General features: G+C 43.0%; 2 protein-coding genes, 2 long non-coding RNA genes and 2 pseudogenes across 4 annotated transcripts; 3 read left to right on the plus strand and 3 right to left on the minus strand.

The window, feature by feature from the left end:
- The first annotated feature begins 38,703 nt into the window (after window positions 1-38,703).
- Window positions 38,704-78,772, plus strand: LOC117526589 (RNA polymerase II elongation factor ELL-like). Its single transcript, XM_034188648.1, has 14 exons — window positions 38,704-38,841; window positions 40,683-40,728; window positions 41,693-41,821; window positions 42,585-42,740; window positions 43,196-43,425; window positions 43,879-44,003; window positions 46,550-46,704; window positions 50,622-50,685; window positions 53,911-54,081; window positions 74,086-74,206; window positions 74,351-74,412; window positions 77,630-77,801; window positions 78,569-78,613; window positions 78,707-78,772. Exons 1-14 carry the CDS (start codon window positions 38,704-38,706, stop codon window positions 78,770-78,772), a joined length of 1,680 nt encoding a protein of 559 aa, XP_034044539.1.
- A 13,997-nt stretch (window positions 78,773-92,769) lies between these two features.
- Window positions 92,770-93,256, minus strand: LOC117526243. Its single transcript, XR_004565238.1, has 2 exons — window positions 93,021-93,256; window positions 92,770-92,984 (listed from the first exon to the last, which is right to left on the minus strand). It is a non-coding gene; the product is annotated as an uncharacterized LOC117526243 (long non-coding RNA).
- A 675-nt stretch (window positions 93,257-93,931) lies between these two features.
- Window positions 93,932-101,191, minus strand: LOC117526327. Its single transcript, XR_004565260.1, has 2 exons — window positions 101,095-101,191; window positions 93,932-93,965 (listed from the first exon to the last, which is right to left on the minus strand). It is a non-coding gene; the product is annotated as an uncharacterized LOC117526327 (long non-coding RNA).
- Window positions 101,192-102,064: 873 nt separating this feature from the next.
- LOC117526590 (putative tyrosine-protein phosphatase auxilin) lies at window positions 102,065-104,614 on the minus strand. The gene is made up of 4 exons (XM_034188649.1): window positions 104,481-104,614; window positions 103,991-104,118; window positions 103,559-103,898; window positions 102,065-102,206 (listed from the first exon to the last, which is right to left on the minus strand). The coding sequence occupies exons 1-4, from the start codon at window positions 104,612-104,614 to the stop codon at window positions 102,200-102,202; spliced, it is 609 nt and encodes a 202-aa protein (XP_034044540.1). The 3' UTR covers window positions 102,065-102,199.
- A 1,261-nt stretch (window positions 104,615-105,875) lies between these two features.
- On the plus strand, window positions 105,876-118,217 carry LOC117526591 (annotated as a pseudogene).
- A 9,232-nt stretch (window positions 118,218-127,449) lies between these two features.
- LOC117526303 overlaps window positions 127,450-127,950 on the plus strand; it is a 990-nt pseudogene continuing 489 nt past the window's right edge.

The raw sequence follows: 127,950 nt of genomic DNA on the forward strand, positions 1-127,950 counted from the left end.
ACGTGGGCTCAGGAACACTTCAGAAAACCACTGTCAGTTAACACAATTCGTCGCTACATCTACAAGTGCAAGTTAAAACTCTACCATGCAAAGCGAAAGCCATACAAGCCATCCAGAAATGCCATCGTGATGGTATGAGGGTACGTTAGTGCCCATGGCATGGGCAACTTACACATCTGTGATGGCACCATCAATGCTGAAAGGTACATCCAGGTTTTGCAGCAACACATGCTGCCATGCAAGCAACGTCTTTTTCAGGGGCGCCCCTGCTTAAGACAATGCTAAGCCACATTCTGCATGTGTTACAACAGCGTGGCTTCGTAGTAAAAGAGTGCAGGTACTAGACTGGCCTGCCTGCAGTCCAGACCTGTTGCCCATTGAGAATGTGTGGCGCATTATGAAGCGCAAAATACGACAACGGAGACCCCGGACTGTTGAACAACTGAAGTCATACATCAAGCAAGAATGGGAAAAAATTCCACCTACAAAGTTTCAATAAATAGTGTCCTCAGTTCCTAGCTCTAAGTAACTCCATAGCTCTAAGTAACTGCAAAAGTCTGATCGTTATGTATTCATTCTGCAGAAGGGGAAGGAGTTATACAGGTTAATTGCCACAGGTAGGAAGGACCTCCTGTGGTGTTCTGGAGAGCACCTCAGTGGCCTCAGTCTTTTGCTGAAGGTGCTCTGACAGGACATTAGTGTGGCATCCAGGGGGTGGGAGGTGTTGTCATGAATGGTGAGCAGTTTTCCCAACATCCTCCTCTCCGACACCCCCATCACAGACTCCAGCTCCACCCCCAGGACAGAGCCAGCTCTCCTGATGAGCTTGTTGAGTTTGTTCATGTCAGCTGCCTTCAGCCTGCTGCCCCAGCACACTACAGTATAGAAGATGATGCTGGAGACCACTGAGTATTAAAGCATCTGCAACATATTTCTCCAGACATTGAAAGATCTGAGCCGCCTGAGGAAGTACAATTGGCTCTGACCTTTCTTATGCACAGCATCTGTGTTTACAGTCCAGTCTAGTTTGTTGTCTGTGTGGACACCGAGATACTTGTAGTAGTCCACAATGTCCACCTTAGTTCCATTAATGGTAACTGGGTTCAGACAGGTCTTTCATCTTCTCAAGTCCACCACCAGCTCCTTCATCTTAGATACATTGAGCTGCAGGTGGTTCAGTCCACATCACTCCACAAACCTGTCCACCACACTCCTGTCCTCAGCCTCCTAGTCACTGCCAATGCAGTCCACAATGGCAGAGCCATTTGAAAACGTCTGCAGGTGGCAAGACTGTTGAGCTTCTAGGTTTATTGGCGTGATATCTGTAGAAAATGTCCGGTTGATATCTGGATGTTCTTTGAATTAGACTTGAACTGGGGTTTCCTGGAACCATTTCAACAAGCATCTTTGATCCACAGGGACTGTTTGTTGAAGCTGCTCTGAGGCATCTTAAATTCAGCCAGGAAATGTTTGGAAGGCTGGTCACTTTGTGAAAAAGGTGAGGGCTTTCGGTGCTTGACACCAAATCAAGTGATAAAGCAATCATTCATCTTAAGACATTCTGGCCTTAGAACTGTTTGGAATGTCAGTTCTTTGGTAAAGTGGAAAACTAAACCAACTTTTGATTCTATAAACGTATGTCTGTGGTCACATTTGGTACATCTGAGTTCCTCTTGGACAATTGAGCTTCTCACCCCATCCAGGAGTGTAAGCCCAGATACATGATGGAGGAATCTCATTTCTGCCGCTTGTATTCACAGCATTATTTTTTCAGTCATTATCCAAAGCTCATGACCATAGATGAGGACAGGAGCATAAATCGACTGGTAAATTGAGAGCCTCGCCTTCTGGCTCAGCTCCTTCTTTACATCCATAAAATTTCATGCCACCCGAATGTCTATTGATCTCCCACTCCAATTTACCCCTACTTGTAAACAAGACCCCGAGATACTTAAACTCCTCTACTTGGCAGTAACTCTTCCCTAACCCAGAGGGTGCAATCCACTGTTTTACGACCGACGAACATGGTCTCAAATTTGGGGGTGCTAATTTGCATCCCAGTCACTTCACTCTCATCCTCAAACAAGTTTAGTGTAGATTAGAGGTCACCAACTGATGAAGCCATCAGGACCTCATCATCTGCAAAAAGCAGAAATTCAACTCTGAGTTCACCAAACTGGACACCCTCCAGTCCTTGACTGCACCTTGAAATCCTGTCCATGAACATCACAAACAGGATTGGTGACAAGGGGCAGCCCTAGCAGCTCCCACCAGGAACAGGTCTGATGTTCAGCCGAGAACGCAAACACAGCTCCTACTTTGCTGATATAGAAACTGGATCACATGTTGCAGCGAATATGGTACCTCATACTCCGCAGCACCCCCCAAAGGATACCCCGAAGGACCCGGCCATACGCCTTTTTCCACAAAACACATGTACACTGGTTGGTCATATGCCCAAGACCCCACTAATATCCTTGTGAGGAAAAAGAGCTAGTCCACTATTCCACGACCAGGAACTTGCATTGTTCCTGGTCGTGGAATAGTGGACCAGGAACAATGCAGGAAAAAATAGTCTTTTTGAATTTTGAATTTACAAATGATCTTCTTATGGCCTCAGACAGTGGACTCATCTCTGTGCTTGTCCTGTTAGACCTCAGTGCTGCTTTTGATACTGTTGACCATAAAATTTTATTACAGAGATTAGAGCATGCCATAGGTATTAAAGGCACTGCGCTGCGGTGGTTTGAATCATATTTATCTAATAGATTACAATTTGTTTATATAAATGGGGAGTCTTCTTCACAGACTAAGGTTAATTATGGAGTTCCACAAGGTTCTGTGCTAGGACCAATTTTATTCACTTTATACATGCTTCCCTTAGGCAGTATTATTAGAAAGCATTGCTTAAATTTTCATTGTTACGCAGATGATACCCAGCTTTATCTATCCATGAAGCCAGAGGACACACACCAATTAGTTAAACTGCAGGAATGTCTTACAGACATAAAGACATGGATGACCTCTAATTTCCTGCTTTTAAATTCAGATAAAACTGAAGTTATTGTACAAATCTTAGAAACATGGTGTCTAACCAGATCCTTACTCTGGATGGCATTACCCTGACCTCTAGTAATACTGTGAGAAATCTTGGAGTCATTTTTGATCAGGATATGTCCTTCAATGTACATATTAAGCAAATATGTAGGACTGCTTTTTTGCATTTGCGCAATATCTCTAAAATTAGAAAGGTCTTGTCTCAGAGTGATGCTGAAAAACTAATTCATGCATTTACGAGGTCTATTAGATAATAAACCGACCCTTTTATTTTTTTTTAACTATATGGATTTGAATGACGTGCGATTACACCAATCATGCTTGAACCCTCGTGCGCATGCGTGAGTTTTTTCACGCGTGTCGGTGACGTCATTTCCCTGTGGGCAGGCCTTGAGTGAGATGTGGTCCCGTCCTCTCGGCTGAATTCCTTTGTTTCACACGCTGCTCGAGACGGCGCGCATTGCTTTATCAAAATTTTTTCTGGACCTGTGAGGAATATCCGAGTGGACACTATTCGAGAAATTAAGCTGGTTTTCGGTGAAACATTTAACGGCTGATGAGAGATTATGGGGTGTTTCTGTCGGTGTAAGGACTTCCCACAGAGCGGGACGTCATGCAGCGCTTCCAGGTGCCGTCGTCGGCCTATTTCGACCTGAAAACATCCTAATTTAAGGCTTAATTCACCCAGGACGTCGTGAGAGAACAGAGAAGATTCAGAAGAGGCCGGCATGAGGACTTTATGCGGACATTCCACTGTTTAAGGACATTTTTTAATGAAAGACGTGCGCGCAAATTCGCCGAGTCGTTTCCGTGACGGCTCGCAAATCTGTGTGTGCCGCGACAGGAAAAACACCTCCGTGTTGAAAACCATTTGTAAAATTCAGGCGGCTTTTGATGGCTTTCAACAAGTGAGTAACTGAGAAATTGTTTAACAGCTTGGGCATGTTCCAACTTGCCCGTTAAGGTTTCCAACGGAGGTGTTTTTCCTGTCGCGACCCCCCGCGGTCGGGTCCGGCCCGACATGCGACTCTGCCCGCACGTTCTTTCATTACAAAATGTCCATTAACAATGGAATGTCCGAATAAACTCCTCATGCCGACTTCTTCTGAAAGTTCTCTGTTCTCTGACGACTTACTGGGTCAACAGAGCCTGAAATGTGGAAGTTTTCAACTTGAAACGGCAAGACGCTGCCGCCTCGAAGCGCAGATCGCCGCCAGGCGCCGTGGGCCGTCCTTACGGCGACACTACCAGACCAAAATCTCTCATCAGCCGTTAAAATTTTTACCGAAAACCAGCTGAATTTATCGAATGGTGTCCACTCAGTTGTGCTTTACAGTTTTGAAAAAAATTTTGATCAAACAAAGCAGCAGTCTCTGAGCCATTCCTAAACAATGAAAAAATTGACGAGACGGTGGGCCACTCCTCAGTCAAAGACTGCCCACAGGCGAATGACGTAACCGACAGGCGTGAAAAAACTCTCGCATGCCCACGAGGGTTCAAGCATGTCTGATGTAATCACACGTGATTCAAATCCATATGGTTTTTGAAAAAAATAATGTCAGATACCTTTCTAATAGACCTCGTATTTCCTCTAGGCTGGACTATTGTAATTCATTATTATCAGGTTGTCCTAAAAGTTCCCTGAAAAGCCTTTAGTTAATTAAAAATGCTGCAGCTAGAGTACTGATGGGGACTAGAAGGAGAGAGCATATTTCACCCAGATTGGCCTCTCTTCATTGGCTTCCTGTTAATTCTAGAATAGAATTTAAAATTCTTCTTCTTACTTATAAGGTTTTGAATAATCAAGTCCCATCTTATCTTAGGGACCTCATAGTACCATATCACCCCAATAGAGCGCTTCGCTGTCAGACTGCAGGCTTACTTGTAGTTCCTAGGGTTTTTAAGAGTAGAATGGGAGGCAGAGCCTTCAGCTTTCAGGCTCCTCTCCTATGGAACCAGCTCCCAATTCGGATCAGGGAGACAGACACCCTCTCTACTTTTAAGATTAGGCTTAAAACTTTCCTTTTTGCTAAAGCTTATAGTTAGGACTGGATCAGGTGACCCTGAACCATCCCTTAGTTATGCTGCTATAGACTTAGACTGCTGGGGGGTTCCCATGATGCACTGAGTGTTTCTTTCTCTTTTTGCTCTGTATGCAGCACTCTGCATTTAATCATTAGTGATTGATCTCTGCTCTCTTCCACAGCATGTCTTTTTCCTGATTCTCTCCCCTCAGCCCCAACCAGTCCCAGCAGAAGACTGCTCCTCCCTGAGCCTGGTTCTGCTGGAGGTTTCTTCCTGTTAAAAGGGAGTTTTTCCTTCCCACTGTCGCCAAGTGCTTGCTCACAGGGGGTCGTTTTGACCATTGGGGTTTTTCTGTAATTATTGTATGGCTTTTGCCTTACAATATAAAGCGCCTTGGGGCAACTGTTTGTTGTGATTTGGCGCTATATAAATAAAATTGATTTGATTTGATTTGATTCCTCCGAGCTTCAATTAATGGTCTATGTCTCCTCTGCAGTACCCTGGCAAAGACTTTCCAAGGGAGGCTGAGAGGTGTGATTCCTCTAAAATTAGAACACCCTCTCCGGCCCCCTTTTTTAAAGATGGGGACCACCACCCCAGTTTACCAATCCAGAGGTACTGTCCCAAACTTCCATGCAACACTGTATATGCATGTCCAACCCAGTCTCACGTTTTGTTTTGTTTTTGTTGTTATTGGGTTTTTTTTTCGTGCTCCCGTAACGAAATGAGTCAAATTTTCGTGACGGGGGTTTTTTTAAACTCACTATTACTAACCCTACTCCTACCCCTAGCCCTAACCTTAACCAGTGGTGTAGTCTACATTTTTGAAGTGGGTAGACTGTGTTTTTTGCCCGTCATCAACCCCGTGCGTTGCGCCCCCAGTTATTAACATTTTTAACACCATAACAACAAATAGATCTATACTTTCCATCTGATCATTTATATTCTATATTTGCCACTATACATGTGAGAAATGTGCCAGAATGTAAGTAAGTAATTTGCACCAATTGCAAAATACAGTATACAACAGTAAATCTAAAAGAGTGATTAAAAAATACAAAGATCAAATACATTTATTTTTTGGCATCTGAAAACCTAATTTAACAAAGAAATTTAATCAGGTCATAAACCAGGAATAAACAATGTTTAAATCCAGCCAAAAGTATCATATGCAAGCTACTGTGCATTGTTTAACAGTAAATAAGACAACTTTAAGTCACAGTCACTCAAAAAAAAAAAGTGACTGTGACTCCTTGTTATTAAGAAAGAAAAGTTCTCTTAACAATAATAAGGAGCAGATTATTGCCTCCCAACTAAGTATATTGCAAGAGTTCACTTTTCCTCCCTCTATTTAGTATCGGATATGAGCCTGTACTGTCAAATTCAGCAGCTGCCAGATTCACCCTTCATATAATTCGCATGGCCCCACGTTGTTTGTGGACAGTTTAGGCGCATAAACAAAAACAAAACAGAACACACCGGTCTACATGAGCATGCACTGGCTACAGAGCCTCATGCCTCCTACCACAATCTCTGTTGAAATTGACAGTCCATCACCAGGTCCAGACGGGGGACTGGACCCTGTAGCCTACCCAGTATAAACAAGCTAGTATTAGTATACGTTAAGTTCCATTAAAAGAGCAGCTAGGCTGAAGGACAGAAGCCGGGACAGAAGCTAGCTCCCAGAAAATTCACATACAACAATGAAAATATGGTAGATGCTTTACTTTGCAGAAACCTTTTCAACCCATGACAAAAACATTGTAGGCCAAATCAGTGGTACAAAAGTATAGTATGAAGACAACCAACTAACTAACTAAGACAACCATGCAGCTACTGAGAGTATGCCACTTACCAATTCCAGTCATTTTAAAACTACACTATCCAACAGCCAACGGGACTCAAGCTCAAGAGACATCTGTAGATTACCGGCAAAACTCTATTATTTTTTAAAAAGCTGTTTCATTTTATATTTTAACAATAAATGAATGGATCATTAAAAATGTCCACGAATCAAAGTCAAAAGACATTTGCACACGTATAGAAGCTCTCTACTTATTGTGCTCAAATTCATATTTTAGAAATGACTGTCCTGATAACAACATTAAAAGGCAATTACATATTTTGTCAAAATTACAAGATGAAATGACCATTAAAAAAATTAATCAAGAGGTTTATTGTTATGTGTCGGACGCAGCTCGGAGAACCGACCAGCGTTTGAAGGACCCAGTATGAAATAAGCAGAGCACGGTACAAAGGCTAACTGAATTTAATACATAACAGTGATAATACAGAAAGGTGCGGTCTGGCGTGGTGCGCTCCCAGCAGCGCTAACGGTCCGGAGCCAGAAGCTGTTTCGGACCCAAGGACCCCGCCGACACCCCCCAGGTGGCCGCAACAACCGAGTCTGTGAAAGAAGGAACCATTATGTGAGTCCACACTCTACACACAGAACACTTAAAGGTGTACAAACAGCAAACACTTCCTGGCTTGATTGCTGATCAGCTTCCAACCTGCAGGCATGGAACATCCAGTTCACAAAACTCCACCGCAGTGGAAGCTGATACATGACTAACAAACAGCTCAATACAATAAGGTGTGAGGGACACCACATTTACTGACTGTATAACTGTTAGTCACAAAATCTAACGTACCTCAGGAAGTGTGCTGACGAGCGTGAGACCTCACCCCCTCCTCTTTCACAGACTGTGCATCAAACCTGGACGTTTCTCAGCATCCGCTGCTGATGAGATGGCTCCCGAGACGACAATCTCACCCGTCTGGTCACAAGGTCGAGTCTCTGGCAAATACACACTGTGCACTCCAGTCTTAAATGCCAACATGCTCCAATCCATCCAGATGCACCTCAGCTGTGAGTCCTGACGAGTCGCAGGTGATCAGGGTGAGGTCCTGACAGCCTCAGCAACACAGCCACTCAGTCCCAAATGCATGCCACCTGGGAGGAAAACAAAAAGACAAACAAACCGGCAGCCAGGCCACCCCAGCCATATAACAGTTTATGTCACAGAAATCCTACTTTACAATCACTGCAGTCATTGTTAAATTATTTCCTGTTGCATTTATAATAAACATTTGTATTTATTTAGTGTCTTTTTCTGGTTGAAATGAGATATAAATAATCTACCAGACTTAAAAAATGTACAAATTTCCATGTTATTTTGTCTAAAAATAAATGTCTGAGGTTCCTTATGTTAAACAAGAAATTATCTAATCTGAAATAACAGGTGGTTTTAATTTACAGATGAAAGGTTTCTAAAGAACCATTTATTGATTTTTAGCTATTTTAATTACAAGTGTTCTAAACTTTTTTAACAGTAATCAGAAATTCTGAGGTAACAAACAACAACAAAAAACATTTCCAAGGATTTTTCTTCAGAAAACTGCTCCATAAATGAGCAGTCCTGTGACACATTTGTTTTGTACAGATCAGTGGTTTATTTCTACACCGATCCATTTTGTACAGATCAGTGGTTTCCGTTTCTGCCACTAGTCTTCTGTGTTTCGGCCCGACGCGTCGTTCCTATTGGACAATACAACGTCACAGCTCAGAAAGTTGGATTGGCTTGAACTTTGTCCACGTCAGCCTGCCGACAAGCGGCAATGCGCGCTCCCGTCAGCATCTAGCCGCTGTTTAGCCGCATGTTCTCCTTGAATTGCTGGCTGTCTGAGTGGTGTCCAAAAAATGAGGTGGGCTTCATTGATAATTGGCAAAGCTTCTGGGGAAAACCTGGTCTTGTTAGGAGAGACGGCATCCATCCCACTTTAGATGGAGCAGTTCTCATTTCTAGAAATCTGGCCAATTTTCTTGGATCCTCCAAACTGTGACTGTCCAGCGTTGGGACCAGGAGGCAGAGCTGTGGTCTTATACACCTCTCTGCAGCTTCTCTCCCCCTGCCATCCCCTCATTACCCCATCCCCGTAGAGACGGTGCCTGCTCCCAGACCACCAATAACCAGCAAAAATCTATTTAAGCATAAAAATTCAAAAAGAAAAAATAATATAGCACCTTCAATTGCACCACAGACTAAAACAGTTAAATGTGGTCTATTAAACATTAGGTCTCTCTCTTCTAAGTCCCTGTTGGTAAATGATATAATAATTGATCAACGTATTGATTTATTCTGCCTAACAGAAACCTGGTTACAGCAGGATGAATATGTTAGTTTAAATGAGTCAACACCCCCGAGTCACACTAACTGTCAGAATGCTCGTAGCACGGGCCGTGGCGGAGGATTAGCAGCAATCTTCCATTCCAGCTTATTAATTAATCAAAAACCTAGACAGAGCTTTAATTCATTTGAAAGCTTGTCTCTTAGTCTTGTCCATCCAAATTGGAAGTCCCAAAAACCAGTTTTATTTGTTATTATCTATCGTCCACCTGGTCGTTACTGTGAGTTTCTCTGTGAATTTTCAGACCTTTTGTCTGACTTAGTGCTTAGCTCAGATAAGATAATTATAGTGGGCGATTTTAATATCCACACAGATGCTGAGAATGACAGCCTCAACACTGCATTTAATCTATTATTAGACTCTATCGGCTTTGCTCAAAAAGTAAATGAGTCCACCCACCACTTTAATCATATCTTAGATCTTGTTCTGACTTATGGTATGGAAATAGAAGATTTAACAGTATTCCCTGAAAACTCCCTTCTGTCTGATCATTTTTTAATAACATTTACATTTACCCTGATGGACTACCCTGCAGTGGGGAATAAGTTTCATTACACTAGAAGTCTTTCAGAAAGCGCTGTAACTAGGTTTACGGATATGATTCCTTCGTTATGTTCTCTAATGTCATATACCAACACAGAGCAGAGTAGCTACCTAAACTCTGTAAGGGAGTTAGAGTATCTCGTCAATAGTTTTACATCCTCTTTGAAGACAACTTTGGATGTTGTAGCTCCTCTGAAAAAGAGAGCTTTAAATCAGAAGTGTCTGACTCCGTGGTATAACTCACAAACTCGTAGCTTAAAGCAGATAACCCGTAAGTTGGAGAGGAAATGGCGTCTCACTAACTTAGAAGATCTTCACTTAGCCTGGAAAAAGAGTTTGTTGCTCTATAAAAAAAGCCCTCCGTAAAGCTAGGACATCTTTCTACTCATCACTAATTGAAGAAAATAAGAATAACCTCAGGTTTCTTTTCAGCACTGTAGCTAGGCTGACAAAGAGTCAGAGCTCTATTGAGCTGAGTATTCCATTAACTTTAACTAGTAATGACTTCATGACTTTCTTTGCTAACAAAATTTTGACTATTAGAGAAAAAATTACTCATAACCATCCCAAAGATGTATCGTTATCTTTGGCTGCTTTCAGTGATGCCGGTATTTGGTTAGACTCTTTCTCTCCGGTTGTTCTGTCTGAGTTATTTTCATTGGTTGCTTCGTCCAAACCATCGGCATGTTTATTGGACACCATTTCTGCCAGGCTGCTCAAGGAAGTCCTACCATTATTTAATGCTTCAATCTTAAATATGATCAATCTATCTTTGTTAGTTGGTTATGTACCACAGGCCTTTAAGGTGGCAGTAATTAAACCATTACTTAAAAAGCCATCACTTGACCCAGCTATCTTAGCTAATTATAGGCCAATTTCCAACCTTCCTTTTCTCTCAAAGATTCTTGAGAGGGTAGTTGTAAAACAGTTAACTGATCACCTGCAGAGGAATGGTCTATTTGAAGAGTTTCAGTCAGGTTTTAGAATTCATCATAGTACAGAAACAGCATTAGTGAAGGTTACAAATGATCTTCTTATGGCTTCGGACAGTGGACTTATCTCTGTGCTTGTTCTGTTGGACCTCAGTGCTGCTTTTGATACTGTTGACCATAAAATTTTATTACAGAGATTAGAGCATGTCATAGGTATTAAAGGCACTGCGCTGCGGTGGTTTGAATCATATTTGTCTAATAGATTACAGTTTGTTCATGTAAATGGGGAATCTTCTTCACAGACTAAAGTTAATTATGGAGTTCCACAAGGTTCTGTGCTAGGACCAATTTTATTCACTTTATACATGCTTCCCTTAGGCAGTATTATTAGACGGTATTGCTTAAATTTTCATTGTTACGCAGATGATACCCAGCTTTATCTATCCATGAAGCCAGAGGATACACACCAATTAGCTAAACTGCAGGATTGTCTTACAGACATAAAGACATGGATGACCTCTAATTTCCTGCTTTTAAACTCAGATAAAACTGAAGTTATTGTACTTGGCCCCACAAATCTTAGAAGCATGGTGTCTAACCAGATCGTTACTCTGGATGGCATTTCCCTGATCTCTAGTAATACTGTGAGAAATCTTGGAGTCATTTTTGATCAGGATATGTCATTCAAAGCGCATATTAAACAAATATGTAGGACTGCCTTTTTGCATTTACGCAATATCTCTAAAATCAGAAAGGTCTTGTCTCAGAGTGATGCTGAAAAACTAATTCATGCATTTATTTCCTCTAGGCTAGACTATTGTAATTCATTATTATCAGGTTGTCCTAAAAGTTCCCTAAAAAGCCTTCAGTTGGTTCAGAATGCTGCAGCTAGAGTACTGACGGGGACTAGCAGGAGAGAGCATATCTCACCCGTGTTGGCCTCTCTTCATTGGCTTCCTGTTAATTCTAGAATAGAATTTAAAATTCTTCTTCTTACTTATAAGGTTTTGAATAATCAGGTCCCATCTTATCTTAGGGACCTCGTAGTACCATATTACCCCATTAGAGCGCTTCGCTCTCAGACTGCGGGCTTACTTGTAGTTCCTAGGGTTTGTAAGAGTAGAATGGGAGGCAGAGCCTTCAGCTTTCAGGCTCCTCTCCTGTGGAACCAGCTCCCAATTCAGATCAGGGAGACAGATACCCTCTCTACTTTTAAGATTAGGCTTAAAACTTTCCTTTTCGCTAAGGCTTATAGTTAGGGCTGGATCGGGTGACCCTGGACCATCCCTTGGTTATGCTGCTTTAGACGTAGATTGTGGGGGGGTTCCCATGATGCACTGTTTCTTTCTCTTTTTGCTCTGTATGCATCACTCTGTATTTAATCATTAGTGATCGATCTCTGCCCCCCTTCACGGCATGTCTTTTTCCTGGTTTTTTCCCTCAGCCCCAACCAGTCTCAGCAGAAGACTGCCCCTCCCTGAGCCTGGTTCTGCTGGAGGTTTCTTCCTGTTAAAAGGGAGTTTTTCCTTCCCACTGTTGCCAAGTGCTTGCTCATAGGGGGTCGTTTTGACCGTTGGGGTTTTTCATAATTATTGTATGGCCTTGCCTTACAATATGGAGCGCCTTGGGGCAACTGTTTGTTGTGAATTGGCGCTATATAAGAAAAAAGTTGATTGATTGATTGATCTAAAAAGTAACGCGTCATTGACAATAATGCTTTTTAGACCGTTTTTTGACGCATCTGACGTATTCAGTAAGGCCCATTAGCTTAGTGAACAAATAAAAAACTAGCTGTCGTAGGCTAGCCCACTTACCAGCAATGCAGACAGCACCAGGTTTATCTCCTCCACTCAGGGTGCAAACTTCATCAATCGGCCCTGAAGCAGCAGGTGGACGTTTTCGAAAAAAAATCTAAAACCGAGGCCTGTTTTCTTTTCATTTTTTCGGGTAATAATCACCATCGATACTTTCTCCAGCATTCTTCTTGTTTGTGTGCAGCTTTCACGCTGATTAGCTGGTAGCCCCGCCCCCATCTGTCTATGAGCCAATTAAAACTCTTATCTAGCAGAGCGAGCAGGGGTGGGACATACAGTGCACTCTGCAGTGATGGACGCCTGATGGCTGTCTTTTAAAGTCAATAAGCGCTTATTTTATTTACACACCGTCACGTTCCCCGGGGCAATTTGAAGTGGGTAGATGGAAATTCCCGGCCATTTTAGGTGAGTAGACAGCGTCTACCTGCGTTCCACGTAGACTACACCACTGACCTTAACCATAACCTAAACCTACTCCTTCCCCCAAGCCTAACCATAACCACCCCCGACTTGACTATAAATGCGTTAGAACATGTACATTTTGAAGATGAGTTCTTTCAGAATCAGCTACTTATGACAAATTGACTGACTCTATTTTGTTAACTTCTCATAAATCTTTTTCTCATATGGTCTGTGGTCAATGCATTTGCCTATAGAAGCCGAGCGTCCGTTCACTTCAATGGGACTGCCTGGCAAGGATTTTTTTTTCATTAACTCGACAAATATTGGATAAATGCCACAATTTTATCCCACCACCAGACACCGAGCATCTCTGGGGGTGAATGGAGCTGTGGGCGGGCTTGGACTAGCCTGGACACTGGATCGGCACAATGATTGAAAGGCTGAATCCCGTTTTGACTGACAGGGATTTTGAGATTTAGGCGTGAGAATTAATTTGCACATTTTTATGTATTTATGCATTTTTAAATTTATTCCAAAGTGTTTTGCGTGTGCTATAAGTCAGTCTGTTTTAAAGGCGCACATTAGATATCATATGTTTATACAGTGCTACCAAACTAAAACAAAACGGTACCGCAGCCAAACAAAATGAGTCCAAATCTGCGGAAAGACAAGAGAACCGGACGAAACTGGTGATTTTGATGCCAGGAACATTCACAGACTGCAGGCATCAGGTACAGGATTAGACGTGTGAGAAGATCCAGGTGAGTTACGCTCTGCTTTGTTCTTCAGTTAATTAATGTCCCGATTCGCAACACATCAAGGTAGTCATGATTGTAAGTCTATCCAGACATGTGTGAATAATTATTAGTTGCTGATTAATTTTATTGATGAAAATTAGTGATGGTGAAACTGAAGCATTTTGAACCACTGAATCAATATGAAGCAATGGTTGAGTGTTTTGAAGTGAGGGTGCAGTCCTTCTGGCCCGCCAATACCTGTCCACCAATTCCGGAGACCCCTGTGCCAACAGGAAAGAGCTTCTTCAGCCTGATGGTTTTGCTTATCACTGGAATCCACAAGCAAGTACTTGTGTTAGCTGTGGGCTAACAAGACAAGAGAACTGGACGAAACTGGTGATTTTGATGCCAGGAACATTCACAGACTGAGTGTGACAAACAAGCACTGACCACCTTCTGGCCACAGCTCAAAGCAGCCACCTCAACAATGGAGGGCTTGAACATGTACCACTCTGTTTCCATGTCCTCAACCTCCCTCGGATATGTGAGAAGTTTCTTTGGAGGTGCGAGTTGAAGGCCATCCGGAGAGACTTTTCCACCAAACATTCCCAGAAAACTCTCACCATACTTTTAGGTCTTCCAGGTTTGCTCGGTGGCTTACCCCGCCACCTGAGCCTACTCAGCACCAGGTGGTTATCAGTTGACAGCTCTGCCCCTCTTTTCACCCAAGAGTCCAAGACACACGGTCGCAGGTCTGATGATTACACAATCAATCATCAACCTTTGATCTAGGGTGTTCTGGGACCACATGTACTTTTGAACACTCTTGTGCTTAAACAAGGTGTTTGTTTTGGACAGTCCATTCTCAGCACCGAAGCACAACAACAAAACACCACTCAAGGGGGCCATTCCTCCCACTCACACTCCTCCAAGTTCCTCCATTGTTGCCCACATGAGCATAGTCCCACAATAGAAGTAAAGGAGTCTCCAGCAGGAACCTTTTCCTGGAGCCCACTCAGAGTCTCCAAGAAGGCTGGATACTCTGAACTGCTATTTAGTGCATATGTACAAACAGTCAGATTCCTCTCTGCGACATGAAGTTGCACAGAGGCAGCCCTCTCATTCACCGGGGAAAAGTATCCTCATACCCGCCAGCACCTCTCACCCTGGACAACTTTGGAGAAAGAGAAAATCCAGCCCCTTTCCAGGAGCATGAGAAAATTTTTGTTTTAACCAATTTAGTCCCATTGAGATCTCTTTTGCAAGGGAGACATGGGCAGTTATAAAGTTTCCAATTCACCTAACCTGTATGTCATTTAAAGTTTGGAGGAAACCGGAGCACCCAGAGGAAACCCACGCAAACACGGGAAGAACATGCAAACTCCACATAGAATGGCCACAGGTGGAAATCAGTCATGACCTTTTTGCTGTAAGGCAACAGTGCTCATCACTAAGCCACCCTGCTGCCCAAAAGAAGGGAAAGCCAGTGGTACACTGACAAGTCTTATCAAAAGGTCTTTTTGGTGTTTTAGCTCTTTTACTTTCAGTTTTCACTCACTCTAAAATGTTATTCAGTGACTTTGTATATATCACGGTAAGAAACAGCTATACTGCCTTAACAAAATCTCTGAAACACATTCAGTTTATTGTTTGAGCTGGATATATTAAATGAAATGCCCAAAAGATTCACAGTTAATTTTACTGTAAAGTTGCATTTATTATTTAAGTTTATTTGATTGGAATAAATTTGCATTTGGTTACCAAATTATAGTTTTGGAATATCCTTAATTTGTTTGGTAAATTTCATTCAGAATATTTGGAAAGGATTATGAGGTGGGCTTCATAGATAATTGGCAAAACTTCTGGGGAAAACCTGGTCTTGTCAGGAGAGACGGCATCCATCCCACTTTGGATGGAGCAGCTCTCATTTCTAGAAATCTGGCCAATTTTCTTAAATCCTCCAAACCGTGACTATCCAGGGTTGGGACCAGGAAGCAGAGTTGTAGTCTTACACACCTCTCTGCAGCTTCTCTCCCCCTGCCATCCCCTCATTACCCCATCCCCTGCTCCCAGACTACCAATAACCAGCAAAAATCTATTTAAGCATAAAAATTCAACAAGAAAAAATAATATAGCACCTTCAACTGCACCACAGACTAAAACAGTTAAATGTGGTCTATTAAACATTAGGTCTCTCTCTTCTAAGTCCCTGTTAGTAAATGATATAATAATTGATCAACATATTGATTTATTCTGCCTTACAGAAACCTGGTTACAGCAGGATGATTATGTTAGTTTAAATGAGTCAACACCCCCGAGTCACACTAACTGCCAGAACGCTCGTAGCACGGGCCGAGGTGGAGGATTAGCAGCAATCTTCCATTCCAGCTTATTAATTAATAAAAAACCCAGACAGAGCTTTAATTCATTTGAAAGCTTGACTCTTAGTCTTGTCCATCCAAATTGGAAGTCCCAAAAACCAGTTTTATTTGTTGTTATCTATCGTCCTCCTGGTCGTTACTGTGAGTTTCTCTGTGAATTTTCAGAACTTTTGTCTGACTTAGTGCTTAGCTCTGATAAGATAATTATAGTGGGCGATTTTAACATCCACACAGATGCTGAGAATGACAGCCTCAACACTGCATTTAATCTATTATTAGACTCAATTGGCTTTGCTCAAAATGTAAATGAGTCCACCCACCACTTTAATCATATCTTAGATCTTGTTCTGACTTATGGTATGGAAATTGAAGACTTAACAGTATTCCCTGAAAACTCCCTTCTGTCTGATCATTTCTTAATAACATTTACATTTACTCTGATGGACTACCCAGCAGTGGGGAATAAGTTTCATTACACTAGAAGTCTTTCAGAAAGCGCTGTAACTAGGTTTAAGGATATGTTTCCTTCTTTATGTTCCCTAATGCCATATACCAACACAGTGCAGAGTAGCTACCTAAACTCTGTAAGTGAGATAGAGTATCTCGTCAATAGTTTTACATCCTCATTGAAGACAACTTTGGATGCTGTAGCTCCTCTGAAAAAGAGAGCTTTAAATCAGAAGTGCCTGACTCCGTGGTATAACTCACAAACTCGCAGCTTAAAGCAGATAAGCCGTAAGTTGGAGAGGAAATGGCGTCTCACTAATTTAGAAGATCTTCACTTAGCCTGGAAAAAGAGTCTGTTGCTCTATAAAAAAAAGCCCTCCGTAAAGCTAGGACATCTTACTACTCATCACTAATTGAAGAAAATAAGAACAACCCCAGGTTTCTTTTCAGCACTGTAGCCAGGCTGACAAAGAGTCAGAGCTCTATTGAGCCGAGTATTCCTTTAACTTTAACTAGTAATGACTTCATGACTTTCTTTGCTAATAAAATTTTAACTATTAGAGAAAAAATTACTCATAACCATCCCAAAGACGTATCGTTATCTTTGGCTGCTTTCAGTGATGCCGGTATTTGGTTAGACTCTTTCTCTCAGATTGTTCTGTCTGAGTTATTTTCATTAGTTACTTCATCCAAACCATCAACATGACTATTAGACCCCATTCCTACCAGGCTGCTCAAGGAAGCCCTACCATTATTTAATGCTTCGATCTTAAATATGATCAATCTATCTTTATTAGTTGGCTATGTACCACAGGCTTTTAAGGTGGCAGTAATTAAACCATTACTTAAAAAGCCATCACTTGACCCAGCTATCTTAGCTAATTATAGGCCAATCTCCAACCTTCCTTTTCTCTCAAAAATTCTTGAAAAGGTAGTTGTAAAACAGCTAACTGATCATCCGCAGAGGAATGGTCTATTTGAAGAGTTTCAGTCAGGTTTTAGAATTCATCATAGTACAGAAACAGCATTAGTGAAGGTTACAAATGATCTTCTTATGGCCTCAGACACTGGACTCATCTCTGTGCTTGTTCAGTGCTGCTTTTGATACTGTTGACCATAAAATTTTATTACAGAGATTAGAGCATGCCATAGGTATTAAAGGCACTGCGCTGCGGTGGTTTGAATCATATTTATCTAATAAATTACAATTTGTTCATGTAAATGGGGAATCTTCTTCACAGACTAAGGTTAATTATGGAGTTCCACAAGGTTCTGTGCTAGGACCAATTTTATTCACTTTATACATGCTTCCCTTAGGCAGTATTATTAGACGGCATTGCTTAAATTTTCATTGTTACGCAGATGATACCCAGCTTTATCTATCCATGAAGCCAGAGGACACACACCAATTAGCTAAACTGCAGGATTGTCTTACAGACATAAGGACATGGATGACCTCTAATTCCCTGCTTTTAAACTCAGATAAACATGGTGTCTAACCAGATCCTTACTCTGGATGGCATTACCCTGACCTCTAGTAATACTGTGAGAAATCTTGGACTCATTTTTGATCAGGATATGTCATTCAAAGCGCATATTAAACAAATATGTAAGACTGCTTTTTTGCATTTACGCAATATCTCTAAAATTAGAAAGGTCTTGTCTCAGAGTGATGCTGAAAAACTAATTCATGCATTTATTTCCTCTAGGCTGGACTATTGTAATTCATTATTATCAGGTTGTCCTAAAAGTTCCCTGAAAAGCCTTCAGTTAATTCAAAATGCTGCAGCTAGAGTACTGACGGGGACTAGAAGGAGAGAGCATTTCTCACCCATATTGGCCTCTCTTCATTGGCTTCCTGTTAATTCTAGAATAGAATTTAAAATTCTTCTTCTTACTTATAAGGTTTTGAATAGTCAGGTCCCTTCTTATCTTAGGGACCTCATAGTACCATATCACCCCAATAGAGCGCTTCGCTCTCAGACTGCAGGCTTACTTGTACTTCCTAGGGTTTGTAAGAGTAGAATGGGAGGCAGAGCCTTCAGCTTTCAGGCTCCTCTCCTGCGGAACCAGCTCCCAATTCGGATCAGGGAGACAGACATCCTCTCTACTTTTAAGATTAGGCTTAAAACTTTCCTTTTTGCTAAAGCTTATAGTTAGGGCTGGATCAGGTGACCCTGAACCATCCCTTAGTTATGCTGCTATAGACTTAGACTGCTGGGGGGTTCCCATAATGCATTGAGTGTTTCTTTCTCTTTTTGCTCTGTATGCACCACTCTGCATTTAATCATTAGTGATTGATCTCTGCTCCCCTCCACAGAATGCCTTTTTCCCAGTTCTCTCCCTCAGCCCCAACCAGTCCCAGCAGAAGACTGCCCTCCCTGAGCCTGGTTCTGCTGGAGGTTTCTTCCTGTTAAAAGGGAGTTTTTCCTTCCCACTGTTGCCAAGTGCTTGCTCACAGGGGGTCGTTTTGACCGTTGGGGTTTTTCCGTAATTATTGTATGGCTTTGCCTTCAATATAAACGCCTTGGGGCAACTGTTTGTTGTGATTTGGCGCTATATAAATAAAATTGATTGGATTTGATTACTTATACTGATCATTTTTACTTTAATTTACCAAGATCATCATATTTAATTTAACAGATTTTTAATTTACTCAATATTTTTAAACTGTTTTTACGCCACTTTGTAAAGGCTCCATTGTAGCGTCAAAAACAGAGTATTTTTGACACATTTATGGCGCATTTAACAGCGCCGTCTTTAATTACAGCAACAAAAGCACCACAATTGTGAAAACCAGACAAACTTCACAAGTATTTTACCTGAACGGAAGCCTATTGTAATGATGAGGAAATGGAAACGGTGATTATTAATAAAATGCTGCTTGTTGCCTGCAGATGTAAGATGGTGTTACAACCCCAATTCCAATGAAGTTGGGATGTTGTGTGAAATGTAAATAAAAACAGAATACAATGATTTGCAAACCCTTTTCAACCTATATTCAATTGAATACACCACAAAGACAAGATATTTAATGTTCAAACTGATAGACTTTATTGTTTTGTGCAAATATTTGCTAATTTTCAAATGGATGCCTGCAACACATTTCATAAAAGCTGGGGCAGTGGTATGTTTACCACTGTGTTTCATCACCTTTCCTTCTAACAACACTCAATAAGCGTTTGGGAACTGAGGACACTAATTGTGAGTGTGATGACTGGGTATAAAAGGAGCATCCCCAAAAGGCTCAGCCATTCACAAGCAAAGTTGGGGTGAGGATCACCACTTTGTGAACAAATGCATGAAAAAATAGTCCAACAGTTTAAGAACAATGTTTCTCAATGGTCAATTGCAAGGAATTTTGGGATTTCATAATACATTCAGAAGATTCAGAGACTCTGGAGAACTTTCTACACACAAGTGGCAAAGCCAAAAACCAACATTGAATACCCGTGACCTTCGATCCCTCAGGTGGCACTGCATTAAAAACCGACATCACTGTGTAAAGGATCTTACGCGTGGGCTCAGGAACACTTCAGAAAACCATTGTCAGTTAACACAGTTTGTCGCTACATCTACAAGTGCAAGTTAAAACTCTACCATGCAAAGCAAAAGCCGTACATCAACAACATCCAGAAACACCACCACCTTCTCTGGGCCCGAGCTCATTTGAAATGGACAGACGCAAAGTGGAAAAGTGTGCTGTGATCTGATCAGTCCACATTTCAAATTGTTTTTGGAAATCATGTACGTCGTGTCCTCCAGACAAAATCAATCAATCAATCAATTTTTTTATATAGCGCCAAATCACAACAAACAGTTGCCCCAAGGCGCTTTATATTGTAAGGCAAGGCCATACAATAATTATGTAAAACCCCAACGGTCAAAACGACCCCCTGTGAGCAAGCACTTGGCTACAGTGGGAAGGAAAAACTCCCTTTTAACAGGAAGAAACCTCCAGCAGAACCAGGCTCAGGGAGGGGCAGTCTTCTGCTGGGACTGGTTGGGGCTGAGGGAGAGAACCAGGAAAAAGACATGCTGTGGAGGGGAGCAGAGATCGATCACTAATGATTAAATGCAGAGTGGTGCATACAGAGCAAAAAGAGAAAGAAACAGTGCATCATGGGAACCCCCCAGCAGTCTACGTCTATAGCAGCATAACTAAGGGATGGTTTAGGGTCACCTGATCCAGCCCTAACTATAAGCTTTAGCAAAAAGGAAAGTTTTAAGCCTAATCTTAAAAGTAGAGAGGGTGTCTGTCTCCCTGATCTGAATTGGGAGCTGGTTCCACAGGAGAGGAGCCTGAAAGCTGAAGGCTCTGCCTCCCATTCTACGTTTACAAACCCTAGGAACTACAAGTAAGCCTGCAGTCTGAGAGCGAAGCACTCTATTGGGGGTGATATGGTACTACGAGGTCCCTAAGATAAGATGGGACCTGATTATTCAAAACCTTATAAGTAAGAAGAAGAATTTTAAATTCTATTCTAGAATTAACAGGAAGCCAATGAAGAGAGGCCAATATGGGTGAGATATGCTCTCTCCTTCTAGTCCCCGTCAGTACTCTAGCTGCAGCATTTTGAATTAACTGAAGGCTTTTTAGGGAACTTTTAGGACAACCTGATAATAATGAATTACAATAGTCCAGCCTAGAGGAAATAAATGCATGAATTAGTTTTTCAGCATCACTCTGAGACAAGACCTTTCTGATTTTAGAGATATTGCGTAAATGCAAAAAAGCAGTCCTACATATTTGTTTAATATGCGCTTTGAATGACATATCCTGATCAAAAATGACTCCAAGATTTCTCACAGTATTACTAGAGGTCAGGGTAATGCCATCCAGAGTAAGGATCTGGTTAGACACCATGTTTCTAAGATTTGTGGGGCCAAGTACAATAACTTCAGATTTATCTGAGTTTAAAAGCAGGAAATTAGAAGTCATCCATGTCTTTATGTCTGTAAGACAATCCTGCAGTTTAGCTAATTGGTGTGTGTCCTCTGGCTTCATGGATAGATAAAGCTGGGTATCATCTGCGTAACAATGAAAATTTAAGCAATACCGTCTAATAATACTGCCTAAGGGAAGCATGTATAAAGTGAATAAAATTGGTCCTAGCACAGAACCTTGTGGAACTCCATAATTAACTTTAGTCTGTGAAGAAGATTCCCCATTTACATGAACAAATTGTAATCTATTAGACAAATATGATTCAAACCACCGCAGCGCAGTGCCTTTAATACCTATGGCATGCTCTAATCTCTGTAATAAAATTTTATGGTCAACAGTATCAAAAGCAGCACTGAGGTCTAACAGAACAAGCACAGAGATGAGTCCACTGTCCGAGGCCATAAGAAGATCATTTGTAACCTTCACTAATGCTGTTTCTGTACTATGATGAATTCTAAAACCTGACTGAAACTCTTCAAATAGACCATTCCTCTGCAGATGATCAGTTAGCTGTTTTACAACTACCCTTTCAAGAATTTTTGAGAGAAAAGGAAGGTTGGAGATTGGCCTATAATTAGCTAAGATAGCTGGGTCAAGTGATGGCTTTTTAAGTAATGGTTTAATTACTGCCACCTTAAAAGCCTGTGGTACATAGCCAACTAACAAAGATAGATTGATCATATTTAAGATCGAAGCATTAAATAATGGTAGGGCTTCCTTGAGCAGCCTGGTAGGAATGGGGTCTAATAAACATGTTGATGGTTTGGATGAAGTAACTAATGAAAATAACTCAGACAGAACAATCGGAGAGAAAGAGTCTAACCAAATACCGGCATCACTGAAAGCAGCCAAAGATAACGATACGTCTTTGGGATGGTTATGAGTAATTTTTTCTCTAATAGTTAAAATTTTGTTAGCAAAGAAAGTCATGAAGTCATTACTAGTTAAAGTTAATGGAATATTCAGCTCAATAGAGCTCTGACTCTTTGTCAGCCTGGCTAAAGTGCTGAAAAGAAACCTGGGGTTGTTCTTATTTTCTTCAATTAGTGATGAGTAGAAAGATGTCCTAGCTTTACGGAGGGCTTTTTTATAGAGCACCAGACTCTTTTTCCAGGCTAAGTGAAGATCTTCTAAATTAGTGAGACGCCATTTCCTCTCCAACTTACGGGTTATCTGCTTTAAGCTACGAGTTTGTGAGTTATACCACGGAGTCAGACACTTCTGATTTAAAGCTCTCTTTTTCAGAGGAGCTACAGCATCCAAAGTTGTCTTCAATGAGGATGTAAAACTATTGACGAGATACTCTATCTCCCTTACAGAGTTTAGGTAGCTACTCTGCACTGTGTTGGTATATGGCATTAGAGAACATAAAGAAGGAATCATATCCTTAAACCTAGTTACAGCGCTTTCTGAAAGACTTCTAGTGTAATGAAACTTATTCCCCACTGCTGGGTAGTCCATCAGAGTAAATGTAAATGTTATTAAGAAATGATCAGACAGAAGGGAGTTTTCAGGGAATACTGTTAAGTCTTCTATTTCCATACCATAAGTCAGAACAAGATCTAAGATATGATTAAAGTGGCGGGTGGACTCATTTACGTTTTGAGCAAAGCCAATAGAGTCTAATAATAGATGAAATGCAGTGTTGAGGCTGTCATTCTCAGCATCTGTGTGGATGTTAAAATCGCCCACTATAATTATCTTATCTGAGCTAAGCACTAAGTCAGACAAAAGGTCTGAAAATTCACAGAGAAACTCACAGTAACGACCAGGTGGACGATAGATAATAACAAATAAAACTGGTTTTTGGGACTTCCAATTTGGATGGACAAGACTAAGAGACAAGCTTTCAAATGAATTAAAGCTCTGTCTGGGTTTTTGATTAATTAATAAGCTGGAATGGAAGATTGCTGCTAATCCTCCGCCCCGGCCCGTGCTACGAGCATTCTGACAGTTAGTGTGACTCGGGGGTGTTGACTCATTTAAACTAACATATTCATCCTGCTGTAACCAGGTTTCTGTTAGGCAGAATAAATCAATATGTTGATCAATTATTATATCATTTACCAACAGGGACTTAGAAGAGAGAGACCTAATGTTTAATAGACCACATTTAACTGTTTTAGTCTGTGGTGCAGTTGAAGGTGCTATATTATTTTTTCTTTTTGAATTTTTATGCTTAAATAGATTTTTGCTGGTTATTGGTGGTCTGGGAGCAGGCACCGTCTCTACGGGGATGGGGTAATGAGGGGATGGCAGGGGGAGAGAAGCTGCAGAGAGGTGTGTAAGACTACAACTCTGCTTCCTGGTCCCAACCCTGGATAGTCACAGTTTGGAGGATTTAAGAAAATTGGCCAGATTTCTAGAAATGAGAGCTGCTCCATCCAAAGTGGGATGGATGCCGTCTCTCCTAACAAGACCAGGTTTTCCCCAGAAGCTTTGCCAATTATCTATGAAGCCCACCTCATTTTTTGGACACCACTCAGACAGACAGCAATTCAAGGAGAACATGCGGCTAAACATGTCACTCCCGGTCCGATTGGGGAGGGGCCCAGAGAAAACTACAGAGTCCGACATTGTTTTTGCAAAGTTACACACCGATTTAATGTTAATTTTAGTGACCTCCGATTGGCGTAACCGAGTGTCATTACTGCCGACATGAATTACAATCTTACCAAATTTACGCTTAGCCTTAGCCAGCAGTTTCAAATTTCCTTCAATGTCGCCTGCTCTAGCCCCCGGAAGACAATTGACTATGGTTGCTGGTGTCGCTAACTTCACATTTCTCAAAACAGAGTCGCCAATAACCAGAGTTTGATCCTCGACGGGTGTGTCGTCGAGTGGGGAAAAACGGTTAGAGATGTGAACGGGTTGGCGGTGTACACGGGGCTTCTGTTTAGGGCTACGCTTCCTCCTCACAGTCACCCAGTCAGCCTGCTTTCCCGACTGCTCGGGATCTGCCAGGGGGGAACTAACGGCGGCTAAGCTACCTTGGTCCGCACCGACTACAGGGGCCTGGCTAGCTGTAGAATTTTCCACGGTGCGGAGCCGAGTCTCCAATTCGCCCAGCCTGGCCTCCAAAGCTACGAATAAGCTACACTTATTACAAGTACCGTTACTGCTAAAGGAGGCCGAGGAATAACTAAACATTTCACACCCAGAGCAGAAAAGTGCGGGAGAGACAGGAGAAGCCGCCATGCTAAATCGGCTAAGAGCTAGTAGCTACGCTAACCTAGCGGATTCCTAAAAACACGCAAAGTGAATAATGTGTAAATAATTTAGAGGTGATTCAGCAGAAGGAGTGCTTTAGTTAAGGCACGTAAAGATTACACTGGGAAACAAATCGTAATCTAGATAACTAGATCAATCTAACTGCGCAGATTAAACAGCTAACAGATACAGAAAAACACTGCTGTGCTCCGGAACAGGAAGTGATACAATACCGCAGTGAGAGCCAAAGTTCAAAAGCCAGCATCTGTGATGGTATGGGGGAGTGTTAGTGCCCATGACATTGGCAACTTACACATCTGTGATGGCCCCATCAGTGCTGAAAGGTACAGGTTTTGGAGCAACACATGCTGCCATCCAAACAACATCTTTTTCAGAAACGTCCCTGCTTATTTCAGCAAGACAATGCCAAGCTACATTTGCAAATCATTGTATTCTGTTTTTATTTACATTTTACACAACATCCCAACTTCATTGGAAATGGGGTTACAAGTTTCTGAAACTTATAACACGATTTCCCAGATCCCTGAGTGTGACGAACCAAACACAACTGCTCTTGATCAGATCACCTCTGACTTGTTCTTCTGGTGTTTGCCACCAGGCGGCGCCACCTTGAAGCAAAGGTCACAGCATTAACAGCAAGCTGTACTTCTGGTTTTTGCCACCAGGTGGTGCCATCTGATAACAGAAAGCTGTAATTCCGGTGTTTGCCACCAGGTGACTTTTTGTTTATTTTCCCAAAATTTGTGAGGTTTGACCTAATTATCCATGCTAAATATTATTGGAACTACTCCAAAAAAAAAAAAAATAGGCTTATAGACAATAGAGGGTGACACAGGAGTAGATTTTCATTCCTGTCCCATCCCACTCCCGCAGAAAAATTCCTGTCCCATCCCACTCCCGCAGAAAAATTTCTGTCCCATCCCAATCCCGGGCCAGAGTAAAAAAAAAATTCCTGTCCCATCCCACTCCTGGTAAAACGATAACCACTCCCATCCTGCTCCCATTCAGAATGACTCCCGCTCCCGTGCCACTCCAATTTTTTTTCCTTCTTTAAGTATTTAGGTAATACACTGAATTTGATTTGATTTTCTTTTTTAGATTACTTTGTGTTCTGCAGTTTTATTTCAAAAGATATGGCAACAGGAACAGTTCGTCTGTGGTAATATAGGGAGGCACTTATTGCTTTAATCCAAGTAAAAAACTTCACTAGCCTGTGGTCCCTATAGTTTTTCAATGGAGGACCAGCTGTTAAGTCCCTATTTCTAGCTCTTTTGGAGGTCAGTTACACCAATAAATAAATAAATAATAATAATAAAAACATGGGTCACACCATGCCTACCTTAGTTGAATAGACCCAAACATAACATAAAGTTGCATTTAATTAATTTATTGAGCAATTGTTTCCTTTTAAACTGTGGCTTTACTTTTATGTTTTAAATTGGTAAAACAACAACAAAAACTGCGCCAAGCAAGAGAACTGTGCTCAATGAACAAAAGTTCATAAAGGCATCATTACCTTCACAATTTACACACTGTACCTGAGTTCTGGAAAAAGAAAAAAGTACATATGATACAAATATTAAATAAAAAAAATGCAACAGCCATATCAGTCTACTTGCTCACTCTTCAGCACACTTGAATATTTGTCTGTTTGTAAAAAAAAAACTGCCCAGAAACTAATTAGGACTAACTATCAGAATCATCACGTTCAACTAACATCTAACACGTTCTTACCTTAAATGTCGCTATGTAGGAACAAAAGTGCATCTATATTTTCTGGACTGAGGGTGGAACGCCTCTCCTCAATCCGCCTCCCAGCAACAATAAAACTACACTCAGATGGAGTACTTGTTGCTGGGATTGCCAACAGCCTCATGACAACTGGAACTAGCCCACCTGACCTCTCCTGCCAGAAGTCGAATAGAGACTGGAAGCAGGTCAGCTGAGAGTCACTCATGTATTGTAGCACCAACTGGCGGGCCCATTTGTAAATATGTCTTTTTTTTTCATTTGTTAAAAAAAAGGCAATTTGAAAACTGAAAATTTTGCTTGTTAAGTCCATTGTTTTTAGCGACATGTGGCTGTTCACACTGCCATGAACACTGCCATCTACTGGTAACTGTGTGTTATACCGACCAGCCAGCCACTGACGTCAGGAAACTAATGTACCCATAATGCAATGTGGTATGTGTGTCTAAAGGCTAAAACCTTAAAGATTAGTGCATTACAATAAAACTAAAACATATAGCTGATATTTTTACTTTGTAAAATGCAATTAGTTTAAAATTTTAACCATAAGTGAAAACTGTCTGCCTGTGCAAGACTCCAGTGAAATGACGAGCAGATCTGTATGAAGAGAAATTATCCCCCCCTTCCTTTCTCTGTTAGTTAGTACTCTGTCTGCAGAGAATAGAGCTCTACCATTTACAGCTGTTTGTCTGCTACAAAACATGTGACAGACAGGCAGTATTGGACGCTAATTGGTCCACTGATGGTTTTCAAAGTTATCTGGAAAGCTAATCTGCTAATGAAAATGGTAGCTTTGATAATTAGCAGGTTAGCAGAACTGTGCTCACCACTGGTCTGGTCAGTGGAAAGGTGTCTGGTAGCCTCATGAAAAGGTTTCAGGAGTTGGATGATGTTCTCAAGAAGTTTGCAATCTATGTTGTTGAGGTAACGGAGCTCATTTCGGCGAAACAGGATGTTATGCAGCTTACCAGACCTCAGAGCATCATTTACAGAATGGAGCATTGCAAGTCTGGTATTCCACCTCGTCTCCATAGCTTGCTTCAGTCTAAAATTCAAAGAAGAGACAGAGCACAAGAAAAATGGTCTTACAGTGACTACAAATTACAATTTGTTAGCCTTTCTTTTGGAAAAAAAATTATTTAAAAGATGACATTTACAGTTGAAATTAAGTCAAGAAAATGTGACCTTTGCAATTATAAATTACAGTGGCTCATTTTTTCTTTATTTATTTATCATATTTTATAATTATTTAAACAGCATACCAGGCAGACAGGAAAAGATTTCCTACCTGCTCTTTTAAAGTGTTTGACAAGGGTCTTTGTGTCCTTAAACAGCTTGGTGATGCTGCTGTGCACTGGGTTGTCCTCCTCGTCCAAGTGGTCAAATAAGTGTTTTAAGATCAAATTGATATTATGGCCGGCACAGAATAGTCAGACATAATCCTTGAATGCCGCTGTCACATTTGAGCCATTATCTTGTATTGTATGGCTTTTTGTATTTATTTATGTAATTATTGTATGGCTTTGCCTTACAATATAAAGCGCCTTGGGGCAACTGTTTGTTGTGATTTGGTGCTATATAAATACAATTGATCTGATTTGATTTGATCTCTCACAAAGTCAGTGTCCTTGCTCAGGATGACACATTCCTGTTAGGTATAAAAAAAATGTTTTTTAAAGACAAACATTATACAAATAGTGACTGGTTTGGGGGGCAGCATAATGGAATGTCACCCTGAGGGATCATTGTTGCCCTATGCTGCCCGATAAACCAGTCACCATTTGTTTTATTATACATCTGTGTAATTAATAAATTTATCTTTACAATTGTGTGAAAAATTTGCTAAGTCATTTTTTATTCTTTTTATTTTGGTTATTGTACCTGGATATCCCGTACCGTAGAGAGTTCATGGTACTGTGTTTCAGCCTCTGGCCAGACTTGGAGCACACTGATGCGCAGAACTGTCCCAGTTCATGGTCAAGTGTGGCAGTGGGAAGCTTCTCGAATTCGTCGGGTGAAACACCATGCAAATTTTTCCCGTCGTCCTTCGCTAAAAACTCCTTGAACAGTGCGGAAGTTTTCTTGATACTTTTCGCGGTACTCTCACTGTCTTTCTTGGATAGAACAGCGTTTATCCCATCAGTATCCAATTATTACATGCGAATTAGCCAATCAGAACAAAGGATTTCAGTCAGATGTAAAAGAGCTTATCAAATAGAAGCCCAGACATAATATTGTCATAAAACAGAATGATTAACATTCATGTAACTGTACAGAGAACTTTTCAATAAATTTATCATACAATATTAGGACAAAACACAGTGTTTACACACATGTGCTTAATGCACGTATCAGCACAGGAGGATACCAAGATAAATTTAAAAAATGGAGAAATATATTTTAAAAAGTTTGAATTTATACTATATGATTTCCTTAATCTATCAAATGAAGAAAAACTGCCCCTGCTATTAAAGGAGGACGACACAGAGAGCAGAAATATTAGAAGCTGCCTCAGTTACTGCCTGCCACTGACTGATGTACAGTGAGGGGTAGCGACCCACACATGGTTTGTGATGGATTTATTTATATTTTGTCTCTTCTTGTATTGTTCCTTCTGTGACATATTTTTGTTATTGTTGCACTATGTTCTTTGTTGGAGTACATATTTTCATACTTTTCCCAATTTTATGAATTAATTGGTAATATTTATTGTATACATCATGTAAATAAAGATAATCTGATTTGAGAGAGACACAGAGACAGAGAGAGAAAGAGAGATATCTGAAGGATTCCCTCCACAGTCCTTCTGATGGTGTCACTGGACTTGACACCCTCCATCTCCCTTGTGGCCAGGATCCAGTCCATAATTTTCCAATCCAGAATGTAACGGACTGTAACAGTGATGTAGTGTGTGTTGGTTCTCTCTGTCCAAAGGTCTGTGGTTACAGCACAGTCTCTGGTGTGGCATGACAGAGGTGGTTGTAGGACACAATGCAGGACTTGCAGGCAGAGGAGTAAAGGTAAAAAGGCTTTATCAAGATAACAGCCAATGTTACGGTCAGTGGTGGGCACAGTTCTGCTAATCCGCTAACCATTGAAACTAATGTTTTCATTATCGGATTAGCTTTTCAGATAACTTTGAAAACCATAATCTGACCAATTATCTTCCGATAAATTTTGGTCCAATTTTTAGATCACAAACATGTTTTTGCAGGCGTTGTGATTAAAGCTTTAACAGTTAAAAACATCTGTTAAGTCTGACATCAAAGATTGCCGTGTTTATCTATCAAACATTTTGTAGCAGATAAACAGCTCTATTCTTTGTAAAGAGAGGAGAGCTGGTTTCTGGAGTAACCGCTCTATCCTTTGCAGTCAGAGGAGAACACTGGTTGCAAGATAAGTGCTCTTGATACCATAACAACTCACCAGCAATATCACCCAAATCATCCAGAGGCATACAGTTTTAACTTATGGTTACAATTTCTGTTACTAATTTCGGACATGTTATTTAAACTAACGTCATTTCTGAAGTTTTATAAAGTGAAAATATCAGCTATATGTTTTAGTTGTAAAGGATTGCACTAACTTTGAAGGTTTTAGTGTGGACATTCCTCGGCAGTGCTAATGCACTATGGGTAAAACTTCAGAAATGCATTTGAGACGTTCTGATCAGGCTCCACACACAAAACAGTATTAAACTCTTTGTATATTGTTCCTAAAACTCTTGTGAATATATTCTCTCGGTTTATAGATGTTGTTATTGTGTTTGTTTTATGTAAAAATGCCAGAGGAAGCCCAGCTTGCTTCTCCATTATTTTCAATTGGAATCACTGTGAGTTGCAATCACTTCCTGTTTGCTTATTGTCCTTTACAACACTGTTTGTTGTCTATATATAAACGCAACACTTTTGGTTTTGCTCCCATTTTGTATGAGATGAACTCAAAGATCTAAAACTTTTTCCACATACACAATATCACCATTTCCCTCAAATATTGTTCACAAACCAGTCTAAATCTGTGATAGTGAGCACTTCTCCTTTGCTGAGATAATCCATCCCACCTCACAGGTGTGCCATACCAAGATGCTGATTAGACACCATGATTAGTGCACAGGTGTGCCTTAGACTGTCCAAAATAAAAGGCCACTCTGAAAGGTGCAGTTTTGTTTTATTGGGGGGGGATACCAGTCAGTATCTGGTGTGACCACCATTTGTCTCATGCAGTGCAACACATCTCCTTCACATAGAGTTGATCAGGTTGTCAATTGTGGCCTGTGGAATGTTGGTCAACTCCTCTTCAATGGCTGTGCAAAGTTGCTGGATATTGGCAGGAGGTCTGAGTGAGTTTTAAAGTAGAATTTACTGTTTATGTGAGCTACATTTACTGACTAAAGCAAGAGAACACACCCAGATACATTTAGTCTTTTTTCTGTATGAAAATTGTTACCAAATATGATGAAGATGAAGAGTCTGATGAGGATGATGTGGCTGAAGATGAAGAGTCTGATGATGATGATGTGGCTGAAGATGAAGAGGCTGATGACGATGATGATGCACCTGAAGATGAAGAGTCTGATGACGATGATGATGCACCTGAAGATGAAGAGTCTAATGATGATGATATGGCTGAAGATGAAGAGTCTGATGATGATGATGATGATGATGCAGCTGAAGGTGAAGAGTCTGATTATGATCATGTGGCTGAAGATGAAGAGTCTGATGATGATGATGATGATGATGAGGCTGAAGATGAAGAGTCTGATGATGATGATGATGCAGCTGAAGGTGAAGAGTCTGATGATGATCATGTGGCTGAAGATGAAGAGGGTGATGATGATGATGCACCTGAAGATGAAGAGTGTAATGATGATGATGTGGCTGAAGATGAAGAGTCTGATGATGATGATGATGATGATGATGATGATGATGCACCTGAAGGTGAAGAGTCTGATGATGATCATGTGGCTGAAGATGAAGAGGCTAATGACGATGATGATGCACCTGAAGATGAAGAGTTTAATGTTGATAATGTGGCTGAAGATGAAGAGTCTGATGATGATGATGATGATGATGATGATGATGATGCAGCTGAAGGTGAAGAGTCTGATGATGATCATGTAGCTGAAGATGAAGAGGCTGATGATGATGATGAAGATGTAGCACAACTTACTGCTGTCAACAATGACTAAGCTCAAGAAGGCTGAAGGCATCAAGACATCTGGTTTGCATGTCTTCTGGTTGTTTACTTAAGAAGCAACATATTTGTTCCATTAATTGTATGCATGGTGCGTTGTATGGCCACAACCACACACAGACACAGGGTGATAAGAGTATCCTTCCTGTGAATTCAGCAGCCCACACCTGCTGCAGCGACCCAGAGTGAAACAAGGGAGAAGCCTAAGGGTTTGTGTAAACCCTAAAAAAAATCAAATTTCTTTGTTTTTAAACAATAGAAAAAGCACCTAACCATTATCAGATCATTGAGTTCAACTTTACTAAACTATGGGGAGAATTCATTGTATTGATATGGACTCAATATTAATGCAAAGTCATGCTATCTCTTTAAATTAAATGAAATATAAATCAAATATGTATGAGATAACTGACAGTATAGTTATTGATTAAATACACAGCCTCATGCTCCAGAAATTTCTATGTGACGCCATCAGGAATGAACTGCAGTGTTGCCAAATATATAGTTCAACATTATTAGAGTGTGTGAAAATATAAACATAACAACGACAAAGACAACAAGTATATCAGCTAAAGCCACAAGGAGATTACTGATCAAAGTTACGGGGCGCAGAAACAGACCCGCCTCCTGCTATGCTGACTGGGACTCAAACTAATGAGGAAAAAATGCTTTTAATGTGTGGAAATTTAGCATTTTGTCTTTCTATAGAAAAGGAGAACAACAGCAGATTTTGCATAAAGTTAAAACTGTATGCCTGTTGATGACTTGCGTGATATGCTGATGAGTCATTACGGTGTTGCCTGCAAAATTATGTTAGCGGTCTAAAAATTATCGGACCTTAATTTATCGGAAGCTAACTGGTCCATTGATGGTTTTCAAAGGTATCTGAAAAGCTAATCCGATAATGAAAACATTAGCTCTGATAATTAGCGGTTTGCGGATTAGCGGAACTGTGCCCACCACTGCACACACTCGCACACTGCTTTGATCACCTGTTCTACACACACATGCGGCTTGTGAACACCCGCGCAGCTGAGCTGACACACACTCATCACTCGGATCACCTGTTCTACACATGTACACATGCACACTCTGTCATTTGAGACACACTGATGAGAGGTCAGTTTAGCGCAGGGAATGTGAGGACAAGCGGAGATTTGATTGAGTGGGTGAGTGACAGCTCCAATGTCGGTCCCGTCTGATAGCAATTTGTGTCATCTGACTGTTGTCTGAATATGTTTGGCTGCATCCTGCAGGTGTGTATGAGGCAGTCCGGATGCGTTTGGCTGACCACGCCTCTTTTCCTCCCGACTGCATCGGATTATGGCAATATTTGCTGCGTTGGAATGGTTCCTCCACATTCTTGCTATGTGTGACAGGGGCTTTACATTTACAAGAATTAAAAATTCACATCTGGGGGGGTGTATTTTGTAGACTCATCATTCGCCTCTGAAATGACAAACGCGCAGTGAAGGCAGGGGGACCAATCAGAAGGAGGTGACCGCAGTTTGTGTTGACTAATCGTTCTCCTCAGAAATGACACATACGCACTATGCACACTGATCTGTATACAACACTGGACAGCTCACTGGCCAGTATTTCTGAAAATCGGGCACCATATTACCACTCGCATGTACCGCTCCTGAGCGGCCTTTTCTACTGATTTTTAACCAGGTGCACGCAACTTTATTCTTTGTTTTTGCCACAAAAAAAAATTTCGAAAAAAAAAAAATATCTTCATGTGCGGTTAGAAATTGTGCAAATTGCCAGTTCAAAGGCAATGAGTATGGTGAGTATGATTGAGATGGAAAGTAATGAACAATAATTTGAAGAGTTCTATCCCTTATTCCAGTATAGGCGTAGTTAATAATAATAATACTACTACTACTAATAATAATAATAATAATAATAAGTGGGTTGGCTTGTGTGTAGTGACATGTTGAGTTTTGTGTTGGACAAACAATTTTAAGACATTTATTGGGTCTACTTGTACATATTTTTGGAGCTTTAGGTGTTTGTTGCTATGAGCTTTATTATACCCCCATCACACAGAGCCAGAATCACTCAGAATGGCATCAGAATGAGGAACTGGCACACATCTGAAAAGTGTTGGGTTCCAAAACTTCTCACAGCCATCTGCAAGAGTCCACACAGTTGGTCAAAATCGGCCGGCGGCCCCGAGTTTGATGCACATGTTCAAAACCCTCCGGGCGCTGTTGAGATGGGACACCTCTCCGACGGCGGTCCATGTGCAATCTGAGGACCATCTGACTGCAATTTACATATTCCGATGGTGGCAAAACGGGATCCGAAATGATTTGAGTGCATACGAGGGAACCTGGAGATGGATCTGGCACGGCAAAGCCTGCCGGTATGACCTGCATGTGTCACGTATAATAATGTCCACACCGCCCCTAACCCAAAGTGCAAAGGAACTGTTGAAATGTATGTGGCACGCTCATCATGATAATAATCATGAATTATTATCATGTACAGTGAATGTGAACAGCGGCTATCAAACTGAAAGCACCGTGTGCAACTGGGTGCACGCCGCTGCAAATCTGAACAGGCTGGTATATCCACAATAGACCTGGCAATACAAATATTTGTCCTTTCCTTCCCATGGGCGACATAAATAATGTGAATATTGTCTCCATCATAACTGTATATAACATGGGCAACTGTACCTCTCCATGGTGCGCAGTAACGCACATATCAGGCTAGGAGCTGAGCGGATCTCACACAGTAATAAATGATCAACTTTTAAGTCTGCAGGAGATATGACATGGAACTGTTGTGCCAGGCTGTGACAGAATTAATAAACATGAATCTCACCTCCAACAGCAGTCCAGGAGTGTTTCACAGCGCAGACGTGGAGCCAGATCACAGCCTGTGGTTAAAATCCTGTCATCTGGCTGCTGAGTGCTGGAATGAACTATGCAAAAATAAATCCCATGTGATAATCCAACCATCACAGTGTCCAGAGTTGTGTAGTCCTCCTGAAGTGAGCAAAAAAGAAATTAAAGTTTGCTGGAAAGGCTCCGTCTGATGCATGGGACTACTTGCCCACTGCCAGCAAACTTTCAGCAAAGCTGTCCAGTAGCACGCGTGTGTACGCGCACTTAGTGGCTCATCCAGCATTATGCATACACACACACACACACACGCCCAAGTGATCATTTCAGCCTGCGTGTGCACGGGGCACACGTGCACCACACACACCCGCACTGTGAACTCACGCGCATGTGCACGTGCTGCCTCCTACTCCAGTCCCGTGTTTGCCATCCAGACCTTTGGACATCGGGCAGTCTGCGCCTTTTATGGCCTTCTGACAGCAGGCTGTGCCATCTACCTGTTGTTTGCATGTGCTTTGGATGCCATCGTTTAGGTGTGGACGAGGTAATCTGGAAGCGTTCTGACACTGCTGACCACACCTCTTTTTCTCCCGACTGCGTCAGATTATGGCAATATTTGCTGTGTCGGGTTGGTTCCTGCACATTCTTGCTATGTGTGACGGGGGCTTTACTAATATTAGGCCGAAGCTCATAGAGCTGTGTATCATAAATATTGTCATTGCAAGGGAAAACCAACTCTCCTGTAGCTAGTTAACTGATGTTTTTTTTATTTCAGTGCAACTATTACAAATTCCACTATTGCTATATTATCCATCATGACTTTTGTTATCCATCCACTTTTGTTCTTGTTCACTTTTGTTCATATACAGTGGTGTCAAAAGTACACACATTTGTTACTTAAGTAGAAGTATAGATACTGCAGTTTAAAAACACTCTGGTAAAAGTTGAAGTATCAACTTGACCTCTTTACTCAAGTAAAAGTGAAAAAGTATGTGCTCCAAAACCTACTTAAAGTATAAAAGTATAAAGTGACCTTAAAAAAAAGAAGGTAGATGCCACTATATGAATTGAAAGCTTAATTTAAAAACTGACTCGTTCTACATGTGGCCCAAGACCCAAAACCCAAAATTACCCCCCACACCCACCTGCACGAAAAATGTTTCAATTCTAGAAGCTCTGAAATGCAATCTGGGACTATTCCAGACAATAAACTGCAGTGAGTGCAGCATCCATTTAGTGAAGGAAAACAACAACAACAAAATAAACACAACTTTCCTTATTCAAATTAATTCCAGTAGTATTCTGCTCTTACTAGGATGCAGCAGTTTTTCTAGTTTGGCAGATAGTTCTGGAGAAAATCACTGAAGAAATTAACAAATTGAAAATATGGTTTGACCGAAACAAACTGTCATTAAATAAGACAGGGATGAAGTGGAGGTGTAAGAGTCACTAGGTGTTCACAGGAAACACTTATTTATTTATGTATGTATGTGTTTATTTATGTATGTTCATTGTTTTTATATTTTCTGTTGTGTTTCTGTTCAGGTTCTTTTTGCCTCTTTCTCTAAAATTGTATATAATAATCATTAGATTATTAATATATAAACAAAAATAAATTTAAGAAATATTACAATTTGAAAACAAATGCATCCGAACGTGATGAGAGCTGCAATTGCTTAATGCTAAGTTTTAACATTGAAAATGCCATAGACATGCTAACGCGTTAGCGTCGCTCCCGTTTTTAAGTTATAAAATACATCTATCAACTGTTTCAGAAGCCCATAACAGGTCGGTTTAACATAGAAAAGGTAAATAATACTCACAGAAGTATGCTCTTTAGGGTTTTAGCGGGGGAAAATTAAGCGAAAGAAAGAAAGAATAAACGAAGTAATAGGTCGAAGCATTGCTTCAATCTGCGAACCACTGCTTCGATTGGTTCACGGTTCAAAGCAAAGCTGCGCTGCAGAAAAGTTGATTACAGGCGCACATGATGTGAAATATATACATATATAAACATTAAACTGAAGCCAAGAGTAACGAGGCTGTTTGTTTTAAAAATGGAAGGAATAGAAAGTACAGATACTTGTGTGAAAATGTAATGAGTAGAAGTCAGAAGTAGGCAGAAAAATAAGTAATGGAGTAAAGTATAGATACCTAAAAGTGTACTTAAGTACAGTAACGAAGTATTTGTACTTCGTTACTTGACACCTCTGCATATATATATATATATATATACGTGGTGTGTCCATAAAGTAACGGTCCTTTTATTTTTTTTTTAAACCTATATGGATTTCATTCATATGTTTTTACGTCAGACATGCTTGAACCCTAGTGCGCATGCGTGAGTTTTTCCATGCCTGTCGGTGACGTCATTCGCCTGTGAGCACGCCTTGTGGAAGGAGTGGTCCCGCCTCCTCGTCGGATTTTCATTGTGTGAATGAAAGGACTTTTTTTCCATCAGAATTTTTTCAGAAGCTGTTAGAGACTGGCACCTGGAAACCATTCAAAAAAGGTATCTGGCTTTGGTGAAAATTTACGGGCTTCACAGAGAATAAGGACTTTAACTACAGCTTTAAGGACCTCTTTAAGGACCCCTTTAAGGACGGCCGGTGCACCGCGCTCCGAGCTGCGACGTCGCGGCACAAACCACTGGATCATTTCTAAGCTAATGGCTCTGTGGATACGAGACCGTCGTGTGCTCTTTCTCTGGTTATCACAAGAGCTGGACATCAGCCATTTTCCGGCAGATTTCACTTTTAACAAGAGATTTTGTCATGGAAACCGCGCGGAGGCTTCGCGCATCACGACCGATTCGCTGATGAAGCGAGACAAAGGAACACCTCCATTTCGGAGTGTTAGAGGACAAGTTTGGACATGTCCAGCTCTCCACAAGTTCTCTTATACTCACTCGACTGGTAAGCACTGAAAGCCGAGATAGGCATTTCCCAACTTGTCCTCTAACACTCCGAAACGGAGGTGTTCCTTTGTCTCGCTTCATCAGCGAATCGGTCGTGACGTGCGAAGCCTTCGCGCGGCTTTCCATGACAAAATCTCTTGTTAAAAGTGAAATCTGACGGAAAATGGCTGATGTCCAGCTCTTGTGATAACCAGAGAAAGAGCACACGACGGTCTCGTATCCACAGAGCCATCAGCTTAGAAATGATCCAGCGGTTTGTGCCGCGACGTCGCAGCTCGGAGCACGGCACACCGACCGTCCTTAAAGGGGTCCTTAAAGCTCTAGTTAAAGTCCTTATTCTCTGTGAAGCCTGTAAATTTTCACCAAAAGCCAGATAACCTTTTTGAATGGTTTCCAGGTGCCAGTCTCTAACAGCTTCTGAAAAAATTCTGATGGAAAAAAAGTCATTTTCATTCCGCCATTTCCAGACAATGAAAATCCGACGAGGGGGCGGGACCACTCCTTCCACAAGGCGTGCTCACAGGCGAATGACGTCACCGACAGGCGTGGAAAAACTCACGCATGCGCACGAGGGTTCAAGCATGTCTGACGTAAAAACATGAATGAAATCCATATAGTTTTTAAAAAAAAATAAAACGACCGTTACTTTATGGACACACCACGTATATATATATATATATATATATATATATATATATATATATATATATATATATATATATATATATATATATAAGATTACACAAAACTTGTATAAACTTTGATTAAAGAATCATATTTTTTAGAACTGAGTATTTGACCCAGTGAGATATGAGTAATTGAGAATAGAAGGGGAGAATGTGTCAAAGTACTAAAAGAAAGAAAGGAAATAAATCAAATACCTAATCATGGTAGACATACTAGATTAGGCGGGATTTACATTAACTGGAGAGCAAAAAGAAGGGAATCAGAGAATCAGCTCGGTTATTACTCAAAATTGTTGACGTTCTCATAAGCAGTCAATGTGCAGGTCACATAACTTGGGAGTGGTAAGATGGCCGCGCGTCTGCAGTCCGCATAACTTGGGAGTGGTAAGATGGCTGCCTGTTTGCTTCAGCGGTTTGTACGGAGTGTGGAAGCCACCACGCGCAACGCCCCGCCCACACGCCCCATCTTCACCTACACCCTCTACGCTCCGCCCAGACGCTCCACCCCCGCCCCCCCTCTGCGCGTGACGTTTGAGCACGTTGCCAATGTAAATAAAACGGCAGTTAGTCCTCAGAAGAAGTCGCCATTGTGAAGATGGCAGTGTTGAGGCAGGAGCATAGTTATGGTCTCTCAGGTGCTCAAATCAGCAAAAACATCACCAACCAAAGTTTGTACAACATTAAGCTGACTGACAGCGCGGTCCAGATATTGGAAACCTACCAGAACCTGAAGGTAAGAACCACTGTAGCCTTAACTTTTGATTTTATTTCCAACTTCCAACAACTCTGAAGAAAATATCTACCTGCTTGTTGTTTTCCTGTAAAACAAAAGGATTTTATTTGTCAGTTACGAGGAAACAGGTTTTTAAAAAGGCTTTAAAGATAAACTTTTTTAAAAAAATGAATGAATAAAAATGGCCAAAGCTGTAAAAGTCTGTGATTTTGGATTACAGTCATTAAATTGATTTTTAAAAGATTGTTTTTGTGTAATTTTGCTGATAAAATTGAGTAAAGAAGCTGTCATCTGGAGGAGCTGCATCCTGGACCTGGATTTGATTTGATTTTTTTTTTTTTTTTATTGATTTAATTTGAACCGCAATTCTACATAACATACATAAATCTGTAATTGCTGATGATGAGACTGTGGTGTCTGGAAAAGACCACGAGGGGGCAAGCGCTCCAAAGTCAATAAAAGGGATTATTATATGGTATGTGATTTTGCCAACTTCTGATTGGTCCATTCGCTACTTTCTGAGCTGTACCACATGCTGAGTTGACCGCTGGTGGACCCGAGTACACCTCGCGTGCAGCGTAGCACTAGCCAATCGAGCGACGCCTTCTATCGATAACGACCAATCGGATAACGCGATACAACGCCTACTTTGGCCCGCTTCAAGTTGCGATGTGCGTCGTCATGACGACACCATGTACACAATGCAGTAAAAACTAAGGGCACAGAAAAAAAATGCTGCTGGCTGCAGCAGCTCCTCGGTCTTCTCTCACAAATGTGTTTAAATACAGTCCATAAAAGTCCTGCTCACAGACTGATTGACAGGACATGTCCACATCATGTATAACTCCAGACATCTCAACATTTACTCGACGGTTCGTTCGCACGTGCGCATCTCACACACGCATCTCGCGGTCAAAGTAGGAAAGATAAACTATAACAGAACTCAGATCGCAGACCTGCAGCTCAGCACAAATATGAACTAGAAGAGAAATCAAAGTGCACAGTCTGCAGCCAAACTGCGCTCTGATTCCTCTGTGCAGAGAACCTGCAGGCTGCGTTCTCACCTTCTCTCTGCCCCGTGCTGCGCGCACCTGACGCAGACATTCCTGCGTCATCATGACACCACATGTGCTCATGAAGTATTTTGGACCTGTTGGTGCAGTATGACAGTAATAATAAAGAGCTGAAACTTGAGATTGATTCTTCAGTTTTAGTATGTTTGACAAACTCCCAATTTTCTTGTTTACCATATAATAAATCAGTTATAGACTTTTAATTTTAGTGTACCCGTGATTATGCGGACCTGGTCAGGATGGGGTTCACCAAGGCCACCTCATCAAAAGTCTATAATTGTATATGGTCCACCTGCAGCAGGTACAGATGGTGTGAGAACCGTGGATGGACCTGGACACAACAAGCCTTGATTTGATGTTTTGGTGAAAGAAAATCCTCCTCTATACCACCTGGAAACAGAACTACAATGAGGAAAATTAGGCCATATTTTAGCTTGACATTTAAAAATTTGCTGTGACTGTAATTCCGTTACCATAGCATTGCCCAACATGCAAGGCAGGAGCTCTCCAGGAGTTGGGTTGGTGACCTGTGGCTGTATACTTAAAGATCACCACAGTTGTCACTTTAAAGCGTGCTGGGACGAGCATTAATAGCACCGTTTGACAGTTCATGAGGAAAGTTTTATGGTTCATTTGCTACTGAGAAATCTACTGAACAAGGCTTAATATTTTCACTCTACGTATTAACTGCTCAAGCTGAATATGAGCACTGTTTTACTGTGATGTTTGACTTCATAATAAGCTTGTGCTTCCTCTCTGTCTTCTTAGACTTCACTATCAAACCAGCCAACGATTTGCTTCAAGGAGAACCAGGTGGTAAGTTGTTTATTCATTCTCCCCGTAGTGCCTCTGAAATTGAACGCTGCAGTTAGTTCTGGCTTGTGGTGGAGCACACTCGTGACAGTTTCTCTACATATTGATTATTAAGCATCCATTACACATGTGCACACATCCACTTTTAATTAACAAGTGTTAAAACTTCAAGATATTGCAGAGGATATGGCTTCTATGAATGGTTATTTTCTATACATTCTTATTCTTCACACCGTACAGTCTTGGTTCAACCTGTGCATCAGTAAGGTGATTGTCATGCAGGGAAAGGATGAGTGATAATCACTTCTTTTTTTGTTTTCTGAATCTAAGTCACACTATGAACAAATTTATTGAACAGTCCATTTTCCTGCTCAATCTCAGCTGTAGGCAGGATGAAAAAGAGTTTCTGTCCACTTTGTATTAAACGACATGTTACCTGTTGATTAATGACTTTCTATGTTGAATCGTCTTTGAGGTTTTTGGTCGGTTTTTGAGTCGTTTTTATGAACCTGGTTTCTAACAGAGGTACCGGGGATCTACAGATTGCTCAAGTACAAGCTGTCCGTGACTCTATAGTCAGGATTTGTCTTTCAGAAAGGCTCCTCTCATAACTGTCTGCAGGTCATCAACTTTGACCTGGGAGGTTCTGCTTAGCTTCAGTGATTGGTCCAAGGTGGAGATTATTTAGGTCATATTCAGTGCGTAAGGGGAAAAAACAAAGCAACAATTGAGGATTGCACTTACCTGTTTCAGTAAGTTGCTGAGGCGGTTAAATTTATGAACAGTTTTTCAGCTCTTAAATTAGACTACATCACATCAGACTACATCTTTGAGAAGTACAGGTCAATGATGATGATTTCCAGACGGCCTTTTTTACCGACACATCAGTGTCTTTATGTTTTTTTCTTAGGCTCTTGTCATACATATTTCACTCTCCAAAATGTTTCTCATTTTTTCTCTTATGTGGTACATGAAGATTCCAGCGCCGACCCCGGATGCCCCTGATGCCACAGAAATCATCAGGTTCAACATGTCCAGTGATGGCGGGGAGAACCCACAGTCCAGTTTTGAATGCATTCACCAGTACGTCTCAGGATAAACAGCACTCACAACTGCTTTCACGCTCATCTGCAAATGGAATTCAAAGACTGACACCACAAGGCTGTACTAGTCACTCACCCCTCTATTAGGGCAATAACACACATTAGGTTCTATTCAAATATGACTGCAACACCCAGAGGCTTCTGCCACAAAGGTGTGACCAGTAATAACTGAGAACAGCGAGGCAGCGTTTGTGGCCATGTGGGGTCAAAAGGTCAATGAAAAGGTTATATTAATGCTGCTGAATTTGGACCGTAGCTCAGAAGTGTTTTAACCTCCTTAACTGGACACATTGTTATTTGAAGAGATGATTTATAAACACGGGTTGGGAATTTGCATGCAGAAAGGAGACGTTCACAACCAGCTGTGCGTCTGTGCATGCATATGTCATGTGATGCCACATTTTGCCAGAATCTCAATTACATTTGGCTAACTGACTGAGCTGAACCAGAGAATTTTCAATTTAAATTTTTCACAATTTTCAATTTATTTTCATTTATATAGTGCCAAATCACAAAAGAGTTGCCTCAAGGCGTTTCACACAAGTAAGGTCTAACCTTACTAACCCTCAAGGCAGCTGTGGTAAGGGAAGAACTCCCTCTGAGGACGAAACCTCAAGCAGACCAGACTCAAAGGGGTGACCCTCTGCTTGGGCCATGCTATACACATAAATTACAGAACAATTTGAAGAAGAATCAGAAGAATTTCTAAGTTTAAACTCTAAAAGGTCTCCCCCTTTTTTCACTTCTCCCCACAGGGAAGACAGGGACCACCTGGAGAGCATGGGCCATATTCAGGGCAAGATGATGGCTTGTGCCACAGAACAGTCCTACCAGACTATACGGGGATCCTTGTCTCAGATGGAGAAAGCCAACCGGAAACGCTCAGCAATTGAGATCAAGTGGAGACCAAGTAAGATGTTTATTAATGTGTTTCTCTCCAAGCTGTTACGTGTTCTAACCAAGCACGTAGGGATCAAGGGCAAATAACAGGGAGTTTTCATGTTGCCAGAAAGCTTCCAAACTATTGCATCCTGCTGATATCCTGCTGATATCCTGCCATACGGTGTGGAAGTTTTCACATAATTGATCAAAGCGCTGAATTGCAGCTATTCATGCTTTAAAAAAGAGAGAAAATGGAAAGGGTCTATTCAGATGTGTGTAGATCTGTCTGTCTTTGCTCTTCAATGTTAGGGTGTCATTTATATAACTGGATTTAAGCTTGGATTAGGAGGGACATGTTGGCCAGGCTGTAGATTACATACTTATTTAGCGTTTTGCTCATCTGTGTTAAAAGAAACCTGCCCTTATCTTTCACAAATTTCATGTTGAAATTCACTGTCTGGCCCTCTTTTGTTTTCATTTCAGGTATGTTTGGAAAGGTCCAGAGGAAGCAGAATCTAATGCCAGGCTCACGCAGCAGCAGCAGCAGCAAGAGGAGCCAGGTTCTCACCCCTGTGGCACACCGGCCCTTGAGGGAACGGGTTGTTCATCGGCTCGCTTTAAGGCCACACAAAAAATCTGATCTGGTGCTGTGGTTGGAGAGAGAGCGAGCTGATTCAGAGGACACGGCTGAGCTGACCTTAGTGTTGGAGGAGGTGAGACATCTGGCACTTTGCTGTGTAAATACACCGCTGACTAGACACTAAATACTTTCAAATGCAACCGTTAAAGAAAATGCCAAGACACCTTACACAAGCAGAAACATTAATATGACTGTTAGCTGTAATTAAGGCTGTACGTTAACTACCTGTGGAGGAGAAGACTGTGTTTTGACAGGAGAGCAGTGGGGTGTCTCCAGCTGGGATCTGATGTCTGAAAATTTAAAGTGAATGGTTTGTATCATTCTGGAGGAACAACATTTTGTTAAACAATATAGATCCAGTTCTGTAGAGACACTGAGGGCAGAACGGTGTGTTTTTTTTTTTTACTTTAATGTGGGTTTATGACTGCACGACGCTTCCAGAACCTCAACCAGACTCTCTCCAAGATGATGCTGTGTTCTGTCTACTTCTGCTGGAATAACTGTTTCTTTTTTCTTTGACCTTTAGGTCAGCAATTGGAACCCAGCTGCTGACTGCTACTGTCTGAAGCCTGAGCTGTTTACACACATCCAGAGAGACTGGCCTGGCTATAAGAATGAGGAAAAACAGCTCATTGACAGGCTCCTGAGTAGGTGAGTAGTTTTGTGGAAATTCTCTGCTTTTAGCTTTACAGAAGAACATTTTGGAGTCTTGAATCCTAGTTTTGTGACAGGTTTTGGCACATAGCACAGGAGAGACTAAGGGATTTAGTGCAGCAGATAACAGAATACAGTATTTGCGGAGGAATTGTTCAAATCTGGTTACAAGCACCAAAATTTGTTTGGTGGACAAATAACGTTAGCCATTTGAATTTTTAATCGGGGGCCAAATAGAGGTCAATGAAGAATTGCACAGGGGTCAAAATTAAAAAATGTTCCAATCATATTGAAAGCTACACCACATTATGTGTCTGATCATAACTATTCCAAAAAGGTATAGTTTGGATTATCTATGGCTGAATTTTATGGAGTTATGGGGTAAAAATAGCAAGAATGGTGACAAAGGTCAGTTTCAGTTGTACAGGAGTCAGAAGTTAAAGTTGCTCCAATTATTGTAAAATATGATGCAAATTATTGGTAGAGTTAATGGGGTTTTAAAAAGGAATAGTTTGCACCATGTGTCTTGCTCAGTTGTCATGGTTTGGGGTAACATATGTCGCATGACATAGAATCTAATGGACGTTGACATTGTTTGACCTTTACCTTACAGACCAAGCATTCAACACAGACAAAACTATTCAATTTGTTAATCCTATCAACGCAACCAATAATTTGCACCACTTTTTACCAAAATTGGATCAACTTTAACTTTTGACCCCTGTACAAACTGAAATTAACCTTTGTCACCATTCTCGCTGTTTTTACCCCATAACTCCATAATATTCAGTGATAGATAGTCCAAACTATACACTTTTGGAATCTTCATGATCAGACAAATAATAATACAATAACATGCTTTTGGAGGGCAGTATGCATTTTCAAGAGGCCCGACGTCCATGCCCTGTCGCCCAAAATGACAGCCATTCGCCCGAGTTAGACGAGGGCGAATAGCTGTCATTTTGGGCGACGGGATGGACGGAGGGACTCAGAAAAATGCATACCGCACGACAACAGCATGTTATTTGCATTATTATCACTTTTTACTGAGATACACAACACGTAACGCGTACATAAAAAGTTGGCTCACTTAACTTCTGCCTTGTCGCCTGGCGCGCGAGCTGCTCTCCAAATACGGCAGTGCGCCTTCATCAAGCTGGCTGCTTTAGCTGCTGTTCATTGTCATACTATCCATGAGAAAATCATCCGGAATATCCATATTGGGACCAAAACACACTTCTCGCCGTTTCATCTTTTCCTCTGCGGACAGTTTTTTTTTCCTCTGCGGACAGTTCTTGGGCTGCGCGCTATGACGTCATTTGTTTACACACAGCGGGCGGGTATAGCCAAGTAGCGTCAACGTAAATCTACGATACCGCCTAGCAACGCCTCAGTAAAGTGATAATAATGTGGTATAGTTTTCAGCATGATTGGAGCATTTTTAAATTTTGACCCCTGTGTAATTCCCCCGGCCTATTGAAAATTTAGGTGGCTGTGCTTCTACAAAAGAATAATATCTAAGGTGTATGTGTACCAGTTTTGGTGCTTGTTTCCAGAAATTAACAATTGTTACAGTTATCTGCTCCACTAATTGATGTGTTTTAATGCTGCTGGTGTTGGCACAGAAAGGCCACCGAGTTAATCTAGAAGTCTTTTGAAAGTGGAAAGTGGAGATTCTAAATGACGCCGTCTCTCCACTGATGAATCTGTTACTGGACACATCAAAGCATCGGAAAATGTGTTCCTCGGTGGCATTAGCACGGACGGTTCAGAATAGCATGGCCGAGCTCTTCAGGTTGAGCCTCCGCAGCTTCGCTCGTACCTTTTCTCTGTTTGAGAAATCCTCACACGCTTCATGAGCATTTTGAGGAAAAAGTGGCAGCAGCATTTACTAAACACACAACCCCTCTCTGTTAATCCCTGCTAAGTGTAAAACACAGCTGTACTCAGAAAACAGAGTACCAAGTGTGATACAACTGAGATACATACTGTAAACTGGATTTGATTTCTCAGGACACTCTCTGTCATATTTCAGTGATTGAGATTAAAGGGGGGAAAAATGGTCCTGAGCTCAGTGACAATCACATGGTTGATAGTGTTGTGTGAACCAGATTGGGGGGGGGGGGTGCTTGTGCTTGTGGCTTGTTCTGTGGTGTTTTTTGAGGAACGAGATGAAGGAAGCAGATTGACAGAAGAAGTTTTGGTCCAACACAGGGGAAATCTGCTGCTATTGTTCTGTTCTCATGTTCCCTGACTAGACTGTGTTCAGTCTTTGTGGCTGCCTTTTGCAGATCGTTTCTCCAAAGCAATAAAAGAGGACATGAAAAAAACCTGGGTTTTTTTCTCCAGCGTGTTTTTGTATTCAGATATTTTCTTCTGAAAGCCACGTCAAAATGAATAATTCCTCCTGATCCACTTGCTTTGTGACTCATATATGTTTTCTGTTTTTTCTTTTTCTTGACACCTCATTTTAAAATGACTGTCCCACTGAAGGTGCTATGGCCTTCATTTTTTTTGTTTTTTGTTGTTTTTTGTTTTTCCAGGAAACGGCCATCACACCCAGACCTGTCCCACAATCTCAACTCAAAAAAACAGAAGACATCTGTCCAACCTGTGCCTTCACAGATGCCCTCTCACGGAGTTGGGACTTCTGGAAACCCCCACATCTCAGCCCTGTCCTCTGCATACCTACACAAAGGTCTGTTTCTGGTTTGACCAAAGCCTTCACAGAGTGTATTTTAAATAAAACAAAAAAGTCAGATCTGGGATCGTGTACTGACGCACAGGACATTGCATCACTACGCTATGGTTGTTCAATCGGCAACAAACCAGGCAGACAGGTGGTCCACCCCACCCCCCACCTCCTGCAAGTAGTAATCTGTCTGATGCATCCACGTGATATTTATACGAGGTCTGTTAGAAAAGTATCCGACCTTTTTATTTTTTTCAAAAACCATATGGATTTGAATCACGTGTGATTGCATCAGCCAAGCTTGAACCTTCGTGCACATGCGGGAGTTTTTTCATGCCTGTCGGTTGCGTCATTCGCCTGTGAGCAGGCTTTGTGTGAGCACTGGTCCACCCCTCTCGTCGGTTTTTTATTGCGAATAAATGTCTGAACGATTTGGAGCTTTGCTGCATCAATTTTTTTCCAGAAACTGTGAGAGACCTCCAGGTGGACACCGTTCGGAAAATTAATATGGCTTTCAGGGACGATTTTATGGGATTACACAGATTCAGGGGTGATCCAGACGGTTTAAAGACCGCCCACAACTGCTGAGAGCGTGCTGCGCTCCGAGCGCCGATCGACAGGCTCAAACCCGGAATTCCGCTCCTCTTTCCATGACAAAAACTCCTGTAACAGTGGACTGTGCCGTTCATTTCTAAACTGGATGCTGTCTTGATCCGGTATGTCGTCTGACTAGCACAGGAATTGTGAAAAGACGTGGACATCAGCACTTTTTCGGCACATTGAGACAGACGTGCGGAGGAGTTCCGCGCGTCGCGGTGGAGCCGCATGGCGCAAAGCAACGCCGTGATGAAGCCTCACAGGACATGTTGGGGCATGTCCAGCTCATGCTCAATTTCTCGGATAATCGCACGACTGAAAAGCAACCGACAGCCATTTGAAATCCACCTGAAAGCCGTCCTGTGAGACCAACATGGAGGTGGTTTTGTGCCGCGTAATGAACGGCTCCGTGGCGCGTCCCTCCGCTTTTCTTTCCATGACAAAAACTCCTGTAACAGTGGAATGTGCCGAAAAAGTGCTGATATCCACGTCTTCTGCCTTTTTGTGAAAGTCAGACGACATCCCGGATCAACAAAGCCTTCACGTTGGAAATGATCTGGTTGTTTCAGCGGGGTTTGAGCCTGTCGATCGGCGCTCGGAGCGTGGCGCGCTCTCAGCAGTTGTGGGTGGTCTTTAAACCGTCTGGATCACTCCTTAATCTGTGTAATCCCCATAAAATCGTCCCTGAAAGCCATATTAATTTTCCGAACGGTGTTTACCTGGAGGTCTCTCACAGTTTATGGAAAAAAATTGATGCAGCAAAGCTCCAAATCATTCAGACATTTATTCGCAATAAAAAAACGACGAGAGGGGTGGACCAGTGCTCACACAAAGCCTGCTCACAGGCGAATGACGCAACCGACAGGGGTGAAAAAACTCACGCATGCGCATGAAGGTTCAAGCTTGGCTGATGCAATCATACGTGATTCAAATCCATATGGTTTTTGAAAAAAATAAAAAGTCGGATACTTTTCTAACAGACCTCGTATATATTTATATATATATATATATATATATATATATATATATATATATATATATATATATATATATATATATATACACACACACACACACACAGTGGGATAAAAAAGTATTTAGTCAACCCCTGATTGTGCAAGTTCTCCTACTTAGAAAGATGAGAGAGGTCTGTAATTTTCATCATAGGTACACTTCAACTTTGAGAGACAAAATGAGAAAAAAATCCAGAAAATCACATTGTAGGATTTTTAAAGAATTTATTTGTAAATTATGGTGGAAAATAAGTATTTGGTCACCCACAAGCAAGCAAGATTTCTGGCTCTCACAGACCTGTAACTTCTTTAAGAAGCGCTTCTGTCCTCCACCTGTTACCTGTATTAATGGCACCTGTTGGAACTCGTTGTCTGTATAAAATACAGCTATCCACAGCTTCAACCAGTCAGACTCCAAACTCAACCATGGCCAAGACCAAAGAGCTGTCAAAGGACACCAGGAAGAACATTGTAGATGTGCACCAGGATGGGAAGAGTGAATCTACAATAGTCAAGCAGGTTGGTGTGAATAAATCAACTGTGGGAGCAACTGTAAGAAAATAGAAGACATACAAGACCATTGATAATCTCCCTCGATCTGGGGCTCCACGCAAGATGTCATCCTGTGGGGTCAAAACGATCATGAGAACGGTGAACAAAAATCCCATGGACGGACCTGCTGAATGACCTGCAGAGAGCTGGGACCAAAGTAACAAAGGCTACACACTACGCAGAGAGGGACTCAAATTCTGCAGTGCCAGGCGTGTTCCCCTGCTTAAGCCAGTACATGTCCAGGCCCATCTGAAGTTTGCCAGAGAGCATATGGATGATCCAAAAGAGGACTGGGAGAATATCATGTGGTCAGATAAAACCAAAATAGAACATTTTGGTAAAAACTCAACTCGTCGTGTTTGGAGGAAGAAGAATGCTGAGTTGTATCCCAAGAACACCATATCTACTGTGAAGCATGGGGGTGGAAACATCATGCTTTGGGGCTGTTTTTCTGCAAAGGGGACAGGACGACTGATCCATGTTAAGGGAAGAACGAACGGAGTCATGTATCATGAGATTTTAAGCCAAAACCTCCTTCCATCAGTGAGAGCATTGAAGATGCAACGTGGCTGGGTCTTCCAGCTTGACAATGATCCCAAACACACCGCTCAGGCAACGAAGGAGTGGCTCTGTAAAAAGTATTTCAAGGTCCTGGAGTGGCCTAGCCAGTCTCCAGACCTCAACCCCATAGAAAATTTGTTGAGGGAGTTGAAAGTCTGTGTTGCCCAGTGACAGCCCCAAAACATCACTGCTCTAGAGGAGATCTGCATGGAGGAATGGGCCAAAATACCAGCTACAGTGTGTGCAAACCTGGTGAAGACTTACAGGAAATGTTTGACCTCTGTCATTGCCAACAAGGATTATGTTACAAAGTATTGAGTTGAATTTTTGTTATCGACCAAATACTTATTTTCCACCATAATTTACAGATAAATTATTTAGAAATCCTACATTGTGATTTCCTGGATTTTTTTTTTTTCTCATTTTGTCTCTCATAGTTGAAGGGTACCTATGTGGAAAATTACAGACCTCTCTCATCTTTCCAAGTAGGAGAACTTGCACAATCAGGGACTGACTAAATACTTTTTTGCCACACTGTATATATGGGTATCTGCCTGGCCTCACAATGTTAGTAATACACCTTATCTGAGCCTTCCTAAATAGCTGCTTATCTGATCCAAAGCCATTCCAGCTGCAGAGAGAGAGAGAGACCAAAGACATCCTGTCTTATATTGCAAACATTTTGTCAACTAATTTGTTTTTATGAGTCATACGTGTTAAAATTGTGCAGATCATTTAGTTCTTGTTTTATGTGTGCACAGCTGTTATAAATGAGTTTAGCCCCATTAGGCCAAACTGTGTCACCAAGTTTGTTGAAAATTACTGGCTTAGTTTGTGAGTAATCTTGTTAAAAAAAAAAAAAACAGACAAAAACATGGTTGAACAGGGACAGTGAACCGAATGAATTGTACACGTTGATGACAACACCTGTACAGTTCATCAGTTCATCCTGTTTCATACAAGAGAGTGAGGAGTGTAATGCTGCCTCCACATCTGGGTGACCTTTGACCCTGAGACACAGCAGGCAGCATTGCCTCCTTCCTCCCAGGTTGCTGACATCACTGCCTGCCCTGGATCAGGCCTCTAATCACAGATAGTGATCAATAATTCCATTAGCCTTGATGCATCTGGTGTTTACAACATTCTTATTGGCAGACTGACTGAACCATTTGTGTCTGTATTTTTTCTTTCTCTCCTCAGGCCACACAGGAGAGAAAGCTACAGTCACTTTAACCTCAGCGACTCCACTCCCCGACTATGTCAAGTAAGTTTAATTAACGTTGTGTTTCAGCCTTGTACACACTGTACATTCCTCATTTCAGGAAGCATTTGACCTTAGAAATCAGCTGCAGAAATGAAGTTTGAGTGACAGAATCATCAAGTTGTTTTTGATCTTTTCTAGATGTGCTGAAAAATCTCACCTACTTTTCCTCAACTGACCTTACCAAGCGATTTATTTAAAAATAAAACAAAAAACAGAAGCACATGTTTTACATGCATCTGGTCAACACACATGCTGTTTAATGGCAACTCATAAAACCATTTTGCAGTCCATCGACTGGAAATATGAGGAATACAAACCTAATCAATCATTAGTTTTGATATGAAAAAGAAAAAAGAAACTGCTGTTTATAAATAAAAACACATCTCAAAACAGTTCTGCAGTGTCATTATATGAATATAACCCAAATCAAGGAATATCTATATATTAATTAATGAAAAGCTTCGACATTATAAATAGACTCAGAACTACAACCCCCTGGCAAAAATTATGGAATCACCGGCCCTCGGAGGATGTTCATTCAGTTTTTTAGTTTTTGTAGAAAAAAAGCAGATCACAGACATGACACAAAACTAAAGTAATTTCAAATGGCAACTTTCTGGCTTTAAAAAACACTATAAGAAATCAGGAAAAAATTTTTGGCAGTCAGTAACGGTTACTTTTTTAGACCAAGCAGAGGGAAAAAAATATGGACTCACTCAATTGTGAGGAATAAATTATGGAATCACCCTGTAAATTTTCATCCCCAAAACTAACACCTGCATCAATCAGATCTGCTTGTTGGTCTGCATCTAAAAAGGAGTGATCACACCTTGGAGAGCTGTTGCACCAAGTGGACTGACATGAATCATGGCTCCAACATGAGAGATGTCAATTGAAACAAAGGAGAGGATTATCAAACTCTTAAAAGAGGGTAAATCATCACGCAATGTTGCAAAAGATGTTGGTTGTTCACAGTCAGCTGTGTCTAAACTCTGGACCAAATACAAACAACATGGGAAAGTTGTTAAAGGCAAACATACTGGTAGACCAAGGAAGACATCGAAGCGTCAAGACAGAAAACTTAAAGCAATATGTCTCAAAAATCGAAAATGCACAACAAACAATGAGGAACGAATTGGAGGAAACTGGAGTCAACGTCTATGACCGAACTGTAAGAAACTGCCTAAAGGAATGGGATTTACATACAGAAAAGCTAAACGAAAGCCATCATTAACACCTAAACAGAAAAAAGCAAGGTACAATGGGCTAAGGAAAAGCAATCGTGGACTGTGGATGACTGGATGAAAGTCATATTCAGTGATGAATCTCGAATCTGCATTGGGCAAGGTGATGATGCTGGAACTTTTGTTTGGTGCCGTTCCAATGAGATTTATAAAGATGACTGCCTGAAGAGAACATGTAAATTTCCACAATCATTGATGATATGGGGCTGCATGTCAGGTAAAGGCACTGGGGAGATGGCTGTCATTACATCATCAATAAATGCACAAGTCTACGTTGATATTTTGGACACTTTTCTTATCTCATCAATTGAAAGGATGTTTGGGGATGATGAAATCATTTTTCAAGATGATAATGCATCTTGCCATAGAGCAAAAACTGTGAAAACATTCCTTTCAAAAAGACACATAGGGTCAGTGTCATGGCCTGAAAATAGTCCGGATCTTAATCCAATTGAAATCTTTGGTGGAAGTTGAAGAAAATGGTCCATGACAAGGCTCCAACCTGCAAAGCTGATCTGGCAACAGCAATCAGAGAAAGTTGGAGCCAGATTGATGAAGAGTGTTATGTGTCGGACGCAGCTCGGAGAACCGACCAGCGTTTGAAGGACCCAGTATGAAATAAGCAGAGCACGGTACAAAGGATAACTGAATTTAATACATAACAAGTGATACAAAACAACAAAAGTGTGCGGTCTGGCATGGTGGTGATACAGTGCGCTCCCAGCAGCGCTAACGGTCCGGAGCCAGAAGCTGTTCGGACCCAAGGACCCCGCCGACACCCCCCAGGTGGCCGCAACAAACTGAGTCTGTGAAAAAGGAACCATTATGTGAGTCCACACTCTACACACAGAGAGACCACTCAAAGGTGTACATAAACAGCAAACACTTCCTGGCTTAATTACTAATCAGCTTCCCAACCTGCAGGCATGGAACATCCAGTTCACAAACTCCACTGCAGTGGAAGCCGATACATGACTAACGTACAGCTCAATATAATAAGGTGTGAGGGACACCACATTTACTGACTGTATAAACGTTAGTCACAAAATCTAACGTACCTCAGGAAGTGTGCTGACGAGCGTGAGACCTCACCCCCTCCTCTTTCACAGGACCGTGCATCAAACCCTGGACGTTCTCTGCATCCACTGATGATGAGATGGCTCCCGAGACGACGATCTCACCCGTCTGGTCACAAGGTCGAGTCTCTGGCAAATACACACTGTATACTCCAGTCTTAAATGCCACCATGTTCCAATCCATATAGATGCACCACAGCTGTGAGTCCTGACGAGCCGCAGGTGATCAGGGTGAGGTCCTGATAACCTCGGCAACACAGCCACTCAGTCCCAAATGCAAGCCACCTGGAAGGAAAAACAAAAGACAGAAACAAAAAGGCAGCCAGGCCCCCAGCCATACAACCAAAGAGTACTGTTTGCCTCAGAGACTGCAAGCTGTTATAAAAGCCAGAGGTGGTGCAACAAAATACTAGTGATGTGTGGAGCGTTGTTTTGTTTTTCATGATTCCATAATTTTTTCCTCAGAATTGAGTGATTCCATATTTTTTCCCTCTGCTTGGTCTAAAAAAGTAACCGTTACTGATTGCCACAATTTTTTTTTCCTGATTCTTATAGTGTTTCTTAAGCCAGAAAGTTGTCATTTGAAATGACTTTAGTTTTGTATCAATCAATTTATCAATAAGAACATGACTGGAGCAGTTTTAAAATTACTCTTAGGTGTACTTGTACAGTATAGTATGTTTATATTCATCAGAAACATTGGCTTTTTTTCATCTGAGTCTAAAAATCAGGTGACTGTCATATACCAGGCAGTATAACTATAAAGAAATTTTTTTATTTTTTAATTTGATAATTTGATTAAACTTTCATTGAAATAGTGTCGATTTTCTGTTGACAGATTAAGGTACAAAAAAAAATGGCAGCAGGTGAATAGCGTTCAATAAACTCTATTTTTGGTTTTTCAGCAAATACCGCACCATCACATCACCGGAGCAGCGGCAGAAATGTGAGGAGGAGTTTGATGCCAACTATCACGAATATCAAGTTATTCATGACCGGATCGCCGCTGCCACAGAGATGTTTGTGCAGATGAGCTCTCAACTGGACACGCTGCCTCCTGGGACGAAGCTTATCAGGTACTGTCTGGACCAGCAGTCAACTCTCATGTCCATAAGAAATTTGACAGGGACAGTTTGCATTTCTGGAGACCGCTACAAGTGGAGTTAAAATAAAACAACTGAGATGTGTTTGTAGACTTTTAGCTTTAATCAAGGCGTTTCACAAAATATCACATTAATCATGATTCAGGAATACAGTAGCTTTTATTCAGTCCCTCATTTACTGAGGCCGTTTTCTTAAGACAAGTCAGTGGATGGATACATGAACATTTCCAGTCAATGAATATGTCTTGGACTTAATTTACTTCTCTCATTAACAAAAATGGGCACAGAAAAAGGATCATCGTCAAAAGATGTGAACTTTCAGCTTCAGTTTGCCCAAAAAAACATGAAAGATGTCAGCTGAGACTTGATCCATTTTCGTGTATAAGGTCTTCAATCACTGGGGAGGTCAACAGACAAAAGTTGCGCTGTTCCCAGTTTTTTTCAATCACATTGCAGAAGCTTATAACATCTTCAGAGTTGCCATTGGTGGCTTCCCTCACTAGTCTATTTCTTCCATGGTCACATAGTTTTCGAGAACTGCCTGCTACAGACAGATTACCATACAGCACTGTGCTGTTTGTATTTCTTTGGGATTGAGGTAAATTATGTCCAAAACATATTTAGTGATTTAGAAATGTTCATGTATCCATCCCCTGACTTGACTATGTGCTCTCCAGTACTAGACAGACAACAGATTACATTTATGTCTCTAACACTTTTTTTCTGTTGTTTCCATAGCGAATGCAGGACGATGTCGTGGAAAAGTACAGAATCTATCAGAAAGTAAGACTTTTTCTGTTTAATTGTACTATTGTTGACACCACACATAATTACACAGTTTGTCTCACTGTTTTGTTTGTTTTTTGTTTTTTTATGAAGTGGTTTCCTGGATATCGAGAAGACAAGAAAAAATGTGTGTATCTTCACCATAAACTGGCGCATATGAAGGGAGAATTGCAGATTATGACCAAGCACAGGAGACCAGCGTGTGATCAGACTGGACTAAAGGAAGAAAGGAATATTTATTTATTTGTTTATTTATTTTCGCACATAAAGTTTATAAGAACAGAATATTTATTTTGTGTATTTTCCATTTTGAATAAATGAATGAATGAATGAATTTATTTATCCGGCACAGAGATGAGCAACAACAAAGACAACAACAAAACATAAAAGAAACAATGTACAGAGAACCCGTGTGGCCGAGAGGGTGAAGGCAGAAGCAAGGCTTATGAGCACCCTCCTTTAAAATAAAGAATGATATATATATATATACTATATATATATATATATATATATATATATATATATATATATATAATATATATATATATATATATATATATATATAATAATATATTATTCCATAAGAACTATACAAAAAAAAAAGAAAAGAAATTGCATGCACAATTTGACTTCATCAATCACTGAAATTTCAAAACACAACCAAACAAGTAATAGTGAACAATGAAAAAAATGGTAAACCTAATCCCTCAAACTATAACGGGGTAAATATGTTGTTTTTGTAAAGCCTTTTTAAAACCAACCATGTACCAAGAATTTTAATATTATCAGGACAATTATTCCAATATTAACACCACTGACAGAAACACAATGCTTTTAACAGTAGTATGGATCTTCAGTTTCTCAAATAATAATGTTCCTCTCAAACTGTAGCTGGAATCCCTCATTTTAAACCGATCTCTGGGCATGAAGAGGCAAAAGCTTATTTTTGACTTTATACATAATGTGGATTGTAATATAGTCAACCAGGTCCCAGAATTTTAAAATTTGCAGACAAGCAAATAACAGATTTGTTGGCTCTTGATATGGTTAATTACTGATAATTCTTATAGATTTCTTTTGCAACAGAAAAAACTTTAGTATTAGTTCTATATGTATTTCCCCAAACCTCGACAAAATATGTCATATATGGAACAAGTAATGCATTAAGATAAAGTGGTTATGCATGTTGGGAAAGGAAGTCCTGGGCTTTATGCAGAATTGCAATGGCTTTGACATTTTAGATTTAACATATTTAAAATGTGTTTTCCAGCTTAATCTATCGTCATTATAAACATCAAGAAATTTTGTATCTGTTACACTTTCAGTTTCAATATCATGTAATAATAGATTGTTGCTTAGGTTCCTGGACTTATTCCCAAATATGATCACTTAGTTTTACCAAAATGGAGCCATAATTGATTTTCTTTTGCAGTACTAACCAATTTATTTTATTTATTTAAATCAAACCATTGTTGAAATTATATAATTCGTTCTCCATCTTGTCCAGGAGCTGTCCCAAATGATCCCCACTACAAAACACAGTCGTATCATCCGCAAATAAATACAACTTATGTACTTGGAAACCAAACATATATCATTAATATACAAAAGAAACAACAATGGCCCAACAACTGAAGCCTGGGGCCACAACAAGTATCTTCAAAAACTCAGAATTTGTCCCACCAATGTGAGCACACCTGATACCTATTGTCTAAGTAGGTATGTTAGTGTGTATATGAATTTCACTGACTTTAGTTAAAACTTAGGAGGGGTTTTTAGTAGGCTTTTTCCTACGATACAAACCTGGGTTTTCTTTAAACCAAAATTAAACAGCCAGTCATCAGTGTAACTGGTGCAGGACATTGATAAGTGAGTGGAGACCTGGGGCCGTTGAACTCAGTACTGTTACATCATAAGCATACACACGTGTTGACTTTGTAATCTAAGACTCTAACACCGGTATTAGCATTTTGCAAAACTACGTAATAAATCCTTAATAAAGATATTAAAATGCAAGAGAGATACACTTCCTTGCTCATTCCCTTAGTTAGAAGAAGAGAAGGGCTGATACTGTGATCCCATCCAGCACAGGTATAGCTATTTTTGTACCAGTTGTGTCGGAATAATCCATACATATGTGAAATTTCATCATACTTTTTTAAGCATTTTTCTTTATTTGCCTCTCACATGTCTGGAAGCTCCTCACCATCTAAAACCCTGTCATTAGGCCTTCAGACTTTTTTCAGTAAAATACTTCAGGGGGAGCATTAGCATGGCTAAAACCTTTCAGCTTCTGGGGGGTTCCGCCCCAGACCCCCCCACCTTTTTAAGCATTTTCCTGTTTTTGCCTTTCAGCTTTTGGGGGAGGCTCTGCCCCCCAGATTCCTTGCCTTTTTAAGCATTTTTCTTTTTTTTTTTGCCTTTCAGCTGACCGCCCTATTACAGCTATCTTAACTCCCTGGCACTTTAAGCATTTTTAAATGTAGATGTAAATTAATTCAATGTTTTCAGCTAGTTGACAGTAGGGCTGTACAATATGGCCAAATTATCGTAATCTCAGTATTGTCATATCAGTACGATATGACAATGATTTCACACAAAGTGCAGCAACAGTGAAAATTAAACATTCTTAAACAAAACAGTAATAATACGACTCTCATTTTGCAACTCATCATAAGATTCGGATACAGCGCCCTCCAAAAGTATTGGAAAATGGTATTTCACACATTTTAATTTGTTTATGCCATTTCAATATAAAAAATACAAATAAAGATTATAAAATTATAAAATTATCTTCCTCAAACTCAAACTGAAAGCATACCTGTAAATAATAAATCAGTTTATTGCCAGTTTTCTTCAGACAATCAGGGATGGAAACATGAACATTTCCAAGTCACTGAATATGTTTTGGACTTTATTTACATCAATTATGAAGAAATACAAAGTTTCTTTAACCAAAACATCAAATCTAGACTTTCATCTCAATTGTACTTTCTGGCAAATGTAGTTGAACGTTCAGGTCTTCTTTTTAAGAAAATCCTCCTCTACACCACTTCACCGGGAACCTGGATTTTATATTTTTAATTAATTTATATCAAGTTGTCGAGATTTGCTTTCAGTTTGAGTTTAAGGAGATATTTTAGAAAAAGGTATGAGGTTAAAGGAGCAAAAATGGTGAACAAAGGTCAGTTTCAGTTTGTACAGGGGTCAAAAGTTGCTCCAATCTTGGTAAAAACTTCTGCAAATTATGGTTATGTTAATCAGGTTTTAAAAAGTAGCAGTTTGCATCATGTGTTCATGCTTAGGTCATGTTACAAGGTAACATATGTCACATGTCAAAAAACCAATGGACATTGACCTGTTTGACCTTTACTTTGGAGACCAAGCATCCAACACTGTTCATTTATAATCCTATTAGCTCAACCAATAGTTTACATCATTTTTACCAAAATTGGAGCCATTTTAACTTTTGACCCCCTGCACAAAGTGAAATTGACCTTTGTCACCATTCTTGCTGTTTTTACCCCATAACTCATAAAATTCAGTCATAGATAGTCCACACAATACCTTTTGGAATATTTATGATCAAACAAGTAATGTGGTGTAGTTTTCAATTTGATTGGAGCATTTTTAAATTTCAACCCGGTGTAATTCTTCAATTGAACCCTACCTGCTGCCTACTGAAAATTCATGTGGCCAGTCCATTTTTTTCCAAAAGTGTATGTCTAAGGTGTATTTGTGCTGAAATTGATACTTGTATCATCTTTTGAAGGATTGTTTCAGTTATCTGCTGCACTAATAAGCCAACAGAGCATGAACCAGCTGCTGTCTGTTAGCTTAAACATGTGTATATAAGACAACCCGAATTAAAGGAGAAATGCTGCTTTAACAACCTGGAACCCATTCTCTGGCATAAATACGGTCGTTTACCTCACCAATATAGTTTGGTGTCATTAGAAGTCCATGGTTCAAACGACACGTGTTCAGTACATATCTGAGGCAAACATTTTCTTCTTCTACTAAGGTGGAATAGAAACTTTTTGTGGTACATAGCACCAACTACTGGACAGGAGGACCCTAGCAGTCGATGTGACTCACATGATTTCAAAATGCAGCGCTTTTCAAAAAGACGTGTGGTGCTGTGACAAGTCATTCATCTGTGTCCAATCAGATTTCAGGGGAGTCCAGCGCAACCCTGGCCTCCGCGCTCGCTCCACCCATGCCAGGAAGTGTTCAACATTTGACATTTCCTGTTTAAGTGTGAACTCAAAATTTAGAACTTCCTTTTTCAGTGTGAACTTGCCACTGAGTTCCCCGCGAGATTACACGGGATCTCGTCTGTCATCCAGGAAGTGTTTGACATTTCCTGTTTCACTGTGGATTCAAAATTTGGCACTTCCTGTTTGGGCCACAGTGGTCCATGAGCAAGCACATTGCTTCGCTCGTATAAACCTAAAAAGAAGCATTTCAGACACACAAGTGGAGGATAGTACATACATCACTTGAAAATGTTATTTTTTGTGTGTGTGTGTGTGATTGCTGAATGCCAATTAAAAAGTCATTATAAAAAGAATATTGCATCCCTCTAGTGTTTAAACTGGTGAATAGCAAGTGTGAATTGATTTGTTGGCACAATGTCAACATTAAAGATTTGCAGCTTGCCAATATTGTTTTAAAATCAGATATTTTAGATCAGTTCTTTTTAGTCTCAGAATCTCAGTGAGCTTATTAAAGTAGAAAAGCACTCTGCCTAGGAAATCTGAGCATTAGTTTTTGAGATATCCCTGTAGTTAGCCTATCAGACGGGAGCGATGATCTGGCTGACTGGCTACTCATTGGATTCTACAGGGTACGTGCCTAGGCTTTGAAGAAGCCTAGGAAAAAAGCCACAAAAAGAGACATAAAACCCTCCGTACTGCTTGTGGTTTCTGTTAACTATTTATTTCTGTGCGCTGCACATGATCATTATGTACATCCTGTAATGGTAAACCAAACTGAAAAGAAGCACATGAACAGATTTTTACACAATTTGTAATATTTTAAACTGCAGACAGGCAGACACATAAATTACAGTAGTATACAAATCGATTCCTTACATACTGGTTTTTCAAACACCACACATCCAGCGACTACAATCTAGAGGTAACATGAACATCGTCGAGAGGAATGAGTCAGCGAGGGCGCTATCGAGTTATTTTGCAGGTACGTCTTCAGTTTGGTCAGTCACGGGGTGAAAGGTAGAGGCCTTTAGATGAAGGGTTCGTCAACATTTTGCCATCCAGTGTCGTCCACAAAACCAACAATCAGTCCTTCACTCAACGTCATCGGCACACAAGAGCAAACTGGAAATCCAAAGCAAAGACTGAATCTTATCTGACACCTTACGAATTACAATCTGAAGCAAAAACGGGAGGCGTGAAAACAAAGTAGAAACTATTATCAAACCCTTAATAAAACTGTTTGACAGAATTATAAACAGAGGTCTGGAAATAAATGATAATGATGTTAGTGGGTCAATCCTCCTCAAAATCACTTTTTTTATATTCTCTTTTTCCCACTTTATTATTGGGCCATATGTTTGATACCAAGGTTATGAAATACAGTTTTACATTTAGACAAATTATGAACTTGTATTGACAAAAAGGCTTCAAAGACAGTCACATCAGCCACATGTTGTTCAAAAGACAAATTAACTTTTTATCTGTAACAAATCTAACATGTATACGCTTCAAACAAAATTAACAATGTGTCCTCCTGTATACGTAAGACATGATATGGTGTCTCCTTTCCTCCGTCAGACATCAGCTATTACGTTATTACTCACATTGTAAGATCAATAATAAAATGGAAGTGCCTACAGATACTCAACGGTATTACTGTGTGTGGCAGGGGTGTAACGGTACACAAAAACCTCAGTTTAGTATATCTGGGTTTAGGTTCAAGTTTTTTTTTGGTATGGTGGAAAAGAGTAATACAACAGGTGGAAGCTTTGGTCCAATCTGCACTGACCGCAAAAGGCCACAAGGGGCTCGGATTGTACAGCACAAACTTTTTTCTGACGTTCACACTGTTCACCCAACCACAGACAAACAATGCCGGCATATAGCTTTGGTGCCTCAATTAATAAATGAGGAACCATAGTGTTTGGGCCCCCTTTGAGGAACCCCTTTGAGTCTGGTCTGCTTGAGGTTTCTTCCTCAAAATCATCAGAGGGAGTTTTTCTTTACCACTGTCGCCTGTGTGCTCGCTCTAGGAGTTGGTAATGTTTGGTTGTGTGGGCCGCTGAAGAGGAGGTACTGCTGGCCCACCACCACCAGATGGCGCCGTGCTTGGAGTGCGGGCTTCAAGCACGAGGGGCGGGAACCATTGGGAGTGACAGCTGTCGCTCTTCATCAGCACCATTCAATCACTCATTCAACCCATCACCATAAAGGCCGGACTGCAACTCCACCTCCTCACCGAGAAATCATCTACCATACAGGTAATTCTCTGCTGAATCTAACCGAACAATAGTCTGATCTCTTTTGCAGCCATTTTCCTGTGACGGATTCCTTATCTGCTGTGTTGGCGTTTGGTGTGGACTGCGACGGCTTCGCCTCCCACCCCACCCAGATAAGTGGTTATCTCAGGAGCTGTCCGAGTGTGTTATTGGAGGTGGAGGTTCTCCCTCCTAACTGAACACAGACTGTGGGATTACTGAGTGTGCATACTCACACTCATCAAACTGTTTCTGTTCTCTGCCAGCAGTACCGGGTCTGACTGCTGAAGACAGTGGCCAACTGGGGCGCAGGGCTTGGCGGCTCCGGTGTTCTTCAGATCCGTTGGTGGTGGAAGCTGTGTGGGTTCCGGCTCTTCTATCACCAGACATCTCTATCTTCGAGCCTGCCACACGCCACCTTGTGTATGATTGACATTCCACAATATTGTTATTGTCTGTACTTCGTTGTGCGCTTCACAACATTAAATTGTTACTTTTTGGCTTATCCATTGTCCGTTCATTAACGCCCCCTGTTGTGGGTCCGTGTCACGACACCTTCCCACAGGATTTCTCGGCCAGCGTCATGGATCCTGAGGGGCGTCAACCATCGCTTGAACAGCCAATGGAAGAGCGAGGTGCACAGGCGACAGCAGGAGGCGTGTTAGGTGAGCTGCAGCACATCTTAACCGCCTTTATTGCTCGGTTGGACTTAGTTACCGAGCAGAGCATTGTTCTCAATCGAAGGGGAGGCTCTCACCGCCCGGTGGAAGCGCATGCTCAGGGCGCTGCTGCAGCACCTCCTCCTGCTGACCGAATGCCAGAGACAGACATTCCACTGGTCGTTCAACGAACCCCCCACCTTCCCCTGAAGCATACATAAGCCCTCCGGAGCCGTACGGAGGCTGTGTGGAGACGTGCGCGGACTTTTGATGCAGTGCTCGCTCGTCTTTTCACAGCATCCCGTCATGTACGCGTCAGATGCTAGCCGGGTGGCTTACGTTATAAATTTGCTTCGAGGAGAGGCACGCGCCTGGGCTACGGCGCTCTGGGAGCAGAATTCACGGCTCCTAACGATTTACACTGAGTTTGTGAGGGAGTTCCGACAGGTGTTCGACCACCCTCATAGAGCGAGACCGCTTCAAGCGTGCTGCTGTTGATAAAACAGGGGTGTCGAAGCGCAGTGAAATATGCAGTCGACTTCCGCATCGCGGCAGCGCGAGCAGGCTGGAATGCTGTTGCGCTCCGCGCCGCTTTTGTAAACGGACTGTCTCTGGTCCTTAAGGAGCACCTGGTGGCGAAGGACAAGCCACGGATTTAGACAGGCTTATCGACCTGGTTATACGGTTAGACAACCGATTAACAGAACACCGACGGGAGCGAGACGAAGGGCGTGGTCAGGCACAAGCCGTCCCTCTTCCTCCCGGGTCCGAAAGGGAGCCGACTTCCCCACGCTCCACAGCCAGGGCTCTCCACGAGACGACAGCTCCCCCTGCTGATGTTGCTATGGAAACGAGCAGGGCCAAAAAGCGATCAGATCAGAGACAAAGGAGGCTGATCCGTGGAGAGTGTTTTCTCTGCAGCTCAACTGAGCACATACAGAGAGAGTGCCCAAACGGTCAAAACAGCAGCACTCGTCCTTAGAGACTAGGCTAAGGTGGGTCACAATACCCACGGGGGAAACCCCGAAAATCTGCACGTATCCCAGTCACGATCCTGAGTGGGGATCTAACCCTTCACGCCCCAGCCACTGGTGGACACGGGGTCGGAGGGGAATCTGCTGGACAGCAGATGGGCAAAGGAGGTTGGGCTCCCTCTAGTGGCCTTACCGTCACCATTGTCGGTGCGGGCATAGATGGCACCCTTCTTCCACTAATCACACACCAGACACAGCCCGTGACTTTGGTTGTTTTCTGGGAATCACAGGGGGGATTGTGTTTTGTAACACCTTCTACCTCCCGAGTGATTTTGGGTTTTCCATGGGTGTTAAAACACAATCCCCAGATTGATTGGCCGTCTGGGGTTGTGGTTCAGTGGAGCGAAACCTGCCACCGGGAGTGTTTAGGATCCTCGGTTCCACCCGTGTGTGACAGCTAAGGAGAGGTTTTAGTCCCCCCCCAATCTGGCGGCGGTGGGCACAGCCCAGAGGAAGTACCTGACTGCTGAGTCTTCAGCAAGGATCTGGCACTCACGCTGCCCCCACACCGTCCGTACGATTGTGCCATTGATTTGATACCGGGCGCTGAGTACCCCGTCCAGCAGGCTGTACAACCTCTCACGTCCGGAACGCGAATCAATGGAGACCTACATCCGGGACTTGTTAGCTGCCGGGTTGATCCAGAACTCCTCCTCCCCGATGGGTGCTGGTTTCTTTTTTGTGGGCAAGAAGGACAGCGGACTCCGTCCATGCATTGATTACAGAGGGCTGAATGAGATCACGGTTCGCAACCGATACCCACTACCTTGTTAGATTCAGTGTTTACGCTCTTGCATGGAGCCCAAATTTTTACAAATTGGATCTTAGGAATGCTTATCACCTGGTTCGGATCCGGTTGGGAGACGAGTGGAAGACGGCATTTAACCCCGTTAGGTCACTTTGAGTACCTGGTCATGCCGTCGGCTCACCAATGCGCCCACAACGTTCCAAGCGTTGGTTAATGACGTCTTGCGAGACTTCCTGCATCGGTTTGTCTTCGTATATCTAGACTATATACTCATCTTTTCTCCGGATCCTGAGACCCATGTCAAGCATGTATTCAGGTCCTACAGCGGTTGTTGGAGAACCGGCTATTTGTGAAGGGCGAGAAGTGCGAGTTTCACCGCTCTTCTTTGTCCTTCCTGGGTTCATAATCTCCTCCAACTCCGTCGCCCCTGATCCGGCCAAGGTTGCGGCGGTGAGAGATTGGCCCCAACCAACAAACCGTAGGAAACTGCAACAGTTCCTCGGCTTGCGAATTTCTACAGGAGGTTCATTAAGGGGACAGTCAGGTAGTTAGCCCCCTGACAGCCCTGACCTCCACTAAGGTCCCCTTCACCTGGTCAGATCGGTGCGAAGCCGCGTTTAGGGAGTTGAAGCGCCGGTTTTCGTCTGCACCAGTTCTGGTGCAGCCTGATCCTACTCGCCAGTTCACAGTGGAGGTGGATGCCTCTGACTCAGGGATAGGAGCAGTGCTGTCCCAGAGCGGGGAGTCCGATTAGGTTCTCCACCCTTGTGCCTATTTTTCCCGCAGGTCAACCCCGGCTGAGAGGAATTATGACATCGCAATTGGGAACTCCTTGCGGTGAAGGAGCTCTTGAAGAGTGGAGACACCTGTTGGAGGGAGGAGTGACAGTGCCCTTCACGGTTTTCACGGACCATCGGAACCTGGAGTATCCGGACCGCCAAGCGGCTGAACCCAGGCAGCCCGCTGGTCACTGTTCTTCGGGCGCATTGACTCAAGATTACATACCGCCCCGGGACCAAGAACCAACGTCGATGCCCTGTCCCAGGTGCATGAAGAGGAGGCCAAGGCCGAGTTGTCAGACCCCATAGAGACCATCATCCCCGAGTCCACTATCGTGGCCACTCTCACCTGGGACGTGGAGAAGACCGTCCAGGAGGCCCTGACACAGAACCCCGGGGGACCGCCCGAAGGACAAACTGTACGTCCCACCAGAGGCCAGAGCTGCGGTTTTGGACTTCTGTCATGGTTCCAAGCTCTCCTATCATCCCGGGGTGCGCAGAACCATGGCAGTGGTCCAGCTGTGTCTGGTGGGCATCCATGGAGGCCGACGTCCGGGATTACGTCCAGGCCTGTACCACCTGTGCCAGGGGCAAGGCTGACCATAAGAGGACTTTTGGACCTCCAGCACTACCGGTACCTCACCGCCCCTGGTCCCACATCGGCCTGGACTTTGTCACGGACCTCCCGCCGTCCCAGGGCAACACCACCATCCTCGACAGTGGACGAGTTCTCCAAGGTGGCCCACTTCGTGGCCTCCCGAAGCTCCCAAGGCCAGGAGACAGCAGACCTCCTGGTCCCACGTCGTGCGTCTGCATGGGATACCAGGACATCGTCTCAGACCGTGGCCCTCAGTTCTCCTCTCAGGTCTGGAGGAGTTTCTGCAGGGAACTGGGGGCCACCGTGAGTCCTCGCGTTCCGGGTATCACCCTCAGACAAACGGACAGGCAGAACGGCCAACAGGAGCTGGAGCAGGCCCTCCGTTGCGTTATCTCCGCGCACCGACGGCCTGTAGCACCCATCTGGCCTGGATCAAGTATGCCACAACAGCCAGTGTCGTCAGCCACCGGCCTCTCCCCGTTTGAGGTGTGTTTGGGGTACCAGCCCCAATTGTTTCCACTTGTGGAGGGAGAGGTCGGTGTGCCCTCGGTCCAGGCCCACCTCAGGAGGTGCCGCGGTGTGGCGGACCGCCCGTTCTGCCCTGTTGAAGGCCCGGACGAGGGCCAAGGCCCATGCAGACCGCCGGCGTTCCCCGGCCCCTGCATACCAGCCCGGCAGGAGGTGTGGCTTTCAACCAAGGACAAACCACTCCAGGTCGAGTCTCAGAAACTGAAGGACCGCTTCATCGGACCATGTACAACCTCAAAGTCCTCAGTCCTGCCGCAGTGAAGCTGAAGCTGCCGGCTTCACTGCGGACATCCTGTCTTCCATGTGTCGCGCATCAAACCTCACCATATTTCACCCTCTGTACCCCCGGACCGGCGCCGCCTCCTGCCCGGATCATCGACGGGGAGCCGGCTTGGACCGTGCGCCGGCTCCTGGACGTCCGTCGGAAGGGCCGGGGGTTCCAGTATTTGGTGGACTGGGAGGGGTATGGACCCGAAGAACGCTCCTGGGTGAAGAGGAGCTTCATGGACCCGGCCTCCTGGCCGACTTCTACCGGCGGCACGGACAAGCCTGGTCGGGCGCCAGGAGGCGCCCATTGAGGAGGGGGGTCCTGTTGTGTGGGCCGCTGAAGAGGAGGTACTGCTGGCCCACCACCACCAGATGGCGCCCTGCTTGGAGTGCGGGCTTCAAGCATGAGAGGGCGCGGAACCACTGGGAGTGACAGCTGTCGCTCTTCATCAGCACCAGCTGTCACTCATTCAACCCATCACCATAAAGGCTGGACTGAAACTCCACCTCCTCGCCGAGAAATCATCTACCATACAGGTAATTCTGCTGAATCTAAACCGAACAATAGTCTGATCTCTTTTGCAGCCATTTTCCTGTGACGGATTCCTTGCTGCTGTGTTGGCGTTTGGTGTGGACTGCGACGGCTTCGCCTCCCACCCCAGCCAGATAAGTGGTTGTCTCAGGAGCTGTCCGAGGTGTTATGGAGGTGGAGGTTCTCCCTCCTAACTGAACACAGACTGTGGGATTACTGAGTGTGCGTACTCACACTCATCAAACAGTTTCTGTTTCTCTGCCAGCAGTACCGGGTCTAACTGCTGAAGACAGTGGCCACTGGAGCGCAGGGCTTGGCGGCTCCGGTGTTCTTCAGATCCGTTGGTGGTGGAAGCTGTGTGGGTTCCGGCTCTTCTATCACCAGACGTCTTCTATCTTCGAGCCTGCCACACGCCACCTTGTGTATGATTGACATTCCACAATATTGTTATTGTCTGTACTTCGTTGTGCGCTTCACAACATTAAATTGTTACTTTTTGGCTTATCCATTGTCCGTTCATTAACGCCCCCGTTGTGGGTCCGTGTCACAACACCTTCCCAACAGTTTGACCTTACTTGTGTGAAGCACCTTGAGGCAGCTATGTTCTGATTTGGCGCTATATGAATTAAATAAATTAAATTAATCAGTGTTTCCAAACAGTAGAGGCCATGCTATGCACGTGAGCTGAAACAACAGTCCATTGCTAAAGTTGGTCATGGAAAATGCGGACTTACAGTTAGCTACACACACAGAAACAACAGGGCGTACAGAACCGAAAGGCCCACATGGAAATTAGTGTTTTTATTTTATTTTATTTTTTGTATTTTTATATCATTTTAAATTTGTTTTAATGTTTAAAATTACATGTACTTACACCCCTAGTGTGGCATTCCAACACTCTAAGCAGCTACAAAAAAACCTAGGAATTCAATTCAAGTTATTTATAGAGCGTCAAATCACAACAAGTCACCTCAGACACTACAGATGAGCAACATTTAAACTTTACCAGCCCCATGAGCAAGCACGCTGGCGAGATTGATATAAGGAAAAACTCCCTCAGGTGGTTTTGATGATAGGAAGAAACCTCAAGCAGACCAGACTCTGGGGTGACCATCTGCTTTGCCCATACTAAAAATAAATAAATACATAATACACAGAACTGGCTGAACACGAAGTGATAAAAATGCTGCAGCAAAGCAACCACAGTCCAGTGCTGATAATGATCAATGGTCTACAAGGACAACCTGGAGGTGACAACAAGGGTCCACGATGTGTGACCACTCATTGAAATCAGGACACCTCATTTTAATCCCAACCCAAATACTACATCAAACCCATAACCACCCAGTAGTGCTGTATGGTAGTTAAGGATGTACTTCAGTACTACCAATTTATGAGATGTTTCTTAAAGAAAAAAATCTCGTAACGATGTAAAATTTGGATGTTTGTTGAACTTGTGTTGCCATTTTGATTTTGGTAGAAATTGTGTGACATCTCTGCGACGGCGTTACTGGGTTACTAGCGGTAATACTGCAATACGTTGTTCATACTACTGAAAGTTAGAAACAGTTGTGTTGTAGCTCCTCAGAGTGTGGTAGTGCCACATGCTCGGTATTACTGCTGGGCGTGCACCCAAATGTCTGTCACCAGCTTGGAATATGAGTTTTGTACCTGTAGCCACAACCAAAAATTTTAAAATAAAAATGGGCAGAAACATGAAACCACATCAAGTAATGTAACAGGAACATGAAGCATGTCTGAAACGGATTATTTTGATAACACTGTGGTAACGACAGCAGACGTACCAACAGTATTGAATCAGGATTTGATGAATAATTTCAGATTTTGAAGGTTGAGATTTTCATTGTAATCTTTGTTGATCTGTTTGTTTTTATTAATCCTGAAGAAACTATTTGGTTGCTATTATGAAAACAATCTGGTTATCAGTTAATGTTAATGTTATAGGTCTGCTGTTATTGATCAGCAATTCAAAACCTATTGATCAGTTTTTGATGTTAGTTGCCAAGCGTGTGTGTGTGTGGTGTGTGTGGGTGTGTGTGTGTGGTGTGTGTGTGTGTGTGTGTGTGTGTGTGTGTGTGTGTGTGTGTGTGGTGTGTGTGTGTGTGTGTGTGGTGTAGCGTAATTTGTTCCAGATGTGGGTCGAGGTTCATATCTGTCTGTGTTTAAATCGTGCTGCTCTTGTTCTTGTTGTAAGATAATCACAGACTCCTGTTGATCTTTTCTCACTCAAATTAAGAGACGATTGAAATATTTATAAAAACAAAATGCATTAGAGTGGTTATACATTAAAAAAAAAAAGGCAATTACAAGACACTGACTGACAGCAGCAGTCAGTTTATGCTTTCACCGAACTGCTTGGTTTCTGTTGCGATGGAACATCAATGTGGATCACTTCTGGAAGTGTATCTGTACTAAATCCAAACTAGATGATCTGCTGCTTCCATTAAATGTGATTAGCCAGAGAAATGTCTCCTTTATTTTGTGACATTTCGTAAGCCAATTATTTATCTATTCATATTTTAATTGTGTAAACCTTTTCATTTTTATTTTCCTTTTCAATTCTCAACAAAGTTTGATGAGTGTTTACTTCTCACTGGCACATTTGGGACAGCTTATTCTTAATTTTCCAAATATTAAACTGTAGATGTGATGACACTGTGTGGCCCCTGTATATAATAAATAATACACATAAAGTGCACTGTGTTCTCTCTCTCTGTCCGTGCATGTGTGCTTTCATGGACATTCCATATTAATTTTTAGTGTCAAATTGTTTGCAATATACAAGTTTCTAAGCCAGCAACACCTGACCGGACATAATGTATCACGTGTCCTAGGACACGTGACAGGAATCAAATCCAAGTCTACATATTAGCAGTCCAACTCCTTATCACACTGAGCAACCTCATAAACAAAGCTCTGTTTGACCTCTGACCCTGGTGAAATCACAAATCGCTATACCTCAGTAACCACTGAGGCCACAGACCAGATCTTCGTCTTTAAATTGCTCAGAGACCTCAAGCTTCTGTTGTTCCAACTAAACGTATTTCCTGAAAACTACTGTGCTGACCTTTGAAACTTCAGCAACAGGTCAAAACTTCAATGTATTTATTTTCACATTAAATAAACTTTTAACATATGGTGATGTAAAGAAGAAGGCAAGTGGGTTCCTATGCTGAGAAACAGAAGTATCCATGGAGTCCAAACAGCTGCTTGGGGATCAGTTTGCTCCATCGTGGGCTTGTGCACTGCAGGAAAATTTAGCCATAATAAACTTCAAATAGCCTGATTGTTATAAAAGCTGCTGTGCTTGAATTTAGAGCAGTTTGTGTGATCCTTTTTGCTCCCAGATGACCTCCTGTGATCTCTCTTTTCCATCAGTCCATTTTGCTGTGGCTGTCCTTTGATTGGCGGGTGGTTTGGGGCTAAAGACACCAAAGAAGGATGATGTTTCACCACGTACATATGTCCATTACAGGAGATACATTAGAGCTACTCAAGTCCACTGTTAGTCTGACCGCTGGAGTTCTACACGCTCACCTGTGCAGAGACAACAAACGTACAGGTCAAAGGTCAGATGATGCTCAAGTGAGGTTGCAGGATGAAACCCAAAAGTGGCGACATGTTCTCAGGGGCAGATGACAGAATCAGTAGTAGATCCTCTCCTTGCTCTCTCCTCTTTCAATACAGGGCTTTTTGTCCTTGACTTTCAAATTCTGACCAGGCGTCATTTAGTTCCATGAAAATTATTTTGGCATATTGTTCATAGGGCTCTCCTGTCGCCTGCAACACAAACACAAAAACTGTAAGAAAGTCAGACTGCAACATGGTGTGCAGCTGATGAATCCAAAAAAATATTTGCTTCCGATACGACTCATTAATGTGCTTGTTTCAATAGTACAGAGGCCAAGAAAGACCACACACTTCCAATTCAAGAAAACGCAAATGCAGAAAACACAAATAGAACAAGCGTGCACTGAGAGGACAATATTCCCCGCTGGTAAATGCTACTTGGTATAAGTGCTTATACCAAGATTCGCAAAAGTCATCCTAAATATGTGAGAGGAGTTGATTTCAGAATGTAGGCAAATATAGCTAGCTTTAGCATAAAAGGAATAAAAAAAAAAAAACATTTTTTGAGCTTTGTCAACTAGGAAGAGACAAAGATAACAGAGCACTGCGATGCACTGAACAGACCGTTGTTAAAAGTTCTCCAGCCACCTTTTTTGTGTTGCTAATACTTCCGTTGCTAATATTTGCAGCACCGCTGCTTTTGGGTGCATTGTGTAAATTTGCAGCAGACATGTTAGTTATCAAATTCAATTGTTGCATGTACTGCAGTTTAGATTTCTATGTGTCCTACAACCGATGCAATTGTTTTATTAATTTTTTTTTCTGCATTTGCTATTGTCTTAAATTAGAATCATTGTGGCCTCTCTTGGCCACCGTAAAAATGACTCCAGGTAAGCATAATTCCAGCTGCATTTTTTGTGCCATGTTGACAGCGTTAAGTGAAAATCAGAGTTAAGTGCATCCACCCCCAAGGCCTTTTCTACCTATAAACAGATTTTAGGCAAGAAGCAAACATCAACTCTTTTTGTATCCTGGTTAAACTGACAAACAGCCAGCAAAGAGATGAAAATCCATTCTGGCTTTTCTAGTCCAGTTGTATTTTCATGGCCTCAATAAATCCGTCTGAAGCATGTGTCCACTTTTGCCTCCACTATCAGTGATCTTCTCTTCCTTAGAGGTGGATCTGACTATCTTTGCACTCCAACTCAGCATGTGCAAACACACACTGTGACTGATGGCACATATCTCTTTTAAACCAGATGGAACGTCTCAAACTGGTGGCCTGAGGGCTAGATATCATCAGTAAAGCAATTCAGAGCCTGCACATATTATCACATATTATTAAAAACTGCTGCCAACATATGCCAGCTTTGCTGTAAACACCTTCATGCCCACTTCTCTGCAAAATTACGTTAATCCAAAAAAATAAGAAATATGGACGAAGCTGCCATTTTTGCTGCTTCTTTGAAGCACTGTTGGATCACTGTGGGCCACAACAAACAGCTGCAATATTGATTGAATTGGTGGGTATTGATCACTGTCTTGTGACTGTGTACTCATTCCGATAAAAAGGGGCTGGTGGACAGAAGATAATGTCTTGTCTTGGAAGGTGGTGGTGATTCTCTCTTCAGCAGTTCTCTTTTTCCACGGCTGTAATCTAAAACCAATATGCAGGTCTGACAGCAACAAAGACACACCAACCTGACCACTAAAACTACAGGTATGTACTTCATCACTTGTAGGAAAGTAGAAATTCTGAGCTTCCTTTATGATATCCTTTATAAGACTTTAGAAGACATTGGTTCCTGTGCTGGTTCTTAATCCTGCTGCTGGTGACTTGGTAATCTCGACCTCCCAACATCTGAACACGGTCAGAACAAGGAGATATGGAAAATATATACTACTAAGGCTCCACAGGTCCAGTATTAAGCAGCACTGCTGTATAGATTCTATTACCTCAGAAAATTAAACAATGTTTTCTCTGTCTACATATTGAATATTGAGTCAAAAGATTTTCATGAAAATTTGGGGAAAACAAAAGATCTGGCTTGGAGTAAATGACAAGTGGTAAACACAGGCGGCTCTGGAGTGAGTCTTGATGGGGCTGTAACCCCTCAACATTTCAGTACCCCATCCCACCAGAAAATTGGTATTTGCCATTTAAACAATGTATTCAAGCTCACTTTCTCACCACCAAATTCATGCCGTTCATATACACTGAAAAATAAAACAGTGTTGGATTTACATGATTTAAATCTGTACATCCTTGTTTGTTTTTTTTTTTTTGTTTTTTTTGAGAATTAAGTAATCAAAATAATTTTCTTTGGCATGGCTATAATTTTATTAGTATTTAAATAAGGGATTTATGACATTATTGCCAATATGAGCAAACTTCACACTGGAAACAATTTAGAATTTTGACCCCCGAAGGGTAGAAATTCAAGCAAACAGACACCATCATCTGCATTTGGTAGCAATATCATAGATTACTTGGGGGCTTCCACCAAGCTTTGCACAGATGCTGGGAAGGACATGACAAGTGCCAATCGGAGTAAAGAAAGGCCGTGTGATGTCGCTGGCTGCTCGCTTCGACAAAATATGCCAAAATAGCAGACAATGCTCCAAAACAGCTTATTTCTGTATAAATCTAATATGTTCTTAATATAGCACAACCCAGACAAGAGTAGCTACTAGCCTCGCTGTGTTCATTGTTGACTGTGCAGATTTCCTGTTGTTTTGCATTTTCATTTTACCAAATTTTTCTAAATTAGCATTTTGCTTTTGTTATGGTGATGTTTTAACAACGTTTAAACAAAAGTAAATATTGTTAGTTCTATCAGTTGTTTGCTGTATGCATTTATTATCTCGGCCTATTCTCATAAAAATTTAAAGTAAAACATACGATGAAGTAATGTACAAAAATGTGTACATGTTCATGCATACTGTTCAGGCAAATTGTACATATCCAATGTTTTCCTCCACCAGGAAGGTATGTTGAACTGACTGACAAGATGGCTGAGCCAATAAAAATGTGGTAAGTTATCTTTTACTTTATTGTTGCTTTTTTATTTTATTATTGTTCTAACCATTACCTTATGTGTTTCTGAAAGCTAAATTCAAAAGGCACATTGTGCATGAGCATGGACACTTATAGAAATATGCACAAAATATTATGACATCATACAAATTTAGTATATCATATGAAATGTGCCATGAGACTATGTTGATTATCTACATGTAGACAATTGAAATTTACTTTAAATGAAGATTTGAATATTTTCTACCAATTCTGTCACCCACAACTCAATTATCATTCCACCACCAGAAAAATACCTCTGGAGCGCCAGTGGTGTTAAACTGAACAGAGACGGTGTGAGTTGCTATCAACAACTGATTTCAACAGGAAAGTTTAGCTCAGTGCAGGCAGAACATAATTAATGTGTAATCTGCTGCTGTGCGCATCTTTTCATAGGTGCAGAGTGGCTTCCAGTCTTGTGACTTCACCAATGGACTCTAAATTCTCATAGACAATGTCCAAATCATATCATACTTGATTCAGGGAATTCTGTACAATGGGGCACCAAGTTCTACCTCTGTGATGATGGTTGGAATCATGTTGGACTACACATTACAACAGTCCCACAAGTACGAATCGACGATATCAATATTTTCCTGACTGTGGCGCAAAGGTGGCCAATCAATTCATCCTAATTCAGTGTTATGTGTGCGGCTTGACACCGTACGCGGCTGGAGAAGGTTTACCATTGATGGCGCTGCCGCCCTCTGACTGCGTCACGTGCCAACTGCTTCATATCCCCTTTTAAGTCTTATATCTCCATCCTGACTGTCCAGTAATCACCAAAATGAGACATTGGCTGTTCAGGGGGAATACCTAAGGGAACTGCGGCAGATGTACACAAACCCCCAAACCTGTTCCGATACTGGTCATCCCCAAACCGCTCACCTGGTGCCTTCAGAATGAAGGCGGCACACCTGTCGGACATTCTGACTGCCTTCAGACTTTTAAATGGGACCCGAAACAAACCCACATTGAATTTCCATCTCGATTTTGAGCCCAAGCGGGTTTGGAAGCAGCGGGTCAGGGTCCTGCCCTGGATCAGGCCTCTAATCACAGATAGTGATCAATAATTCCATTAGCCTTGATGCATCTGGTGTTTACAACATTCTTATTGGCAGACTGACTGAACCATTTGTGTCTGTATTTTTTCTTTCTCTCCTCAGGCCACACAGGAGAAAGCTACAGTCACTTTAACCTCAGCGACTCCACTCCCCGACTATGTCAAGTAAGTTTAATTAACGTTGTGTTTCAGCCTTGTACACACTGTACATTCCTCATTTCAGGAAGCATTTGACCTTAGAAATCAGCTGCAGAAATGAAGTTTGAGTGACAGAATCATCAAGTTGTTTTTGATCTTTTCTAGATGTGCTGAAAAATCTCACCTACTTTTCCTCAACTGACCTTACCAAGCGATTTATTTAAAAATAAAACAAAAACAGAAGCACATGTTTTACATGCATCTGGTCAACACACATGCTGTTTAATGGCAACTCATAAAACCATTTTGCAGTCCATCGACTGGAAATATGAGGAATACAAACCTAATCAATCATTAGTTTTGATATGAAAAAGAAAAAGAAACTGCTGTTTAAAATAAAAACACATCTCAAAACAGTTCTGCAGTGTCATTATATGAATATAACCCAAATCAAGGAATATCTATATATTAATTAATGAAAAGCTTCGACATTATAAATAGACTCAGAACTACAACCCCTGGCAAAAATTATGGAATCACCGGCCTCGGAGGATGTTCATTCAGTTTTTTAGTTTTGTAGAAAAAAAGCAGATCACAGACATGACACAAAACTAAAGTAATTTCAAATGGCAACTTTCTGGCTTTAAAAAACACTATAAGAAATCAGGAAAAAATTTTTGGCAGTCAGTAACGGTTACTTTTTTAGACCAAGCAGAGGGAAAAAAATATGGACTCACTCAATTGTGAGGAATAAATTATGGAATCACCCTGTAAATTTTCATCCCCAAAACTAACACCTGCATCAAATCAGATCTGCTTGTTGGTCTGCATCTAAAAAGGAGTGATCACACCTTGGAGAGCTGTTGCACCAAGTGGACTGACATGAATCATGGCTCCAACATGAGAGATGTCAATTGAAACAAAGGAGAGGATTATCAAACTCTTAAAAGAGGGTAAATCATCACGCAATGTTGCAAAAGATGTTGGTTGTTCACAGTCAGCTGTGTCTAAACTCTGGACCAAATACAAACAACATGGGAAAGTTGTTAAAGGCAAACATACTGGTAGACCAAGGAAGACATCGAAGCGTCAAGACAGAAAACTTAAAGCAATATGTCTCAAAAATCGAAAATGCACAACAAAACAAATGAGGAACGAATTGGAGGAAACTGGAGTCAACGTCTATGACCGAACTGTAAGAAACTGCCTAAAGGAAATGGGATTTACATACAGAAAAGCTAAACGAAAGCCATCATTAACACCTAAACAGAAAAAAGCAAGGTTACAATGGGCTAAGGAAAAGCAATCGTGGACTGTGGATGACTGGATGAAAGTCATATTCAGTGATGAATCTCGAATCTGCATTGGGCAAGGTGATGATGCTGGAACTTTTGTTTGGTGCCGTTCCAATGAGATTTATAAAGATGACTGCCTGAAGAGAACATGTAAATTTCCACAATCATTGATGATATGGGGCTGCATGTCAGGTAAAGGCACTGGGGAGATGGCTGTCATTACATCATCAATAAATGCACAAGTCGTTGATATTTTGGACACTTTTCTTATCTCATCAATTGAAAGGATGTTTGGGGATGATGAAATCATTTTTCAAGATGATAATGCATCTTGCCATAGAGCAAAAACTGTGAAAACATTCCTTTCAAAAAGACACATAGGGTCAGTGTCATGGCCTGAAAATAGTCCGGATCTTAATCCAATTGAAAATCTTTGGTGGAAGTTGAAGAAAATGGTCCATGACAAGGCTCCAACCTGCAAAGCTGATCTGGCAACAGCAATCAGAGAAAGTTGGAGCCAGATTGATGAAGAGTGTTATGTGTCGGACGCAGCTCGGAGAACCGACCAGCGTTTGAAGGACCCAGTATGAAATAAGCAGAGCACGGTACAAAGGATAACTGAATTTAATACATAACAGTGATACAAAACAACAAAAGTGTGCGGTCTGGCATGGTGGTGATACAGTGCGCTCCCAGCAGCGCTAACGGTCCGGAGCCAGAAGCTGTTCGGACCCAAGGACCCCGCCGACACCCCCCAGGTGGCCGCAACAAACTGAGTCTGTGAAAAAAGGAACCATTATGTGAGTCCACACTCTACACACAGAGAGACCACTCAAAGGTGTACATAAACAGCAAACACTTCCTGGCTTAATTACTAATCAGCTTCCCAACCTGCAGGCATGGAACATCCAGTTCACAAAACTCCACTGCAGTGGAAGCCGATACATGACTAACGTACAGCTCAATATAATAAGGTGTGAGGGACACCACATTTACTGACTGTATAAACGTTAGTCACAAAATCTAACGTACCTCAGGAAGTGTGCTGACGAGCGTGAGACCTCACCCCCTCCTCTTTCACAGACCGTGCATCAAACCCTGGACGTTCTCTGCATCCACTGATGATGAGATGGCTCCCGAGACGACGATCTCACCCGTCTGGTCACAAGGTCGAGTCTCTGGCAAATACACACTGTATACTCCAGTCTTAAATGCCACCATGTTCCAATCCATATAGATGCACCACAGCTGTGAGTCCTGACGAGCCGCAGGTGATCAGGGTGAGGTCCTGATAACCTCGGCAACACAGCCACTCAGTCCCAAATGCAAGCCACCTGGAAGGAAAAACAAAAGACAGAAACAAAAAGGCAGCCAGGCCCCCCAGCCATACAACAAAGAGTACTGTTTGCCTCAGAGACTGCAAGCTGTTATAAAAGCCAGAGGTGGTGCAACAAAATACTAGTGATGTGTTGGAGCGTTGTTTTGTTTTTCATGATTCCATAATTTTTTCCTCAGAATTGAGTGATTCCATATTTTTTCCCTCTGCTTGGTCTAAAAAAGTAACCGTTACTGATTGCCACAATTTTTTTTCCTGATTTCTTATAGTGTTTCTTAAAGCCAGAAAGTTGTCATTTGAAATGACTTTAGTTTTGTATCAATCAATTTCTTAATAAGAAACATGACTGGAGCAGTTTTAAAATTACTCTTAGGTGTACTTGTACAGTATAGTAGTTTATATCATCAGAAACATTGGCTTTTTTTCATCTGAGTCTAAAAATCAGGTGACTGTCATATACCAGGCAGATAACTATAAAGAAATTTTTTATTTTTTAATTTGATAATTTGATTAAACTTTCATTGAAATAGTGTCGATTTCTGTTGACAGATTAAGGTACAAAAAAATGGCAGCAGGTGAATAGCGTTCAATAAACTCTATTTTGGTTTTTCAGCAAATACAGCACCATCACATCACCGGAGCAGCGGCAGAAATGTGAGGAGGAGTTTGATGCCAACTATCACGAATATCAAGTTATTCATGACCGGATCGCCGCTGCCACAGAGATGTTTGTGCAGATGAGCTCTCAACTGGACACGCTGCCTCCTGGGACGGAAGCTTATCAGGTACTTGTCTGGACCAGCAGTCAACTCTCATGTCCATAAGAAATTTGACAGGGACAGTTTTGCATTTCTGGAGACCGCTACAATGGAGTTAAAATAAAACAACTGAGATGTGTTTGTAGACTTTTAGCTTTAATTCAAGGCGTTTCACAAAAATATCACATTAATCATGATTCAGGAATTACAGTAGCTTTTATATCCAGTCCCCTCATTTACTGAGGCCGTTTTCTTAAGACAAGTCAGTGGATGGATACATGAACATTTCCCAGTCAATGAATATGTCTTGGACTTAATTTACTTCTCTCATTAACAAAAATGGGCACAGAAAAGGATCATCGTCAAAAGATGTGAACTTTCAGCTTCAGTTTGCCAAAAAACATGAAAGATGTCAGCTGAGACTTGATCCATTTCTTGTATGAAGGTCCTTCAATCACTGGGGAGGTCAACAGACAAAAGTTGCGCTGTCCCCAGTTTTTTCAATCACATTTGCAGAAGCTTATAACATCTTCAGAGTTGCCATTGGTGGCTTCCCTCACTAGTCTATTTCTTCCATGGTCACATAGTTTTCGAGAACTGCCTGCTACAGACAGATTTACCATACAGCACTGTGCTGTTTGTATTTCTTTGGGGAGGTAAATTATGTCCAAAACATATTTAGTGATTTAGAAATGTTCATGTATCCATCCCTGACTTGACTATGTGCTCTCCAGTACTAGACAGACAACAGATTACATTTATGTCTCAACACTTTTTTTCTGTTGTTTCCATAGCGAATGCAGGACGATGTCGTGGAAAAGTACAGAATCTATCAGAAAGTAAGACTTTTCTGTTTAATTGTACTATGTTGACACCACACATAATTACACAGTTTGTCTCACTGTTTTTGTTTGTTTTTTGTTTTTATGAAGTGGTTTCCTGGATATCGAGAAGACAAGAAAAATGTGTGTATCTTCACCATAAACTGGCGCATATGAAGGAGAGAATTGCAGATTATGACCAAGCACAGGAGACCAGCGTGTGATCGACTGGACTAAAGGAAGAAAGGAATATTATATTTGTTATTTATTTTCGCACATAAAGTTTATAAGAACAGAATATTTATTTTGTGTATTTTCCATTTGAATAAATGAATGAATGAATGAATTTATTTATCCGGCACAGAGATGAGCAACAACAAGACAACACAAAACATAAAAGAAACAATGTACAGAGAACCCGTGTGGCCGAGAGGGTGAAGGCAGAAGCAAGGCTTATGAGCACCCTCCTTTAAAAATAAAGAATGTATATATAATATTATATATATATATAATAATATATATATATACATAAGAACTATACAAAAAAAAAGAAAAAGAAATTGCATGCACAATTTGACTTCATCAATCACTGAAATTTCAAAACAACCAAACAAGTAATAGTGAACAATGAAAAAAATGGTAAACCTAATCCCTCAAACTATAACGGGTAAATATGTTGTTTTTGTAAAGCCTTTTAAAACCAACCAATGTACCAAGAATTTTAATATTATCAGGACAATTATTCCAAATATTAACACCACTGACAGAAACACAATGACTTTTAACAGTAGTATGGATCTTCAGTTTCTCAAATAATAATGTTCCTCTCAAACTGTAGCTGGAATCCCTCATTTTAAACCGATCCTGGGCATGAAGAGGCAAAAGCTTATTTTTGACTTTATACATAATGTGGATTGTAATATAGTCAACCAAGTCCCAGAATTTTAAAATTTGCAGACAAGCAAATAACAGATTTGTTGGCTCTTGATATGGTTAATTACTGATAATTCTTATAGATTTCTTTTGCAACAGAAAAACTTTAGTATTAGTTCTATATGTATTTCCCCAAACCTCGACAAAATATGTCATATATGGAACAAGTAATGCATAATATAAAGTGGTTAATGCATGTTGGGAAAGGAAGTCCTGGGCTTTATGCAGAATTGCAATGGCTTTTGACATTTTAGATTTAACATATTTAAAATGTGTTTTCCAGCTTAATCTATCGTCATTATAAACATCAAGAAATTTTGTATCTGTTACACTTTCAGTTTCAATATCATGTAATAATAGATTTTTGCTTAGGTTCCTGGACTTATTCCCAAATATGATACACTTAGTTTTACCAAAATGGAGCCATAATTTATTTTATTTTGCAGTACTACCAATTTATTTTATTTATTTAAATCAAACCATTGTTGAAATTTATATAATTCGTTCTCATCTTGTCCAGGAGCTGTCCCAAATGATCCCCACTACAAAACACAGTCGTATCATCCGCAAATAAATACAACTTATGTACTTGGAAACCAAACATATATCATTAATATACAAAAAACAACAATGGCCCAAAACTGAAGCCTGGGGCACCACACAAGTAATCTTCAAAAACTCAGAATTTGTCCCACCAATGTGAGCACACTGATACCTATTGTCTAAGTAGGTATGTTAGTGTGTATATGAATTTCACTTGACTTTAGTTAAAACTTAGGAGGGGTTTTTAGTAGGCTTTTTCCTACGATACAAACCTGGGTTTTCTTTAAACCAAAATTAAACAGCCAGTCATCAGTGTAACTGGTGCAGACATTGATAAGTGAGTGGAGACCTGGGGCCGTTGAACTCAGTACTGTTACATCATAAGCATACACACGTGTTGACTTTGTAATCTAAGACTCTAACACCGGTATTAGCATTTTGCAAACTACGTAATAAATCCTTAATAAAGATATTAAAATGCAAGAGAGATACACTTCCTTGCTTCATTCCCTTAGTTAGAAGAAGAGAAGGGCTGATACTGTGATCCCATCCAGCACAGGTATAGCTATTTTTGTACCAGTTGTGTCGGAATAATCAATACATATGTGAAATTTCATCATACTTTTTTAAGCATTTTTCTTTATTTGCCTCTCACATGTCTGGAAGCTCCTCACCATCTAAAACCCTGTCATTTAGGTCCTTCAGACTTTTTTCAGTAAAATACTTCAGGGGAGCATTAGCATGGCTAAAACCTTTCAGCTTCTGGGGGGTTCCGCCCCCAGACCCCCCCACCTTTTTAAGCATTTTCCTGTTTTTGCCTTTCAGCTTTTGGGGGAGGCTCTGCCCCCCAGATTCCTTGCCTTTTTAAGCATTTTTCTTTTTTTTTTTGCCTTTCAGCTGACCGCCCTAATTACAGCTCTCTTAACTCCCTGGCACTTTAAGCATTTTTTAAATGTAGATGTAAATTAATTCAATGTTTTCAGCTAGTTGACAGTAGGGCTGTACAATATGGCCAAATTATCGTATCTCAGTATTGTCATATCAGTACGATATGACAATGATTTCACACAAAGTGCAGCAACAGTGAAAATTAAACATTCTTAAACAAAACAGTAATAATACGACTCTCATTTTGCACTCATCATAAGATTCGGATACAGCGCCCTCCAAAAGTATTGGAAAATGGTATTTCACACATTTTAATTTGTTTATGCCATTTCAAATATAAAAAATACAAATAAAGATTAATAAAATTATAAAATTATCTTCCTCAAACTCAAACTGAAAGCATACCTGTAAATAATAATCAGTTTTATTGCCAGTTTTCTTCAGACAATCAGGGGATGGAAACATGAACATTTCCAAGTCACTGAATATGTTTTGGACTTTATTTACATCAATTATGAAGAAATACAAAAGTTTCTTTAACCAAAACATCAAATCTAGACTTTCATCTCAATTGTACTTTCTGGCAAAATGTAGTTGAACGTTCAGGTCTTCTTTTTAAGAAAATCCTCCTCTACACCACTTCATCGGGAACCTGGATTTTATATTTTTAATTAATTTATATCAAGTTGTCGAGATTTGCTTTCAGTTTGAGTTTAAGGAGATAATTTTAGAAAAAGGTATGAGGTTAAAGGAGCAAAAATGGTGACAAAGGTCAGTTTCAGTTTGTACAGGGGTCAAAAGTTGCTCCAATCTTGGTAAAAACTTCTGCAAATTATTGGTTATGTTAATCAGGTTTTAAAAAGTAGCAGTTTGCATCATGTGTCATGCTTAGGTCATGTTACAAGGTAACATATGTCACATGTCAAAAAATCCAATGGACATTGACCTTGTTTGACCTTTACTTTGGAGACCAAGCATCCAACACTGTTCATTTATTAATCCTATTAGCTCAACCAATAGTTTACATCATTTTTTACCAAAATTGGAGCCATTTTAACTTTTGACCCCTGCACAAAGTGAAATTGACCTTTGTCACCATTCTTGCTGTTTTTACCCCATAACTCATAAAATTCAGTCATAGATAGTCCACACAATACCTTTTTGGAATATTTATGATCAAACAAGTAATGTGGTGTAGTTTTCAATTTGATTGGAGCATTTTTAAATTTCAACCCTGTGTAATTCTTCAATTGAACCCTACCTGGCTGCCTACTGAAAATTCATGTGGCCAGTCATTTTTTCCAAAAGTGTAATGTCTAAGGTGTATTTGTGCTGAAATTGATACTTGTCATCTTTTGAAGGATTGTTTCAGTTATCTGCTGCACTAATAAGCCAACAGAGCATGAACCAGCTGCTGTCTGTTAGCTTAAACATGTATATAAGACAACCCGAATTAAAGGAGAAATGCTGCTTTTAACAACCTGGAACCCATTTCTGGCATAAAATACGGTCGTTTACTCACCAATATAAGTTTGGTGTCATTAGAAGTCCATGGTTCAAACGACGTTCAGTACATATCTGAGGCAAACATTTTCTTCTTCTACTAAGGTGGAATAGAACTTTTTGTGGTACATAGCACCAACTACTGGACAGGAGGACCCTAGCAGTCGATGTGACTCACTGATTTCAAAATGCAGCGCTTTTCAAAAAGACGTGTGGTGCTGTGACATGTCAATCATCTGTGTCCAATCAGATTTCAGGGGAGTCCAGTGCAACCCTGGCCTCCGCTCTAGCTCCACCCATGCCAGGAAGTGTTCAACATTTGACATTTCCTGTTTCACTGTTGACTCAAAATTTGCCACTTCCTGTTTCAGTGTGAACTTGCCACTGAGTTCCCGCGAGATTACACGGGATCTCGTCTGTCAATCCAGGAAGTGTTTGACATTTCCTGTTTCACTGTGGATTCAAAATTTGGCACTTCCTGTTTGGGCCACAGTGGTCCATGAGCAAGCACATTGCTTCGCTCGTATAAACCTAAAAAGAAGCATTTCAGACACACAAGTGGAGGATATGTACATACATCACTTGAAAATGTTATTTTTTTTGTGTGTGTGTGTGTGATTGCTGAATGCCAATTAAAAAGTCATTATAAAAAAGAATATTGCATCCCTCTAGTGTTTAAACTGGTGAATAGCAAGTGTGAATTGATTTGTTGGCACAATGTCAACATTAAAGATTTGCAGCTTGCCAATATTGTTTTAAAATCAGATATTTTTAGATCAGTCTTTTTAGTCTCAGAATCTCAGTGAAGCTTATTAAAGTAGAAAAGCACTCTGCCTAGGAAATCTGAGCATTAGTTTTTGAGATATCCTGTAGTTAGCCTATCAGACGGGAGCGATGATCTGGCTGACTGGCTACTCATTGGATTCTACAGGGTACGTGCCTAGGCTTTGAAGAAGCCTAGGAAAAAGCCACAAAAAGAGACATAAAACCCTCCGTACTGCTTGTGGTTTCTGTTAACTATTTATTTCTGTGCGCTGCACATGATCATTATGTACATCCTGTAATGGTAAACCAAACTGAAAAGAAGCACATGAACAGATTTTTACACAATTTTGTAATATTTTAAACTGCAGACAGGCAGACATAAATTACAGTAGTATACAAATCGTTCCTTACATACTGGTTTTTCAAACACACACATCCAGCGACTACAATCTAGAAGGTAACATGAACATCGTCGAGAGGAATGAGTCAGCGAGGGCGCTATCGAGTTATTTTGCAGGTACGTCTTCAGTTGGTCAGTCACGGGTGAAAGGTAGAGGCCTTTAGATGAAGGTTTCTTCAACATTTTGCATCCAGTGTCGTCCACAAAACCAACAATCAGTCCTTCACTCAACGTCATCGGCACACAAGAGCAAACTGGAAATCCAAAGCAAAGACTGAATCTTATCTGACACCTTACGAATTACAATCTGAAGCAAAAACGGGAGGCGTGAAAACAAAGTAGAAACTATTATCAAACCTTAATAAAACTGTTTGACAGAATTATAAAACAGAGGTCTGGAAATAAATGATAATGATGTTAGTGGGTCAAATCCTCCTCAAAATCACTTTTTTATATTCTCTTTTTCCCACTTTATTATTGGGCCATATGTTGATACCAAGGTTATGAAATACAGTTTTACATTTAGACAAATTATGAACTTGTATTGACAAAAGGCTTCAAAGACAGTCACATCAGCCACATGTTGTTCAAAAGACAAATTTAACTTTTTATCTGTAACAAATCTAACATGTATACGCTTCAAACAAAATTAACAATGTGTCCTCCTGTATACGTTAAGACATGATATGGTGTCTCCGTTCCTCCGTCAGACATCAGCTATTACGTATTACTCACATTGTAAGATCAAATAAAATGGAAGTGCCTACAGATACTCAACGGTATTACTGTGTGTGGCAGGGGTGTAACGGTACACAAAAACCTCAGTTTAGTATATCTGGGTTTAGGTTCAAGTTTTTTTTTGGTATGGTGGAAAAGAGTAATACAACAGAGTGGAAGCTTTGGTCCAATCTGCACTGACCGCAAAAGGCCACAAGGGGGCTCGGATTGTACAGCACAAACTTTTTTCTGACGTTCACACTGTTCACACCCAACCACAGACAAACAATGCCGGCATATAGCTTTGGTGCCTCAATTAATAAATGAGGAACCATAGTGTTTGGGCCCCCTTTGAGGAACCCCTTTGAGTCTGGTCTGCTTGAGGTTTCTTCCTCAAAATCATCAGAGGGAGTTTTTCTTTACCACTGTCGCCTGTGTGCTCGCTCTAGGAGTTGGTAATGTTTGTGTTGTGTGGGCCGCTGAAGAGGAGGTACTGCTGGCCCACCACCACCAGATGGCGCCGTGCTTGGAGTGCGGGCTTCAAGCACGAGAGGGCGCCGGAACCATTGGGAGTGACAGCTGTCGCTCTTCATCAGCACCATTCAATCACTCATTCAACCCATCACCATAAAGGCCGGACTGCAACTCCACCTCCTCACCGAGAAATCATCTACCATACAGGTAATTCTCTGCTGAATCTAAACCGAACAATAGTCTGATCTCTTTTGCAGCCATTTTCCTGTGACGGATTCCTTATCTGCTGTGTTGGCGTTTGGTGTGGACTGCGACGGCTTCGCCTCCCACCCCACCCAGATAAGTGGTTATCTCAGGAGCTGTCCGAGTGTGTTATTGGAGGTGGAGGTTCTCCCTCCTAACTGAACACAGACTGTGGGATTACTGAGTGTGCATACTCACACTCATCAAACTGTTTCTGTTCTCTGCCAGCAGTACCGGGTCTGACTGCTGAAGACAGTGGCCAACTGGGGCGCAGGGCTTGGCGGCTCCGGTGTTCTTCAGATCCGTTGGTGGTGGAAGCTGTGTGGGTTCCGGCTCTTCTATCACCAGACGTCTTCTATCTTCGAGCCTGCCACACGCCACCTTGTGTATGATTGACATTCCACAATATTGTTATTGTCTGTACTTCGTTGTGTGCTTCACAACATTAAATTGTTACTTTTTGGCTTATCCATTGTCCGTTCATTAACGCCCCCTGTTGTGGGTCCGTGTCACGACACCTTCCCAACAGGATTTCTCGGCCAGCGTCATGGATCCTGAGGGGCGTCAACCATCGCTTGAACAGCCAATGGAAGAGCGAGGTGCACAGGCGACAGCAGGAGGCGTGTTAGGTGAGCTGCAGCACATCTTAACCGCCTTTATTGCTCGGTTGGACTTAGTTACCGAGCAGAGCATTGTTCTCAATCGAAGGATGGAGGCTCTCACCGCCCAGGTGGAAGCGCATGCTCAGGGCGCTGCTGCAGCACCTCCTCCTGCTGACCGAATGCCAGAGACAGACATTCCACTGGTCGTTCAACGAACCCCCCACCTTCCCCTGAAGCATACATAAGCCCTCCGGAGCCGTACGGAGGCTGTGTGGAGACGTGCGCGGACTTCTTGATGCAGTGCTCGCTCGTCTTTTCACAGCATCCCGTCATGTACGCGTCAGATGCTAGCCGGGTGGCTTACGTTATAAATTTGCTTCGAGGAGAGGCACGCGCCTGGGCTACGGCGCTCTGGGAGCAGAATTCACGGCTCCTAACGATTTACACTGAGTTTGTGAGGGAGTTCCGACAGGTGTTCGACCCTCATAGAGGCGAGACCGCTTCAAGCGTGCTGCTGTTGATAAAACAGGGGTGTCGAAGCGCAGTGAAATATGCAGTCGACTTCCGCATCGCGGCAGCGCGAGCAGGCTGGAATGCTGTTGCGCTCCGCGCCGCTTTTGTAAACGGACTGTCTCTGGTCCTTAAGGAGCACCTGGTGGCGAAGGACAAGCCACGGGATTTAGACAGGCTTATCGACCTGGTTATACGGTTAGACAACCGATTAACAGAACACCGACGGGAGCGAGACGAAGGGCGTGGTCAGGCACAAGCCGTCCCTCTTCCTCCCGGGTCCGAAAGGGAGCCGACTTCCCCACGCTCCACAGCCAGGGCTCTCCACGAGACGACAGCTCCCCCTGCTGATGTTGCTATGGAAACGAGCAGGGCCAAAAAGCGATCAGATCAGAGACAAAGGAGGCTGATCCGTGGAGAGTGTTTTCTCTGCAGCTCAACTGAGCATACAGAGAGAGTGCCCCAAACGGTCAAAACAGCAGCACTCGTCCTTAGAGACTAGGCTAAGGGTGGGTCACAATACCCACGCGGGAAACCCCGAAAATCTGCACGTATCCCAGTCACGATCCTGAGTGGGGATCTAACCCTTCACGCCCCAGCACTGGTGGACACGGGGTCGGAGGGGAATCTGCTGGACAGCAGATGGGCAAAGGAGGTTGGGCTCCCTCTAGTGGCCTTACCGTCACCATTGTCGGTGCGGGCACTAGATGGCACCCTTCTTCCACTAATCACACACAGACACAGCCCGTGACTTTGGTTGTTTCTGGGAATCACAGGGAGGAGATTGTGTTTTAGTAACACCTTCTACCTCCCGAGTGATTTTGGGTTTCCATGGGTGTTAAAACACAATCCCCGGATTGATTGGCCGTCTGGGGTTGTGGTTCAGTGGAGCGAAACCTGCCACCGGGAGTGTTTAGGATCCTCGGTTCCACCCGGTGTGACAGCTAAGGAGGAGGTTTTAGTCCCCCCCCAATCTGGCGGCGGTGCCAGCCGAGTACCATGACCTTGCTGACGTCTTCAGCAAGGATCTGGCACTCACGCTGCCCCCACACCGTCCGTACGATTGTGCCATTGATTGATAACCGGGCGCTGAGTACCCGTCCAGCAGGCTGTACAACCTCTCACGTCCGGAACGCGAATCAATGGAGACCTACTCGGGACTTGTTAGCTGCCGGGTTGATCCAGAACTCCTCCTCCCCGATGGGTGCTGGTTTCTTTTTTGTGGGCAAGAAGGACAGCGGACTCCGTCCATGCATTGATTACAGAGGGCTGAATGAGATCACGGTTCGCAACGATACCCACTACCTCTGTTAGATTCAGTGTTTACGCTCTTGCATGGAGCCCAAATTTTTACAAAATTGGATCTTAGGAATGCTTATCACCTGGTTCGGATCCGGTTGGGAGACGAGTGGAAGACGGCATTTAACACCCCGTTAGGTCATTTGAGTACCTGGTCATGCCGTTCGGCCTCACCAATGCGCCCACAACGTTCCAAGCGTTGGTTAATGACGTCTTGCGGACTTCCTGCATCGGTTGTCTTCGTATTCTAGACTATATACTCATCTTTTCTCCGGATCCTGAGACCATGTCAAGCATGTACGTCAGGTCCTACAGCGGTTGTTGGAGAACCGGCTATTTGTGAAGGGCGAGAAGTGCGAGTTTCACCGCTCTTCTTTGTCCTTCCTGGGGTTCATAATCTCCTCCAACTCCGTCGCCCTGATCCGGCCAAGGTTGCGGCGGTGAGAGATTGGCCCAACCAACAAACCGTAGGAAACTGCAACAGTTCCTCGGCTTTGAGAATTTCTACAGGAGGTTCATTAAGGGCTACAGTCAGGTAGTTAGCCCCCTGACAGCCTGACCTCCACTAAGGTCCCCTTCACCTGGTCAGATCGGTGCGAAGCCGCGTTTAGGGAGTTGAAGCGCCGGTTTTCGTCTGCACCAGTTCTGGTGCAGCCTGATCCTACTCGCCAGTTCACAGGAGGTGGATGCCTGACTCAGGGATAGGAGCAGTGCTGTCCCAGAGCGGGGAGTCCGATTAGGTTCTCCACCCTTGTGCCTATTTTTCCCGCAGGTCAACCCCGGCTGAGAGGAATTATGACATCGCAATTGGGAACTCCTTGCGGTGAAGGAGGCTCTTGAAGAGTGGAGACACCTGTTGGAGGGAGTGACAGTGCCCTTCACGGTTTTCACGGACCATCGGAACCTGGAGTACATCCGGACCGCCAAGCGGCTGAACCCAGGCAAGCCCGCTGGTCACTGTTCTTCGGGCGCATTGACTTCAAGATTACATACCGCCCCGGGACCAAGAACCAACGGTCGGATGCCCTGTCCCAGGTGCATGAAGAGGAGGCCAAGGCCGAGTTGTCAGACCCCATAGAGACCATCATCCCGAGTCCACTATCGTGGCCACTCTCACCTGGGACGTGGAGAAGACCGTCCAGGAGGCCCTGACACAGAACCCGGACCGGGGGACCGGCCCGAAGGAAAACTGTACGTCCCACCAGAGGCCAGAGCTGCGGTTTTGGACTTCTGTCATGGTTCCAAGCTCTCCTATCATCCCGGGGTGCGCAGAACCATGGCAGTGGTCCAGCAGTGCTTCTGGTGGGCATCCATGGAGGCGACGTCCGGATTACGTCCAGGCCTGTACCACCTGTGCCGGGGCAAGGCTGACCATAAGAGGACTTTTGGACTCCTCAGCCCCTACCGGTACCTCACCGCCCTGGTCCCACATCGGCCTGGACTTGTCACGGACCTCCCGCCGTCCCAGGGCAACACCACCATCCTCACGACAGTGGACGAGTTCTCCAAGGTGGCCCACTCGTGGCCCTCCCGAAGCTCCCAACGGCCCAGGAGACAGCAGACCTCCTGGTCCCCACGTCGTGCGTCTGCATGGGATACCAGCGGACATCGTCTCAGACCGTGGCCCTCAGTTCTCCTCTCAGGTCTGGAGGAGTTCTGCAGGGAACTGGGGGCCACCGTGAGTCTCTCGTCCGGGTATCACCCTCAGACAAACGGACAGGCAGAACGGGCCAACCAGGAGCTGGAGCAGGCCCTCGTTGCGTTATCTCCGCGCACCGACGGCCTGTAGCACCCATCGGCCTGGATCAAGTATGCCACAACAGCCAAGTGTCGTCAGCCACCGGCCTCTCCCCGTTTGAGGTGTGTTTGGGGTACCAGCCCCAATTGTTTCCACTTGTGGAGGGAGAGGCGGTGTGCCCTCGGTCCAGGCCCACCTCAGGAGGTGCCGCGGTGTGGCGGACCGCCCGTTCTGCCCTGTTGAAGGCCCGGACGAGGGCCAAGGCCCATGCAGACCGCCGGCGTTCCCCGGCCCCTGCATACCAGCCCGGGCAGGAGGTGTGGCTTTCAACCAAGGACAAACCACTCCAGGTCGAGTCTCAGAAACTGAAGGACCGCTTCATCGGACCATGTACAATCCTCAAAGTCCTCAGTCCTGCCGCAGTGAAGCTGAAGCTGCCGGCTTCACTGCGGATCCATCCTGTCTTCCATGTGTCGCGCATCAAACCTCACCATATTTCACCCTCTGTACCCCCGGACCGGCGCCGCCTCCTGCCCGGATCATCGACGGGGAGCCGGCTTGGACCGTGCGCCGGCTCCTGGACGTCCGTCGGAAGGGCCGGGGGTTCCAGTATTGGTGGACTGGGAGGGGTATGGACCCGAAGAACGCTCCTGGGTGAAGAGGAGCTTCATCCTGGACCCGGCCCTCCTGGCCGACTTCTACCGGCGGCACCCGGACAAGCCGGGTCGGGCGCCAGGAGGCGCCCGTTGAGGGGGGGGTCCTGTTGTGTGGGCCGCTGAAGAGGAGGTACTGCTGGCCCACCACCACCAGATGGCGCCCTGCTTGGAGTGCGGGCTTCAAGCATGAGAGGGCGCCGGAACCACTGGGAGTGACAGCTGTCGTCTTCATCAGCACCAGCTGTCACTCATTCAACCCATCACCATAAAGGCTGGACTGAAACTCCACCTCCTCGCCGAGAAATCATCTACCATACAGGTAATTCTCTGCTGAATCTAAACCGAACAATAGTCTGATCTCTTTTGCAGCCATTTTCCTGTGACGGATTCCTTGTCTGCTGTGTTGGCGTTTGGTGTGGACTGCGACGGCTTCGCCTCCCCAGCCAGATAAGTGGTTGTCTCAGGAGCTGTCCGAGTGTGTATGGGGTGGAGGTTCTCCCTCCTAACTGAACACAGACTGTGGGATTACTGAGTGTGCGTATCACACTCATCAAACAGTTTCTGTTCTCTGCCAGCAGTACCGGGTCTAACTGCTGAGACAGTGGCCACCTGGAGCGCAGGGCTTGGCGGCTCCGGTGTTCTTCAGATCCGTTGGGGTGGAAGCTGTGTGGGTTGCTCTTCTATCACCAGACGTCTTCTATCTTCGAGCCTGCCACACGCCACCTTGTGTATGATTGACATTCCACAATTGTTATTGTCTGTACTTCGTTGTGCGCTTCACAACATTAAATTGTTACTTTTTGGCTTATCCATTGTCCGTTCATTAACGCCCCCTGTTGTGGGTCCGTGTCACAACACCTTCCCAACAGTTTGACCTTACTTGTGTGAAGCACCTTGAGGCAGCTATGTTCTGATTTGGCGCTATATGAATTAAATAAATTAAATTAATCAGTGTTTCCAAACAGTAGAGGCCATGCTATGCACGTGAGCTGAAACAACAGTCCATTGCTAAAGTTGGTCATGGAAAATGCGGACTTACAGTTAGCTACACACACAGAAACAACAGAGGCGTACAGAACCGAAAGGCCCACATGGAAATTAGTGTTTTTTATTTTATTTTTTTGTATTTTATATCATTTTAAATTTGTTTTAATGTTTAAAATTACATGTACTTACACCCCTAGTGTGGCATTCCAACACTCTAAGCAGCTACAAAAAACCTAGGAATTCAATTCAAGTTATTTATAGAGCGTCAAATCACAACAAAAGTCACCTCAAGACACTACAGATGAGCAACATTTAAACTTTACCAGCCCCATGAGCAAGCACGCTGGCGAGATTGATATAAGGAAAAACTCCCTCAGGTGTTTTGATGATAGGAAGAAACCTCAAGCAGACCAGACTCTGGGGTGACCATCTGCTTTGCCCATACTAAAAATAAATAAATACATAAATACACAGAACTGGCTGAACACGAAGTGATAAAAATGCTGCAGCAAAGCAACCACAGTCCAGTGCTGATAATGATCAATGGTCTACAAGGACAACCTGGAGGTGACAACAAGGGTCCACGATGTGTGACCACTCATTGAATCAGGACACCTCATTTTAATCCCAACCCAATACTACATCAAACCCATAACCACCCAGTAGTGCTGTATGGTAGTTAAGGATGTACTTCAGTACTACCAATTTATGAGATGTTTCTTAAAGAAAAAAATCTCGTAACGATGTAAATTTGGATGTTTGTTGAACTTGTGTTGCCATTTTGATTTTGGTAGAAATTGTGTGACATCTCTGCGACGCACGGCGTTACTGGGTTACTAGCGGTAATACTGCAATACGTTGTTCATACTACTGAAAGTTAGAAACAGTTGTGTTGTAGCTCCTCAGAGTGTGGTAGTGCCACATGCTCGGTATTAGCTGGGCGTGCACCCAAATGTCTGTCACCAGCTTGGAATATGAGTTTTGTACCTGTAGCCACAACCAAAAATTTTAAAAAAAAATGGCAGAAACATGAAACCACATCAAGTAATGTACAGGAACATGAAGCATGTCTGAAACGGATTATTTTGATAACACTGTGGTAACGACAGCAGACGTACCAACAGTATTGAATCAGGATTTGGAATAATTTCAGATTTTGAAGGTTGAGATTTTCATTGTAATCTTTGTTGATCTGTTTGTTTTTATTAATCCTGAAGAAACTATTTGGTTGCTATTATGAAAACAATCTGGTTCATTATCAGTTAATGTTTAATGTTAATAGGTCTGCTGTTATTGATCAGCATTCAAAACCTATTGATCAGTTTTTGGTTAGTTGCCAAGCGTGTGTGTGTGTGTGTGTGTGTGTGGTGTGGTGTGTGGGTGTGTGTGTGTGTGTGTGGTGGTTGTGTGTGTGTGTGGTGTGTGTGTGTGTGTTGTGAGCGTAATTTGTTCCAGATGTGGGTCGAGGTTCATATCTGTCTGTGTTTAAATCGTGCTGCTTGTGTCTTGTTGTAAGATAATCACAGACTCCTGTTGATTTTCTCACTCAAATTAAGAGACGATTGAAATATTTATAAAAACAAAATGCATTAGAGTGGTTATACATTAAAAAAAAAAAGGCAATTACAAGACACTGACTGACAGCAGCAGTCAGTTTATGCTTTCACCGAACTGCTTGGTTTCTGTTGCGATGGAACATCAATGTGGATCACTTCTGGAAGTGTATCTGTACTAAATCCAAACTAGATGATCTGCTGCTTCCATTAAATGTGATTAGCCAGAGAAATGTCTCCTTTATTTTGTGACATTTCGTAAGCCAATTATTTATCTATTCATATATTTTAATTGTGTAAACCTTTTCATTTTTATTTTCCTTTTCAATTCTCAACAAAGTTTGATGAGTGTTTACTTCTCACTGGCACATTTGGGACAGCTTATTCTTAATTTTCCAAATATTAAACTGTAGATGTGATGACACTGTGTGGCCCCTGTATAATAAATAAATAATACACATAAAGTGCACTGTGTTCTTCTCTCTCTCTGTCCGTGCATGTGTGCTTTCATGGACATTCCATATTAATTTTTAGTGTCAAATTGTTTGCAATATACAAGTTTCTAAGCCAGCAACACACTGACCGGACATAATGTATCACGTGTCCTAGGACACGTGACAGGAATCAAATCCAAGTCTACATATTAGCAGTCCAACTCCTTATCACACTGAGCTACCACCTCAATAAACAAAGCTCTGTTTTGACCTCTGACCCTGGTGAAATCACAAATCGCTATACCTCAGTAACCACTGAGGCCACAGACCAGATCTTCGTCTTTAAATTGCTCAGAGACCTCAAGCTTCTGTTTGTTCCAACTAAACGTATTTCCTGAAAACTACTGTGCTGACCTTTGAAACTTCAGCAACAGGTCAAAACTTCAATGTATTTATTTTCACATTAAATAAACTTTTAACATATGGTGATGTAAAGAAGAAGGCAAGTGGGTTCCTATGCTGAGAAACAGAAGTATCCATGGAGTCCAAACAGCTGCTTGGGGATCAGTTTGCTCCATCGTGGGCTTGTGCACTGCAGGAAAATTTAGCCATAATAAACTTCAAATAGCCTGATTGTTATAAAAGCTGCTGTGCTTGAATTTAGAGCAGTTTGTGTGATCCTTTTTGCTCCCAGATGACCTCCTGTGATCTCTCTTTTCCATCAGTCCATTTTGCTGTGGCTGTCCTTTGATTGGGGTGGTTTGGGGCTAAAGACACCAAAGAAGGATGATGTTTCACCACGTACATATGTCCATTACAGGAGATACATTAGAGCTACTCAAGTCCACTGTTAGTCTGACCGCTGGAGTTCTACACGCTCACCTGTGCAGAGACAACAAACGTACAGGTCAAAGGTCAGATGATGCTCAAGTGAGGTTGCAGGATGAAACCCAAAAGTGGCGACATGTTCTCAGGGGCAGATGACAGAATCAGTAGTAGATCCTCTCCTTGCTCTCTCCTCTTTCAATACAGGGCTTTTTGTCCTTGACTTTCAAATTCTGACCAGGCGTCATTTAGTTCCATGAAAATTATTTTGGCATATTGTTCATAGGGCTCTCCTGTCGCCTGCAACACAAACACAAAAACTGTAAGAAAGTCAGACTGCAACATGGTGTGCAGCTGATGAATCCAAAAAAATATTTGCTTCCGATACGACTCATTAATGTGCTTGTTTCAAATAGTACAGAGGCCAAGAAAGACCACAACACTTCCAATTCAAGAAAACGCAAATGCAGAAAACACAAATAGAACAAGCGTGCACTGAGAGGACAATATTCCCCGCTGGTAAATGCTACTTTGGTATAAGTGCTTATACCAAGATTCGCAAAAGTCATCCTAAATATGTGAGAGGAGTTGATTTCAGAATGTAGGCAAATATAGCTAGCTTTAGCATAAAAGGAATAAAAAAAAAAAAACATTTTTTGAGCTTTGTCAACTAGGAAGAGACAAAGATAACAGAGCACTGCGATGACTGAACAGACCGTTGTTAAAAGTTCTCCAGCCACCTTCTTTTTGTGTTGCTAATACTTCCGTTGCTAATATTTGCAGCACCGCTGCTTTTGGGTGCATTGTGTAAATTTGCAGCAGACATGTTAGTTATCAAATTCAATTGTTGCATGTACTGCAGTTTAGATTTCTATGTGTCCTACAACCGATGCAATTGTTTTATTAATTTTTTTTTTCTGCATTTGCTATTGTCTTAAATTAGAATCATTGTGGCCTCTCTTGGCCACCGTAAAAATGACTCCAGGTAAGCATAATTCCAGCTGCATTTTTGTGCCATGTTGACAGCGTTAAGTGAAAATCAGAGTTAAGTGCATCCCCCCCAAGGCCTTTTCTACCTATAAACAGATTTTAGGCAAGAAGCAAACATCAACTCTTTTTGTATCCTGGTTAAACTGACAAACAGCCAGCAAGAGATGAAAATCCATTCTGGCTTTTCTAGTCCAGTTGTATTTTCATGGCCTCAATAAATCCGTCTGAAGCATGTGTCCACTTTTGCCTCCACTATCAGTGATCTTCTCCTTAGAGGTGGATCTGACTATCTTTGCACTCCAACTCAGCATGTGCAAACACACACTGTGACTGATGGCACATATCTCTTTTAAACCAGATGGAACGTCTCAAACTGGTGGCCTGAGGGCTAGATATCATCAGTAAAGCAATTCAGAGCCTGCACATATATCACATATTATTAAAAACTGCTGCCAACATATGCCAGCTTTGCTGTAAACACCTTCATGCCCACTTCTCTGCAAAATTACGTTAATCCAAAAAATAGGAAATATGGACGAAGCTGCCATTTTTGCTGCTTCTTTGAAGCACTGTTGGATCACTGTGGGCCACAACAAACAGCTGCAATATTGATTGAATTGGTGGGTATTGATCACTGTCTTGTGACTGTGTACTCATTCCGATAAAAAGGGGCTGGTGGACAGAAGATAAGTCTTTGAGTTGTCTTGGAAGGTGGTGGTGATTCTCTCTTCAGCAGTTTCTTTTTCCACGGCTGTAATCTAAAACCAATATGCAGGTCTGACAGCAACAAAGACACACCAACCTGACCACTAAAACTACAGGTATGTACTTCATCATTGTAGGAAAGTAGAAATTCTGAGCTTCCTTTATGATATCCTTTATAAGACTTTAGAAGACATTGGTTCCTGTGCTGGTTCTTAATCCTGCTGCTGGTGACTTGGTAATCTCGACCTCCCAACATCTGAACACGGTCAGAACAAGGAGATATGGAAATATATACTACTAAGGCTCCACAGGTCCAGTATTAAGCAGCACTGCTGTATAGATTCTATTACCTCAGAAAATTAAACAATGTTTTCTCTGTCTACATATTGAATATTGAGTCAAAAGATTTTCATGAAAATTTGGGGAAAACAAAAGATCTGGCTTGGAGTAAATGACAAGTGGTAAACACAGGCGGCTCTGGAGTGAGTCTTGATGGGGCTGTAACCCCCTCAACATTTCAGTACCCCATCCCCACCAGAAAATTGGTATTTGCCATTTAAAACAATGTATTCAAGCTCACTTTCTCACCACCAAATTCATGCCGTTCATATACACTGAAAAATAAAACAGTCTGTTGGATTTACATGATTTAAATCTGTACATCCTTTTTGTTTGTTTTTTTTTTTTTGTTTTTTTTGAGAATTAAGTAATCAAAATAATTTTTTGGCATGGCTATAATTTTATTCATTAGTATTTAAATAAGGGATTTATGACATCATATTGCCAATATGAGCAAACTTCACACTGGAAACAATTTAGAATTTTGACCCCCGAAGGGTAGAAATTCAAGCAAACAGACACCATCATCTGCATTTGGTAGCAATATCATAGATTAGGGGGCTTCCACCAAGCTTTGCACAGATGCTGGGAAGGACATGACAAGTGCCAATCGGAGTAAAGAAAGGCCGTGTGATGTCAGCTGGCTGCTCGCTTCGACAAAATATGCCAAAATAGCAGACAATGCTCCAAAACAGCTTATTTCTGTATAAATCTAATATGTTCTTAATATTAGCACAACCCAGACAAGAGTAGCTACTAGCCTCGCTGTGTTCATTGTTGACTGTGCAGATTTCCTGTTGTTTTGCATTTTCATTTTACCAAATTTTTCTAAATTAGCATTTTTGCTTTGTTAGAATGGTGATGTTTTAACAACGTTTAAACAAAAGTAATATTGTTAGTTCTATCAGTTGTTTGCTGTATGCATTTATTATCTCGGCCTATTCTCATAAAAATTTAAAGTAAAAATACGATGAAGTAATGTACAAAAATGTGTACATGTTCATGCATACTGTTCAGGCAAATTTGTACATATCCAATGTTTTCCTCCACCAGGAAGGTATGTTGAACTGACTGACAAGATGGCTGAGCCAATAAAAATGTGGTAAGTTATCTTTTACTTTATTGTTGCTTTTTTTATTATTATTATTGTTCTAACCATTACCTTATGTGTTTCTGAAAGCTAAATTCAAAAGGCACATTGTGCATGAGCATGGACACTTATAGAAATATGCACAAAATATTATGACATCATACAAATTTTAGTATATCATATGAAATGTGCCATGAGACTATGTTGATTATCTACATGTAGACAATTGAAATTTACTTTAAATGAAGATTTGAATATTTTCTACCAATTCTGTCACCCCACAACTCAATTATCATTCCACCACCAAGAAAAATACCTCTGGAGCCGCCAGTGGTGTTAAACTGAACAGAGACTGGTTGATGAGTTGCTATCAAGACAATGATTTCAACAGGAAAGTTTAGCTCAGTGCAGGCAGAACATAATTAATGTGTAATCTGCTGCTGTGCGCATCTTTTCATAGGTGCAGAGTGGCTTCCAGTCTTGTGACTTCACCAATGGACCTCTAAATTCTCATAGACAATGTCCAAATCATATCATACTTGATTCAGGGAATTCTGTTACAATGGGGCACCAAGTTCTACCTCTGTTGATGATGGTTGGAATCATGTTGGGAACTACACACCTTACAACAGTCCCACAAGTACGAATCGACGATATCAATATTTTCCTGACTGTGGCGCAAAAGGTGGCCAATCACATTCATCCTAATTCCAGCTGTTATGTGTGCGGCTTGACACCGTACGGCTGGAGAGAAGGTTTACCATTGATGGCGCTGCCGCCCTCTGACTGCGTCACGTGCCAACTGCTTCATATCCCTTTTCTAAGTCTTATTCTCATCCTGACTGTCCAGTAATCACCAAAATGAGACCTCTTGGCTGTTCAGGGGGAATACCTAAGGGGAACTGCGGCAGATGTTACACAACCCCCAAACCTGTTCCGATACTGGTCATCCCCAAACCGCTCACCTGGTGCCTTCAGAATGAAGGCGGCACACCTGTCGGACATTCTGACTGCCTTCAGACTTTTAAATGGGACCCGAAACAAACCCACATTGAATTTCCATCTTCGATTTCTGAGCCCAAGCGGTGTTTGGAAGCAGCGGGTCAGGGTCATCTCAGCGCTCTGGCTCACCACAGTGCCTCCTGCTCCATCTCCTCCCCTGTTGGAATGTACTGGGTGTGTGGAAACCTGGCATACCCCTATCTCCCAGTAGACTACAACGGACGCTGTGGCATAGCTTATGTCGTCCCAGCTATGAGAGTCACTCACGCTCTGCCAGGAAAAACTCGCCAACAGCGGTTACGACGCGGGACTTCGGACATCTTTGCGACACATCACCAGTCACCTTTCAGGAATGTGTTAGGAACCCTGCTTCCGTTTTATGGCATTATGTCTTCATTAGATCAAATTGCGGATCTGTCTCACGCTATAGAGGTTATCGCTAATGAAACCAGTAAGGCTCTCTTGCTCATCTCGAGTGAACTGGCCTCGGTTAGACTCCTAGCTTTACAGAACAGAGCTGCCTTGGATTTTCTTTTAGCAGCTCAGGGAGGAACGTGTGCTATTATTGGCTCTGAATGTTGCACCTTTGTGCCCGACTATAATGCGACCATTAGTGATATAGTTACTCATCTTCATGATGTTGGCGGTTCTGTTCACCAAGAAGCAAGTTCTCTGTTTGAATGGTTGAACCCTACATTGAGATCAATGCTTTATCGAATCACTGAAGTGGTAATTATGTTGTTGCTTGTATTGTATTAGCGTCTTTGCTCATATCGTGTGTGAAAAAATTTGTACAACGCATGTGCATGTAGAAAGAGCCACTGAAAGGCAAATTTTTTTCAAACGAGTCACCTGGCTCCATTAGAATATTTTATATTCTTAAAAGGTACTCTACAGTTCACACCTCACATTTGAGGGAAGTGTGGGAAAAGGAACTTAACTGTGTCATTTCTGAGGATGAGTGGAAGGATACTTGGAGCAATGAAAAAACTTTATGTGTCTGTAATAGAGTTAGAGCAACTCAACTCATGACTCTCCATAGAGCCCATATTTCTCCGTATCTTCGCCACAAATTCAAACCTGATTCTTCCCCATTATGTTTAAAGTGTACAGATGAGACTGGCACTCTTACTCATTGTTTTTGGTCGTGCTCAAAGGTACAACATTTCTGGCAGATGATCGGACAGGAACTGAAAAAAATATTTTCAACCAATCTAAACTGCAACCTCTTGTTTTTGCTGCTTGGGTTAAATGACCCTATTATTACTGACAAATTTCATAAGAAACTGTACCGAATGCTCTTTTTGTGCCAGAAAGTGTTTGCTTATTAACTGGATTTCAGACCAGATTCCCAGTAAGACACAATGGCATAAAACTGTTTTCAGTTATGTTTCCTTGGACTATCTCACCTGCCGACTACACCACAAGGATGATGTCTTCCAAAAACTTGGGAACTTTTCATAACATACATGGGACTGGAAATTTCATCAGTCGTTAAACGAGCATTTGTATTTTGAACTGAAAAATGTCACATTCTGTACGGGCCACTGTTTGTTTGTTTGCTTGTTGGTTGCTTTGTTTATCTTGTTACTTATTTTATTATCTCTGTTTATTGTCTCCTAGTATGCTTGTGTATGAAATGAAAAAGGCAATAAACATATTTCTAAAAAAAAAAAAAAAAAAAAAAAAAAGAGCCACTGATACTCTAGTATCTAACCCAGGATCTATCAGTTGGCTTCTCCAATAGTCCTTAGACGAATGTAAAACAGAGGATTTGTGAGTGGATGAAATTGCTACAATACTTTGTGTGTTCCCATACAGTAGGTTGAACTAAACTTCCAACTTAACTTCCAACTTAACGCCTCACTTTTTTTGTGTGTTGTTTTGTTTTTTGGTTATACCGTCATTAAATGCGTCACATCTTTGGACACAGCAAAGTTCAGTGACCATTTTTTTTAGCCCTAACCCGAAATAATCCTATCCATAACCCCAACGCCAGAGTCCCTAATTCAAAGAGTAACGACATAACAAGCTGAAAAAAAAAGGTTATGTGACTCTTGGTGCCATCTTGGGCCAAAATAGCATTCACTGTTAATCTATTGCATGTAAATCCAGCTATTTTATTTATTTCTTCGCTGAAAATGCTGGGTTGTTGCATTTGGATGCACAAATAGACACACAAGGGCTTCAAGATGCATAGATTCCCTTCAGATCCGAACAGAAGAAACAGTTGGGAAAATAAACAGCCATGTGGGATGGAAGCCGACATTATCTCAAAGTTTTGAGTTCATTAAAACTCACCTAAACCATCATCGTATAACCAGATATTCACAGTCACTGGACAAAAAAGTCCCCAAGTTTTTGTATTTTTTCCATGTAATAAACACGTATATAACAATTTTGTAAACGATTTTTCGCTCACATCGGATAAAATTCCTGTCTGATCGCAATGTATTTTATTAAACCCCCTTGCATGTGGGACCGGTCATTTCCGTGATTAAAAGCCCGACCATTTATTTTTTCAAACTGGCTCAGACTTGGACCCACACCCTGACATGCACCTGTTAAATCAGACACAGAAAAGGCTGTGATTTCATACTTTTCTGCTTTCACTCTTTCATCTCCTCTCATATTTTAATAGTTTTTGCAGTGCGCACGCTGATTACAAATGGATCAGAAAAGTCCCACATTTACAGCATGGAGTCTGTAAAAACGGAAATTGTACAGCTTATCTTTGATTTGGAGGTGATGATTGTAGAAAGAAAAGCTTGCTAAGGGTCAAATTAGTCCAGAATAAAGCATAATCCAGAGACGGAGAACTTTAAAACTGTCACACACGTCATTGCATAACACGGAGTTACGGAGCTGCAGAAGTGTAAATCAGGCTCTAAATTAAGTTTAAAATCATTATAAATTAATGTAAATTTGATAGCTTAGTTATTTTTTTAATATTGAATTTGATAGGACCTGTACCTGGATATGCTGCTGTATGTAGTTAACTCATTAAAAAAATGTTGAAAACATAAAAGGTTCATTCTGTAATGCAGCACAATTGGCCCCAAAATCTTCTCAGTTAATGCTACTCTCAATAAAGGGACAGTACCCAACGCCCCCTGTGTCACCCACCCCATCACCACAAATTTGATGATACCATTATGTAATCATTTTGTGATACCATCACAAAACAGAATGCGTTCAAAGCATTAAAGAATCACATGTTCACTCAATGTATTTGTACAGATAACAATTCTCACAGGGTCAAATCAAACGTGACTGATCCTCATCCTCCAGCATTTATCTCACCTTATCTGGGTGGACAACCAGAACGGCTTTGTGATAGACCTTCTTGACCTGTTCTGGAAGGAACCAGGTCAGCCATGCCCACAGGCTTCCAGCGAGTCTCCTCCTCCCAAAGTACAGTGTACATGGTAGACAGCAGGGCACGGATGTTACGCTCCTTACCCTCAATCCAGTCCAGAATCTAGGACCACAGGACAGCCAGATATAGGAGCCATGAGCCAGGAATCGTCAATTATTTGAAACCATTTTCACAATTAGAGTGTATTATAATGACTGTGGTATGACTGTAAACATGCAGATATGAACTATCACATCATTTAGGTCTGCCCATATTTTATAGTCTCAAAAAATACTTGATTCAACCGAATATAAATATGAATTATTATACAGTGTAATTGACTTCTCACTAATGTCAAACCTGGTAAAATTTGTAAATTAATGATGTCATATTTTGACTGATGTTGATTTTTTTTCAAATACTTCATTATATGTAGATTTAGAAATATCTTGTAAAACAGAATCATGTGCACAATTAATTCTTTTATTATTATTATTATAATTCAGAAACTTAAATATTTAATTGTATTTTTTATTATTGAGTATAGAATTTGAATTGTACCACAAATTCTAACAGTTACTTCAGCTGTCCAAACATTTTTGAAGATTATATTTTTGGGACCAGAAGATCAATAAATAGTAAGCAGGAGAGCTTTAACAGTTTTTGGTTGTATTTTGGCTCATTAATAGATGTAAAAAAAAAAAAAAAAAAAAAGAAAAGAAAAGAAATGAAAAAAGAAAAAAAAAAAGGCCCACTGAATTCACTGAAAATTTTGCTTGACATAAAAGCAACATTTTTACTTATGTAAGAGTCATGGGGCTTTGGGAGTTTGAAGGGAACAAAGAAGAAGAAGAAACCACTGATCTGATCATTTTTCACTCAGCAGTCCAACAGATATAGAAGCCCCACCTTTATTTATCTGGGTCCATTTCTTTGGTCATCTCTTCCTTCCTCATCTCTGCTATAGTCCGGGGCCCTTTCTTCTCTTTGGTCCCTGCAAAACCCTGACCACACAGCAGTCATCAAGTAGTTTGCCTCAATGCTTTGGGTTTAGAACCTGGCAGACAGAGATGTGAACAAATAGATGACTTGTACTTTGAACAACAGAATGATGGCTGATTCTCACTAAAGGCTCAATATGCACACTAAATCAATAAATTCTAAAGGAGGTAAAAGGTAAAGTCAGGGTTCATTTTACCATCCATGCATCCGGGAAGTATTTACAGCACTTCACTTTTTCCACATTTTGTTACGTTTACAGCCTTATTCCAAAATGAAGTAAACTCATTTTCGCTCAATATTCTACTCACAACACCCCATAATGACAAAATGAAAATGTTTATTGAAATTTTGCAAATTTATTAAAAATAAAAAAACTAAGAAGTCACATGTTCATACTAAGTATTCACACCCTTTTGCTCAATACTTTGTTGATGCACCTTTGGCAGCAGTCACAACCTCAAGTCTTCTTGAATATAATAACACAAGCTTACCAACTATGTTTGGTCAGTTTTACTCATTTCTCTTTGCAGCACCTCTCAAGTTCTATCAGATTGGATGGGGAGCGTTGGTGCACAGCCATTTTCAGATCTCTTCAGAAATGTTCAATTGGATTCAGGTCTGGGCCTAGCTGGGGCCACTCAAAGACATTCACAGAGCTGTCCGGAGTCCACTCCTTTGGTATCTTGCCCCAGTCTGAGGTCAAGAGCATTCTGGAGCAGGTTTTCATCCAGGATGTCTCTGTACATTGCTGCATTCATCTTCCACCATCCTGACTAGTCTCTCCTTCAAACATGACTCTTGGCATCAACGCCAAAGAGTTCAATGTTCAATGTTTGTTTCATCAGACCAGAGGAATTTTGTTTCTCATGGTCTGAGACTCCTTCAGTGTCTTTTGGCAAACTCCAGCTGGGCTGCCATGTGCCTTTTGCTAAGGAGTGGCTTCTGTCTGCCCACTCTACCATACAGGCCTGATTGGTGGATTGCTGTAGAGATGGTTGTCCTTCGGAAGGTTCTCCTCTCTCCACAAAGGAATGCTGGAGCTCTGACAGAGTGGCCATTGGGTTCTTGGTCACCTCCCTAACTTAGGCCCTTCTCCCCAAGTGTTTATTTTATTTAAAAAGAAAATGTTAATAAATTTGCAAACATCTCCAAAAAAAAAAAAAAACTTTTACAATGTCATTATGAGGTTTGTGAGTAGAATTTTGAGGGATAAAATGAATTTCATCAATTTTGGAATAACTCTGTAATATAACAAAATGTGGAAAAAGTGAAGTGTTGTGAATACTTTCCAGATGTACCGTATTTATGGATGTACTGTTTATGAGCCATTTTTTCATGTAATTTCGTGATTAATCTTGAAGCTCCCCAATGAAACATATGAAATGGAATTCGACATCTCCAGTTTACCCATGGCCAGCCTGCACTTTGCTCCCAGCACTGGGTGACCCTCCTCCTATTGCAGAGAAGCTGACGTTGTAGTTGGGTCTGTTCTGGGGTGACATGTGGGGCAAGGAGGAGTGGCTGGGGCTGGGCTTTGGCTGAGGGGTGGAGCCTTGCCCCTGTGGTTGCCATCCACCACCACCGCTCCCACCACCAGGCTGCCAAGAGGAGAAGCCAGCGCCTGCATTGGGCTGCCACCCGCCAGTGTGCTGGGGGATGAAGGAGGGCGAGATGGGGGAGCCCATGGGCGGAAAAGAAGATGTGGTTCCAGTAGGGGTGGTGGGCTTGCTGGAGAAACCAGAACCTCCTGGAGAAAAGGACAAAGTCAGCGCGCAGAACCATGAAGGTCATGTAAAGAGAAATTATAGTTTGCTTATTTTAGAATGTCGAAGGACTGACCTCCAAGGCCGCTTCCCAGGTTGCCAATATCGGCAAACGGGTCCAGGGTATTTGGCTTAATTTGGTGGGTGGGGGTGCTATGAACCGAGCCAGTGGGCTGGTGGTGGCTGACCGGAGCGACCCACCAGCTGAAGCCTCACCTAGATAAGACAACAAAAGACAATGCTTTAGTAAACAACCTTTTAAAAATTGAGGCAGATCAGATGGTCCTGAAAAAAAAAACACCTCTAGTTACCCAGCTTGGAGTTTCCAATTTCTTTTTGAATTACACTGGACAAAACATGTTATAGTAGTCTCAGCATGATGTGACGCTACATCAGAGGTTGAGTCTCTCAGGCAGCTAAAAATCTAACATGATCTGAGCTGTATTTCCTGAATAGTTAAAGCAAAATAGACTTTGCTAAGATGGTGAGCAGTACCGAGGTGAAGATCAAGTAAGAACGCCAGTTCTCTTATTTGGGTATAAAATGAGAGTACTGCATGTGTGTACCTGTGCTTTGTGGTAGCACGTCTGTTCCAGTCCCATCCTGCCATGGCATTCTGCTGCTGAATGGTGACTGTTTGGCGGGACAGGTGAATTCCGGCCTGTCGAAGTAAATTACGTCTGTCACAAACTAAATACATTATCAGTGCATACCATAGACCGGGCTTCGAGTTCAAGATCAAGTTCAGTTTATTCTTTGTCCCAAAAGGGCAACTAGTGACCAGCAGGAAAAAATGGTACATTCAAGAACATGTCTGAGTACCATCAGTCGTACAGTAATCCAATAGAGCTGTTACATACATAGTTTTGAAAAGAATCCAATTAACTAATTCTAAGACCAAAAAAAAAAAAAAAAAATGCAGAAATTGAGTATCTGGGTGCTAAAAGTATCAAAATCACAATTTCAGACAGCTCAAGTTGATTATAGAAACATGTGAATTTGTGTAGTTAATTCCACCCTCTAAATATTCCTAAAGCCAGTTTCACACAGGGCCTGTGTAGAGTTGCATTGTGCTGCATATCTAGTACGCAGGAAGGTTGTGTATGTTGTGTGCAGGGGGAAAGCTTGGCTTGCTTCTCTTCTTCTGTGGTTTTGAAGCTTCACTGCCAGCAAAATTCAGCAGAGTCCAACAGGATGAATAAAAACTAGCAATGCACATATGTACTCATAAAAAAAAGAAAAGAAAAGGATTTTTTTTGCCTGATTGGCATAGAGTAGCGTACAACTGTTCAGTAGCGCAGCGTTTGCGTAGGCTTGCGTAGCGCACTGCGTCCAGTGCTCTACACAATGAAAGTTGTTGTTGTTGTTCATTCGGCTGCTCCTGTTTTTGTTTCAGTGTCGCCACAGCGGATACAGCCAGATTCGCATTGGTATTTGGCACAAGTTTTATGCCAGATGCCCTTCCTGATGCAACTCCAGTTTTCCTGGAGAAACACACACCAGCTGCTGGTGTTCCAAAGAGGTTTCCCATCCAAGTACTAACCAAATTCAGCACTGCTTAGCTTCTGGGAACCTGACAAGATCAGACTTACACAGAGCAGACCAACTGCGCTTTACGCTGAAAGTCTGCGAAAAAACTTAAACATGTTTAAATTAAACATGTTTAATTTTTGCGTCCATTTCACGGACACCTTTGCATCCCTCAGAGTATTGCCACCTAGGGCTGCATTACGCAACTCTGCGTTGGCCCGGTGTGAAAGGGGCTTAACAGAAAAGGTGCCTAAATTTCTTTTCTCCATGATGGAAACACCAACTTGTATTCTGGTACACAAGGAGCACCTAAGTCCAGTATCTCCATGTTAGATGTCGTAGTCTGAAAAGACCAGTTGCAGGTACCTCTTTCCTGCATCTCCATAACTGCTGTCTGTTCTGGGTCTTTCAGCAAAGTGAAACGTGGCAAGATGTCGACCCTAAAGTCAGTGAAGCCCCCAGAGCTGATCCAGGCAAAATACAGTCACATTCTTGCCTTACTGGAACATGTAAACCTCCCCCTGGAAGTTAATTTTACAACAACCCGCACAGCCGAGGTAATGCTGCGGAGCAGGAGGGTGGTGAAGCTGAAGAAGATTTAGAGAATCAAATCAAATCAAATCAATTTTATTTATATAGAGCCAAATCACAACAAACAGTTGCCCCAAGGCGCTTTATATTGTAAGGCAAAAGCCATACAATAATTACAGAAAAACCCCAACGGTCAAAACGACCCCCTGTGAGCAAGCACTTGGCGACAGTGGGAAGGAAAAACTCCCTTTTAACAGGAAGAAACCTCCAGCAGAACCAGGCTCAGGGATGGGCAGTCTTCTGCTGGGACTGGTTGGGGCTGAGGGAGAGAACCAGGAAAAAGACATGCTGTGGAGGGGAGCAGAGATCAATCACTAATGACTTGACTTAGACTTAGACAACTTTATTCATCCAACCAGGGGCAATTAGTTTCAGCAGCTTGCGTACTGGCACACAAAACACAATAACCACCCAATACAGAAAAACACATAAAAAAATTTTTAGCATAAAATAGAATAAAAATACCATGGGATACAGTGTCATCACAACCATCTAATATATATATATACATATATACATACACATACATACACACATACATATACATGTGCATACACACATACATACCCATATAGACCCTACAAAGAGTTTAAGAGACGAATAGCAGAGGGGATAAAAGATTTTAACAACCGGTTCGTCCTGCAGACCGGTGAAACATAACGACGACCTGAAGGCAACAGGGAAAATTCACCTGCCAGCACGTGACCAGGAGAAGACAAAATACAATTTGCCTTCCTCAAAATTTGCTGGTCACAAAAACTACTTAGATCCCTAAATTTCACTCAAGTGATCTTTGAACATATTTTTATAATACTATACAAACTGTTTTTATCTTTCAGTGCAAGGCTGGGAAACCAGCAGATGAAAGAAAAACAGGAAACTTTCAATAAAGGACTGATAAAAACGACACATAATAACAGGACTAACAGAGAAAGAGTTCAGTTTGTGGAGGAGGTAGACTCTCTGTTGCCCTCGCTTCACAATATCTGCAGTATTCACATCAAATTTCAGCTTCTCATCAAAAAAGGTGCCTAGATATTTATATGCAGGAACTCTTTCCACAGCTTTGCCATGAATGATGCTGTCTGTAGCTAACCTTTTATTATGTCTAAAATCAATTATGAGCTCCTTTGTTTTAGACACATTTAGGTCTAAATAGTTTATGTTGTGTGGGCCGCTGAAGAGGAGGTACTGCTGGCCCACCACCACCAGAGGGCGCCCTGCCTGGAGTGCGGGCTCCAGCCACCGGAGGGCGCTGCCGCCTTACAGGAGCAGCCAGGATGACAGCTGTCACACATCACTGGAGACATCTGATCCCAATCAACAAGGAGGTATATCAGCAGGACAGCATCTCCACCTCATTTGCCGAGATATCGCCTTACCAAAGAGGTAACAATCTCCGCCTACACATACGTGTGACTATAATTGTATTCTTGTTGATTATTTGTAGGACAGCTGACTACCGGACAGCATTTGGATAAGTACTCACCTTCCTACACTCCTTGATTGTTGTTGACGAGAGGTGGAGGTGGACTCTCCACCCTCCGTGTTGCTGGGTGCAGCCGCACCCACACCTGACTGTTTCTGTTTCTTGCCAGCAGTACCGGATCCGACGAGCGGAGGCAGTGGCCACCTGGGAATTCGGGACTTGGCGGCTCCAGTATTCCCGGGGTTCGGTGGCAGAGGAAATCGGGTTGGTTCCGGTTCGACTTGGACAGACGTCTCCTATCGTCGAGCCTGCCCACACGACACCGTTGTAATTGGACTCAATTTCAATATTGTAATCGGCTGTGTTTGTTGTGCCTGTTTCACAACAGTAAAAACAGTGTTATTTGACTCCTCCATTGTCCGTTCATTTGCGCCCCCTGTTGTGGGTCCGTGTTCCTACACTTTCACAACAGGATATCTCGGCCAACGTCATGGATCCCGAGGGGCGTCAACCGGCTGTTGAACGGCCAATGGAAGACCAGGACGCGCAGGCGTCCTCGGGAGGGGTGATCGGTGAGTTGCAGCGGATCCTCGCCGCTTTCACGACTCGGATGGATTTAATGACCGAGCAGAACGTCCTCCTGAACCGCAGGGTGGAGGCTCTCGCCGCACAAGTGGAAGCGCGCCCCCTGGGCGCCGCTGCGGCTCTCCCTCCCGTCGACCCTGTGCGTAACAGCGATGTTCCACTGGTTGTCCAACGACCCCCCCCCACCTTCCCCTGAAGCTTACATAAGCCCCCCAGAGCTGTACGGAGGCTGTGTGGAGACGTGCGCAGATTTTCTTATGCAGTGCTCGCTCGTCTTCGCACAGCGTCCAGTCATGTATGCGACCGATGCTAGCAAGGTAGCTTATGTAATAAACCTGCTTCGCGGTGAGGCACGCGCTTGGGCTACAGCGCTCTGGGAGCAGAATTCACGGCTCCTTCTGACATATGATGGGTTTGTAAGGGAGCTCAGAACCGTGTTCGATCACCCTAATAGAGGCGAAACCGCTTCAACCGTGCTACTGTCAATGAGACAGGGGCGTCGGAGCGCAGCTGCCTATGCAGTCGACTTCCGCATCGCGGCTGCGAGGTCCGGCTGGAATAGCACTGCGTTCCGCGCCGCCTTTGTAAACGGACTGTCGTTGGTTCTTAAGGAGCACCTGGTGGCTAAGGACGAACCGCGGGATTTAGATGGGCTCATCGATCTTGTCATACGGTTAGACAACCGGTTAGAAGAATGTCGGCGGGAACGAGACGAAGGGCGTGGCTGGGCACGCGCCGTCCCTCTCCCTTCCGGTTCCGACCACGCTCCGCCTTCCCCACGCTCCACGGCCCCTGCGCTCCGTGGGACCACAGCTCCCCCTACTGACGAAGCTATGGACACGAGTAGGGCAACATTTAGGGCACCGGATGCACAGAGGAGACGGGCCCACGGAGCTTGTTTTGTTTGTGGTGCCATAGAGCACCATATGAGAGACTGCCCCGAGCGGTTAAACTCCAACGCATGCCCCTAGAGACTGGGCTAGGGGTGGGCCGAGACATTCACGTGGGACACACCCACATTGCCACACGACTCCCAGTCACGATCCTTTATGAGGACTCAACCCTGAAGGCCCCAGCACTGGTGGACACGGGCTCTGAGGGGAATCTGTTGGACAGCAGATGGGCCAGGGAGATAGGGCTCCCTCTGGTGGCGCTTACCTCGCCTGTTCAGGTTCGGGCACTAGATGGCTCCCTACTCCCTCCAATCACGCATAAGACACCTCCTGTAACTCTGGTGGTGTCAGGAAATCACCGGGAGGTGATCGAGTTTTTTGTGACCCAGGCCACCTCCCGTGTGGTTTTAGGATTTCCCTGGATGTTGAAGCACAATCCCCGGATTGATTGGCCGTCCGGGGTAGTGGTGCAGTGGAGCGAGACCTGCCATCGGGTGTGTCTAGGTTCCTCGGTTCCTCCCGGCTCCCGAGCTAAGGAGGAGGTCAGAGTCCCGCCCAGTCTGGGGACGGTGCCGGTGGAGTACCACGACCTTGTTGATGTGTTCAGCAAGGATCTGGCTCTCTCTCTTCCCCCCCACCGTCCGTATGATTGTGCCATCGATTTGGTTCCGGGCAGTGAGTTCCCGTCCAGTAGGCTGTACAACCTCTCACGGCCTGAGCGCGAATCAATGGAGACCTACATCCGGGACTCGTTAGCTGCCGGGTTGATCCGGAATTCCACCTCCCCGATGGGCGCAGGTTTCTTTTTTGTGGGCAAGAAAGACGGCGGACTTCGTCCATGCATTGATTATAGGGGGCTGAACGAGATCACGGTTCGCAACCGATACCCACTACCCCTGTTGGATTCAGTGTTCACACCCCTGCATGGAGCCCAAATTTTCACCAAGCTTGATCTTAGAAATGCGTATCACCTGGTTCGGATCCGGAAGGGAGACGAGTGGAAGACGGCATTTAACACCCCCTTAGGTCACTTTGAGTACCTGGTCATGCCGTTCGGTCTCACAAACGCTCCCGCAACATTCCAAGCGTTGGTTAATGATGTTTTGCGGGATTTCCTGCACCGGTTCGTCTTCGTATATCTAGACGATATACTCATCTTTTCTCTGGACCCTGAGACCCATGTCCAGCATGTACGTCAGGTCCTGCAGCGGTTGTTGGAGAACCGGCTGTTTGTGAAGGGCGAGAAGTGTGAGTTCCACCGCACGTCTTTGTCCTTCTTGGGGTTCATTATCTCCTCCAACTCCGTCGCTCCTGATCCGGCCAAGGTTACGGCGGTGAGAGACTGGCCCCAACCCACAAGCCGTAGGAAGTTGCAACAGTTCCTAGGCTTTGCTAATTTCTACAGGAGGTTCATTAAGGGCTATAGTCAGGTAGTTAGCCCCCTGACAGCCCTGACCTCACCAAAAGTCCCCTTCACCTGGTCGGGTCGTTGCGAAGCCGCGTTCAAGGAGTTGAAACAGCGCTTCTCGTCTGCACCTGTTTTGGTGCAGCCCGATCCTAGTCGCCAGTTAGTGGTTGAAGTGGACGCCTCGGACTCAGGGATAGGAGCCGTGCTGTCCCAGAGCGGGAAGACTGATAAGGTCCTTCACCCGTGTGCCTATTTTTCCCGCAGGTTGACCCCAGCCGAACGGAACTATGACGTCGGCAATCGAGAGCACCTTGCGGTGAAAGAGGCTCTTGAGGAGTGGAGACATCTGTTGGAGGGAACGTCCGTGCCATTCACGGTTTTCACTGACCACCGGAACCTGGAGTATATCAGGACCGCCAAGCGGCTGAATCCCAGGCAAGCCCGCTGGTCACTGTTCTTCGGCCGTTTTGACTTCCGGATCACCTACCGTCCCGGGACCAAAAATCAGAGATCGGATGCTTTGTCCCGGGTACACGAAGATGAGGTCAAAACGGAGTCGTCGGATCCCCCGGATCCCATCATCCCGGAGTCCGCTATCGTGGCCGCCCTCACCTGGGACGTGGAGAAGACCGTCCGGGAGGCCCTGACACGAGACCCGGACCCCGGAACCGGACCGAAGAACAAACTCTACGTCCCACCAGAGGCTAGGGCTGCAGTCCTGGACTTCTGTCACGGTTCTAAGCTCTCCTGCCATCCTGGGGTGCGTAGGACCGTGGCAGTCGTGCGGCAGCGCTTCTGGTGGGCGTCCTTAGAGGCCGATGTCCGGGGTTACATCCAGGCCTGTACCATCTGTGCCAGGGGCAAGACCGATCACCGCAAAACCTCGGGTTTGCTACAGCCGCTGCCCGTTCCTCATCGCCCCTGGTCCCACATCGGCCTGGATTTTGTCACGGGTCTCCCGCCGTCCCAGGGAAACGCCGTCATCCTCACGATAGTGGACCGATTCTCCAAGGCGGCCCACTTCGTGGCCCTCCCGAAGCTACCAACGGCCCAGGAGACAGCGGACCTCCTAGTCCACCACGTCGTCCGTCTGCATGGGATACTATCAGACATCGTCTCCGATCGCGGTCCCCAGTTCTCCTCGCATGTTTGGAGGAGCTTTTGCCGGGAACTGTGGCCATGGTCAGTCTCTCATCCGGGTATCACCCCCAGACCAACGGACAAGCAGAACGGGCCAACCAGGAGATGGAGCAGACCCTACGCTGTGTGACAGCCGCGCACCCGACGGCCTGGAGTACCCACCTGGCCTGGATCGAGTACGCCTACAACAGTCAAGTGTCATCAGCCACCGGCCTCTCCCCTTTCGAGGTGTGCTTGGGGTATCAACCCCCGTTGTTTCCGGTGGTTGAGAGAGAGGTCGGTGTGCCCTCGGTCCAGGCCCACCTACGGAAGTGCCGTCGGGTGTGGCGTGCCGCCCGTTCTGCTTTGTTAAGGGCCCGGACGAGGGCGAAGAACCATGCAGACCGGCGGCGGGCCCCGGCTCCCACGTATCGTCCTGGGCAGGAAGTGTGGTTGTCCACCAAGGACATTCCCCTACAAGTGGACTCCCCAAAACTGCAAGAACGATACATCGGTCCGTACAAGATACTCAAGGTCAGTGAGGCCGGAAGCTGGAGCCTCACTGCGGATTCATCCAGTATTCCACGTCTCTAGGATTAAACCTCATCACACCTCACCCCTCTGCACTCCGGGTCCGGCGCCACCTCCTGCCCGGATCATCGACGGAGAGCCGGCTTGGACCGTGCGCCGGCTCCTCGACGTCCGACGGATGGGCCGGGGTTTTCAGTATCTGGTGGACTGGGAGGGGTACGGCCCCGAAGAACGCTCCTGGGTGAAGAAGGGCTTCATCCTGGACCCGGCCCTCCTGGCCGACTTCTACCGTCGCCACCCTGACAAACCCGGTCGTGCGCCAGGAGGCACCCGTTGAGGGGGGGGTCCTGTTGTGTGGGCCGCTGAAGAGGAGGTACTGCTGGCCCACCACCACCAGAGGGCGCCCTGCCTGGAGTGCGGGCTCCAGGCACCGGAGGGCGCTGCCGCCTTACAGGAGCAGCCAGGATGACAGCTGTCACACATCACTGGAGACAGCTGATCCCAATCAACAAGGAGGTATATCAGCAGGACGGCATCTCCACCTCATTTGCCGAGACATCGCCTTACCAAAGAGGTAACAATCTCCGCCTACACATACGTGTGACTATAATTGTATTCTTGTTGATTATTTGTAGGACAGCTGACTACCGGACAGCATTTGGATAAGTACTCACCTTCCTACACTCCTTGATTGTTGTTGACGAGAGGTGGAGGTGGACTCTCCACCCTCCATGTTGCTGGGTGCAGCCGCACCCACACCTGACTGTTTCTGTTTCTTGCCAGCAGTACCGGATCCGACGAGCGGAGGCAGTGGCCACCTGGGAATTCGGGACTTGGCGGCTCCAGTATTCCCGGGGTTCGGTGGCAGAGGAAATCGGGTTGGTTCCGGTTCGACTTGGACAGACGTCTCCTATTGTCGAGCCTGCCCACACGACAACCGTTGTAATTGGACTCAATTTCAATATTGTAATCGCTGTGTTTGTTGTGCCTGTTTCACAACAGTAAAAACAGTGTTATTTGACTCCTCCATTGTCCGTTCATTTGCGCCCCCTGTTGTGGGTCCGTGTTCCTACACTTTCACAACAAGTTTATGTCACACCATGAGACAAAATCATCAAGGGCCTCCCCGTGTCCTGACTCAGCTCCCTGAAGAAGGGACAGCAGAGCAGTATCGTCAGAAAACTTGACTAGGTAGCTGCCTTGCCTAACGCTTCTGCATTCATCTGTGTATAAAATAAAAAGTAGGGGGGAAAGGACACAGCACTGTGGTGAACCGGTGGACAAAACTAAGGAGTCTGAAACACAACTGTTTACACAAACCCTCTGCTTCCTGTTAGTTAAAAAAATCTGACAACCATAAAACAAACTGGTGGGGCAATTTAAAATCACACATCACACATAATGATTAAATGCAGAGTGGTGCATACAGAGCAAAAAGAGAAAGAAACACTCAGTGCATCATGGCAACCCCCCAACAGTCTAAGTCTATAGCAGCATAACTAAGGGATGGTTCAGGGTCACCTGATCCAGCCCTAACTATAAGGTTTAGCAAAAGGAAAGTTTTAAGCCTAATCTTAAAAGTAGAGAGGGTGTCTGTCTCCCTGATCCGAATTGGGAGCGGGTTCCAGAGGAGAGGAGCTTGAAAGCTGAAGGCTCTGCCCCCCATTCTACTCTTACAAACCCTAGGAACTACAAGTAAGCCTGCAGTCTGCAGAGCGAAGCACTCTATTGGGGTGATATGGTACTATGAGGTCCCTAAGATAAGATGGGACCTGATTATTCAAACCTTATAAGTAAGAAGAAGAATTTTAAATTCTGTTCTAGAATTAACAGGAAGCCAATGAAGAGAGGCCAATATGGGTGAGATATGCTCTCTCCTTCTAGTCCCTGTCAGTACTCTAGCTGCAGCATTTTGAATTAACTGAATGCTTTTCAGGGAACTTTTAGGACAACCTGATAATAATGAATTACAATAGTCCAGCCTAGAAGAAATAATGCATGAATTAGTTTTTCAGCATCACTCTGAGACAAGACCTTTCTAATTTAGAGATATTGCGCAAATGCAAAAAAGCAGTCCTACATATTTGTTTAATAGCACATTGATATGCGAGAAGACATTTCTGTTCCACAGATGTCTGACAGGATAGACTGATGTCATTTCACAGGATAAAGACATCCAGGATTGGACTGTGTGGCTTTGAAGTATCTGTGTTCTTAACAGTTTTGATTCACAATGACCTAAAAATGATTATGTTCATGACCACATAACTGAATGCCTTCAACTTGAAGGTGTGAAGTTGATAACCCTATTGTCCGGAGGTAGATTCTGTTTACTCAGTTTGAAAACCTTGTCTTGTCTCTGTCTTTGTCTTCTGACTAACAGTGAGTAAGTCCTTTTCTAATTTTCATGCCAGGAGTATTGAAGTCCTAGCAAGGTGCAAAAATACCAAGTTGAAACACAATACTGGTCTCATAATCAGTGAGGTTCAAAATGCTGAAAACATGTCTGCAAGCACTTTAAACATCAACTGACTACATGGTAACGCAATAAAAACAACATAATAATAGTGGATTTTATGCGGTCAATGATATTTTCAGATTAGATTTTCTCAAAACGACATTTGCTCTTCAATTCGAGGTCTTTCAATTTCAGCTGAATTCACGGTCTTTGATTATTGTGTCAATATATGTATTGCATAAAACAAATATTTAATAAGTCAGGGTTTTCCATGGAGGACTGGCAGTAGGAAAGTGGAGGGTTGAAATTCTCAACACCTATTTAGTTATTTTATTTTTTAAACAATATATTAAAGGCACATAAGGGACTTAATTGGATTATGAATAAAAATTCAAGGCCATGCTTACAGTACTCTGCAAAGCAATCAGGCTCCAAATACTTGGGTAGGTAATTTCACTTCAGAAAAACTTTATGTGCAGGCAGACACAAATGAGTTAAATATTTAAAAACATTAACTTTGTTCTTATACACATTTAAATGATATAAGATTATTAAAGTTACTTAAATACATCCTAAGAACCAGCAATTGATGACAGGAAAAAATGTGTTCTCCATGAAAAAGCATTAACAATTCAGGAATCATATTTAATACTCATATACCCATTTATAACAGGAACACATGTCAGATTAACTGGTATATATGCAAAGCATTTTGCTTGATTAAACACAACAAGGAAAACATTGGAACTTTCATATGCAGAATATGCAAAATAATGTTCTTCACACTGAAACAGAGATTCAGATTCAAACAACTTTATTGATACCTAAAATGGCAATTCATTCTTCACACCTGATTACCTCAGACAAAAATACAGTGCGCCATGTGTGAAGAAGAAATGAGTTGTATCAGTCAGATGAGTTTGTATCAGTTTCTGTCAGTGTGTGCATAATGTCTGGAGTTGCCTTGACAACATCAGACTGTAAGGGAGGGCAGAAAGATAAGAAGGGTCAGCCAATTGGTTCACCAGGCCATAGAGATTCTTCTGGAGGAAAACAAGGGTGCATTTTGACTTTCGGAGGCTGATAAGCCTGTCATGTTTAGGGTTAAGCAGAGAAACACAGAAATTCCATTTACAACTCCTGTGACCGACCAAATCCAATTTATATGTATTTCCTGGTCTCCGACATCTTCCTTTGCAAGGCAGACATTTGCTCCGAGATGTTTTCCAGCTTACGTCTGAGTTCAAGGGTAACGCAGTCTGAGAATGTACCGCCTTACCCAGCTCTTTAATCATGACAGACAGGTGATTGGTCGTGATACTGGTAGCAGCAATCTTGGCAATTCTCTGGTAGGTCAGGGCAGCACATAAACCAATAAGCACCAGCCCTCCCACTATAAAACCAAAGATAAATAAATCTTTAATGTCCTCCACCAGAGAGTGGTACCAAGCACGCAACGAGCCACTTCTCCCAGGCGTCGAGAACATAGCCCGCACTCAGGGTCCCCCAGCCCTGATTTCCTTGTTGAAAAAATGGTGTTAATAGCACTCAGAGACCAGCTGATCAACTCAATGGTTAATCCAAATATAGTTTGAAGAATTCACAGGCCGATGAAGTAGGGACTTTGAAGGTTGAGCAGAGATAGAGGAGAGGAGGAGGAGATGCGACCGCCCTTGCCGAAGTCCCAAGCCATAAGAGGTTGTTTTCTTCCTCCCCCCATTGAAGTGAAAGGGAGAGATATCCCGGCCTGGTCTGTGAAGTCTCTGGCCTTGATGTCAGGCAATTATAAATGGTCCCAGTAATGGGATTGTAACTTATCGTGGTCTGGAATATCTCTGATTTTGAAGCTTAGTAGTTAAAACTTACACTGACTGGAATTTCACTGATAAGTATGGTTTCAGGGACACCACTGAAGAACAATAAAATACACACAATGGACAATGCAACTGGAATACAACAACGAAGGAGTGTTTCAGGAGATGTCCCACAGTTGCATCAGAATTTCAAGTCAAAAGGTGAAACAACAGTCTTCTCTCAGTTGAAACATCAGCCCTTTGGAAAAGAAATTAATGTAAATATTTAATTAATTAAAGACATACAGTTCTCATCTTTGGTTACCAATTTGGGATTAGATTCCATGTGTCACATCCACACCGTAAGGGCAAAAGCACCAGAACTCAAAAGACTTTGACTTTGTCCGTAGATGTTGATGCACATCAGACACAAATCCAGACATTCTGCTACACACTCATCTTTAAAAGTGCTGAAACCAGAATAGCCACTGATTTCACAAAAATCACTGTCTGTAAAGTTGGGTTCAGGGAACCTTTCCTCACTGGCAAGCATCCCAGAGCACTGTACTCTGCAACCATACCCAAAACCCAATCAATGCAAGCATTGCAGTTGTTGGGAGCAAAAGGTAAGGCACCCTGATACTTTGGTTTTGCTTACAGCGGCACTGAACCTGAGTCTTCTTTTCATGTTCTCTTCTTTAGTTACTACTCATGTATTTTCTGGAAATCCTAGATGACAAACATCAAATGGTCAAACCTTTCTTCTCCATTCCGCTTCTCCCTTGTTTTTACTCAGAGTTGCCACAGTAGATTTAAGGTGGATGTGCATTTTGGTTTGGCACAGTTTTTTGCTAGCTGCCTTTCTTAACACAACTCCACATTACATGGAGAATGGGCAGGGGTGACCTTGAAACCAGGAGCCTCTGCACTGGAATAAGCGTACTTAACCACTTGACCACCATCCACAACAAATGGTTGAACCAAACGTTGAAAAGTAGTTTGTCATTGTCCGCTAAACAACACAGCAACGTTGCTGCATGAAACTCATGTTACGTCATTGCTACAGGAGCGGGGGGGACAAGCAAGGGACATGATGAAAAAAGAGTTACTGTGGTAAACAGAGTGAAATGTCACGATGATGGTTATGATGATTTGGGAATTTGGGAGTTTGACAAATGAGCAGCACCACGTCTCATCCAGTTAGAACAGCTGGTTGAACTCAGCAGGTTCACATCTCCACTGTCAGATGATGGAGGCATGAAGGAAGAAGAGCTCTGCTATCCTGAGCTCCTGAACTCCTCTTGCAGAGGTGTCCTCAGGCCTCCCTCTGAGGCTGTTCTCCTCTACTTCCTGCTCTCCTCCATCAGTGTGCTCACTGTGTCACTCAACCTGCTGGTCATCATTTCCCTCTCACATTTCAAACAGCTCCACACCCCCACCAACCTGCTCCTTCTCTCCCTGGCCATCGCGGACTTCTCCGTCGGGTTGTTGTGATGCCGATTGAAACGATCCGTTTCATAGAGACATGCTGGTTGCTCGGTAACATAATGTGTGCACTCTTCATTATCGCTTCACTCTAACCTCAGCTTCAGTAGGAAACATGGTGCTCATATCAATCGATCGCTATGTTGCTATTTGCTTCCCTCTGCAGTACCCCACCAAAATCACACGCGGCAGAGTTGGACTGTCCGTATGTGTGTGCTGGGCGTGTTCCCTCCTTTACAACAGCCTTATCTTAAAGGATCACTCAGACAGCCTGACAAACATAACTCGTGCTATGGGGAGTGTCTGGTGGTTATCATTACGTGTCAGGTGCTGTGACCTTTTGTTCACGTTCATCGGTCCCTGTACAGTTATCATTGTTCTCTATGTTCGGGTTTTTGTCGCCGTCTCTCAGGCACGTGCCATGCACTCTCATGTTGCAGGTCACAACTGGCCCGGTAATTGTAAGTGTAAAGAAATCTGAGAGAAAGCAGCCAGGACTCTGGGTATTGTCATAGTTGTGTTTTTAATGTGCTTCTGCCCATATTACTATCCCTTCTACAGGCCAGGACACCTCAAACAGGCTTTTTTGTCCATTGTATCCTGGATCTTGTATTTTAATTCTTGCTTGAACCCACTGATATATGCTTTTTCTACCCGTGGTTTAGAAAAGCTATTAAGTTCATTGTCACCCTTAAGATACTAAAGCGTGACTCCTATCAGGCCAATATACTTTAAGATCACATGCAGTTAGACATTAACACAGCTGGTATCACTACATATAAATAACAATAAAAACATGTTCATCTTTCAGTTTGTTAAATCTTATGTTTGTGTTGTGTTATGTTTATGTTGTACCTTCATCCAGAATTTTTGAGCAGTGAGATTTCCAGCATAACGGTTTTGGGTGTGAATTGATTAAAAGACACCTTTTATTTCAGATTTAACATCATTTATTTATATTTCAGTAAGTTCCGGCTGGGTTCAGTCATCTCAGACTGATTTCGGGGTTTGAGTGGTCCAGGACTTTATTCTGACAGACCATATCAGGACATGATTTCTGGAATTAACTCCTTTTTTTCTCACCGACTGATCTTACTGACTGAAATCACGTGCTGGAATCTGTGGTTGGAATGAAAACCTGCAACATCTCTGCCATATCCAGTTTGCAAATGGTTTAAAAGTTTGACTCTCTGTCTCAGTGTGAGCAGTTTATCTTCTCTGAATTATTATCTGAAATATTAAAGTAAAGATGAGGCAGTGTTTTTTTTAGCATGATTGATTGGGTAAGAATAACAAAAATGTAGCAGATATAAAGCTGGAACTTTATTTAAATTGCTTATATCAGAATATATAACGAGGAAAAAAAGTCTTCAACCAAAATGTTTCTATCTTCTGACAGAGTAGTACTTGTACCACCTAAATGCAACACAGCACAGCTTCTCCTTGGGAAATCAGGAACTTTCACACGTAACATGAACAGTTGTCATTATTTTAATTATCTGTTTATTTTGAAAATGTTCACTAATACACAACTGGAGGGCTGTGATCAAGCTGACAAAATGATATCCCACTCCACTCTGCCATGACAACTGTTTACATGTATATACTTCCGCAGTACTGAATATTTGTGATATCTATATACATAAAGGGCTACATCTGTCTGTCTTTCTGTCTGTCTGGGTTAAACTCCCAAAATATAATATGTAGCCCTAACACCAATATCAGAGTCCCGCCAGCTGGGGACGGTGCCGGTGGAGTACCACGACCTTGTTGATGTGTTCAGCAAGGATCTGGCTCTCTCTCTTTCCCCCCCACCGTCCGTATGATTGTGCCATCGATTTGGTTCCGGCAGTGAGTTCCCGTCCAGTGGCTGTACAACCTCTCACGGCCTGAGCGCGAATCAATGGAGACCTACATCCGGGACTCGTTAGCTGCCGGGTTGATCCGGAATTCCACCTCCCCGATGGGCGCAGGTTTCTTTTTTGTGGGCAAGAAAGACGGCGGACTTCGTCCATACATTGATTATAGGGGGCTGAACGAGATCACGGTTCGCAACCGATACCCACTACCCCTGTTGGATTCAGTGTTCACACCCCTGCATGGAGCCCAAATTTTCACCAAGCTTGATCTTAGAAATGCGTATCACCTGGTTCGGATCCGGAAGGGAACGAGTGGAAGACGGCATTAACACCCCCTTAGGTCACTTTGAGTACCTGGTCATGCCGTTCGGTCTCACAAACGCTCCCGCAACATTCCAAGCGTTGGTTAATGATGTTTTGCGGGATTTCCTGCACCGGTTCGTCTTCGTATATCTAGACGATATACTCATCTTTCTCTGGACCCTGAGACCCATGTCCAGCATGTACGTCAGGTCCTGCAGCGTTGTTGGAGAACCGGCTGTTTGTGAAGGGCGAGAAGTGTGAGTTCCACCGCACGTCTTTGTCCTTCTTGGGGTTCATTATCTCCTCCAACTCCGTCGCTCCTGATCCGGCCAAGGTTACGGCGGTGAGACTGGCCCCAACCCACAAGCCGTAGGAAGTTGCAACAGTTCCTAGGCTTTGCTAATTTCTACAGGAGGTTCATTAAGGGCTATAGTCAGGTAGTTAGCCCCCTGACAGCCCTGACCTCACCAAAAGTCCCCTTCACCTGGTCGGGTCGTTGCGAAGCCGCGTTCAAGGAGTTGAAACAGCGCTTCTCGTCTGCACCTGTTTTGGTGCAGCCCGATCCTAGTCGCCAGTTAGTGGTTGAAGTGGACGCCTCGGACTCAGGGATAGGAGCCGTGCTGTCCCAGAGCGGGAAGACTGATAAGGTCCTTCACCCGTGTGCCTATTTTTCCCGCAGGTTGACCCCAGCCGAACGGAACTATGACGTCGGCAATCGAGAGCACCTTGCGGTGAAGAGGCTCTTGAGGAGTGGAGACATCTGTTGGAGGGAACGTCCGTGCCATTCACGGTTTTCACTGACCACCGGAACCTGGGTATATCAGGACCGCCAAGCGGCTGAATCCCAGGCAAGCCCCTGGTCACTGTTCTTCGGCCGTTTTGACTTCCGGATCACCTACCGTCCCGGGACCAAAAATCAGAGATCGGATGCTTTGTCCCGGGTACACGAAGATGAGGTCAAAACGGAGTCGTCGGATCCCCCGGATCCCATCATCCCGGAGTCCGCTATCGTGGCCGCCCTCACCTGGGACGTGGAGAAGACCGTCCGGGAGGCCCTGACACGAGACCCGACCCCAACCGGACCGAAGAACAAACTCTACGTCCCCCAGAGGCTAGGGCTGCAGTCCTGGACTTCTGTCACGGTTCTAAGCTCTCCTGCCATCCTGGGGTGCGTAGGACCGTGGCAGTCGTGCGGCAGCGCTTCTGGTGGGCGTCCTTAGAGGCCGACGTCCGGGGTTACATCCAGGCCTGTACCATCTGTGCCAGGGGCAAGACCGATCACCGCAAAACCTCGGGTTTGCTACAGCCGCTGCCCGTTCCTCATCGCCCCTGGTCCCACATCGGCCTGGATTTTGTCACGGGTCTCCCCCGTCCCAGGGAAACGTCATCCTCACGATAGTGGACCGATTCTCCAAGGCGGCCCACTTCGTGGCCCTCCCGAAGCTACCAACGGCCCAGGAGACAGCGGACCTCCTAGTCCACCACGTCGTCCGTCTGCATGGGATACTATCAGACATCGTCTCCGATCGCGGTCCCCAGTTCTCCTCGCATGTTTGGAGGAGCTTTTGCCGGGAACTGGTGGCCATGGTCAGTCTCTCATCCGGGTATCACCCCCAGACCAACGGACAAGCAAACGGGCCAACCAGGAGATGGAGCAGACCCTACGCTGTGTGACAGCCCGCACCCCACACGGCCTGGAGTACCCACCTGGCCTGGATCGAGTACGCCTACAACAGTCAAGTGTCATCAGCCACCGGCCTCTCCCCTTTCAGGTGTGCTTGGGGTATCAACCCCCGTTGTTTCCGGTGGTTGAGAGAGGTCGGTGTGCCCTCGGTCCAGGCCCACCTACGGAAGTGCCGTCGGGTGGCGTGCCGCCCGTTCTGCTTTGTTAAGGGCCCGGACGAGGGCGAAGAACCATGCAGACCGGCGGCGGGCCCCGGCTCCCACGTATCGTCCTGGCAGGAAGTGTGGTTGTCCACCAAGGACATTCCCCTACAAGTGGACTCCCCAAAACTGCAAGAACGATACATCGGTCCGTACAAGATACTCAAGGGCAGTGAGGCCGGAAGCTGGAGCCTCACTGCGGATTCATCCAGTATTCCACGTCTCCAGGATTAAACCCCATCACACCTCACCCCTCTGCACTCCGGGTCCGGCGCCACCTCCTGCCCGGATCATCGACGGAGAGCCGGCTTGGACCGTGCGCCGGCTCCTCGACGTCCGACGGATGGGCCGGGGTTTTCAGTATCTGGTGGACTGGGAGGGGTACGGCCCCGAAGAACGCTCCTGGGTGAAGAAGGGCTTCATCCTGGACCCGGCCCTCCTGGCCGACTTCTACCGTCGCCACCCCTGACAAACCCGGTCGTGCGCCAGGAGGCACCCGTTGAGGGGGGCCTGTTGTGTGGGCCGCTGAAGAGGAGGTACTGCTGGCCCACCACCACCAGAGGGCGCCCTGCCTGGAGTGCGGGCTCCAGGCACCGGAGGGCGCTGCCGCCTTACAGGAGCAGCCAGGATGACAGCTGTCACACATCACTGGAGACAGCTGATCCCAATCAACAAGGAGTATATCAGCAGGACGGCATCTCCACCTCATTTGCCGAGACATCGCCTTACCAAAGAGGTAACAATCTCCGCCTACACATACGTGTGACTATAATTGTATTCTTGTTGATTATTTGGAGACAGCTGACTACCGGACAGCATTTGGATAAGTACTCACCTTCCTACACTCCTTGATTGTTGTTGACGAGAGGTGGAGGTGGACTCTCCACCCTCATGTTGCTGGGTGCAGCCGCACCCACACCTGACTGTTTCTGTTTCTTGCCAGCAGTACCGGATCCGACGAGCGGAGGCAGTGGCCACCTGGGAATTCGGGACTTTGGCGGCTCCAGTATTCCCGGGGTTCGGTGGCAGAGGAAATCGGGTTGGTTCCGGTTCGACTTGGACAGACGTCTCCTATGTCGAGCCTGCCCACACGACACCGTTGTAATTGGACTCAATTTCAATATTGTATCGGCTGTGTTTGTTGTGCCTGTTTCACAACAGTAAAAACAGTGTTATTTGACTCCTCCATTGTCCGTTCATTTGCGCCCCCTGTTGTGGGTCCGTGTTCCTACACTTCACACAAGTTTATGTCACACCATGAGACAAAATCATCAAGGGCCTCCCCGTGTCCTGACTCAGCTCCCTGAAGAAGGGACAGCAGAGCAGTATCGTCAGAAAACTTGACTAGGTAGCTGCCTTGCCTAACGCTTCTGCATTCATCTGTGTTATAAAATAAAAAGAGGGGGGAAAGGACACAGCACTGTGGTGAACCGGTGGACAAACTAAGGAGTCTGAAACACAACTGTTTACACAAACCCTCTGCTTCCTGTTAGTTAAAAAAATCTGACAACCATAAAACAAACTGGTGGGGCAATTTTAAAATCACACATCACACATAATGATTAAATGCAGAGTGGTGCATACAGAGCAAAAAGAGAAAGAAACACTCAGTGCATCATGGCAACCCCCCAACAGTCTAAGTCTATAGCAGACATAACTAAGGGATGGTTCAGGGTCACCTGATCCAGCCCTAACTATAAGGTTTAGCAAAAGGAAGTTTTAAGCCTAATCTTAAAAGTAGAGAGGGTGTCTGTCTCCCTGATCCGAATTGGGAGCGGGTTCCAGAGGAGAGGAGCTTGAAAGCTGAAGGCTCTGCCCCCCATTCTACTCTTACAAACCCTAGGAACTACAAGTAAGCCTGCAGTCTGAGAGCGAAGCACTCTATTGGGGTTGATATGGTACTATGAGGTCCCTAAGATAAGATGGGACCTGATTATTCAAAACCTTATAAGTAAGAAGAAGAATTTAAATTCTGTTCTAGAATTAACAGGAAGCCAATGAAGAGAGGCCAATATGGGTGAGATATGCTCTCTCCTTCTAGTCCCTGTCAGTACTCTAGCTGCAGCATTTTGAATTAACTGAATGCTTTTCAGGGAACTTTTAGGACAACCTGATAATAATGAATTACAATAGTCCAGCCTAGAAGAAATAAATGCATGAATTAGTTTTTCAGCATCACTCTGAGGACAAGACCTTTCTAATTTTAGAGATATTGCGCAAATGCAAAAAAGCAGTCCTACATATTTGTTTTAATATGCACATTGAATATGCGAGAAGACATTTCTGTTCCACAGATGTCTGACAGGATAGACTGATGTCATTTCACAGGATAAAGACATCCAGGATTGGACTGGTGGCTTTGAAGTATCTGTGTTCTTTAACAGTTTTGATTCACAATGACCTAAAAATGATTATGTTCATGACCACATAAATGAATGCCTTCAACTTGAAGGTGTGAAGTTGATAAACCTATTGTCCGGAGGTAGATTCTGTTTACTCAGTTTGAAACCTTTGTCTTTGTCTCTGTCTTTGTCTTCTGACTAACAGTGAGTAAGTCCTTTTCTAATTTTCATGCAGGAGTATTGAAGTCCTAGCAAGGTGCAAAAATACCAAGTTGAAACACAATACTGGTCTCATAATCAGTGAGGTTTCAAAATGCTGAAAACATGTCTGCAAGCACTTTAAAACATCAACTGACTACATGGTAACGCATAAAAACAACTAATAATAGTGGATTTTATGGGTCAATGATATTTTCAGATTAGATTTTCTCAAATCGACATTTGCTCTTCAATTCGAGGTCTTTCAATTTCAGCTGAATTCACGGTCTTTGATTATTGTGTCAATATATGTATTGCATAAAACAAATATTTAATAAGTCAGGGTTTTCCATGGAGGACTGGCAGTAGGAAAGTGGAGGGTTGAAATTCTCAACACCTATTTAGTTATTTTATTTTTTTAAAACAATATATTAAAGGCACATAAGGGACTTAATTGGATTATGAATAAAAATTCAAGGCCATGCTTACAGTACTCTGCAAAAGCAATCAGGCTCCAAATACTTGGGTAGGTAATTTCACTTCAGAAAAACTTTATGTGCAGGCAGACACAATGAGTTAAATATTTAAAAACATTAACTTTGTTCTTAGGACACATTTAAATGAATATAAGATATTAAAGTTACTTAAATACATCCTAAGAACCAGCAATTGATGACAGGAAAAATGTTTCTCCATGAAAAAGCATTAACAATTCAGGAATCATATTTAATACTCATATACCCATTTATAACAGGAACACATGTCAGATTAACTGGTATATATGCAAAGCATTTTGCTTGATTAACACAACAAGGAAAACATTGGAACTTTCATATGCAGAATATGCAAAATAATGTTCTTCACACTGAAACAGTGATTCAAGATTCAAACAACTTTATTGATACCTAAAATGGCAATTCATTCTTCACACCTGATTACCTCAGACAAAAATACAGTGCGCCATGTGTGAAGAAGAAATGAGTTTGTATCAGTCAGATGAGTTTGTATCAGTTTCTGTCAGTGTGTGCATAAGTCTGGAGTTGCCTTGACAACATCAGACTGTAAGGGAGGGCAGAAGATAAGAGGGTCAGCCAATTGGTTCACCAAGGCCATAGAGATTCTTCTGGAGGAAAACAAGGGTGCATTTTGACTTTCGGAGGCTGATAAGCCTGTCATGTTTAGGGTTAAGCAGAGAAACACAGAAATTCCATTTACAACTCCTGTGACCGACCAAATCCAATTTATATGTATTTCCTGGTCTCCGACATCTTCCTTGCAAGGCAGACATTTGCTCCGAGATGTTTTCCAGCTTACGTCTGAGTTCAAGGGTTAACGCAGTCTGAGAATGTACCGCCTTACCCAGCTCTTTAATCATGACAGACAGGTGATTGGTCGTGATACTGGTAGCAGCAATCTTGGCAATTCTCTGGTAGGTCAGGGCAGCACATAAACCAATAAGCACCAGCCCTCCCACTATAAAACCAAAGATATAATAAATCTTTAATGTCCTCCACAGAGAGTGGTACCAAGCACGCAACGAGCCACTTCTCCCAGGCGTCGAGAACATAGCCCGCACTCAGGGTCCCCAGCCCTGATTTCCTTGTTTGAAAAAATGGTGTTAATAGCACTCAGAGACCAGCTGATCAACTCAATGGTTAATCCAAATATAGTTTGAAGAATTCACAGGCCGATGAAGTAGGGACTTTGAAGGTTGGAGCAGAGATAGAGGAGAGAGGAGGAGATGCGACCGCCCTTGCCGAAGTCCCAAGCCATAAGAGGTTGTTTTCTCCTCCCCCCATTGAAGTGAAAGGGAGAGATATCCCGGCCTGGTCTGTGAAGTCTCTGGCCTTGATGTCAGGCAATTATAAATGGTCCCAGTAATGGGATTGTTAACTTATCGTGGTCTGGAATATCTCTGATTTTGAAGCTTAGTAGTTAAAACTTACACTGACTGGAATTTCACTGATAAGTATGGTTCAGGGACACCACTGAAGAACAATAAAATACACACAATGGACAATGCAACTGGAATACAAACAACGAAGGAGTGTTTCAGGAGATGTCCCACAGTTGCATCAGAAATTTCAAGTCAAAAGGTGAAACAACAGTCTTCTCTCAGTTGAAACATCAGCCCTTTTGGAAAGAAAATAATGTAAATATTTAATTAAATTAAAGACATACAGTTCTCATCTTTGGTTACCAATTTGGGATTAGATTCCAGGTGTCACATCCACACCGTAAGGGCAAAAGCACCAGAACTCAAAAGACTTTGACTTTGTCGTAGATGTTGATGCACATCAGACACAAATCCAGACATTCTGACTACACACTCATCTTTAAAAGTGCTGAAACCAGAATAGCCACTGATTTCACAAAAATCACTGTCTGTAAAGTTGGGTTCAGGGAACCTTTCCTCACTGGCAAAGCATCCCAGAGCACTGTACTCTGCAACCATACCCAAAACCCAATCAATGCAAGCATTGCAGTTGTTGGGAGCAAAAGGTAAGGCACCCTGATACTTTGGTTTTGCTTACAGCGGCACTGAACCTGAGTCTTCTTTTCATGTTCTCTCTTAGTTACTACTCATGATTTTCTGGAAATCCTAGATGACAAACATCAAAATGGTCAAACCTTTCTTCTCCATTCAGCTTCTCCCTTGTTTTTACTCAGAGTTGCCACAGTAGATTTAAGGTGGATGTGCATTTTGGTTTGGCACAGTTTTTTTGCTAGCTGCCTTTCTTAACACAACTCCACATTACATGGAGAATGGGCAGGGGTGACCTTGAACCAGGAGCCTTCTGCACTGGAATAAGCGTACTTAACCACTTGACCACCATCCACAACAAATGGTTGAACCAAACGTTTGAAAAGTAGTTTGTCAGTGTCCGCTAAAACAACACAGCAACTTTGCTGCATGAAACTCATGTTACGTCATTGCTACAGGAGCGGGGGGGGACAAGCAAGGGACATGATGAAAAAAAGAGTTACTGTGGTAAACAGAGTGAAATGTCACGATGATGGTTATGATGATTTGGGAATTTGGGAGTTTGACAAATGAGCAGCACCACGTCTCATCCAGTTAGACAGCTGGTTGAACTCAGCAGGTTCACATCTCCACTGTCAGATGATGGAGGGCATGAAGGAAGAAGAGCTCTGCTATCCTGAGCTCCTGAACTCCTCTTGCAGAGGTGTCCTCAGGCCTCCCTCTGAGGCTGTTCTCCTCTACTTCCTGCTCTCCTCCATCAGTGTGCTCACTGTGTCACTCAACCTGCTGGTCATCATTTCCCTCTCACATTTCAAACAGCTCCACACCCCCACCAACCTGCTCCTTCTCTCCCTGGCCATCGCGGACTTCTCCGTTGGGTTGTTTGTGATGCCGATTGGAACGATCCGTTTCATAGAGACATGCTGGTTGCTCGGTAACATAATGTGTGCACTCTTTTTCATTATCTGCTTCACTCTAACCTCAGCTTCAGTAGGAAACATGGTGCTCATATCAGTCGATCGCTATGTTGCCATTTGCTTCCCTCTACAGTACCCCACCAAAATCACACGCGGCAGAGTTAGACTGTCCGTATGTGTGTGCTGGGCATGTTCCCTCCTTTACAACAGCCTTATCTTAAAGGAT

The sequence above is a fragment of the Thalassophryne amazonica genome, chromosome 15 (assembly GCF_902500255.1).
Source record: "Thalassophryne amazonica chromosome 15, fThaAma1.1, whole genome shotgun sequence".
NCBI classification, from domain to species: Eukaryota; Metazoa; Chordata; class Actinopteri; order Batrachoidiformes; family Batrachoididae; genus Thalassophryne; species Thalassophryne amazonica.

Bases quoted from the DNA above. Each gene is read 5' to 3' on its own strand.
- LOC117526589 (XM_034188648.1), top strand. From the start codon at position 38,704: ATGGCAGTGTTGAGGCAGGAGCATAGTTATGGTCTCTCAGGTGCTCAA. The intron at 38,842-40,682 runs GTAAGAACCACT...CTGTCTTCTTAG, and splicing joins AAACCTACCAGAACCTGAAG to ACTTCACTATCAAACCAGCC. The intron at 46,705-50,621 runs GTCTGTTTCTGG...TTCTCTCCTCAG, and splicing joins CTCTGCATACCTACACAAAG to GCCACACAGGAGAGAAAGCT.
- LOC117526590 (XM_034188649.1), bottom strand. From the start codon at position 104,614: ATGTATTTAGTTTGTGACAGACGTAATTTACTTCGACAGGCCGGAATT. The intron at 104,119-104,480 runs GTACACACATGC...GTGAGGCTTCAG, and splicing joins CGTGCTACCACAAAGCACAG to CTGGTGGGTCGCTCCGGTCA. The intron at 103,899-103,990 runs GTCAGTCCTTCG...CCTTTTCTCCAG, and splicing joins CCTGGGAAGCGGCCTTGGAG to GAGGTTCTGGTTTCTCCAGC.